Source organism: Phyllobates terribilis, unplaced genomic scaffold (genome assembly GCF_046119375.1).
Source record: "Phyllobates terribilis strain yellow unplaced genomic scaffold, ASM4611937v1 Scaffold_924__1_contigs__length_538081, whole genome shotgun sequence".
Lineage (NCBI taxonomy): Eukaryota > Metazoa > Chordata > Amphibia > Anura > Dendrobatidae > Phyllobates > Phyllobates terribilis.
In genome coordinates, this window is record NW_027363684.1 from 373,770 (window position 1) to 517,948 (window position 144,179).

The 144,179-nt window shown below is 47.7% G+C and overlaps 1 protein-coding gene and 1 pseudogene across 1 annotated transcript; one reads left to right on the forward strand and one right to left on the reverse strand.

Annotated features, from left to right (window-relative positions):
* Positions 1 to 13,820: 13,820 nt before the first annotated feature.
* LOC141240611 (uncharacterized) lies at positions 13,821 to 25,141 on the reverse strand (annotated as a pseudogene).
* Positions 25,142 to 35,264: 10,123 nt separating this feature from the next.
* On the forward strand, positions 35,265 to 103,611 carry LOC141240612 (uncharacterized). Its single transcript, XM_073668680.1, has 11 exons — positions 35,265 to 35,602; positions 43,266 to 43,448; positions 44,167 to 44,290; positions 52,570 to 54,185; positions 91,056 to 91,229; positions 93,011 to 93,134; positions 95,067 to 95,164; positions 95,243 to 95,321; positions 96,022 to 96,119; positions 96,241 to 96,358; positions 101,592 to 103,611. The coding sequence occupies exons 1-11, from the start codon at positions 35,519 to 35,521 to the stop codon at positions 103,553 to 103,555; spliced, it is 4,662 nt and encodes a 1,553-aa protein (XP_073524781.1). The 5' UTR covers positions 35,265 to 35,518; the 3' UTR covers positions 103,556 to 103,611.
* Positions 103,612 to 144,179: the final 40,568 nt, after the last annotated feature.

Sequence of the window (144,179 nt, forward strand, 5' to 3'; positions counted from 1 at the left end):
CTAAACTATACAACAATGGAATACAACACACAGAATCACCACAGCATATCAGTTACCGGTTTCTTGATTTTCTTGTGACGCAGGGAGAGGATTCTGCGGTTGCAGGCACGGTTCTTTGTTACAGGCTGAGGCCTACCACCGCATGGTCAAACTGCTCCTCCCCTTGGTGGCCTCAGCTGGTGCTCAGATGTTCAGCACACCACTCTTGGGTCAAAAACTGACTTATCTCTTGTCTGTCCTGCTATCTTACCTGCCCCGTCCCGCCCACTGCTGGTGAGGTCAGCTGGCTCAGTCTCCACCCTCAGGTCTAACTTCGATCAGAAGCCCAAATTCTATGGAACCCAATAACTTCTTCTGGGATGGTCTCAGGATACCCCCAGGGGTTCCCATGGATTCGGGCCGCCGTAACCGACCTTTTGATATCAATTATGATACCATACGGTCCTCAGGAATGGCTCAGCGCTATATCTTGGCTTCCAGAGCACGTACAAACGTCTACCGCGGAGGCTTGTGTGCGCAATGGCTCCGGGACGCCGTGATATTTTTTTATTGGCCCATCCCACGCAACATGCGTGTACTTTTCATGTTTCTATATCTTATGCCTCCATGCTTGTGACAGACAAAGAAACTAGTCCTATGGGACAAATGGTCAGGTACAGATAGACGAAGCACCCCCCCCTGCTGGCTGTGTTTCCTCTCGAAGTCTTTGAAGCTCCTAGCATTCAAGTGTTAAGTAGGCTTCTTATCTTACAGGAGCCTGGATGGGGGGAAACTATCTAGTTGACGTTTTAACAGAAGGTCCCAAGGGTGGGGGCTGCTGAAGTGTGGCCATCCCTGGATATGATTTATCATTACCAAGATGGCGGCTACAGGTTCATCACACCTCCCCCTATACGAGGGCGCGAGGGGGTAGCACATTCCTGTGTTCCCCCGTGCGTCCTTCTGCACCCTCCCCTTGCCGGGATAACCCGTCAGCGTTACCGTGGTCACGGCCTCTTCTGTGGCGAATGGAGAAGTGGTACTGCTGGAGAGCGAGGCTCCAGCGTAGCAACCTGCCATTCGACCCAGAGACCGTGTGTAACCAGCTGAGGGGGTTGTGGTCCGTCTCCACGGTGAAATGGCTCCCGTACAAGTAGGGCTGCAGACGCTGCAGGGCCCATACAATTGCCAGGCATTCTTTTTCCACCGTGGAGTAAGCCACCTCCCGGGGCAGTAGCTTCCTGCTCAGGTACAAGACAGGATGTTCCTGGCCTGTCGTGTTGACCTGACTTAGCACAGCACCGAGGCCAAAGTCACTGGCGTCGGTCTGTACCACAAACGGCCGGTCGAAGTCGGCAGCTTGCAGTACAGGGGAGCTACTTAGGGCGGCCTTGAGTGCCCCGAAAGCTGTCTCGCAGGCGACTGTCCAGTCGACTGCGACGGGCAGCTTCTTCTTGGTGAGGTCCGTCAGGGGCTTGGCCAGGGTGCTATAGTGTGGGACGAACCTCCTATAGTACCCGGCGGTCCCCAAGAAGGACATCACCTGCTTTTTGGTCCTAGGAGTGGGCCAGGATGCGATGGCATCCACTTTCCCCGGTTCTGGCTTCAGAACCCCCCCGCCTACCCGGTGACCCAGGTAGAGGACCTCACTCATGCCCAGCTGGCACTTTTCCGGCTTGATGGTCAAGCCTGCCCGGTGGATCCGACCGAGCACCTGCCGCAGGTGCTCTAGGTGATCCTCCCAAGTGGGACTGAAGACTGCAATATCGTCCAAGTACGCAGCCGCGTACCCTTCAAGTCCCTCAAGCAGCGTATTGACCATCCGCTGAAAAGTGGCAGGGGCATTCTTCATGCCGAATGGCATCACTGTGGACTCGTACAGTCCAAAAGGGGTGATAAAGGCAGAGCGTTCCCTTGCCGCGGGGGTCAGAGGAATCTGCCAGTACCCCCGGCTCAGATCCATGATGGTCAGGTACTTAGCCCCGGCCATCCGATCGAGCAGGTCATCGATGCGTGGTATGGGGAACGCATCGGTGGCCGTTACAGCGTTGAGCCCCCGGTAGTCCACGCAGAACCGTGTAGTTCGGTCCTTCTTTGGTACGAGGACTACAGGCGAGGCCCACGCGCTGCTGGATGCCTGGATCACCCCCAGCTTCAGCATCTCGTCTATCTCTTGGCGCATGTTTCCCTGCACCTCGAAAGAGACCCGATATGCTGAACGCCGGATCGGCGGGTGATCGCCAGTGTCCACGTCGTGGACAGCCATCTCAGTCCTTCCGGGCAGGCTGCTGAACAGCCCCCGGAAGGGGTGCAGGGTGGTCCCCAGCTGGGACCGTTGGTCCTCCGTGAGCTGGTGGCCAACCCCCACATCCTCGATGGACCCACCCGCCTTGGCTTGGGTGAGCAGATCCAGGAGGGTTTCTACCTCTCCTTCCTCGGGAAGGTTGCACACTGGGTGGGCAGTCGCTTCCCGCTCATGATGAGCCTTCATCATGTTCACGTGGAAGGCCTTCCTCCTTCCACGGGCGTGATCCAGGGTGACCAGATAGGTGACGGCATTGAGTTTCTGGTGCACGAAGTAGGGACCTTCCCAGGCTGCCTGAAGCTTGTTCTGTGGTACGGGGACCAGTACCCACACCTTTTGACCCACCTGGTAGGTCCTCTCACAAGCATTCTGGTCGTACCACCGCTTCTGGTCGGCCTGGGCCTGGGCCATATTGTCCTGCACCAGCTTTGCCAAGGCCATCATCCTGTCCCGGTGGCGCACGACATACTCGATGACCGACACCTCGGGGGTGGCCAAATCCCCTTCCCATGCTTCCTTCACCAGAGCCAGGGGGCCCCGTACCCGTCGCCCGTACAGGAGCTCAAAGGGGGAGAACCCCGTTGAGGCCTGCGGAACCTCCCGGTAAGCAAATAGGAGGTGTGGGAGGTAACGCTCCCAGTCTCTCCCGTGGGAGTCGACCAACATCTTAAGCATCTGCTTTAAGGTGCCATTGAACCGCTCACACAGGCCATTAGTCTGTGGGTGATACGGGCTGGCCACCAGATGTTGCACCTGCATTTGCTTACAGAGGGACTCCATCAGCCGCGACATGAACTGGGTCCCTCGGTCGGTGAGCATTTCTTGGGGGAAACCCACTCTGGAGAAGATCTCCAGTAAGGCGGTAGCCACCTTGTCGGCCCGAATGGACGACAAAGCTACCGCTTCCGGGTACCGGGTGGCATAGTCCACTACCGTGAGTATGAAGCATTTCCCGGAGTGGCTGGGAGTGGACAGAGGTCCAATAAGATCCACAGCGACCCTCGAGAAAGGCTCTTCGATGATTGGCAGAGTTACCAGTGGGGCTTTGGGGCGCGGCCCCGCCTTCCCCACCCTCTGACAGGTGTCACACGAACGGCAGTAGGCACCCACCGCGGCTCCCATCCCAGGCCAGTAGAAATGCTGAGCTATCCTGGCCTTGGTTTTAGCGATCCCTAGGTGTCCGGCCATCGGAATCTCGTGTGCGATCCGCAACAATTCCGCCCTGAACGGATAGGGTACCACTAACTGTCGGTCCCTGGGCCACGCCTCCGGTGAACCCTGCTGGACCGTTACCCGGTACAGCCGTCCCTGGTCCCAGACCACACGCTCGCAGTCTGACTCCATGGGAGGCTGTGCCGCCTGTTCCTTGAGAGCTTTCAGGCTGTCGTCTGCTTCCAACGCAGCCTGAAATTCCTGACTTGATGTGGCCAGAATCGACGAAACTGCCACATCCTCCGTCAGCCCCTCCGGGCATGTCACCTGGCCGCTGTCTGACCCGGCAGACACTTGGTCAGAAGTGGGGAAGCCGTCGGACCTCTGCAAGGCTCCTTGGGCTCCGGCGCTCCCACTCCTGGTGACAGCGGCTATGACCGCTGTGACCGTGGGTAGTGCCTGCTTCCCCTCTGTTTCTGACCAAGCCGCCCGATCAGGCAGGCTTCCTAGGCCTTTGGACATCTCGGATGTGGGGAACTCCTGCCCTGGGGTCTTACCTGGCGGCTCCTCTCTTGGGACACCCCCACCTCCCATGGCCTGTTCCTCCCCCTGCAGTGGGCCTATACTCAGCAGCCTGGATACCCCTGGGAGCCCTACACTGCCGGTAGCTGCCCCCCTCTCCATCCCTGAGCTTCCCTCTACAGAATCCTGCCCGCCCCCTCCCTCACCGGAGGACAAGAGGTCACGGCACGCCGGCTGAGCACCTCTGCGGGCATCCCCACACTCCCCACCTGCTTTCACTAACCCTGTTTGTGTTGTGTCTGTGCAGGTGTTACCCTCAGGTTTCACTCCCTCCTCCTCAGCAGGACACACACTACATACAACATGGTTGGCATTAGCAGCAGACAAATCAATACACTCTTGGGGGGCCGAACTTGGGGGTTCAGAGGGTACATACTGCGATACTAGACGCCCCAAGTCGGTCCCTAATAAAACATTTGCGGGAATATTTGGCGTTACTCCCACCTCCCGCATCCCCCTTCCGGCACCCCAGTCCAAATACACCATGGCAACGGGAAGTGCCGGCTCCACGCCTCCAACCCCGGAGACGGAAAGAGTCTTTCCTGGTACCAAGTCCTGGGGGGACACCACCTCAGGCCGTACCAGTGTTCGTTCAGCGCCCGTGTCCCGCAGTCCCATGACCGCAGAACGGCCTATGGTGACGGGTTGGATGTTGTCCAGGGACCTACCACCACCCCCTCCCACACACAAAACATTGGGCGCTCTCTGGGACTGGGATGGGGTCTTTTGGCGCTGGGGACACTCAGCCCTAAAGTGTCCTGGTTTGTTGCATAGATGACAACGTCTTACGTCTGGTCCTTGCCTGGAGAGGGCAACAGGGGGATACACCCCTTGTGTTCTAGGGGCCGGGGAAACAGGGGCATGACTGGGCTTACCCCCTCTCCAGGTGCTGCTGGCAGACTTCTTCAGCTCAGGCGCCCTGTTATTGGCATACTCGTCTGCCAGGGCGGCTGTAGCAGAAGCCCCTGTTGGTTTTCGGTCACGGAGGAACTGTCGGAGGTCCTCTGGGCAGTTCCACAAAAACTGCTCCGTGACGAACAGTTCCTGGACCTCCTGGCGGGTAGTAAGCGCTAGACCCGAGGTCCAGTGCTCTGCGGCTCTCAACAGCGCCCGCATATGATCGGTCCAGGTGTCCTTGGGGCCACGCAGCAGGCTCCGGAACTTCTGGCGGTACGACTCGGGAGTGAGGTTGTACTGCCGGATCAGGGCCCGCTTGATGCAGTCGTAGTTCTGTACCTCCCCGGCAGGTAAGTCCCCCAAGGCATCCAGGGACTTACCCCTCAAACGGGGGGTCAGGTATCTGGCCCACTGATCCCGGGCCAGATGGTGCTGAAGACAGGTCCGTTCAAATGCCACCAGAAAGGAGTCCAGGTCCCCATCCTTCTCCAGTAGAGGGAAGTCCTCAGCTCGGACTTTGGACGACTTGGTCTCCTGATGGGTTGGTTGCTCTAGCGGAAGCCCCCGCTGGGCCAGGTCCAGTTGGTGCTGGCGCTCCGCAGCTCGCTCTGCACGCTCCGCAGCCTCCCGGCGCTCTGCAGCTTCACGCTCCGCAGCCCGCTCCGCAGCTTCGCGCTCCTCCTCCGCTGCCTTCTCTGATGCTGCCAGGAGGGTTTTGTAGACGGCATCGCCATGAGACTGGAGACTTGCCATAGCCGCTTGTAAAAGGGCTTGTGATCTGGACAGGCTGGGCTGGGTAGGTGGTGGGCAGCCCACTGCGGGACCGTATACTGGGGACTGGCTCCCTGAGGTGCCCGGGCTGGACTCCTCCTCGCCATGAGTAACAATGTCCTCCCCTCCTGCCACACGGACCGTAGCATTAGCCTCCTGCAGGGTCTTGCTCCTGGTGCCGTCTGCCATCTTGGTAACCGACACCGCTGCAACCCTGAGTTTGCACACACCTTGTTATACTTTTAGCCTGACCGTCTAACGTTGGGCTGACCTTAAGACTCCAGCAGTGGAAGTTACCACTGGCAGTCTTTAGTGCCTGGGAGTAGGGGTCCCACAACACTATTATTCTGCAATCCCACAGCTCTGCCACCAATGTGATGAAAGCCGGCCGGTGGGTGCAGCTCTCTGGCGCCCCCTTACCTCTCAGGTCAGTCAAGGTACTGCACCTAGAGAAAGTAGTGCCAGGAAGCTGCAACCAGCGCAGGGAACACGGTAGTGTGTTATCCCTTCAACGTCACTAAACCGTAACGTCACTACACAGCACAACTCGCTAGCGCCCTCTTAGCCTCAGGTCAGTCAAGGAACTGCACCTAGGATAAGCGGTCGCCAGGGAGACTGTCCTGTAACCTACTGGGTATCGGGGCCCTCTGTAGTGAGGGCGGTATATATATCTTCCTTGGCCGCGCCAGGAATATATATATCTGAACCTCCGACCGTCACTACCAGCCTTCCCCAATCCCCAGTTGGTATGCTGCCACCAGTCCCTATTTTAGATATACGCCCAGTCCGTGAATGGGCCTATATCGGGTCAGGAACCAACCCTGGGTAGCGTTTTTGGCTTGAGCCGAGCTCACACGGACGTGCGTTCGTTATGCAGAATAAAAGGCAGGCCCACAATTACTTGAGGTAATTGATTATAATAATACACTAGATACACGATATACAACTAAATATACACAGGTATAAGGTCAGGCTAAACTATACAACAATGGAATACAACACACAGAATCACCACAGCATATCAGTTACCGGTTTCTTGATTTTCTTGTGACGCAGGGAGAGGATTCTGCGGTCGCAGGCACGGTTCTTTGTTACAGGCTGAGGCCTACCACCGCATGGTCAAACTGCTCCTCCCCTTGGTGGCCTCAGCTGGTGCTCAGATGTTCAGCACACCACTCTTGGGTCAAAAACTGACTTATCTCTTGTCTGTCCTGCTATCTTACCTGCCCCGTCCCGCCCACTGCTGGTGAGGTCAGCTGGCTCAGTCTCCACCCTCAGGTCTAACTTCGATCAGAAGCCCAAATTCTATGGAACCCAATAACTTCTTCTGGGATGGTCTCAGGATACCCCCAGGGGTTCCCATGGATTCGGGCCGCCGTAACCGACCTTTTGATATCAATTATGATACCATACGGTCCTCAGGAATGGCTCAGCGCTATATCTTGGCTTCCAGAGCACGTACAAACGTCTACCGCGGAGGCTTGTGTGCGCAATGGCTCCGGGACGCCGTGATATTTTTTTATTGGCCCATCCCACGCAACATGCGTGTACTTTTCATGTTTCTATATCTTATGCCTCCATGCTTGTGACAGACAAAGAAACTAGTCCTATGGGACAAATGGTCAGGTACAGATAGACGAAGCACCCCCCCCTGCTGGCTGTGTTTCCTCTCGAAGTCTTTGAAGCTCCTAGCATTCAAGTGTTAAGTAGGCTTCTTATCTTACAGGAGCCTGGATGGGGGGAAACTATCTAGTTGACGTTTTAACAGAAGGTCCCAAGGGTGGGGGCTGCTGAAGTGTGGCCATCCCTGGATATGATTTATCATTACCAAGATGGCGGCTACAGGTTCATCACAGCTATCTTCTCCTCCGTCACACCATACCGGAATCCCCTTACCACGTCTGACTGTCTCAGTACAGCAGCCAACGGCTCTATGGCCGGAGCAAATAACAGCGGGGAGAGGGGGCAGCCCTGTCTGGTTCCTCTAGTCAAATCAAATTTATCTGACAACTCCCCATTTACTCTCAATCTGGCCACCGGACGTGTATATAACAATTTTATCCATGCCAAAAAAAACGGACCAATTCCCATCAACTGGAGAACACGAAAAAGATAACTCCACTCCACACTATCAAAGGCTTTTCGTGTGTCTAATGAGACCACCACTCCATGCCCAGCATTATCAGCGGCCAATTGCATATTAAGGAATAGTCGCCTCAAGTTAATGGCCGTCGATCTATCCGGCATAAATCCTGACTGATCCGGGTGTACAACACCAGAAACCACCCGGCTCAATCGGTTAGACATTACTTTAGCTAAAATTTTAATATCAGCCGGTAGTAAGGATATGGGTCTATACGAATCTGGCTGTGTCCGGTCCTTATCTGCCTTGGGCAGAACCACCACCGTAGCCTCCCGCATTGACTCCGGTAATTCTCCCACCTCCAGAGCCAAAAACACATCTTTTAATTTTGTCAATAGTACATCTCTAAGATGTTTATAGAATTCTGTTGGTAAACCATCTGCACCTGGGGCTTTATTATTTGCCATTGAAGCCAAAGCTTCCTCCATTTCCTCTACCGTCAGGGGGCCCTCCAAGCTATCCCTAGCCTCCTCACTAAGCCCAGATATCTGAGTACCCCTCAAAAATTGGTCTATATCATCTCCCGTGTTCCTTAATTTAGAGTTATATAGGTCACTATAGAAGTCTCTAAACACCCTCAAGATATCTCGCGTTTCAGTGACTAGGGTGCCAGTTGGATCCAAGAGACCATACACAAATCCCGGTTCCCTCTGCGCTGCCGCTATAGTAGCTAACAGGTGACCAACTTTTTCACCCTCTTCATAAAAGGCAATTTTTTGGAATTCCCTCTTCTTTTCCCCATTGGCCAGAAATATTTTATCCACCTTTTTTTGAGCTTCCTTCATGTTCTGTTGCGCCTCTACGGTGGGATTAAGCACCAACTCCTCCTCTGCCCCCCTCAGCACAGCCAATGCCTCTCTTTCCTCCAATCTGTTCTGACTTTTACATCTGGATATATCTTGAATCAATAAACCCCTAGCATAAGCCTTCATTGTGTCCCACACAGTTCCTATGGCTGTACTTCCCATATTGTTCTGGAAGAATTCCTCCACCTCTCCTGCTATTTTCTGAATATCTACCGTTTCCAGCCATACCGGGTGAACCTTCCACTCTTTCCGTCCACCATTCCCACACATACCGAACCTCAGTTCCACCAGCAAGGGACTATAATCAGAGCGTATCCTAGGCAAATAATCAATATGAGTGATGTTTTGGTTAAGCAACCCATTTCCCAAGGCTAAGTCTATTCTAGACATAGAACCGTGCGTCAAGGAGTAACATGAATATGTCTTCACTCCCATATGTCTCACTCTCCACAAATCTATCTGGCCCACCTCTGACACATACTTAGCAAAGGGTGTCTCCCCCTCTCCGTTTCTTCCCGGTTGCCTACTAGTTTTGTCCCAAATTTTAGTCATTATATTGTTAACATCTCCAATCAGCAACACAGGAATCCCTGTCCAATGCCTCGTGAGCTCTATAATCTCTTGCAGTTTTGTCCCAGTAAATGGAGGTGGGAAATACACTGCCACCACACAATATAATTTGCCATAAAGTCAGCAGACTAGAAAAACGTACTGTCCATCTTTATCTATTTTAACCTCAACCTCCTCAAATGGAGTCCCCACATGCACCAAGATGGAAACCCCTCTCGCATATGCAGAATAAGTAGAGTGGTATACTTTTTGAACCCATTTCCTCGCCAGGAGCATAATTTTGTCCCTCATCAGGTGTATTTCCATGAGGCAGATAATGGAAGGCCCGTGGGCCATAATATTTTGGAGAACAATAGCCCGTCTCTTACGGTCTGCCAAACCACGTATGTTCCAGCTTAACACCTTAACCATACCCGCCATTGTTTATCAGATTCAACTTCTGTGTATATAACCACATCATAAGATGTCCCCCATGCCGTCCGTCCCTGCCCCCCCGCATCCAACCCCCCCTCCCCCATGCCCCAAACCAAAACTCCTCTGACCGCCCCTATCTCCCCCAAACCACCTCCCAATTTGTCGTTCCGTTCTCTCTATCCGAGAGTTGGTGAATGAAACCGGCCTATTCCACCAACTATCTTCCCAAAGGCCTCTCCCGCCTTATGAAAAACATATTATATAAAAGGTATATAAACTGTATGCACCACCAGTACGCCGCTCCAGTCCATGATCAGACTTGTATCCTGCAACAAATAGTTAAATGCAACTGAAAAAGGATAATTCTAAATCACATTCACAAAACCACAATCTCCCTCTCTTCAGCCGTCCTTGTGCTCTCACACTCGTCTAGAATTCTTTTCAATCCAGTCCAGAGCTTCTTCCGGAAATTGCAGAAAGTGTCCTCTACCCAGTGCAGCCAGTCTCAGCTTGGCCGGTGTACTCTCCCCAGTGCAGCCAGTCTCAGCTTGGCCGGTGTACTCTCCCCAGTGCAGCCAGTCTCAGCTTGGCCGGATACATCACAGAATACGCCGGTCCCATGTCTCTCAATTTTTTCTTTACATCTCTATAATTCATGCGCATTCTTTGCACCGTGGATGAATAGTTTGAGTAGAACGAGATATCTTGTCCATCAATTGTTAAATCCTTGATCTTCCTCGCCGTACGTAAGATAGTGTCTCTGTCCCTGTAATTTAAGAGCCTAGCCAGCATGGCCCGGGGGGCTGCTCCAGGAGGCTGGGGTCTCAGTGGGATTCTGTGAGCTCCTTCTACAACAAAGACCTTTCACAGTTTATCAGTTCCAAATTTTTCCAGCAGCTATTTCTCAATAAACTCTGTAGGATTTGATCCCTCTGATTTTTCCGGGACCCCCACTATCCTGACATTGTTACGTCGTGACCTGTTTTCCAAGTCATCATTTTTAGCAATGACATCTGTTAGTTGCTTGTCCGGCTTTTTCTGAGCAGCTTGTAGAGATATTATGGTGTCCTCCGCCGTGCTCACTCTTTCCTCTATCTCTCCTGTGCGGACATCGGCTTTCTGCATGGCAGCTTTAATGTTAGTAATTCCTGCTTGCACACCCGTAACCTGCTTTGACAATTTTGTAAGCGCGTGTTTGCAGTATGACACCACAGTGAACACATCTTTCAGGGTGGGTTCCTCCACAGCAGGGTCAGCAGCAGACTCCATATTTTTGTCCTGCACCTCATCTCCAGAGCCATCAGCCTCGCATTCTCCTGCACCCACAGTATTCTCCTGATCCTCCATACCATCTTCTGCCCCAGCCTCCCTTTCTGAAAGTCCAGCACTGTGTTCACCCACTTCCACTCTTGCAAACCTCTCAAGGCGCGCAGCAGCCGACGTCCTCCTGGAGCACGCCGCATTCTCTCTGGCCGCCTCCTCCTGAGTCTCAGCGCCATCTTGGCCCCTGCCCCCTCTACCAGGGCCAGTATCTCGCTGCCTGGTGCGGGTCATTACTTCTTTCCTGCTCGTCAGAAACGCTCCCCAGGGCGGCAGGAGAGCTTCTCACAGGATCCGGCGGTGTCTGAAGGGCTCAGCGGTATACCGGGTCGGCGCACACAGTGACGGTCGGCGAGAAAGCACCGAAACACGTCTGCCTACATCCCTGGCTAGGCCACGCCCCCAATGTGACGTTATCTTGATTGTCTTTTGTATTGGTAGTTTAATCATGTGATGTCAATCTTGAATTGTATTGGTGGGTCTTTTATATATAATCATGCATGTTCACTCCATGTATAGCTTTGATCATGTTTTCAGGATTTAGTATTGCACAGGTGATGGGATTATTGCCTGTGCAGGTGATGTAAATATCACCTGTGCAATACTAAGGAAATCCTGAAAACATGGCCTGTTGGTGGGCCTTGAGGCCTGGAGTTGGGGAACACTGCCCTAATAGATATGCTATTGGTCAGCGACCAAGTGTGAATAGGTTTGAAGACACAACTGGCAGACTTTAAATGGAGTATAATATCTGTCACGTTCCAAAAATGTCTGGATTATTACCGCAGTAATATCTGACCACCTGAGATGATGGACAAGTTTCTCTGCTTCCACAATACAGCAATGCTATTAACCCCTTTACAGCCTGTGGCGTATTAGTACGCACCAGGCTGTAAACCCGTTCAACCGGGCACATGTCAGCTGACATGTGTCCGCAACAGCCGCGGGTGGAAATTGCGATCCACCGCGGCTGTTAACATGTTAAATGCCGCTGTCAATCTCTGACAGCGGCATTTAACATTGCCGCTCCGGAAGCACACCACTTACCCCGCCCAGCCGTGACCCCGTCACTTGATCGCGGGTCACCGATGCGTGAGCATGACAACCCTGGGTCTGCAGCAGCCACCTAGTGGTTGGTGCTCATAGCACAGGAGCATTTCTGCTGCATAGAGGTGATCTGCTGATCCCCTGTATGTAGCAGAGGCGATCAGACAAGTGCTGCTTCTAGTCTCCTATGGAGACTATAGAAGCATGCAAAAAGTGGAAAAAAAAATGTTTTTAAAAATATTAAAAAATGTAAAAAATATAAAAGTTTAAATCACCCCCCTTTCGCCCCATTCAAAATAAAATAATAATAAAGAAACACATACACATATTTGGTATCGCCACGTTCAGAATTGCCCGATCTATCAATATAAAAAAAAGAATTAATCCGATCGGTAAGCGGCATAACGAGAAAAAAATTCTAAACACCAGAATTACGCTTTTTGGTCGCCGCAGCATTGCAATAAAATGCAATAATGGGCAATCAAAACATCGGATCTACCCCAAAATGGTATCAATAAAAACTTCAGCTCGGCGCGCAAAAAATAAGCCCTCACCCAGCCCCAGATCCCAAAAAATGGAGACGCTACGGGTCTTGGAAAATGGCGCCATTTTTTTTTTTATAGCAAACTTTGGAATTTTTTTTCACTACTTAAATAAAAGAGAACCTCTACATGTTTGGTGTCTACAAACTCGTAATGACCTGGAGAATAATACCGGTGGGTCAGTTTTAGGATTCAGTGAACGTGGTAAAAAAAATTTTTAAAACAATCTGTGGTATTGCACTTTTTATGCAATTTGACCGCACTTGGAATTTTTTTCCCGTTTTCCCGGACACGATATGGTAAAACCAGTAATGTCGTTCAAAAGTACAACTTGTCCCGCAAAAAAATAAGCCCTCACATGGCCATATTGACCAAAAAATAAAAACGCTATGGCTCTGGGAACAAAGGGAGCAAACAACGAAAATGCAAAAACGGAAAATCCCAGGGTTGCGAAGGGGTTAAAATCAACCAAATCTGACTGTATGCTGCTAACAAGCAAATGGAGCAGTAAAAATGGTGTATTATATTGCTTTCACCAAAATTATCAGGATTAAGAGCAATAAGAATATTAGCCCTGATATCTAGGACTATGGATATGAGTAACAGCAGCAGAAAGAACATGCAAAGGATCCTATTGTGTTGTATACGCTCTCCACAAACTCTGCCTGCCTAACTCCTGCTATCACCAGGATTAATATTCAGTAGCATTAGTCTTTAGAAGGACTGTTAGTGTGGATTTGTAATGCTGTGGAATACCTCACTAAAACAACCGCCAATTCTCTCCCTAGCTCAGCAGCACCTCTCCCTACACTGTCTGATTCCGGAGTGACTGTGACGAGCATGGCGGCGCCAGGTCTTATATAGACCCAATGACGCTATGCGGCCAGCCAATCACTGTAATGCCACAACCAACATGGCTGAGGCATTACCATGGCTGGCAGGCAATCTCTCCATGTTAATTGGCTGTCTAAATGTCTAAACAGCACCAAACATGCAGGGAGAGGACTCAGGCTCCCGCCCGAGCATTCAGAATATGCTCGCCGAGTACCAAGCATCTCGAGCACTGAGATGCTCGGGCGAGTACCAAATCACTAATCAACCTTACTTTCATGTTTTGATTATAAAAAAAAATTCTATGGAATTCAGTGTTGGCAAAATTTTAAAAATTGTTCTTGTGTTCAGTGAGATATTAAATAAAATTTATCAAAAGGGGTGTACTCATTTATGCTGAGCAATGTTTATTAAAATTGATGAAACACAGAGAACATAATTACAGTTTCTTTCCTGTTTGACTACTCATGTTTTACAAGATATGATTTATGTGTAAAAGATTTCCAGCATTCTGAACATGAATACGGCTTCTCTCCTGTGTGACTTCTCTCGTGGCTCAAAAGACTTGATTTTTTTTGTAAAGCATTTCTCAAAGTCAACATGAATACGGCTTCTCTCCTGTGTGAATTCTCTGATGTACAAGAAGTTTTGATTCATCTCTAAAGCTTTTTCCACATCGTAAACAAGAAAACGGTTTCTCCCTGGTGTGAATTTTTTGATGTCTAACAAGATCTGATTTACTTCTAGAACATTTCCCACATTCTGAACACAAATATGGCTTCTCTCCTGTGTGAATTCTCTGGTGTATAATAAGATTCCATTTGACTGTAAAGCATTTCCCACATTCTGAACATGAATACGGCTTTTCTCCTGTGTGAATTCTTTGATGTTTAACAAGCACTGAATTATCTATAAAACATTTCTCACATTCTGAACATGAATATGACTTCTCTCCTGTGTGAATTCTCTGATGTATAATAAGACTCGCTTTATCTCTGAAGGACTTCTCACATTCTGAACATGAATATGGCTTCTCTCCTGTGTGACTTCTTTGATGTTTAACCAGCACTGAATTATCTATAAAACATCTCCCACATTCTGAACATGAATACGGCTTCTCTCCTGTGTGAATTCTCTGATGTCTAATAAGATTCCCTTTATCTTTAAAGCATTTTCCACATTCTGAACATGAATATGTCTTCTCTCCTGTATGAATTCTCTGATGTGTAATAAGATTCCCTTTATCTGTAAAGCATTTTCCACATTCTGAACATGAATACGGCTTCTCTCCTGTGTGAATTCTCTGATGTTTTATAAGACTCCCTTTATCTGTGAAGGACTTCCCACATTCTGAACATAAATATGGCTTCTCACCTGTGTGAATTCTCTGATGTTTTATAAGACTCCCTTTATCTGTGAAGGACTTCCCACATTCTGAACATGAAAACGGCTTTTCTCCTGTGTGAATTCTCTCATGTATAACATATTTTGATTTACTTGTAAAGCATTTCCCACATTCTGAACAGGAGTATGGCTTCTCTCCTTTATGTTTTCTTTGTGTCTGAGCTGAGCTTTTAGTAAATTGCTTGTCACACTGAAGTCTTGTATCCACTGTGTCACCTGGAATAGTGGTAACAATGTGAGATTGCTCAGGAGATGATTCCTCATGATTAGGAGGATTATAAGAAAGTGAAGTGCTGTGAAGTCCAGGAGGTACAGGAAGGGTGATGAGGTTTTCTCCATTAGAGTGCTTCATGATATCTTCTTTTTTACAATTTAGTGATAAACCGTTATTCTCACAAAGATTTCCTATTAGGATGAAACATAGATTTGTGTTAAAGAAAAAAATCATATCCAAAGAGATTTCAGAATGTATTTTATGGATCTCACAATGAAGACCCTCGTCAGTGAAAGTACCGGTAATAAGGAAGACAACTACATGCCATAACATTAACACAATGACGGGTAAAGTGAAGGCGGCCCTACATCCAGGAGCAGTCGAGCTCCGGCCACCGTAATCATGTCCACAGCATGCATAAGAGCATAATAGGAAACCTCAGAAGACTGCAATAGTGCTGAAGGTACATTAACTCCTAAAGGACCAAGATACTTTGCTCGTTATGTGGGTTAATGACCCGGCCTCATTTTACAATTCTGACCAGCATCACTTTATGTGGTAATTCAACGTATCCCACTGATTCTGAGACTGTTTTTTTGTGACAGATTGCACTTTATGTTAGTGGTAAATTTTGGTCGTTATTATTTGCCATTAATTCTGAAAATATAAAAATAAATTAGCAAAAAAAAATTTGAGTATTTTGTAATTTTCAACCTGTGAATTTTTATGCTCTTAAGCCAGAGAGTTATATCACACAAAATAGTTAATAAATAACATTTTCCACATATCTACTTTACATCAGCATCATTGATGAAACTTGTTAGGAAGTTAGAAGAGTTAAAAGTTCATCAGCAATTTCTCATTTTTTCCAACAAAATTTACAAAACCATATTTTTTTAGGGAAAACATCACATTTAAAGTGACCGAGGGTCCTGTGATAGAAAATACCCAAAAGTGACACCATTTTAAAAACTGCACCCCTCACAGTCCTCAAAACCACATTCAAGAAGTTTATTAACCCTTTAGGGGCTTCACAGGAATTAAAGCAATGTGGAAGGGAAAAAAATTTCCCCAAAAAACGTTATTTTGGCCACAAATTAATCATTTTCACAAATACATTATCTAGGGGTGTAGTGAGCGTTTTGACGCCATATGTGTTGCACAAAATGTTATACCATTGAACGGAGAAGACACAAAAAATTAATTTTTACCACTATAATGTTGTTTTAGGCCCAGATTTTACATATTCACAAAGGTAAATGGGTAAAAATGACCACATAATTTGTTACACAATTTCTGCTCAACTATATGTGGCTGTACAGTACTGCTTAGCCACATGGCGAGACTCGGGAGGGAAGGAGCGTTATTATTATTACTTATTTATATAGCGCCATTGATTCCATGGTGCTGTATATGAGAAGGGGTTACATGCCAAATACAGATATCACTTACAGTAAACAAACTAACAATGATAGCCGGGTACAGAGGGAAAAGGACCCTGCCCTTGTGGGCTTACATTCTACAGGAGCGGGGAAGGAGACAGTAGGTTGGGGGGGTTGCAATAGCTCCGGTGTTGTTGAGGTGGCAGCAAGCAAGGTCATGGCAGGCTGGAAGCGTGTTTGAAGAGATGGGTTTTCAGGTTCCGTCTGAAGGATCCAAATATGGCGGATAATAAGACGTGTTGAGGCACAGACTTCCATAGGATGGGGGATATTCAGGAGAAATCTTGGAGGCGATTTGGCGAGGAACGAATAAGTGTGGAGAAGAGAAGGAGGTGTTGAAAGGACCGGAGATTACGTAAGTGAATGTATCGGGAGATTAGGGGTAAGGGAATGTATCGGGAGATTAGGGGTAAGGGAATGTATCGGGAGATTAGTTCAGAGATGTACGGAGGAGAGTGGTTATGGATGGCTTTGTAGGTCAGTGTTAGTAGCTTGAACTGGATACGTTGAGCAATTGGGAGCCAGTGAAGGGATTTGCAAAGGGGGTAGCAGAGGAGTAGCGAGGCGAGAGATGGACCAGTCGCGCAGCAGAGTTAAGGATGGACCAGAGGGGTGTGAGAGTGTTAGCAGGTAGGCCACAGAGGAGGATGTTACAGTAGTCGAGGCGGGAGATGATGAGGGAATGCACAAGCAGTTTAGTAGATTGAGGGTTGAGGAAAGGACGAATTCTGGAAATATTTTTGAGCTGGAGGCGACAGGAGGTGGCGAGAGCTTGGATGTGAGGTTTGAAGGACAGGGTTACTCCGAGGCAGCGGATTGTCAGTACAGGGGATGCGTGATGTACTTTATTGTGATAGAAAGATCAAGTGGGAAAGATATGCGAGTTGGGGGAAAGATGAGGAGTTCAGTTTTGTGCACATTGAGCTTGAGGAAGCAAGAGGAGAAGAAGGAGGATATGGCTGATAGACACGCTGGGATTCTGGACAGCAGAGAGGTAGATCTGGGTGTCATCAGCGTACAGATGGTACTGGAAGCCATGGGATTTTATGAGCTGTCCCAGGCCAAGGGTATAGATTGAGAAAAGAGGGGGAGGGGTGAGGATGTAGTTTGTGAGTGGGAGACGCTAAATGTGCTGTTAGAAAGGTATGAGGAGATCCAAGACAGAGCAAGGTCTTTGACGCCAAAGGAAGAGAGGATCTGTAGTAGGAGGCAGTGGTCAACTGTATCGAAAGTAGAGGACAGGTTAAGAAGAAGTAGTACAGAGAATTGTCTGTTAGCTTTGGCTGTAAGTCATTGGTGATTTTGGTAAAAGCAGTTTCGGTGGAATGGTGGGGGCGGAAGCAGGATTGTCGGTTGTCGAAGAGAGAATTAGATGAGAAGTGGGAGCAAAGTTTAGCGTGAACATGTTGCTCAAGAAGTTTGGAGGCAAATGGGAGGAGCGAAATGGGGCTATAGCTGGACAAGGCAGTTGGGTCGAGGGATGGCTTTTTGAGGATGGGTGTGATTGTGGCATGTTTGAAGGCAGCGGGGAAGGTAATTGAAGTTAGTGATAGGTTGAAGAGATGGGTTAGGGATGGGGTCGAGTGCACAAGTGGTGAGGTGTGATTTGGAGAGGAGACGAGTAAGGTCTCTTTCCGTGATGTTGGGAAGGGAGGTTATGGGGGAAGAGCAATGGTGTGGAAAACAAAGGGATTGTGGTGGTTGGGCAGTAAAGACTTGCCCTGTTTGGTCAATCTTGTTTTTGAAGTGTGTGGCTAACTCCTCAGCAGAGATGACAGAGGTCGGAGGGGGAAGTGTAGGGCAGAGGAGAGAGTTAAAAGTGTTGAATAACTATTTGGGGTTGTAGGACAGGGAAAATATGAGGGTTGTGAAGTAGGCCTGTTTAGCAGAGGTGAGTGCTGATTTGAATGTGAGTGTTGCTTGTTTGAATGCAGTGAAGTCATCTTGAAAATGTGTTTTCTTTCATCGCCGCTCTGCTACCCTGGATGCTTGATTGGAGCTGTTTAGTGAGGTTTTTATGCCAGGGTTGCCTATTGACTCGTCGTGCTTTGCCATGCATAAGAGGCAACCGAGTCAATAGCTGATGCGAGAGTGGCATTGTAGAAAGCAGTGGCGCTGTTTGTGTTGTGGAGTGAAGATATGGATGTCAGTGGTAGAATAGAGTCAGAGAGTTTGTGAGTGTCTAGATGTACAAGGTTTCTAAGGGGGTGTGCTAGTTGCTGGACATGGGTGACAGGTGACGAGGACAGGGATGAGAAAGTGAGTAGATGATGGTCAGATAGGGGAAGGGGGGAGGTTTGAGGTTAGATAGGGAGCAGAGTCGGATGAAGATGAGGTCTAGGGTGTGTCCGTCTGTGTGGGTGGCTGAGGAAGACCACTGAGTAAGTCCAAAGGATGAAGTAAGTGACAGGAGTTTGGGTGCTGTTGACTGGCATGTGTCAGTGGGGATGTTGAAATCGCCCATGATGATTGTGTGAATGTCAGCAGAGAGAAAGCAAAGAAGACAGGTGGCGAATTGGTCAATAAAGGCAGTGACCAAGCCTAGCGGTCGGTATATGACAGACACTTGGAGGTTGGAGGGAGAGTAGATGAGGACAGAGTGGACTTCAAAAGAAGGGAGAATAAGGGAGGGTAGAGGGGGAGTAGGGCCAAAGGTGCAGATGTTATAAAGGAGAAGACCCACTCCTCCACCATGTCTGTCACCAGGGCGAGGAGTGCGGGTGAAGTGCAAGCCATCGTAACACAGCGCAGCAGGGGAGGCAGTGTCGGAAGGTGTCGGGTAGAGGGGGAATAGGGCCAAAGGTGCAGTTGTTAGAAAGGAGAAGACCCACTCCTCCACCATGTCTGTCACCAGGGAGAGGAGTGCGGGTGAAGTGCAAGCCACCGTAACACAGCGCAGCAGAGGAGGCAGTGTCGGAAGGTGTCAGCCATGTCTCTGTGATGCCCAGGAAGGAGACTGCGAAAGGTAAAGAGGTCGTGGACAAAATGGAGCTTGTTGCAGACAGAGCGGGCATTCCAGGGTGCTACAGAGAGAGGGAGCAGGGGGGTGGGCATCATGGGCACGGGTTTTACATAAAAGAGGTTGTGGTAGTTTGCAGTTGGTTTGAAGCGATAGGTGGGGGAATTGGTCGAAGGTACAAGCTGTGGGGGTCCAGGATTGGGAGATATGTCGCCAGCAGTGAGGAGAAGTAGAGAGAGGGAGAGCAGGTGGGAGAAGGAGAGTGTCCGGCTTGTGTTATGTTTTGGTAGGATAGACCTGAGGTTGAGGAGCAGGTCTGTAGATGAGGTCAGGTGGGGAGGTAAGAGGGAAGGAGAGATGATGATTTGGTTAGAGGGTGCTGGGGTTTGGGGATAGCGAAGCACAGTTAGGATTAGTGGGGCAAAAACAGTAAGGGTGTATGTTAGTATAATGAATGTTAAGTGTGAATGAGAAAGAGAATCTAAGTACAATTAGTAAATAGTTATTCGTACATTCTGGTCACTTCTGTCCCATTTCTGGCATATTTCATTTTTAGACCCTTAAAAAGCGACCCTTTAGAAACCAGACTCGTCTGTGCCAGACTTGGCTCACTTGATTTATGGAGCTCTGAACAGCACATGAGATGGCTCAGGTGTGCAGGAGCCGCAGGAAGACTGCTCACAAAAGCATGGGTGGAGTGGGGGAGGGGGGGGGGTAATTAGGACACAGAGGCTAAATGTATTCAGGAAACAGACAGTCAAGGACCAGTGTGTTTTGGGATCAAAGGATTGAGGTGATGAACGTGCAGATGGGATCAAACATACCAAGGACAGATAGAATGAAATTAGCAGGGATCAGTGGATACACAGCAGATATTGGATGCAGGGAACATACCGGGAGACAGATAGATACAGTTTGGAAAAGACGGTCAGATATGCAGCGTGGGGCAGCATATAGCGAGCGCTACTTGACTCTTGGAGAACAAATTTTTTTAGAATAGTTTGCGGACTCCATATAAGGAGCCCCTAAGTGCAGAAGAGCAGAATCCCCCCTCAAGTGATCCCGTTTTGGAAATTACACCTATCTGAGAATTTATCTACAGGTATAGTGATTGATTTGACTCCATCAATGTTTTTCAGAAACGAGCAGCAGTGGATGTTGCAAAGTGAAAATGCAAATATTCCATTATAGTGTATGTGAAGACCCGGGGTCTTCCATGAGCGATATGCTACTCAGACAACACAGGGTGAGGGTAAAACAGCATGGCAATACTTTACTGAACCACAAAGAGGACAATAAACACACAGAACAGTCCCAGCAAATACCTAAGATGGTACAACATTACACAGTCTCACCATTCCACTCCGCCCGCCTGGGATAGAACAGCTGCGACTTTGGAAACTTCCAGGGCCAACTACCTCAACCAGTGGCTTCTCGCTTATGGCGGGTCCCCACAGAGAGAAGGTAGCGGTAAGCTTAGGAAGCTAGTAGTCCATCAAGGTACAAGGCCAGTTGACCTGAGGGTCCCAACCTGGCTTTTCCAAGAGTTTCTATGGGGCCAGATGACCAGTGGGTCCCAATCTGGCTTCTTTGAATGTCTCCATGGGTTCCAGGCGACCAGTGGGTCCCTCCCGGCAACTCCAAACAACATATCCATGGGGCCAAGTGACTTCATCATCCCAACCTGGTCTCCCCAAATGTATCCTTGTTCTCTGATTGTCAATGGAGCAGAGATCCGTATCTTTCCATTCAGGGATGATACCCTTATGCCGGAGTCATGTAGAATCCAAATCTGTGTCTCTTTGAATGGAATTGACATGCTACCCATCTACTGTCCTGAAGGATGTCTCTCATTCTCCTTTCTGATTCTCTGCTTCAAGACTAACTACTACAGAAGCACATGTCCCTTAAAAATAGCTACAGTTGTCTGTGCAAGTACACATTCACAGGTAAGGTGTTACGGAGGGCATTGTTTGAGCTAATCAATTTACATAGTTGGTATCACAGGGGGGTCTTGTAAATAAACATCTAGTTGCCTTTTAGTGCAACATGTCTTTAGCATAGTAAACATCCTTGTTTCCAAACAAATAGAAGTTAATATTCAGGGTTATACAAATACTGGTCTGTTCTTATTGACCAGGCACATAAATACACAAACATTTACAAGTCAACACCAAGATAATAGTGTATTCATTTATATATTTTACTCACTTATATCGCGCCATATACAGACATTATGGGCACTGTCCCCATTGGGGCTCATAATATAAATTCCCTATCAGGATGTCTTTGGAATGTGGGAGGAAACCGGAGAACCTATAGGAAACCCAAGCAAACACGGGGAGAACATACAAACTATTTGCAGATGTTGTCCTTGGTGGGATTTGACCCCAGGGCCCCAGCGCTGCAAGGCTGCAGTGCTAACCACTGAGCCACTGTGACTTAACAAATCTAATCATCTGGCTAATTAAAATTTTAAGCTGTATCGTCACAGCGCCCATACGATGTAGTGCCCAGTACACAGTAGCGCCCGGTATATTGCAGTGCCTAGTACATTATGCTCAGCTTGTGCTTCTGGAGACATGCACCCTGTAAATTAAGTGGGCTCTCCTTGCTACAATAATGCCAAACATGTGGACGCTAACTTGTGGTTTAAGCATACTGTGGGGCACAGGAGGAGAGGATATTTAGATGAGCAGATTTTGCTGGATTTCATTAGGTGGGAGCCACGTCACATAATGTGGACACCTTATGTTTTTGTTAATATGATGAACCAGAGTGGGGACTTGTTTTTCGTGGGTTGAGTAAAAGCTTTTATTGGTGGCATTCTGGGGTACAAAACATTTTAGATCACATTTATCCTGCGCTCTACGCTGAGCACTTACATCAGGGTTTCCATCTAAATCTACAAAATACGTGATTCAGATGACACCCCCAAGGGATCCATTCACTATAATGTGGCAGCAGAGTTACTCTGGACACCGTCAGGCCTCTGTTCAGCTGTGTCCATCTTTTCAGAGATGCACAAAACTGTGCTAACGGCTCTTTTACGCACGCTGAAAAGACAGAGAATGCCAAATCCAGGTCAGACGGGGTCCACAATGCCTCCATCTGCCTCATTACAGGGAATCTTCTGCCAAAGGTTCCGTCTGGATCACAAGCTCAGTCATTTATATGGCAGCACGGGACTTGTGTAATAAAAATATGGAAGTAATATTAGAAGTCATATAATTAGGAAAATTAAGAATTTGATTCCTAAATCATCAAAAACAGGTGTGAAGGCGGCCCCGTTAGTCATCTGTGCGCATCCGGACTCTACAGGAGCAGCCGCGCCATCACCGGACTCTTCTGCTGTGATGTGGACAGAGGATAAAGCTTCACTGCACCGGAGACTCCACACGATATCACACACCGGTCATCATCATCATCACACGCCGGACATCATCATCATCACACGCCGCTAATCATAGTCACATGCCAATCATCATCGTCATACGCCAGTCATCATCATCACACGCCGGTCATTATTACACACCTGTGGAAACATCTACAGGAATCTCCTCCTTCCCGTCACTCACACACGGCTGATCCCTCCTCGTCATCGCTTCTTCTTCTGTCTCGTCCTCCTCTTTATTCTTAGTCGGATCTTCCTCCTGATATATCAGATGTAACAATCAGCACAATACAAGAAACCACCAAAATCTGTGACATCTATGACCTCAGTACCAGAAATGTCCCCCATATACAGATCCGGTACAGGGCTCAGCACCGTCTACCTGATGACTCTCCGGGATGTTGTGATTCTCCTCTGGACAGTCCTGGGGATACAGAGGACGGGGACATCTCTCTGGTGGATTTCTTTTCATGAGTCCATCTGTAGGAAACACACAGTGATTATTATTATTATTATTATTATAGCGCCATTTATTCCATGGCGCTTTACATGTGAAATGGGGTATACATAGCAAAAACAAGTACAATAATCTTGAACACAATGTGACAGCGACTGGTACAGGAGGAGCGAGGACCCTGCCCGCGAGGGCTCACAATCTACAAGGGATGGGTGAGGATACAGTAGGTGAAGGTAGAGCTGGTCATGCAGCGCTATTTGTGGAGTGGTGGTTACTGCAGGTTGTAGGCTTGTTGGAAGAGGTGGGTCTTCAGGCTCCTTTTAAAGGTTTCCATGGTCGACGAGAGTCTGATGTGTTGGGGTAGAGAGTTCCAGAGTAGGGGGGGATGCACGGGAGAAATCTTGTATGCGATTGTGGGAGGAAGAGATAAGAGGGGAGTAGAGAAGGAGATCTTGTGAGGATCGGAGGTTGCATGCGGGTATGTAACGGGAGACTAGGTCAGAGATATATGGAGGAGACAGGTTGTGGATGGCTTTGTATGTCATGGTTAGGGTTTTGAACTGGAGTCTCTGAGCAATGGGGAGCCAGTGAAGAGATTGACAGAGAGGAGAGGCCGGGGAATAGCGGGGGGGCAGGTGAATTAGTCGGGCAGCAGAGTTTAGGATAGATTGGAGGGGTGCGAGAGTGTTAGAGGGAAGGCCACAAGGCAAGAGGTTGCAGTAGTCGAGGCGGGAGATGATGAGAGCGTGCACTAGTGTTTTTGCAGATTCATGGTTGAGGAATGTGCGGATCCAGGAGATATTCTTGAGTTGGAGTCGGCAGGAAGTGGAAAGGGCTTGGATATGTGTTTTGAAGGAGAGATCAGAGTCCAGGGTTACTCCAAGGCAGCGAGCTTGAGGGACTGGGGAGAGTGGACAGCCATTGACATTGATAGATAGGTCAGTTGGGGGGGGGTGAATGGGATGGCGGAAAGATGATGAATTCAGTGATGGAATAGATTGTGTCATGTGATGAGATGACGGGAGTAGTAGTAGGTAACCAGAGAACAGATATGACAGTCTCCCCTTCTCACCCTGCTGATTGGTCCATGAATCCATCATCTCTTCTTCTTCATCGATAACCTCAATCTTATTATCAATCAGATCTTCACCCTAAAAATAAAAATGTAAGATGGGCTCAGGTCCCATCACTTCATGGTCAGATGTTGTGGGGACTTCAGTGTCATCTACCTGATGATCCTCTGGGATGTTGTGATTCTCCTCTGGACAGTCCTGGGGATACAGAGGACGGGGACGTCTCTCTGGTGGATTTCTCCTCCTGGATCCATCTGTGGAGACACAGAGACTGAATACATGACCTGCCGTGTATCTGTCTATATTTGAGATCCGTCTCTCAGAACCGGTAATTCTAGGTTTATGTATCAGGGAATAAATTACATTGTTGTGGTCCTCACCCCCGGTACAGAGGTCCCAGCACATTGTGGCCTCAACTATGAAGTGATAATCAGCGAGGCCAAAGCCTAATGCTCTCTGCTCTGCACTCGGAGGATGAGGACCCTGAGGAGAGGGACAGAGAAGACCCTCGTCAGTCAGATGGAGAAGCCGTACTAAAAAACACAACTTCTCCAAGTCTCGTCTCCACCAGGGACGGAACCACAGAGGAGCTGGAGAAAGCTCCACATTTCCATCTATCGGTTTCTTCTCTCCTAATTTACTGTATGGAGATTGAGGGAAGGACGGTGACCATTTACCAGGGATTGTATTTTGAGAGCCAAAAAGATACGAGTTAATGCGTTTTTATTCCTTTTTAAATAGACATAAATCTCCACATCCGCCTCGATATAAACACTAAAATAGGCAGCAAGTGCTGAAAAGTTCTGCGTTTGTCTCTGAAGGAGGAAAAAAGGGCACATGTACGGCTGACGGATGAAGTCACAGAAACCAGAAGGACGGTGTTGTGGGGAGCACCCGGTACGCAGCGGTTAGCGTCTATCAATGTGTAGAAAGGACAACTAGAGAGCCGGCACCGGGGTCATGGGCGCTTACTGATGCACACGGGGAGCCAAGGAGAGATTGTCTGGTCCGATGCCACAGAATCTGTTTAACCCAAAAAATATATTCAAAAAACAAAAAAACAAGTTTGGAATCGCTGTACCTGTTCTGACCTGGAAAATCGCCACAAGGTCGTTCTTACCGCCCAATAAATGCAGAGAAACAAAAAACAAAATATAAATGTGGAATTGCGTTTTTTTTTTTTTTCACTAACTGTCTCACCTCAGCTGGATTTTTTTTTTCCTGATTTCAGCACATTATATGGTAAAATGCACAATGTGTCCTGCGAAAAAAACACAAAACCCCAAACATCTGTGGATAGAAAATAAAAATGTTCTGGCTGATGGAAGAAGAGGAAAAAAAAATGAAAAAAATGGAAATTTTCCCCAACAGGATGGGGTTGAAACATTGCTATTGACTCCTATGATTGCTGCCTCCTGTAGGTGGCGCTAGAGACCCCGTTCTCTGCATATCTTATTTCCCATGGGGCATTGCACGGCCTATAACTCTCCGTACTCAGAATCTCCGCTCTCCTCCAGGAGACACATTCCCCCTATAGAGAGGAGTGCGCGGTGATCCGACCTTCTCCTCCAGGAGACACATTCCCCCTATAGAGAGGAGTGCGCGGTGATCCGATCTTCTCCTCCAGTGCGGAAAGTTCTGTGCTTCTCCGCCTGCAGAGCGAGTGGTGAATAGACGCGGGGGCCGGAGAACTGCTGGAGCCTCCATGTCAGGCTCTGGGGGGTGATCGGCTCCACCACGCTCCATCTTCATGTCAGGACTCGTGTTTCGGGGTCTGAGGGACGGTCCGGTGCCGATATTTATCCAGGACTTTGTGTTCAGTACGGAGAAAGTGATTTGTCACAAAGAAGAAGAATGAACGGAGGAGACCAAGGAAGGTCACACAAGTGTCAGCCAAGAGGGAGGAGCCGGACGCCCGACCACGACTGATGACGACATTGAGCCTGAACCGATTCTGAGGGACGGACGAGCGACAGCGGATTAGGGGGGAAATCATCAGTAAATTAACCCCGACTCTGCTGAGTAACAATCCACGACAGACTCAGGTACCGAAAGATCTCACAGGAGAGAACGGACAGAAGCGCTGGGACATCTGCAGACAAAATGTGACCGATGCTCTAAGAAAGGTGAAAGATTCTGAAAGAAGCCGCCGAGGACGAAGACTCAAGACTGATGGAGACGACAGCGGAGAAACCGCGACTCACAGATCAGAAGAGAATAATCAGGGAATGAAAGCTGTGAGAAAATGTAGAGAAAACCAGAGCAAGTCTGGAGAAAACTCATCTACTATAGGACGAGGCCGAGAGACGTCATCACATCCCCCGGAGCCAACAACAGTCTCCTCTCACCTGGTGATGTCAGAGGCCGGAGCTCCTCCATCATCACCTCCTGGTACCGATCCTGGTGTCCTTCTAGATACTCCCACTCCTCCATGGAGAGATAGACAGCGACGTCCTGACACCTTATAGGAACCTGACAACAACGACACCGCCATCACCCAGAATCCTCCAGTGCCGTCCTGTATAATGTCCCAGCAGTCAGCTCTCCGGTCACCACCCAGAATCCTCCAGTGCTGTCCTGTATAATGTCCCAGCAGTCACCTCTCCGCTCATCACCCAGAATCCTCCAGTGCTGTCCTGTATAATGTCCCAGCAGTCACCTCTCCAGTCATCACCCAGAATCCTCCAGTGCTGTCCTGTATAATGTCCCAGCAGCCACCTCTCCGGTCATCACCCAGAATCCTCCAGTGCTGTCCTGTATAATATCCCAGCAGTCACCTCTCCACTCATCACCCAGAATCCTCCAGTGCTATCCTGTATAATGTCCCAGCAGTCACCTCTCCGGACATCACCCAGAATCCTCCAGTGCTGTCCTGTATAATGTCCCAGTAGTCACCTCTCCGGTCATCACCCAGAATCCTCCAGTGCTCTCCTGTATAATGTCTCAGCAGTCACCTCTCCGGTCATCACCCAGAATCCTCCAGTGCTGTCCTGTATAATATCCCAGCAGTCACCTCTCCGGTCATCACCAAGAATCCTCCAGTGCTGTCCTGTGTAATGTCCTAGCTGTCACCTCTTCGGTCATCACCCAGAATCCTCCAGTGCTGTCCTGTATAATGTCCTAGCAGTCACCTCTTCGGTCATCACCCAGAATCCTCCAGTGCTGTCCTGTATAATATCCCAGCAGTCACCTCTCCGGTCATCACCCAGAATCCTCCAGTGCTGTTCTGTATAATGTTCCAGCAGTCACCTCTCCGGTCATCACCCAGAATCCTCCAGTGCTATGTTGTATAATATCCCAGCAGTCACCACTCCGGTTATCACCCAGAATCCTCCAGTGCTGTCCTGTATAATATCCCAGCAGTCATCTCTCCGGTCATCACCCAGAATCCTCCAGTGCTGTCCTGTATAATGTTCCAGCAGTCACCTCTCCGCTCATCACCCAGAATCCTCCAGTGCTGTCCTGTATAATATCCCAGCAGTCACCTCTCCGGTCATCACCCAGAATCCTCCAGTGCTGTCCTGTATAATGTCCCAGCAGTCACCTCTCTGCTCATCACCCAGAATCCTCCAGTGCTGTCCTGTATAATGTCCCAGCAGTCACCTCTCTGCTCATCACCCAGAATCCTCCAGTGCTGTCCTGTATAATGTTCCAGCAGTCACCTCTCCGCTCATCACCCAGAATCCTCCAGTGCTGTCCTGTATAATATCCCAGCAGTCACCTCTCCGGTCATCACCCAGAATCCTCCAGTGCTGTCCTGTATAATGTCCCAGCAGTCACCTCTCTGCTCATCACCCAGAATCCTCCAGTGCTGTCCTGTATAATGTCCCAGCAGTCACCTCTATGCTCATCACCCAGAATCCTCCAGTGCCGTCCTGTATAATGTCCCAGCAGTCACCTCTCCGCTCAGCAGCTCAATCATCTTGCTGCTGAGCTCTAGGATCTTCCTCTTCCTCTCATGTATCGGGGGGTGCGGGGGAGGCTCTGTGATGGGGTCCGGGCTCCGCCCTCCTGACTCCTGGAGATGGATGATGGGAGTCACACCCTCCCCCGGTGTCTTCCTCACTATTGTGTAATCCTGTGTATGGAGAGAGACACTAAGGGAGAAGAATTCCTTCCCGACTCCAGATCTGACAATCCGTAGAAATCCCGGGATCAATAACCGTCTCCAGTAATCTGGGGCCATAACCTGGAATATTATTACACTCAGGACAGACATCCAGACCCCTCTACAGCTCTTATAGGGAATCCCCATGATAACTCCTCCTGGCAGAGAGCTGCACACAATCACTGCTCTTACAGTAAAGAATCCTTCTCTTCCTCTTCCGGATTTCCTCTTCCCGATGTCGGACTTGTTACATAACACAATAAAGCTGATAGAAATGTAGAGGAGTTACCTCTCCGCTCAGCAGGGAGATGATCTCCAGGGTGAAGTGTAATAATCTTCTGGTGGTCTCGTCCTCGTCCATCCTCGGGGTCATTCAGGAGAAGGAGGGATGAGCACTGGATCAGCTGGAGGGATCTCGTCCTGACGGCGTCTTCATGATAAAGGAGAAGATGGAGATCACAGGGGACGATATAACGACAATCACTGAATTCTGCCCCAAATATCCGACATTTATCAGGAAGAATCTGGAGGAAAAGCCACAAACTCCACCGCGGCCTCCTCCACCGACCTGACCGCTCATTATCAGCCTCGTAGGAGGTCGGTCACCGTAGTAACTACACCTCCAGCGGAGGATGGTCACCGTGGTAACCACACCTCCAGCGGGGGACGGTCACCGTGGTAACTAAACCTCCAGGGGAGGACGGTCACCGTGGTATCTAAACCTCCAGGGGAGGACGGTCACCGTGGTATCTAAACCTCCAGGGGAGGACGGCCATCGTGGTAACTAAACCTCCAGGGGAGGACGGTCACCGTGGTAACTAAACCTCCAGCAGAGGACGGTCACCGTGGAAACTACACCACCAGCAGAGGACTGTCACCATGGTAACTACACCGCCAACAGGGGACGGTCACCGTGGTAACTACACCTCCAGCGGGGGACGGTCACCGTGGTAACTCCACCTCCAGCGGGTGACGGTCACCGTGGTAACTACACCTCCAGCGGGGGACGGTCACCGTGGTAACTAAACCTCCAGGGGAGGACGGTCACCGTGGTATCTAAACCTCCAGCGGAGGACGGTCACCGTGGTAACTACACCGCCAGCGGAGGAAGGTCACCGTGGTAACTCCACCGCCAGCGGGGGACGGTCACCGTGGTAACTCCACCTCCAGCAGGGGACGGTCACCGTGGTAACTCCACCTCCAGCGGAGGTGGTCACCGTGGTAACTCCAACTCCAGCGGGGGACGGTCACCGTGGTAACTCCACCTCAAGCGGGGGACGGTCACCGTGGTAACTCCACCTCCAGCGGGGGCGGTCACCGTGGTAACTCCACCTCCAGCAGGGGGACGGTCACCGTGGTAACTCCACCTCCAGCGGGGGGTGGTCACCGTGGTAACTACACCGCCAGCGGGGGACGGTCACCGTGGTAACTCCACCTCCAGCGGGGGACGGTCACCGTGGTAACTCCACCTCCAGCGGGGGACGGTCACCGTGGTAACTCCACCTCCAGCGGAGGTGGTCACCGTGGTAACTCCAACTCCAGCGGGGGACGGTCACCGTGGTAACTCCACCTCAAGCGGGGGACGGTCACCGTGGTAACTCCACCTCCAGCGGGGGACGGTCACCGTGGTAACTCCACCTCCAGCAGGGGGACGGTCACCGTGGTAACTCCACCTCCAGCGGGGGGTGGTCACCGTGGTAACTACACCCCCAGCGGGGGACGGTCACCGTGGTAACTCCACCTCCAGCGGGGGCGGTCACCGTGGTAACTCCACCTCCAGCAGGGGCGGTCACCGTGGTAACTCCACCTCCAGCGGGGGCGGTGAGGTGAGGAGGAGCCGCTGCACATCCCCCATACAACACTGAGGAGCCGCAGTCACATGGAGCAGGAGCCTCCACAGGAACAGCTCTGATCTCACCCCACACTCTCCTCTCACAGATTCACCACAAACCCTCCCTGTAATCTCACCGGAATGGCGGGAAGCGGAAACCTGCTGCTGGCTGATACCAGAGAGCAAGAGCTGCGCACACCCAGGATGGAGCTGCTGCACTGAGAGCGGGAGGACCTGTGGTGACGTCACCGCCGTGTGATCAGGGGGCGGGGCTCAGGAGTGCAGTGGTGAAGGACCTGTGGTGACGTCACCGCCATGTGATCAGGGGGCGGGGCTCAGGAGAGATGTGAAGGCCATGGGATGTGATGACGATGGAGTCACAGCGGAGGCTGCTGTCTGTGTACAGGGCGGGGACTCCAGCACTGAGCCCTCAGCATGTGGGGCCACGAATAAGACGCCGCAGCTCAGAGCTCCGCCCACGCCCCCTCCTCAGAGCTCCGCCCACGCCCCCTCCTCAGAGCTCCGCCCACGCCCCCTCCTCAGAGCTCCGCCCACGCCCCCTCCTCAGAGCTCCGCCCACGCCCCTCCTCAGAGCTCCGCCCACGCCCCTCCTCAGCGCTCAGATCACGCCCCCTCCTCAGAGCTCCGCCCACGCCCCTTCTCAGAGCTCCGCCCATGCCCCTCCTCAGCGCTCAGAGCACGCCGCTCCTCAGAGCTCCGCCCATGCCCCTCCTCAGAGCTCCGCCCACGCCCCTCCTCAGCGCTCAGATCACGCCCCCTCCTCAGAGCTCCGCCCACGCCCCCTCCTCAGAGCTCCGCCCACGCCCCCTCCTCAGAGCTCCGCCCACGCCCCCTCCTCAGAGCTCCGCCCACGCCCCCTCCTCAGAGCTCCGCCCACGCCCCCTCCTCAGAGCTCCGCCCACGCCCCTCCTCAGAGCTCCGCCCACGCCCCTCCTCAGCGCTCAGATCACGCCCCCTCCTCAGAGCTCCGCCCACGCCCCTTCTCAGAGCTCCGCCCACGCCCCTCCTCAGCGCTCAGACCACGCCCCTCCTCAGAGCTCCGCCCACGCCCCTCCTCAGAGCTCCGCCCACGCCCCTCCTCAGAGCTCCGCCCACGCCCCTCAGCGCTCAGACCACGCCCCTCCTCAGAGCTCCGCCCACGCCCCTCCTCAGAGCTCCGCCCCCTCCTCAGAGCTCCGCCCATGCCCCTCCTCAGAGCTCCCGCCCACGCCCCTCCTCAGCGCTCAGACCACGCCCCTCCTCAGAGCTCCGCCCACGCCCCTCCTCAGAGCTCCGCCCACGCCCCTCCTCAGAGCTCCGCCCACGCCCCTCAGCGCTCAGACCACGCCCCTCCTCAGAGCTCCGCCCACGCCCCTCCTCAGAGCTCCGCCCCCTCCTCAGAGCTCCGCCCATGCCCCTCCTCAGAGCTCCCGCCCACGCCCCTCCTCAGCGCTCAGACCACGCCCCTCCTCAGAGCTCCGCCCACGCCCCTCCTCAGCGCTCAGATCACGCCCCCTCCTCAGAGCTCCGCCCACGCCCCTTTTCAGAGTTCCGCCCACGCCCCTCCTCAGAGCTCCGCCCACGCCCCCTCCTCAGAGCTCCGCCCACGCCCCCTCCTCAGAGCTCCGCCCACGCCCCCTCCTCAGAGCTCCGCCCACGCCCCTCCTCAGAGCTCTGCCCACGCCCCTCCTCAGCGCTCAGATCACGCCCCCTCCTCAGAGCTCCGCCCGCGCCCCTTCTCAGAGCTCCGCCCATTCCCCTCCTCAGCGCTCAGACCACGCCCCTCCTCAGAGCTCCGCCCACGCCCCTCCTCAGAGCTCCGCCCACGCCCCTCCTCAGCGCTCCGCCCATGCCCCTCCTCAGAGCTCCGCCCACGCCCCTCCTCAGAGCTCCGCCCATGCCCCTCCTCCGCTCAGACCACGCCCCTCCTCAGAGCTCCGCCCATGCCCCTCCTCAGAGCTCCGCCCACGCCCCCTCCTCAGAGCTCCGCCCACGCCTCTCCTCAGAGCTCCGCCCACGCCCCTCCTCAGCGCTCAGATCACGCCCCCTCCTCAGAGCTCCGCCCACGCCCCTTTTCAGAGTTCCGCCCACGCCCCTCCTCAGAGCTCCGCCCACGCCACCTCCTCAGAGCTCCGCCCACGCCCCTCCTCAGAGCTCCGCCCACGCCACCTCCTCAGAGCTCCGCCCACGCCCCCTCCTCAGGGCTCCGCCCATGCCCCCCTCCTCGGAGCTCCGCCCACGCCACCTCAGAGCTCCACCCACGCCCCTCCTCAGAGCTCCGCCCACGCCCCCTCCTCAGAGCTCCGCCCACGCCCCCTCCTCAGAGCTCCGCCCACGCCCCCTCCTCAGAGCTCCGCCCACGCCCCTCCTCAGAGCTCCGCCCCCTCCTCAGAGCTCCGCCCACGCCCCTTCCTCAGCGCTCCGCCCACGCCCCCTCCTCAGTGCTCCGCCCACGCCCCCTCCTCAGAGCTCCGCCCACGCCCCCTCCTCAGAGCTCCGCCCACGCCCCTCCTCAGAGCTCCGCCCACGCCCCCTCCTCAGAGCTCCGCCCACGCCCCTCCTCAGAGCTCCGCCCCGCCCCCTCCTCAGAGCTCCGCCCCCTCCTCAGAGCTCCGCCCACTCCTCAGAGCTCCGCCCCCTCCTTGGTGTCTCTGCAGAGGTGAGGAGATGGAGTTCCTGCTCTGAGGCTCCTGTGCACACAGCGCGGTCTATAAGGACGAGTCCTACAGCCGCTCCATACTGGTTATACTGAGGGGGCGTCACACAGGGGGGCAGCACTAATCAGGGGGCTTCTAAGGCGATTGCTCACTCTATCTATCTCTCTGGAGTAGTGATGGGTAAAATGTGATTTTTTGGTGAGCCGGCTCTTTTGGCTCCGAAAACGGCTCTTCATTTCCTATTACCTTTGGCTTTAAATTTGAAGCCAGATTCTGGTATGTTTTAACCCATGATTAGTAAAAATCTACACATGTGCCAATTTATGACATAAAACAGAATAGTTTCCAGAATAACCAGATTTTACATTATTTGCTGTAAAAACTTTAACAAACACAAAATGAACATGCAAAATACCAACAAGATACTAATTATCAGTGCCACATTGTAAAGCTACCTTCACACTTGGCGAGTTCGCTGTGGGCTGTCTGCTGCAAACAGTCTGCAGCAAAACTGCAGTGTGAACTGTGGCATCTGCATCCAGGCGGATTTAGAGAAGGAATTTGCTGCGGAATTCACCCGTCCATTGACTGCAATGAATTTCGCATATCGGATACTCGGCACATATTCACATGCTGCTGCTGAAGCCAATTTCACACCTCATGTCAGATTCTGAATTTTTCCACGAAGTGAGAATGTGTTTTGGATAAAGACCATTGCCACTGTTGGCTTCTGTAAATGCCATGGCATGTCCACGCTGATGATCTGCATGGAAACTCCGCTGCAAATCCACAAAGTGTGAAGGCAGCCTAAAATTGTCTTTAGGGCCCATTGGATAGATAAACTCAGTGCCAGAGCTTGGATGGACTGATGCCGTTTATTTCCTCTGTTATTATCTGTTTTTTTGGTGTCCCATCAAGGACCAATGTCTTTTGCCATCACTAATATAATGTCATTAAAGGGGTTGGATCACATGGGCATTAGTGCCATTAATTGAAGAGAACTTTTTACAATCAGTTTATTCTCCATAGACTTATTTTAAAAATTCTGCTTCAATCCTGCTGGTATTCCATAAAAACCTATGGAACTGTTTACATGGGTTTCCATGGAAGTTGTCCTGTGCCGGAGCCCTATTCAGGAAAAGACACACAGGATGCGACCATGTTGTCGGCCAGCGCTCGCTGACTGACCGCATGGACCATGCAGCACCCGAGCCTGCGATCCAGTGATGCTCAATCCAGCCATGGTATGTCTGCAGAGGAGATCCTTATCTGCCCTGCCCATATGCATCGCTGGATCATTTGTTCTCTTCCATTCAAGTGAATGAGAGAGAACAAGGGACGCACATTTACATCCGCTGTTTCTCCCTCGCTCAGCTGGCGGTAAATAGCTATAATCAGGCTAAATCCAGATGTCAGTGTTCCTTTAATAAAGTGCCTGACTGCCTGCCTGCTGCTTGTCACAGATTGGAGGGGGGCGGGGCTGTGAGTCAGTGCTATGTGCGGCAGCAGGAGGAGCAGGCATCCTCAGGATCAGAGTGACTACTGCCGGGAGGGAGGGGCCAGAGGGGAGGGGCCAGAGGGGAGGAGGGGCGGGGCTGTGAGTCAGTGCTATGTGCGGCAGCAGGAGGAGCAGCATCCTCAGGATCAGAGTGACTACTGCCGGGAGGGAGGGGCCGGGAGGGGCGGGGCCAGAGGGGAGGGAGGGGCGGGGCTGTGAGTCAGTGCTATGTGCGGCAGCAGGAGGAGCAGGCATTCTCAGGATCAGAGTGACTACTGCCGGGAGGGAGGGGCCAGAGGGGAGGGGCCAGAGGGGAGGGAGGGGCGGGGCTGTGAGTCAGTGCTATGTGCGGCAGCAGGAGGAGCAGCATCCTCAGGATCAGAGTGACTACTGCCGGGAGGGAGGGGCCGGGAGGGGCGGGGCCAGAGGGGAGGAGGGGCGGGGCTGTGAGTCAGTGCTATGTGCGGCAGCAGGAGGAGCAGCATCCTCAGGATCAGAGTGACTACTGCCGGGAGGGAGGGGCCAGAGGGGAGGGGCCAGAGGGGAGGAGGGGCGGGGCTGTGAGTCAGTGCTATGTGCGGCAGCAGGAGGAGCAGGCATCCTCAGGATCAGAGTGACTACTGCCGGGAGGGAGGGGCCAGAGGGGAGGGGCCAGAGGGGAGGAGGGGCGGGGCTGTGAGTCAGTGCTATGTGCGGCAGCAGGAGGAGCAGCATCCTCAGGATCAGAGTGACTACTGCCGGGAGGGAGGGGCCGGGAGGGGCCGGGAGGGGTGGGGCGGGGCCAGAGGGGGAGGGGCGGGGCCAGAGGTGAGGGAGGGGAGGGAGGTGCGGGGTCAGAGGGGAGGAAGGGGTGGGGCCAGAGGGGAGGAAGGGGTGGGGCCAGAGGGGACTGACTGTGGAACGTGAACTGGCAAAGAGCCGTTTAAATTTCAATTGGCTCCCTGCCAGGAGCCGACTCATATGATTCACTATAAAGAGCCGGCTCGTTCAGGAGCTACCCATCACTACTCTAGCTCTCAGTGCAGATCTCCGTCCTGGTTGTGTGCAGCTCTTGCTCTCTGTTATCAGCCGGCAGGACGAGATCCCTCCAGCTGATCCAGTGTTCATCCCTCCTTCTCCTGAATGACCCCGAGGATGGACGAGGACGAGACCACCAGAAGATTATTACACTTCACCCTGGAGATCATCTCCCTGCTGAGCGGAGAGGTAACTCCTCTACATTTCTATCAGCTTTATTGTGTTCTGGAACAAGTCCGACATCAGGTTTTGCTATCTGATCTGAGAGCAGCATGATGTGGGGGCAGAGACCCTGATTCCAGTGATCGGTCACTTACTGGGCTGCTCGCTGCAGTTCTGATGAAATCCCTGTTTTTTTCTGCTGTAGCTCTAGTAGTGCTCTGAGCTCTGTATAGCTCCACCCACAGCCCTGATTGGCCGCTCTCTGTACACTGTGCATAGGCAGAAAGCTGCCAGTCAGTGGCAATAACTTGGTGACAGATTCTATTTAACCTCTTCATGCCATTCACCGTACATGCAGCACCTGATGCAAGCAATCCAGAGTATTAGATCAGCGATCCGGGCAGGAAAAGTTGATGTCCCGTCCAGAGACAAGGTAAACAACAACAAAGAAAGGAAAAATTATGAATTAAATACACATATTTACATAAAAATAAATAAAGTACACTTTTGGTATCGCTGTGTCCGGAGCGACCCGATCTATAAAACTGTCCCACTAGTTAACCCCTTCAGTGAACACGGTAAAAAAAAACAACAAAAAAAACAATGCTTTATCACCATAGCGCCAAACAAAAAATGTAATAACACGCGATCAAAAAGGCGAATGTAAATAAAAATGGTACCGCTGAAAACACCATCTTGTCCCGCAAAAACACAAGCCGCCATACAGCTCCATCAGCTTAAAAATAAAAAAGTTATAGCTCTCAGAATAAAGCGATGCAAAAAAAAATTGTTTTCTATGAAATAGCTTTTATTGTGTAAAAGCGCCAAAACATAGAAAAATGATATTAATGTGGTACCGCTGTAAACGTACTGACCCGAAGAATAAAGCTGCCTTATCACTTTTACCACACGCGGAACAGAATAAAAAAAACATAAAAAAAATTCTGGAAGTTCTGTTTTTTGTTTATTCTGCCTCCCAAAAATTGGAATAGAAAGTGATCAAAAAATGTCACATGCCTGAAAATGGCTCCAATAAAAACGTTAACTCGTCCCGCAAAAAACAAGCTGTCACATGACTGTCTGCCAAAATATGGAAAAATTATAGCTCTCAAAATATGGCGATGCAAAAACTAGATTTTAAAAAAAAAAATGCGTCTTTTAGTGTGTGACAGCTGTCAATCATAAAAACCCCATATGATTCTGGTATCGCTGTAATCGCACCGACCCGAAGAATAAAGTCGTCTAATCACTTATACCGCACGAGGAACGGCGTAAAAAATAATCTCTAGGGTTAGGGTTGGGCTAGGGTTAGGGCTGGGTTTGGGGTTAGGGTTGTGATGGGGTTGAGATTTTTTTCAAAAGTAAAAAAAAAAAAGATGAGGATATGGCGACTAGTGTTGAGCGCTCGCTACTTGAGTTTGCATCGGGTGCTCGGGTATGCATTGAGTATTGCGGGTGCTCGAGTTTCCACCCCATATGCATTGTGGCCAAAAGAAACTCGCGGGGATTGCCTGCCATGCACGAGCGATCCCCGCATGTTTTTTTTTGGGTGTCTAATAACCATGAAACATGCGAGCGGCGACTCGAGCACCCGCGATACATGGTGCATACCCGAGCACCTGATGCAAAATCATGTAGCGAGCACTAATGACAACTTATTCAATATGATGACCTAATATTATCAAATTCTGTGTTGTACCGCTGGGTTCAAAATGTTCACTATACCCCTTAATAAAATCCATGAGGGGTCTAGTTTCCAAAATGGTGTCACTTGTGGGGGGTTTCCACTGTTTAGGCACATCAGGTGCTCTCCAAACGCAACATGGCATCGCTAATTATTCAAGCAAATTTTACATTCAAAAAGTCAAATGGCGCTCCTACCCTTCCAAGTCCTGCCGTGCGCCCAAACAGTGGTTTTTCCTCACATATGGGGTATCTGTGTGCTCAGGGGAAATTGCACAACAAATTTTGGGGTCCATTTTTTCCTGTTACCCCTGCGAAAAATAAATAAATTGGGTCTAAAGTAACATTTTTGTGAAAAAAGTTAAATGTTAATTTTTTTCTTCCACATTCCAAAAATTCCTGTGAAGCACCTGAAGGGTTAATAAACTTCTTGAATGTGGTTTTGAGCACCTTGAGGGGTGCAGTTTTTAGAATGGTGTCACTTTTGGGTATTTTCTGTCATAAAGGCCCCTCAAAGTGACTTCAAATGTGATGTGGTCCCTAAAAAAATGGTTTTGTAAATTTTGTTGTAAAAATGAGAAATCACTGGTCAAATTTTAACCCTTATAGCTCCCTAACAGAAAAAAAAATTTTGGTTCCAAAATTGTGCTGATGTAAAGTAGACATGTGGGAAATGTTATTTATTAACTCTTTTGTGTGACATATCGCTCTGATTTAAGGGCATAAAAATTAAAATTTTGAAAATTGCTAAATTTTCACCAAATTTCCATTTTTTTCACAAATAAACGCAAGTGATATCGAAGAAATTTTACCACAATCATAAAGTACAATATGTCACGAAAAAACAGTCTCAGAATCAGGGGGATCCGTGGAGGCTCCAGAGTAATTACCTCATAAAGTGACAGTGGTCAGAATTGTAAAAATTGGCCTGGTCATTAACGTGCAAACCACCCTCGGGGGTAAAGGGGGTTAATATTAATGATATAACTTAATATTCAGAAAAATTAAAGGGGTATTCCCATCTCCAAGATCCTATCCCTATGGGATACCAGATATATAGTGTGTTTCATATAAATGCTGTGTTTTTTTGTGTAAACTGTGCATTTTATATAAATTGTGAGACCTGCTGACAGGCAGCACAAAAAGGGTTAATCTTCCTCTAACAGGCTTGATCATGTGACCCAGCTCTGTTTAATATGCAGAAGCTTCTGGAAAAACGCCTCTGGGCAGTCAGCCAATGACTGCAGCTCTAACAGTCACATGGGAGTGGGAGGAGTTAAATCCTGTGAGGTAGTTAAGGATTGAAGAGGCAGTTGGTGGTCAGACATTTTGAGAAGAGGAAGCCATTTTGTAGGTGAAGGAGTTACCTACCTTCTCCCTGACTGCTGCGCTTAAAAAGGGGACAGACACAATAAGGGGAGCTGATAGTCTTCATATTAGGAAGAATTACCTCAGGGCAGAAACAGAGCACAGCGCTGAGGAAGAAATATTCAGATTTGATGAAACCAGAGGTTTCCAGGATCTGCCTGTCTGCAGGTGCACAACAATATTCAACCATGAGTGTCATCCTGTACCTCAGCTCCCTACCGCTTGTGAATAAGGCTATGTGCCCACGATGCAGAAATGAAGCAGAAATTTTCCTGACCATTTCTGCATCTCCCTGGCAGAAAAAACGCATGCAGATTGTGCATGCGTTTTTCAGCAGAATACATGCGGATTCACATGCGTTCCCCCATGCATTTCCGCATGTGGATTGACAAGCGCTTTCCAGGCGATTTTAGCATCACTTGGAAAGTGCTTGACAACTAGGTCACATTATATAAATCCATGCAACCGGCATGGATTTATATAGTGTGAACCGAGAGAGTGGTAAAAATAAAAAATAAATGTATACTTTACCCTCCGATGGCCCCCGGTGTCCCGCTCATTCCGTTCTCCCTCGCCGGCAACTTTGAATTGAAAGACCTGCCGACGTCAGCGTCACGTGACCCGTCACATGACTCTGACGTCAGCGCAGGTCCTTCAACTCACTGCAAAGTGCCGGGAACCAAGCAGGAGCGGTGCGCGGGCCGACAGAAGGTAAATATACATTTATTTTTTATTTTATCCTTTTTTTACAGATTTTTTAATGGTACCTGGGTGCGGATGAGACTCTCCTCTCCTCCACACCCGGGTACCATCCGCACATTAGAACGCGCCAATTACGCAAGTACAGATGCAGTCTTGCGGAATTGGCGCGTTCTAATGCAAGTCAATGGCGGCGAAAACGCAGCTTTTCCGCAAAATTAATGGACATGCTGCGGATTTTTGAGCGCAGCGTTTACGCTGCGGAAAAATCCGCATCATGGGCACAGCACATGCGGATTTCAATTGGGGAACATTGCTTCCCTTCTACCATGCATTTTTAATGCGTTTCCACGGCGTTTACACAGCTGCAAAAACGCCGCGGGAACGCATTAAAAACGCATCGTGTGAACTCAGCCTGAGTGTCATCCTGTACCTCAGCTCCCTACCGTTTGTGAATAAGGCTATGTGCCCACGATGCAGAAATGAAGCAGAAATTTTCCTGACCATTTCTGCATCTCCTTGCCGGAAAAATGCATGCAGATTCTATGTGCGTTTTTGAAGTGTTTTTGACGCTTTTTTGATGCGTTTTTTGATGCGTTTTGTAAACGTTTTTTAAGCCAAATAAAGTTAGTGGGGAAAAAAAAAAGGCCAATAATGTAATTTCCTAGTCAAACCCCTATTCACCATTTTGGAAGTATTCAGGATGCCACAAGAACTGCAGCCCCTGTAATTAATATAAAAAAATATATACACATACATACTCTATGCAGATATGTACGCGTGTGTATACATGGGCACTTCCCCCCCCCCACACACACACACTCCTCACCCAGTATCCAATTACGGCTCTTTCACACGTCAGAATCTCCGGTACGAATGGTGATGACTTTTTCCACACATACCGGAAACACACACAGACCCATTTCAATGTATGCTTGGTCACGCATACGCTGTACAATAATCTTACATTTCAATGTATTTAAAAAAAAAATGGGTGGGTTCACGCGTATTTTTAATAACCAGCAGAGGGAAAGCAGACGGCTGAGGGCTGATATAGTCTGGGAAGTAGCCAAGGACCATGGCCCCTTCCCTTGCTATTAATATCAGGCCGCAGCAGTTAGCTTAGCCTTTACTGTCCATTCTACAGGGGGACCCAAAAAAAAAAATGACATAGTGTCCTCCTATAAATTGGAGCCAGCAAAGGCTCTGCGGACAGCTGCGACCTGATATTAATAGCCTAGAAAGGGGCCAAGGTTATAGGCCCCCTTCCAGGCTATAATACCAGCCCTCAGCCGCCCCAGATTTGGCGCATCATATTTTTGCGCCAAATCTGACGCTTAGCCTCGTTCTTCCACGCTGCCCTGGTGCGGTGGCAGGGGGTAATAGTAGTGGGGTTCATGTCAGCGCCAGCTGCCATAAAGCCCAGGTTAGTAATGAGGGGCGTCTATAAGACACCCCCATTGCTAACCTACAAAGAGCTAAAAAGAAAAAACACACACTACACCCAGAAAATAATTATTTATTTGAAATAAAACACACAATTTTATTTAATTATAGATTTACAAAAAAAAAATAATTACCTGTCCACGTTCCTGCGATGATCTCCCATGCACAGCTGTCACATCTGGAGATGTGACAGCTGTCATGGCTGCTGTAAGCTCACACTGCCGGGAACACTTCCGCTCCCGGCAGTGTGAGGCACCAGAGTGCATTCAGTCAGCGCAGCTCCGGTGACCCCCCTTACGGCCCTGCTGTACCGTGGGAATTTCTCACGGTCAGCAGGGCCGTAAAGGAGGTCACCGGAGCAGCGCTGCCTGAACTCCGGTGAACTCACTTATGCAATGACGGGGCTGCTTTACGGCCCCGTCATTGTAGCGGTGGCAGCGGTTTAGAGCGGTCACATTTTATGTGGCTGCTCTAAACTGGAGATCTTCATGGGACACTCGTGGATTACTACGGAGGGGTAAGGATAAAATTGTGTTTTTTTATTTTATATTTTATTACAGGAGATTGAGGGCTTCGGGGAATTAGGTATATAGGTGAGTATAGGTGTATTTTTTTTATTTTTTACTTTATTTTAGGTGGCGATCGGCGGGAACAGGTAATGTATAAACTAAATTTCTTTAGGCAACCACTGGCCACCAATGAAATGTATTTTTAAAATTAATTGGGGACCAAAGAAAAAAAAAATGGGGACTTTAAATTAATAAAAAAAAATAGGTTGCCAAAAAAAAAAAAAAAAGGGGGCATACAAAAAATAAAAAATGTATAGGGCAAAAATATAAACCTATGGGGGCCAAAAATAACATATGGGGCAGTTTTACGGACACATTAGGGCAATTTTAACAGCAGGATCAGGCTGATGGGAACTACTGCTCCCATCGAGCTGATCCTGCTGCCACTAGTGGACGGGGGACAGACATAGGCCGATGGGAGTAGTAGTGTCACATAGACCTATGTCTGCCAGCACGCAGACACCCGCTGACAACCACAGACACCGCACAGAGCCCATGCTGACACCGCGCAGGTTTCCAGCGCAGACACCCGCAGACACCAATCATGACCGGGACATTCAGGTCCATCTTGTACCACCCCAGGTGCTCAGCCATGATCCAGGAAGACAGGAATGGTATGGGATTCTCGTCTTCCTGGATTTATGGGATGGCTGGAACGCCCCCGCATGAGGTCACTTCCCATTTGCTGCCATCTTGTGTTCCAAAATCGCAGCAAATGCGCTTTAATTCTGCAAGTAGTTTTACATATTTGCAGATTTGAAGCGTTCCAATGCAAGTCAATGGCGGCGAAAACGCAGCGCTGCTGCAAAATAATTGGTGGTGCTGCGTTTTTTTTCCCCATGAAAAACGGAAGCGGAAATTTGAGCAGCATGTGCACTGCACACGCGGATTATCATTGGGGGACATGGCGGACCTTCTACCAAGCGTTTTTGAAGCGTTTCTTCAGTGTTTTTGCTGCTGCAGAAACGCTTCAAAAACGCATCGTGGGCACACAGCCTAAGAATTTGACCCATTATCCCCAGTAAAGAGACTTCTGTTTAAGATCTTTAGGCTTCTTTATGACTGGGGCTCGGGTGCACAGACTACTACCACCATCATCACCCTCTACCTGGAGGCATTTACTGGAAAAATATTATATTGTGGAGTTTAATTTGAGAAGAGAGGACTCTTCTCCTGACAGAAAACTGTCCACAGCGAGATACATTGTATACTGCGAGGAGTGCAGCCCCCTGCCATAGACCACATGAGATTACCACACTTGTGCACACTTAAAGGGGTACTCCCATCTCCAAGATCCTATCCCAATATGTAGTAGGTGTAATAATAGTAATATTAGCAAATGCCTCTAATTAGAAATGTAGTATAGTATTTTTGATTCGCCACTTACCTCATGTGCAGAGCATCGCAGGACCTTAGGTATCCATGGTTACGTCCACTGATAAAATCACAGTTAGTTGGCTAGCTGCTAGTGGTCATAACCATGGATACCTAAGGTCCTGCGATGCTCTGCACATGGGGTAAGAGAGCTAGCGAACCAAAAATACTATACTACATTTCTAATTGAAGGTATTTGCTAATATTATTATTATTATTACACCTACTACATATTGGGATGGGATCTTGGAGATGGGAGGACCCCTTTAACTGAAAAAAAACTAAAGAAATGAACTGGAATATAAATGAGTGTACATGCAGCATGTAAGAGCGTGTTCACACATGGCCCAAATAGGGTCACTGTGTAATTTTGATCAAAATTAAAGTCAAACTAATAAGAATTGAAAAAATTGGCCTAATCAGAAAGGTGAAAACAGTCTCGTGGGTGAAAGTGTTAATAGGAACCTGTAATTAGGTTTTGGGTTAGAAAGCCACAACTATTTCATTATCTCTCTGGGGTTTTGTGTTTTACCACTTTTCTCCATACACAGGATTACACAATAGTGAGGAAGACACCGGGGGAGGGTGTGACTCCCATCATCCATCACCAGGAGTCAGGAGGGCGGAGCCCGGACCCCATCACAGACCCTCCCCCGCACCCCCCGATACATGAGAGGAAGAAGAAGAAAATCCTAGAGCTCAGCAACAAGATGATTGAGCTGCTGAGCGGAGAGGTGACTGCTGGGACATTATACAGGACAGCACTGGAGGATTCTGGGTGATGACCGGAGAGGTGACTGCTGGGACATTATACAGGACAGCACTGGAGGATTCTGGGTGATGACCTGAGAGGTGACTGCTGGGACATTATACAGGACAGCACTGGAGGATTCTGGGTGGTGAGCGGAGGGGTGACTGCTGGGACATTATACAGGACAGCACTGGAGGATTCTGGGAGATGACCGGAGAGGTGACTGCTGGGACATTATACAGGACAGCACTGAAGGATTCTGGGTGATGAGCGGAGAGGTGACTGCTGGGACATTATACAGGACGGCACTGGAGGATTCTGGGAGATGACCGAAGAGGTGACTGCTGGGACATTATACAGGACAGCACTGAAGGATTCTGGGTGATGAGCGGAGAGGTGACTGCTGGGACATTATACAGGACAGCACTGGAGGATTCTGGGTGATGACCGGAGAGGTGACTGCTGGGACATTATACAGGACAGCACTGGAGGATTCTGGGTGATGAGCGGAGAGGTGACTGCTGGGACATTATACAGGACGGCACTGGAGGATTCTGGGTGATGACTTGAAAGGTGACTGCTGGGACATTATACAGGACAGCACTGGAGGATTCTGGGTGATGAGCGGAGAGGTGACTGCTGGGACATTATACAGGACAGCACTGGAGGATTCTGGGTGATGACGGTGTTGTTGTTGTCAGGTTCCTATAAGGTGTCAGGACGTCGCTGTCTATCTCTCCATGGAGGAGTGGGAGTATCTAGAAGGACACCAGGATCGGTACCAGGAGGTGATGATGGAGGAGCTCCGGCCTCTGACATCACCAGGTGAGAGGAGACTCTTGTTGGCTCCGGTGGATGTGATGACGTCTCTCGGCCTCGTCCTATAATAGATGATTTTTCTCCAGACTTGCTCTGGTTTTCTCTACATTTTCTCACAGCTTTCATTCCCTGATTCTTCTCTTCTGATCTGTGAGTCGCGGTTTCTCCGCTGTCGTCTTCATCAGTCTTGAGTCTTCGTCCTCGGAGGCTTCTTTCAGAATCTTTCACCTTCCTTAGAGCATCGGTCACATTTTGTCTGCAGATTTCCCAATGGAATTTTTCATAAAGTCCCACATTCAATATAACAGCGGATCGTCCTTTGCTTTCCTTATGAGGAGGTCAGAGTTCTCGTTAAGTTCTTTCACAGCTCGTTGCTCTGATATCATTAGATTATGATATTTCTGTCCTTGAAATTTTGTGTTCCTTTTTAATGTAAGTAGTTCATCTTCAATCATTTCCTAGAAAACATCCAAGACTGGTGGACGAGACTTGACCGGATAGTAATAGAGATTTATTTTATAACAAACGATTGAAAGTAACTGTCTGTTGTGTTGAATCGCTGGAGTTTTATGTTCAAGAAGTGAACCCCGTTCATCAAAAGTTCCAGTTCTATTGGGAACATCATCATGAGAAACTTCTTGTAACGAGTTCTCCATGTTCTCATTCTGTTCATTGACCATGAAATGACAACGCAAAGTGAAAGTTCTCACAAATTTATTCACATCTAATAAAGTTCTATGAACGTCAAACTCAATTGTCGGGGAGAAGGTTAAGCCTTTGGATAGAACTGTAACTTCAGCCTCTAGTGACAACTGTCACTAAAGAGATGAAGCATTTTCTTCAAAGGGCTAAAAATATATCTTTATTATTAACAAATAAAAAAAAAACATATAGAAGAATACCATATGTATTCATATACAAATACAATATATACAAAAAGTGAGGTACAAGTTCAGGAAGAACAATGGTGGTATACCTGGATATAACACTTGGTGTACTGCACTGCTACATCTAAGGCCCAGACCAAAGGTGAAATTATCCTATTAAGTAAATACGAAATATGTGTCCAATTATATGTTAGAGAGTATACTAATGCGTAAAGGTCCATAGCATACATCACATAAGTAATATATAATATCAGTTATTTATATCATTATAATGAAAAAGTTTCTGACTAGAGAAACACTATCACAAGTAAGCATTATACCTCATAGACATAAAGGATATAGTAATAAACATATAAAGTGATAGGTTCAGTCAGTATGCTGGGCAAAGGTGATACAAATAAGCATCAACAGACCAAGTGCAATAGGACACAATAGATAGACATAATGGTAATGTTACCAGCAGTGCAGGAAACCAGGGACCCAACCAGCAAAGGCTAAACAGACAGCTGCCGGCTGATATTAATAGCCTGGGAATTGGATATTGTCCCCCTCCCAGTGCAAGAACACCAGCACTCAGATGCCCAAGAATTCATAAGATGCACAATTTCTGGCGCCTAGCCTCGGCTCTTTCCACTTGCCCTGGTGCGGTGGCGAGTGGGGTAATACTATTGGGGTTGATGTTAGCTTTGTAATGTTTGCTGACATCGAGCCCAGGGGTTAGTAATGGAGAGGCGTCTATAAGACACCCCCAATACTAACCCCGTAAGTTTAGTTAAAAAAACACACACACAGAGCAAAGTCCTTTAATTGAAATGAACACTCCCAGACCCTCTTTTACCCTTTATAAAGATCAAATTAAAACACAAAATAATCCTCACCTGTCCGCAGATAATCCTTATGTGGTGCTGTCCAACAAAAATCCCCAGCCATGCTACATCTGGATTGTTTGATGTGACCGCTCAGCAAGCCAGTAGCGTGAGAATGCTCCTGCAGTGTCTAGCTCTGCTCTGACTAAGGTCACCGGAGTTCATAGCCGATGAGCTTTGGTCACCTTACTGACGTCACTGCTCGCTGCACTGACCAGTGTGTCCTGGCTGGCGTGCTGAGCCATCGCTCAACACACCATACAGATGTAGCAGAGCTGGAGTTCGTGACTTGTTAATAACCAGTAAAGGCTACGCAGATGTTAATATTAATCCCCTGGGAAGATCTATGTATATTAATGTTTATTACCCGCTTCCCAGACTATAAGCATCAGCTGTCCGCTTTCCCCCTTTGCTTTTTTTACTTTAAATTCTTTAATTATTAGCTAAATCCATGTACAGCAGCTCCACACGCCCTGCACTGATGATATATCTCACTGACTCATTTCTATCTTTCTATATCTATAAAAAATGTTTTATTAGTTAGAAAATTAGCCTGAAATGTCAGAGAATGACCGTCTGTAAAAGCTGATGTTATAAACGCGTTTGATACGGATGTCATACAGATGCGAGACAGGTGAGAGAAGTCGCATCGTACTCGCAAGACAATCATCCTACTGTTCAGGAAGATCCGACCAATTTTATTTCACCCGATGAGTGCGATCCCTTAAATGCGACATGTTAGTAACGGCTGATTGACGTCAAACTGGCCATAGATATAAGTATTGGGGAGCAGGACTGCAGACTTAAAATGCAAAAGGGGGAGAACGGAGGAAACTTAAAATTGGTTTTGTAAATTTTGTTTGAAAAATAAGAAATTGCTGATTAAACTTTTAACAAAAAAAATAAATATGATGTGAAGTAGACATGTGGTAAATGTTAGTTATACCATACAAAATAGTTAATACATATCTGGTTAAAAGGCATAAAAATTAAAAGTCCAACATTTTTTTTGTAAAATTTTCGATTTAGAGCCTGGGGGGCATACTTAGGGGGTGATATGTGCAGGAGAGGCCAGATGTTATACAGGGGTTATATTCACAATAACCAGGGTGTACTTTATTATAAGAGCACATTGTGATTTTGGGAACGTCCCTTTAGAAGAATCTTCACTCTCGGTCTCTTCAGACAAGATGTCGTCTAGGAATCGTCCCCCCATCTGAGCCTCTAACGTGAATAAATAATTCTCTTTGCCACAGTAAAATCCATAAATTACTAAAAGAAGGTGAGAAGACGTCCTCATCCAGGTTCCGAAAGTTTTAAGTTTTTTTTTTTTGTTTTTTTTTACCAATAAATTGGATGAAATTCTTTTTCCTACAAGAATTGTTACCAAAGAAAGAAACTGCTGCTCAGATTCCCGGCCGTTCCTCCGACATTTATGAATGACATGATAACCGGGTGTCACCGTTCTCCATACATGTGTCCCCACACTTCTGACACTCAGCGCTGATTGGACAATGTAGGGGAACAATGGTAACGCCCAGTTGTCAGTATTTCCTTACATTTATAGGGTGAATAGCAGGAGAACTGCACAGCTTAGTGACCAATAACATTATGACTCCGGAAATGAGAGGACGAGAAAGTAAAAAAAAAACTAAATTAAAAATCAATAAAGAAAAAATGTGTCTGTAAGGCCGATAATGGGGGAAATGATTTACAGATAAAATGACCAAACAACTTACAATCCTAGAATGTTCTGGTTGGAGGGGACCACCTCCAGGGTCCCCGTATCCAGCCCCCTGCTCAATGCAGGACTCACCATCTCAGACAGATGTCTGTCCGGCCTCTGTTGGATTGTTTTTTCCATTCTTGATGGTTTATTTCTCATTACTGACCTCGCTGTATGAGGAGCTTTTTTGTGGGGGATGAGTTGTATTTCTCATCTTGTTACTTTATCATCTTTATTCTGCTGTTATTTTTTAGAATTTTTCTCTCTTGAGCTGCACAAGTTGGGTGATAAAACGACCGTCCACCCTGAGACTGAGAAGTGACTATACGGTTATCATATATAGACTCCCTTCCTTGTGTCCTCCATCTGCCTCCTGTAACGGTGAACCGATGGAGGAAACCTGGCAGTTCCTAATAATAAGGCGCTTACAGACAGTCTCCATACAGCCGGTCCCAGAGGTTTCCCGGCTTCCATCTTTTCACCACTGTACAGTGATCTGGACTTACAGCACAGACACCGGGGCTGCTCCACATAGTAGTGCTGGCTGGTAGAGCGAGCTGGCAGAAGAAGGTCGACATGTCAGATCTGATCCAAAGATGGCAGGTGCTAGACAATCAAGAAGCGGGGACGAGGTCAGAATCAGGAAGCCGAGTAAGAATGGTCCTGTAGATGGAGGCCTAAGTCATCCCGGGGTATTATGGAAGCCAGACAAGGTTACCAAAGACAAACAGGAGCAATGAAAGCAGGTGCAGAATACATCTGTAACTGATGACGCCCCGCAGACTGCTGGGAGATTAATAGGATGTGGCGCTGCCCCATAGGTCACAGCACAGGAAAGGCAGGGGAGGGTGGGGTAGACGTATTACTGCACTCCCCATACCACTACACTGGCCGTCCTGGAAGCCGGGGGAAGAGACCACCGATCTGAGCTGAGGGGGCAGCGGAGGGCAGAGGACCCCATAGGGGACTGTACAGGGAAATGTGTAGTGTTCAGTCCCGGGGTGGAGGGTCGCTGTAACTGCGGTAATACAACTAATCCAAGCCAATAACAATATATTTATTTCATTTTCTTTTAGGACTTTTCTACAATAAATACTTTGTTTCTTTTCAGACATTTTTGTGTTACCAAATCCTGGCGGCCATAAACCATAAGCGATGTATTGTTACATGGTGACAGTATTCCTCATTGTTCCCATATAATATACACAACGTCCTGATCAGTCTTTATTACACAGGAATAAGAGGAATAAACTTCATGAATTGTAAGAATAGACGAGATGGAAATAGGAGACTTTCTCCCCGGAGTCTCCACAGAAATCTGCGTATTTCTTCTTCCTTCTCAGGATTCTCGGTTCCGGGGTAAAATCTCTATTCAGTTAGGAAACATTGTTCCATCACTGAGATCGGAGGTGACGGCCGCTCCTGATAAGATTCTGTGTAGGGGGAGGGGAGAGGAGGGCGGGGCTAGAGGCCGAGCTCCTCCCATCTACATGGACTCTGACCAGTAGTGACCGTCCTCTCCTATCTCAGTAATGAGACGCGTACACCCGGCGTCAGAGGCTCAATGCAGTGAGGAGGAGAAGCCGCGCGCATGCGGTAGGTTTGTCATGTTCTCAAGCCCCCAAAGTGGGACGACTAGTCTGGGGTCACGAACGCCTCATCGACAAATCAAAGTCCTCATTTACATATCATAAACTTTAGAAATACAATACTTTTTCTATAGATCTGTTTGTGTGTTTAATGTAATAGAGATGTTAGGTGGAGAGTTTATATCTGCAGACACATCTGCTGCGGGTTCTGGGGGCACAGGGAACGGACAGTTTCCCTTTAAACATCATTTTTATGGACATATATTTAGTGTTTTTGGCAGGGGCGGATGTATCACGTGTGCAGTAGGTTCAGCTGCATAAAGACCAAGTAATGTAGGGAGGCTCCAGGGGATAAGGAGGATCCGTGGTGTAGGGAGGCTCCAGGGGATAAGGAGGATCCATGGGGTAGGGAGGCTCCAGGGGATAAGCAGGCTCTGTGGTGTAGGGAGGCTCCAGGGGGTAAGCAGGCTCTGTGGTGTAGGGAGGCTCCAGGGGATAAGGAGGATCCGTGGTGTAGGGAGGCTCCAGGGAATAAGGAGGATCCGTGGTGTAGGGAGGCTCCAGGGGATAAGGAGGCTCCATGGTGTAGGGAGGCTCCAGGGGATAAGCAGGCTCCGTGGTGTAGGGAGGCTCCAGGGGATAAGCAGGCTCTGTGGTGTAGGGAGGCTTCAAGGGATAAGCAGGCTCTGTGGTGTAGGGAGGCTCCAGGGGGTAAGGAGGATCCATGGTGTAGGGAGGCTCCAGGGGATAAGCAGGCTCTGTGGTGTAGGGAGGCTCCAGGGGATAAGGAGGATCCGTGGTGTAGGGAGGCTCCAGGGGATAAGGAGGATCCGTGGTGTAGGGAGGCTCCAGGGGATAAGGAGGATCCGTGGTGTAGGGAGGCTCCAGGGGATAAGGAGGATCCGTGGTGTAGGGAGGCTCCAGGGGATAAGGAGGATCCATGGTGTAGGGAGGCTCCAGGGGATAAGCAGGCTCTGTGGTGTAAGGAGGCTCCAGGTGGTAAGGAGGATCCATGGTGTAGGGAGGCTCCAGGGATGATGATCCGTGGTGTAGGGAGGCTCCAGGGGATAAGCAGGCTCTGTGGTGTAGGGAGGCTCCAGGGGATAAGGAGGATCCATGGTGTAGGGAGGCTCCAGGGGATAAGGAGCATCCGTGGTGTAGGGAGGCTCCAGGGGATAAGCAGGCTCTGTGGTGTAAGGAGGATCCATGGTGTAGGGAGGCTCCAGGGATTATGAGGATCCGTGGTGTAGGGAGGCTCCAGGGGATGATGAGGATCCGTGGTGTATGGAGGCTCCAGGGGATGATGAGGATCCATGGTGTAGGGAGGCTCCAGGGGATAAGGAGGATCCGTGGTGTAGGGAGGCTCCAGGGGATGATGAGGATCCGTGGTGTAGGGAGGCTCCAGGGGATAAGGAGGATCCGTGGTGTAGGGAGGCTCCAGGGGATAAGGAGGCTCCGTGGTGTAGGGAGGCTCCAGGGGATAAGAAGGCTCCGTGGTGTAGGGAGGCTCCAGGGGATAAGGAGGATCCGTGGTGTAGGGAGGCTCCAGGGGATAAGGTGGCTCCGTGGTGTAGGGTGACTCCAGGGGATAAGGAGGATCCGTGGTGTAGGGAGGCTCCAGGGGGTAAGGAGGATCCATGGTGTAGGGAGGCTCCAGGGATGATGATCCGTGGTGTAGGGAGGCTCCAGGGGATAAGCAGGCTCTGTGGTGTAGGGAGGCTCCAGGGGATAAGGAGGATCCATGGTGTAGGGAGGCTCCAGGGGATAAGGAGCATCCGTGGTGTAGGGAGGCTCCAGGGGATAAGCAGGCTCTGTGGTGTAAGGAGGATCCATGGTGTAGGGAGGCTCCAGGGATTATGAGGATCCGTGGTGTAGGGAGGCTCCAGGGGATGATGAGGATCCGTGGTGTATGGAGGCTCCAGGGGATGATGAGGATCCATGGTGTAGGGAGGCTCCAGGGGATAAGGAGGATCCGTGGTGTAGGGAGGCTCCAGGGGATGATGAGGATCCGTGGTGTAGGGAGGCTCCAGGGGATAAGGAGGATCCGTGGTGTAGGGAGGCTCCAGGGGATAAGGAGGCTCCGTGGTGTAGGGAGGCTCCAGGGGATAAGAAGGCTCCGTGGTGTAGGGAGGCTCCAGGGGATAAGGAGGATCCGTGGTGTAGGGAGGCTCCAGGGGATAAGGTGGCTCCGTGGTGTAGGGTGACTCCAGGGGATAAGGAGGATCCGTGGTGTAGGGAGGCTCCAGGGGGTAAGGAGGATCCATGGTGTAGGGTGGTTAATGGAATAAGGAGGATCCGTGGTGTAGGGTGGTTAATGGAATAAGGAGGCTCCAGAGTGGACATGGAGGCCCATTTGCACTATAGGTTGCTCACATACTGGAATCGTTCCACTTTCTACCACTGTAGATTTTTCTTCTCAGACATTGGGAGAAGGACTCCCCTGGGTCCTGTAATTAGGATTTAACCCTGTAATATGATTTCGGTGCTATTTCATTCTTCTTAGGGTTCGTATCATGTCCTTAGTGGGGTTCAGCGAGTATGTTCTGTCCGGTGCTGCTGCTGCTGCTGCTCGGTGATAAGGTTAGATCGCTCCCGTGTGCATGATTTGCAACTGTTTGACAGTTTTATTACATGGGAGGAATGTGTTAGAAATAGACATTCCTCACATGTAATAAAGCTGTCAAACAGTCGCAAATCATGCACATGGGAGGGATTCAACCTTATCACTGAGCGGCTATAAATACTCGGAGCTCGGCCCGAGCATACTCGGTGAAAGGGTTAATAGAACATACTCGCTCAACACTAGTCCTTAGGCATACTGTGGACGTGATTACGGTGGCCACCTTTATGAGGCCCACCTTTGTGATTAGTCAATCTCATTTGCATGCAGTAATAAAAGATTAAAACTCTATTTTTAATTGCGCGGACACTTTTCTACACTAAGAGCATGATGGGAAGCTTGAGAGAGTGAAATGTCACTGGTGGTGCATTAAGGGGTAAATGCTGGTGACAGGTTCCCGTTAAGAACTGTCTATTTGCTGTCTAATCTCTGCCACCCCTGACTTGTGCCAATGTCACCAATTTATAAGTGTTATTCACTTTACCCGTCATTGTGTTAATGTTATGGTATGTAGTTGTCCTCCTTATTACCGGTACTTTCACTGACGAGGGTCTTCATTATTAGATGTGATTTTTTTTCAATCTTTCATCCCTACAGGAAATCCTTGTGGGAATAACGGTTTATCACTAAATTGTAAAAAAGAAGATATCAGGAAGCACTCTAATGGAGAAAACCTCATCACCCTTCCTGCACCTCCTGGACTTCACAGCACTTCACCTTCTTATAATCCTCCTAATCATGAGGAATCATCTCCTGAGCAATCTCACATTGTTACCACAATTTCAGGTGACACAGTGGATACAAGATTTCAGTGTGACAAGCAACTTACTAAAAGCTCAGCTCAGACACAAAGAAAACACAAAGGAGAAAAGCCATACTCCTGTTCAGAATGTGGGAAATGCTTTACAAATAAAACTAAATTTGTTATACATCAGAGAAGTCACACAGGAGAGAAGCCATATTCATGTTCAGAATGTGGGAAATGCTTTACAGATAAAGGGAATCTTATTACACATCAGAGAATTCACACAGGAGAGAAGCCGTATTCATGTTCAGAATGCGGGAAATGCTTTACATCTAAATCAAGATTTATTATACATCAGGGAATTCACACAGGAGAAAAACCATTTTCATGTTCGGAATGTGGGAAGGCCTTCACAGGTAAATTAAGTCTTGTGATGCACGAGAGAAGTCACACTGGGGAGAATCTGTATTCATGTTCAGAATGTGGGAAATGCTTTCCAACTAAATCAAGATTTATTAGACATCAGAGAATTCACACAGGGGAAAAACCATTTTCATGTTCAGTATGTGGGAAATGCTTTACTGATAAAAAGACTCTTAATAGACATCAGAAAACTCACACAGGAGAGAAGCCATATTCATGTTCAGAATGTGGGAAATGCTTTGGATGTAAAGGGAGTCTTATTAGACATCAGACATTTCACACAGGAGAGAAGTCGTATTCATGTTCAGAATGTGGGAAATGCTTTCCAGCTAAATCAAGATTTATTATACATCAGAGAATTCACACAGGAGAAAAGCCATTTTCATGTTCAGTATGTGGGAAATGCTTTATTGATAAAAATACTCTTCTTAGACATCAGAAAACTCACACAGGAGAGAAGCCATATTCCTGTTCAGAATGTGGGAAATGCTTTACAGAGAAATCAAAATGTGTTATACATGAGAGAATTCACACAGGAATAAAGCCATTTTCATGTTTGGAATGTGGGAAGGCCTTCACAGGTAAAGGGAGTCTTTCTACCCATCAGAGAATTCACACAGGAGAGAAGCCATATTCATGTTCAGAATGTGGGAAATGCTTTACAGATAAAGGGAATCTTATTAAACATCAGAAAATTCACACAGGAGAAAAGCCATTTTCTTGCTTGGAATGTGGGAAGGCCTTCACAAGTAAATTAAGTCTTGTGATGCACGAGAGAAGTCACACTGGGGAGAAGCCGTATTCATGTTCAGAATGTGAGAAATGCTTTACAGATAAAGGGAATCTTATTAAACATCAGAAAATTCACACAGGAGAAAAGCCATTTTCATGTTTGGAATGTGGGAAGGCCTTCATAAGTAAATTAAGTCTTGTGATGCACGAGAGAAGTCACACTGGGGAGAAGCCGTATTCATGTTCACTATGTGGGAAATCTTTTGTAAATAAATCGTATCTTGTTAGACATGAGGGAAGTCATACAGGAAAGAAACTGTAATCATGTACACTGTGTGTTTTAAAATTTTTAATAAAATTGCTCAGAATAATGAGTACACCCCCTTTGATAAGTAAGATTGTCATTAATATCTCACTGAATACCAGTGACAAGCGCCACACGAGAGAGGGAATTCACCCAATAAGGACAGGAAGCGTACTGAATAAGAGGGCTGCACCTCTACCCTGCATCATTTTGGTTTCCTGTCCATGAGGGAACCTGAAGCTGAAGAATCAGGAGAGGAAAGTTAAAGGAGAAACTTACCCAGGCCTTGCCTGGAAGAAAGGCTCCTTGTCTATAGTGCCGGTGTCGGGTCCTGGAAGCGCCACCGCTGGTCACTTGAGGGCTCATGTAGATGCGAGCGCCGAAGTCCTTTTGGATGCTTCCTGGCTCCAACAATGTCCCAGGCTTGCGCATGTGCAGGATGCCCTGGGATTGGTGCGCCTTGATGAAGAGCATGCCGGAGACTTCTGACCTGAAGTGTTGGATTTCACTTCCAGGGGGTCTGGAGAAGGCATGTACAAGGGGTGGGGGAGTTGCTGTGGCTGGTCCCTCTTTTAAAATCATGCCTGACTGCCAAAAGAGTGGGTTTTCTCTGGCTCTCCTTCCCCACGTGATATGGAGGAACAGCAGTGCCAGGATCAGAGTTCACGCAGCAATGGCAGTCTCATGAGTTGCAGAAGTGACAGTACCACCAACCACGAATAATGGTGTGATTTGATCCAGCCTCTGAATCTGGTACCCTTATTAAACTCCAGAATGCTGACTGATCTTTGTGAAATTTCACCAGATTGTATACAGAAAACCGCATGGATTTGAGACCCGTGATCAGGGCAGAAGTTAAGAATTCCCTTGAGACCCTTATTCATAAAAAAAGGAATAGAAAGGGAAGGAAAGGGTCCAAAAAACTATCACCTGATTTAGATGAATCTATAAAGTCGGAAGGTGAATGTGGATTGGATTCTTGTTCCTTTTCATTCTTTAATGGCGATACAGGGGGTAGGCCATGCTTTCCTATAAAAGTCGCAGATAGGCTGTGAGAGCTACCATGGGCATCTCAGATGCTAAGACCCCCAAATCCATACAAGAGTTCATGTTTTGTGGATTAGAGCAAAAAAAAGAGGCGCATATTTATAATTAATGAAAAGATTCAGGCTCTCATTAAGAGAAAAAAACGAAGAGAAAGGGTTCACTACCATCATCTTCTAAGAGAAGATGCCAAAACAAGACTCGTGGAATAAGATCCCAAAGATAGACGTAGCAGTGGCCAATTCATCCAGAAAATCTACCTTGCCTTTTGAGGATGTGGGTATTCTGAAAGACCATCTGGATAGAAAGGCAGATGGTTACTTAAGACACACCTGGGAGTCCTCGGTGGGTGCCCTGAAGCCAGCGGTCTCTACGACCTGTACAGCCAGATCTATGATTATCTGGTTGCAACAGCTAGAAGGTCAACCGAAGGATAATGTCCCAAAGGAAAAGATCGTGGCTGATGCAGGGAGCAGCAGCTTTTATTGCAGATGCCTCAACAGACTCAGTGAGGCTGGCAGCCAGGTTAGCGGGCCTCTTTATTGCCACTCGTAGGGCGCTATGGGTAAAAAGTTGGCCTGGGGATGTCCAGTCAAAGACCAAACTGTGTTCTATCCCATGTGATGGGGGCTTTCTTTTTGGTCAAGTTCTGGATGACATCTTGGACAAAGCTGGAGATAAAAAGAAAGGATTCCCCAGTTTGTCTATCCCAGAATACAGGAGTACCTTTTGGAATAGAAGATACAGCCGGAAAAGACCTCCTAGGGATCAGGGAAAATAGGAAGTCAGAAGAGTAAAAAAAAGGTTTTATGTTTGCTGGGCCGCCTTCAAGTGGAAGGAAGTCTTCCCAGTGATGTCATTCCCCCGGAAGGAGGAATGCTTTCCCTCTTCCTCCATGCATACGAATAAAATTCATCCCATGTCAGGATTCTAGGGATAATGGAAGCAGACCTAAAATTGGAATTCCAGACTTTCCTTCCACCCCTGCGAACCTTCATGGTGACACCTCTCAGAAGGTCTTCCAAGCAATAGTTAGTCCTGGAGGCAGAGTTTTTGGTCCTCTTGGAGGTACCCATAGAAGAATAAGGAAAGGGATTATATTCCCCCCTTTTCTTGATAAAGAAGCTGGATGGCACTTTCAGAACTATAGTAAATTTGAGAGGTCTGAACAGATTGCTGGTGTATCAACCCTTCAAGATGAAGTCAAAACAATCGGCTGTAAAACTTCTGTTTCTAGGTTGCTACATCGTGAGGACCTGCGCCGCGGTCAGCTGACTCTGACGCGGGTGCCACGTGATGCCGACGCCACGGGCCGCCCCGCCTATCATGACGCGGTATGCGTCATCAAAGGTCCTCAAACCTATCGATCAGACTATGGACATCCGTTTTTTTACACACGTGGTGATTGGCGTGGGCACATTTAAAAGGGATCACATTGACACTGACACATACCCCCTGACTAAGGTTTGCCGAAACACGCGTTGGGGTGGATGTACACCACCTAGCCGTTGGTACGCTCCTGGCTTCCTGTACCCAAGGTAGCTATATATTTTATCTTCATACGGAATCATGACTTATAAACTACCTTGCTTGTCGGCAGAGGGAAGCATGAAGTGCTCTACAATGTCCTGGAAGACGGCTGCGCTGACTTTGGTCTTGATAAAACACAGTGGACCTACACCAGCAGATGACATGGCCCCCAAACCATCACTGATTGTGGAAACTTCACACTAGACCTCCAGCAGCTTGGATTGTGGCCTCTCCACTCTTCCTCCAGACTCTGGGGCCTTGATTTCCAAATAAAATGCAAAATTTACTTTCATCTGAAAACAACACGTTGGACCACTGAGACACAGTCCAGGTCTTCTTCTCCTTGGCCCAGGTAAGACGCTTCTGGTGTTGTCTATTGGTCATGAGTGGCCTGACACAAGGAATGCGACACTTGTAGCCCATGTCCTGGACACCTCTGTGTGTGGTGGCCCTTGAAGCAATGACTCCAGCAGCAGTCCACTCCTTGTGAATCTCCCCCAAATCTTTGAATGACCTTTTCTTAACAGTCATTTCAAGGCTGCAGTTATCCCAGTTGCTTGTGCACCTTTTCCTACCACACTTTTTCCTTCCACTCAACTTTCCATTAATATGCTTGGATACAGCACTCTATAAACATTGATCAGTCAGCTTCTTTACCAATGACATTTTGTGGCTTACCCTCCTTGAGTGTGTCAGTGACTGCCTTCTGGACATCTGTCAAGTCAGCAGTCTTCCCCATGATTGTGGAGCCTACTGAAACAGACTAAGGGACATTTTATACGCTTAGGAAACCTTTGCAGGTGTTTTCTGTTAATTATTCTAATTTATTGAGATAATGACTTTTGTGTTTTCATTGGCTGTAAGCCATAATCATCAACATTAATAGAAATAAACACTTGAAATATATCACTCTGTTTGTAATGACTCTATATAATATATGAGTTGTACTTTTTGTATTGAAGAACTGAAATAAATTTACTTTTTGATGATATTCTAATTTTATGAGAAGAACCTGTAGATGCAACCACAACCCCTTTTTGAAGTATAGGAACCGGTTCACAATTATCTCCACTTCCAGGAAAACAGCGAGATAAGACATCCGCCTTAATGCCCTTGTTCCCCAGCCTTTACGTGACAGTGACAAAAAAGTTAAACCTGGTAAAGAATAATGCCCATCTTGCTTGTCTGGGCGTTAGACGTTTTGAAGACCCTAGATATACCAGATTCTTATGATCCGTGATTACCATAACCGGATGAAATGTCCCCTACAAAAAATGACGCCACTCCTCAAAAGCCCACTTGATTGCCAACAGTTCTCTGTTACCAATGTCATAATTTCTCTCAGTGGGCGACAGTTTTTTAGAAAAGTATGCACACGAATGTCATTTACCAGGACATGCACCCTGCGACAAAACAGCCCCCATCACCACTTCAGACGCGTCAACTTCTACAATGAATGGCTGAGTGACGTCAGGCCGTATGAGAATCGGCGCAGATGCAAAACACTCCTTTAGGGTATTAAATGCCTCCCTGGCTGGACTGGACCATTTAGAATAGTCTGTCCCTTTCCTGGTCATATCCGTCAGAGGTTTGGCTACTACAGAAAAGTTTTTGATGAACTTGCGGTAGTAGTTGGCGAAACCCAAAAACCTTTGTAACGCCTTTAAATCCTCCCAATCCAGTACCTCCTGAATTTTTGCCGGATCCATGCGAAAACCGGTGGATGATAAAATATAACCCAAAAAAGGGATTTCCTCAACCAAAATCATGTATTTCTCTGGCTTGACAAATAATTTATTGTCTCTGAGTATCTGAAGGACCTGCCTGACATTTACCTGATGTGACTCAAGGTCAAGTGAATAAATTAATATGTCATCAAGATAGATCACCACAAATCTACCTGCTAGGTGTCATTAACAAAATGCTGAAAAACGGCTGGAGCATTAGTTAACCCGAAGGGCATCACAAGGTTTTCATAATGACCCTCAGGCGTGTTGAAGTCCGTCTTCCACTCGTCCCCCTCTTTAATACGAATGAGGTTATATGCCCCCCTGAGATCCAGTTTAGAAAACCATTTTGCACCCACAATCTGATTAAATAGGCCCGGGATGAGAGGGAGCGGATATGAATCCCAGACCATGATCAGACTGAGTTTGTGGAAATATAAGCAGGGGCATAACCCCCCATCTTTCTTCTTAACAAAGAAAAACTCTGCAGCAACAGGGGATGAGGATGGTCTGATATGACCTTGGCCAAAATTTCCACAATATAGTCCTTCATGACCTGCCTCTCCGGACCCGAGATACTATACAGTCTGCTCTTTGGCAGCTTGGCTCCAGGAACCAGATTAACAGCGCAGACATAAGAACGATGGGGAGGGAGTTCTTGACACCCCTGTACCGAGAACAGATCCTCAAAGTCTAACAGGTATTTAGGCACGGACTGGGTATCCACCCTAGCCAGCCGAGTGCCCAAACAGTGACCATGACAATACTCGCTCCATTTAACCACCTCCTGCGTCTGCCAGTCTACTACAGGGTTGTGCAGCGGGAGCCCCAGTAGTCCCAGAACCACAGGAGAGGGCAGGCCCTCTAGCACAAAACAGTCAATACATTCTGAGTGTATGGCCCCAACCTGTAAATGTAACCCTCGGATTACTTGAGAAAAATACCCCCGGCTCAAGGGTATGTGTCTGGACAGTGTTTGCGGTTTGAGGCCCTGGGCCTGGACGAACTCAGCGTCAATCAAATTAAACCCCGCCCACTGTCCAGAAAGGCAGAAATGGTCACTTTATTTTTGCCCAGATGGATCTCGGCCGGTAGGAAGAATTGAGAACCACTCACGGAGGCGACGCGTACACCTGGGTTGCCAACCTCCCCGCAACCAGAGTTCATTGGTTTTCCGGCGGCTGTTTTACGGCGAGGTAAGGAAGGACAAGCACCTATGTAATGACACCTCCCTCCACAGTAAAAACACACACAGCCCCTTTATGCCCAAACTCCAGTTTGATCCCTAGAATGAGTTGCCCCACCCAACTGCATGGGCTTCTCAGATGACTCAGACCAGGGTTCCCTTAGCCCTGGATCTCCCGCACATTGGGGTGTCCCTTTGTGTCTCTGGCGAAGACGGCGATCAACCTGGATTGCCAGAGACACGGCCACTTCAAGGGAGACTGGAGTCTCATATAATGCAAGGGTATCCAATAACCATGCAGACAGCCCTTGACAAAATTGGCTATGGAGTGCGGGGTCATTCCACTTAGTGTACGTGGACCAACTCCGAAACTCAGAGCAATACTCCTCTGCCGGCCGGTCTCCCTGCTGCAGCTGACTTAGCATGGATTCAGCCAGGGAGACACGGTCGGCGTCGACGTATATTAGACCCAGGGTAATAAAAAATTCCTCCACTGTCAGGAGAGACAGGGAGTCCGGCGGGAAAGAAAAAGCCCATGCTTGGGGGTCATCCTAAAGGAGCGCGATTACTATCCCCACCTGTTTCTCCTCGGTACTTGCGGAGGTAGGAAGTAACCGGAAGTAAAGCTTACAGGCCTCCCTGAAAACTACAAACCTGTCACGCCCCCCAGAGAACAATCTTGGCCTCTGCTAGGGGTTGCCTGGAAGTAACGGTCCCCAAACCTGACGTGTTAGGGTTCTGAAAAACTACAGTGCGTATGTCTGCTCACCCTATTCCCGGGATACCTCTAAAGATGAGGATGCCGAGGCCGCCACCCTCACCCTAACTCCTGAGTTAGCCCTCCACTTGTTCTTCTCCCCCACCCAGGGAAGAGGGGCGCTACTGTGTACCGAAGTACACCCACCCAACAAACAGGGCAACACATACAGTGATAAACAGAAAACTCCAGGCACACAAAATATTATTTCACAAATAGCAGAGGGAAGCACCGGGGTGTGAAGGTAGTGGGAATAAACTAAAATGGAGAAGGAGCATTAGTTACAGGATCCATCGGTCGTGGTTGGTGATGTCTAGCAGCTGTGATCAGAGCCTTAGTTACAGGATCCATCATTCTTGGTTGTTATCATCTTGTAGATGTGATCAGAGCCTTAGTTGCAGGATCCATTGGTCGTGGTTGGTGACGTCTTGTAGATGTGATCAGAGCCTTAGTTACAGGATGCATGGGTCATGGTTGGTGATGTCTTGTAGATTTGATCTGAGTTTTAGTTACAGGATCCATTGGTCGTGGTCGGTGACGTCTTGTAGATGTGATCGGAGCCTTAGTTACAGGATCCATAGTTTGTGGTCGGTGACATCTTGTAGATGTGATCGGAGCCTTAGTTACAGGATCCATTGGTTGTGGTCGGTGACATCTTGTAGATGTGATCGGAGCATTAGTTACAGGATCCATCGGTCGTGGTTGGTGACGTCTTGTAGATGTGATCTGAGCCTTAGTTACAGGATCCATCGCTCGTGGTCGGTGACGTCTTGTAGATGTGATCGGAGCCTTAGTTACCGGATCCATCGGTCGTGGTCGGTGACGTCTTGTAGATGTGATCGAAGCCTTAGTTACAGGATCCATCGGTCGTGGTCGGTGACATCTTGTAGATGTGATTGGAGCCTTAGTTACAGGATTCATTGGTCGTGGTCGGTGACGTCTTGTAGATGTGATTGGAGCCTTAGTTATAGGATCCATCGGTCGTGGTCTGTGACGTCTTGTAGATGTGATCGGGTCCTTAGTTACAGGATCCATCGGTCGTGGTCGGTGACGTCTTGTAGATGTGATCTGAGCCTTAGTTACAGGATCCATCGGTCGTGGTCACTGTAGTCTTGTAGATGTGATTGGAGCCTTAGTTACTGGATCAAAAATCGGTCGTGGTTGTTGATGTCTTGTAGATGTCATCCGAGCCTTAGTTACAGGATCCATCGGTTGTGGTTGGTGTGCCATCTGGGCCGGGGGATTTGTCAATGTTTAATTTGCTGAGACGCAGGCGTACTTATTTTTGCGTTAAACTAGTTATGTCAGGTGGTGAACTTTGATTTTTGCCTTGTTGAAAGATCCCTAGATGATTCATTGGTGAACACGGATGAAAAGTGACTGTTTTGTATCTCCGCCTTTTCTTTGTCCTCTATAATTATTTTGTTATTATTGTCTTTTAAGGGGCTGATACCATCCGTTTTTTTTTTATTTTTGGCATTGGGATTTTTTGTGATTTATTTTAATGTCGCTGGTAATTTGTTTCTCTGTAGATAACTTTGCTACCTTGATTTTCTTTTTTACATTTCTTATTGAGATCGTTAGGCTATGTTCATACATTGCATTTTTGCTGCATTTTTTCCCGCAGGCAAAACCTGCCCTCTTGGCAGTAAAGAAGCTGCCTCAAAAAAGCAGGTTTTGCTGAGTTTTTGCTGCGTTTTTGGTGCTTTTTTTACAGCGTTTTTGTCACTGTACATTTGTCTCTTTTGCATGCTGATAAAGTTTAATGCAAAAAAAAAACCTTATTCAAATTCCTCAGGTTTTGGCATCAAAAACACTGCAAAACCTGATACCTGCGTTTTTGCAGTGTTTTTTTCACTACTCATTGCTTTCAATGGGTGAAAAAGGCTGAAAATACGCTGAAAGAAGTGACGTGGTGTATTTTTCAAAAACCAAGGTATTGCACGAAAGATTGAGGACAAAAAAAAAAACAAGTTATGTGCATGAGATTTCTGAAATCTCATACACTTTGCTGGTACAGTAAAATGCAGCTGAACATTTGCATAAAAACGTATTAAAAAAACACTGAAAAATTGCAACGTGTGAACATAGCCTTATACTCCTGAAATGCTATTTCTGTATTCTCAGCCTTCAAGATTTGGAATGCCCTTTGTTTTTGTCTTATTAAACTTTGTACTGTCTTATTTATCTGACGCGCCCCCTGGGCCGTGGGGTACCCGGTGCCGGACCGGTAGATGCTGGGGGGATTTCACAGTGGCGGTGACCCGGTCCGTGACCCAGGGCGGTCAATAAAAAGGGGTTATTGATAGGGGATTTATAGTGATTGTATAAAGTTTGTGACCCCACCTGTGGTATGCGGCTAAGGGAGCCGCCGCTGCGGAGCAGGTCCTCTGGAGCTGATGTTGCTGCAGCAGGGAAGGTGTGGCTCTCCACAGGAAGAGCTTAGCTGCAGGGCAGTGTAGATGTTATGGGTTATGCTGGGCGTTGTAGTGCAGGGGTTGATGGTGCAGCAATAATCAGTCCACAACTTAATGGCGGTTTCCTCTTAGCTTTACTGGTGGTGATTACACAAGCCGGGACTAGAGTACTGGCTAGAAGTGGAAGTCCGGGCAGCCTGGAAGCAAGTAAAGAATCCTCCTTGCCAGGTGAAGTTGGAGGCCTTCCCTTTCCACTAAACTCTTTGGCCCTGCTGCTTGTAGCTGTGCGGTGGCCCTCGTCCCTAAGTGCAACGTCTCTGTGCTCACCCGTATGGCAGGCAGCTCAGGCCTTGCTGATGCGTCGCTCCCACGTGGTGGTGCTGGGCCCTGCGGTGCTGCTGAGCCTCCGGGCGTCTGATGGGGCTAGGAGACCTGCAGTCTCCTTCCCTCCGGTTTCTGCTGCTGGGCCTTCAGTGCCCCCACAGCCTCGGAATCCGGTGTCCAGTTCCTCTGTGCTGGTTCTTCTGGGGTGAGCTGCTGCGCAGCTCCTGTCCCCAGCTCCTCTCTCCTCAACGTCCTGACTTCAACTCCTCACACTAAGACTAACTAACCCCGCCTCCAGATCCTAGTTGCCAAGTCGAGAAACTCCCCTTGCTGGTCTGGAGCCAGGAAAGTGTTGCATGCTTAGTAAAACCTGATTAGCGGACCCCTGCTTGCTTCCAGGCATGGCATCACCTCTTGTGAGGGAGGCAATGCCACTGTGGCAACCGGACCCCTGGGGTGCCACATTCCCCCCTAGTTAACTTCAGTACTCCCGGACTGAGGATACCTTTTAAAATTAACAAATAACAATTCACATTACAAACAGGTTCCAAAATCAAAAATTACAAAAACCCAACAAAAATTGAAAGCAGTCACTGCGACGCTTAGTCCTTACGCCACAATCCTGGTAACTGTAATTTGGCTGGTGGGAACCCACTTTGTGCATTGTCCCTGGGCGTGGCTTCAGGGCACTCTTTCGTTGGGCCTGGTCTTCAGCCACGCCTGCGGTTTATTTTCTAGGCCTATTAGCAACTATTTTCAATATTGTCCTGACCACACCTAGTCCTGTGGCCCAATTGTCCATAAATTCAACAAATATACTTTTGCAAGACTATTTAATGGGTACAACTATAAACAACATACACTTTAGTTCTCTTATACTTTATACTTTAGTTTCTCCAGCGAGCAGGGAGCTGACCTTTTGTACTCCTGGTCGATCTACATAGTACATTAGTTGTCACTGCCCTACGCTGGTCCCTAGTGTCTAACCCTGGTGTGGTGAGCTCAGTGTGATCTACACTACAGGTAGTCTGAGGTAACACCGGTAGGCTGGGTAATCTCCTACGAATTCTTTGGCTCACCCTGGGTACGACAGGTTCACTGATAGCAGAGGGTAGATTCTCCTGATCTGCTGCTGATGAAGCATCTGTTTCTGGGGCCGACTGGTCTTCCAGATGTTCATGAGCCTCTGCAGCTTCCGGTGAGGCCGCTTGGAGAAAGGTCAGGACCGGTACCACAATCGCTTTGTTCTCCTGCGTCCAAGACCGGGGAAATTCTCCGAGGACTGTCTGAACCGTTTCTTCCACCTCTTCTGTGGGCTGAGGGCTGTCTTGATCTTCTTTGTGTTTCAACTGTTCAGGACATATCTTCAAGTGATCTCTTGAGACTGCCGCTGAAGTTTCCCCTCCATCTTTGCTGATGAGGCACACTTTGGTGTTGTCGTAATTCGAGGGTAGGACGGTGTATGGCTCAACCTCCCACTGGTCATCTAACTTGTGGACTCGTCTTTTCCTCTTAAGTACCTGTTCTCCAGGTGATAAGGGAACGGCAGGTGCATGCTGATTATAAGTTTTCTCTTGCTTCTGTCTTGCCTGGGACAAACTTCTCTCAACACATTCTTGCACCTTGCGGTATTGTTGCTGCCGCTCGGTATCCCAATCCGCATCTGGTGAGGTCGTCTCTGGTGTTAAGACTCCCATATCTAAGTCGATGGGTAGTCTACCAGGTCTTGCTCTCATCAGGTAAGCAGGTGTACAGTTGGTGGCGTTCACCGGGATGTGATTATATAGGTCCACCAAATCTGGTAACCTCTCTGGCCACAGGCTACGTTCTTTAAGGGGCAACGTCTTCAACAGGTCTATCACCACCTGGTTCATCTTTTCACACAACCTGTTGGTCTGGGGATGATACGGCATCGTCCTTATTTTCTTGCAGCCATACAAGTTACAGAATTCCTGGATCACCTCGGCTTCCTGGATCACCGGGGGTATTTTTCTCAAGTAGTCAGACATAGCCTGACCTGATTGGGGCTTGCTTCATGTGGTCCAAGGCTACCAGTTTTAGTGGCTGTTTGGTGATGATGGGCTGCAGGGGAGCCCTCTGGCTGTCACAGTCTTTTCGTCTCAGGTTGCATGGACCACATTCTCGACACCATCTCTCGATTGCTTTCCTCATGCCAGGCCAGTAGAATCGCTCACATAGCAGGACTTCCAACTTCTTCCACCCGAAGTGTCCTGCTCCATTGTAGTACGCTTCTAAGACCATTGACGCACCCGCCTCGGGACTACCACCTGCCAGACCAGTTCATGTGTCCGGGAGTCGATGCTTCTTCGACACAGCTTTCCTTTGTAGATGAACAGTTTGCCCTTCTCCTTCCACAACTGTTGGGTCTCCTGTGGAGCATCTGGATCAGGGTACGAGTCAGCTTGCGTCAGCAACTCCTTGACTAGGCGGACAGCCGGGTCGCTATCCTCCGTTTCTGCCCATCCATGGTGGGGCAGTGGGTTGAAAGTGGCCTCTCTGTTGGTGGAGCTCTTGTCCCTTTTCCAGTGGGAGCACTGGGTCACCCCATGACGATGGAAAGCGGGTATCTCTATCTCCTCCAGCTCTTCCAGGTCTTCTCCCCCATCTGGCAAGTTGGGCATCCTGGACAGCGCATCAGCATTTGCATTTTTATGCCCCACCTGATACTTGATGGTAAACTCGTAGTTAGACAGTCGGGCCATCCATCTTTTCTCTAGGGCACCAAGCCTCGCAGTCTCCAGGTGCGTCAGCGGGTTATTGTCCGTGACGACTGTAAATTTGGAGGAGGCGAGATAGTGCTTGAAGCGCTCTGTTACAGCCCAGACTATGGCGAGAAACTCCAACTTGAAGTAACTGTAGTTGTCAGGGTTCCTTTCCGAGGGCCTGAGTTTCCTGCTGGCGTAGGCAATCACTCTCTCTCTGCCTTGCTGTACCTGGGACTGCACCGCTCCCAATCTCACGTTGCTGGCATCTGTATGGAGTATAAAGAGTTGGCCATAGTCGGGGTAGGCCTGGACTTGGTCTCCGGTCAGAGCCATCTTCAGTCGGGTGAAAGATTCGTCTTCTGGTTTACCCCATTTGAACGGAGGTTTCGGGTTCTTGGCCTTCTTGGACTGGCCTACCAGGAGGTCCTGCATGGGTGCTGCTATCTTGGTGAAACCCTTGATAAATCTCCTTTAGTAGCCTACCAGCCTGAGGAACTGCCGCACTTCCTTGATAGTGGAGGGTCTTGGTCAGTCCTTGATTACGGTGACTTTTTCAGGGTCTGGCGCTACACCTTCGGCGCTTACCACATGATCTAGGTACTGCACCTTGGGCTTCAACAGGTGGCATTTGGACGGCTTTACCTTCAGGCCAAAACCAGATAGGGCTTCAAACACCTTGGCCAGGTGCTCCAGGTGGTCTTCATATGTCTTCGAGTAGACAATTACATCGTCCAGGTACAGCACGACAGTTTCGAAGTTCTTGTGTCCTAGGCAGCACTCCATTAACTGCTGGAAGGTTCCTGGGGCATTGCAGAGCCCGAATGGCATGCAGTTGAACTCGCTGAGGCCCATTGGTGTTGTAAACGCGGTCTTTTCTTTGTCTGCCTCTGCCACAGGAACCTGCCAGTACCCACTGGTGAGATCCAAAGTGGAGAAATAATTAGAAGATCTTAGTACAGCTAATGACTGCTCAATCCTGGGTAATGGGTAGGCATCCTTATGTGTAATGCGGTTAATCTGCCTGCAGTCAACACACATCCTCATTGTACCATCCTTCTTTCTAACGAGAACTAATGGAGCTGCCCAGGGGCTACAACTATCTCTTATCACCCCAGCCTCCTTCATCTCCCGTAACATTCCTTTGGCACATTGATAGTGAGCTGGGGGTACAGGCCGGTACCTCTCTTTAATGGGTGGATGATCTCCTGTGGGGATATTATGTTGGACCCCTTATACCTGCCCAAAGTCTAATGGGTGTTTACTGAAGACCCACTCATACTCTTGGACCACCCGGTATACTCCATGCTTTTGGTGCAAAGGGGTGGAGTCAGTGCCCACTTGTAACTTCTGACACCAATCCTCCATCTGTCCCTTGGAACCATTATCCTCCGCCGGTTTGGATGGAGGCAAGGGTTACACTGTCTTTATTGAGTTGTTACTGACAGTGAACAGCTTAGCAAGGGTAGCATACCGGGGTAAATGGACCTCTTTCTCCCCACAATTCAGGATGCGTATCGGTACTCTCCCCTTGAGGACATCGACCACCCCCCTGGCTGTCAAGATGATGGGCCTACTGTCAGAGTACACGGGTTCTACCAGGGCCTGATAATCTTGACCACTGAGACCAATTGCTGCTCGACACCATATCAACATTTCACTCCTAGGGGGCATTGCAATGGGGAATGGATCACTCATCCTGACACTGCCAATTTCCCCTCCAGACAGCTCTACCTGTTGTCTTTTCATCAAGGCTCTGATCTCCTTTTGCGGAACCCGCTGCTGACTGGAACTGGCAGTCTCTGCGACCTGTTGCAACAAAACAATAATTTCTCCAAGACAATTTTCTATCACATTAGTGCCTAAGGTTATCATGGGATGACTTTCTCGGCGATCAATATCAACAATAATCATTCCTTGTGATGGCAGTTCTACTTTGCCAACTTTTATGGTCACCTCTTTATACCCCACCTGAGGCAAGGGCTGACCATTGCTGGCACAGATACTAAGATGTTCATCTGGACTGTGGGTAATGTCTGAATCAGTCCAGTATTGCTTATAAAGGATATATGGCATCGTGGTCACCTGGGACCCAGTGTCTAGCAACGCGTTCATTGGGATGCCATCGAGCACGACAGGTAGGACCGAGCGTCCTCCCAAGTACTTGTCTCGCCAACTTTGTGGGCCTGGTCGTCTTACTCCTGGGGGTTGGCCCTCTGCCCCAGGTGTTGCTTGTTTAAATTGCAGTAGTGTCCCGCGGCGGCAGATGGGTTGTCCGTCCTGGTCGTAGCGATCGCTGTTCCTCCCTCTGGTTCGTGGAATTCTTCTCTGTCGTCGCCATGGGACGTCATCTGGACTGGAAGCCAGCTGGATCCTTTCCTTTGGAGACACTTGCATGGCTTGCACGGTTTTAGTTAGTGTAGCCACACTTTTAGTCAGCTCCTGGACCTGAAGGCGTAGATCTGCAGACGGGTCATTGTCTAGAGTCTGCGCATCCGCCTCCACAGGTGCCGGGGGAAAGGACGCCACCTCCTGGTGGTATGTGATAGCTGGACGCCGGAGGGGTGCAGTGCCACTTGGGATTGATTCTCGCAGCACCCGGATGGCTCTGTCTTTAAATTGTGCAAAGTCCAGATCAGGGTTTTGCAGAGCCATAATGCGCAGCTGTGTCCTGTGAGCGCTGGACAGGAGCCCCTCAATAAACTGCTCAGTTAGCAATCTGTCCTCATCTCGCACACTGTCAATGTCTACCTGTTTGATGGCCCGCAGCGCCTCCTGCAGGTTTAGAGCATAGTCCCGTACACTGTCCTGCATCCTTTGTTTGCACCCGTAAAACTTCATTTTAATTTCTGCTACAGTGTGGGTGTCAAAGGTATCCTTCAATCCGGCCAGTATTCTTTTACAGTGCCTTTGTCCCTGCCCGGCCAGGACTTCACCTCCCTTTGGGCTGCACCAATTAGCTGTCCTATGAGGATGCTGACTTTTTGCTCCTCAGACAGGGGGTACACTTTAAACAAACTGCGCAGTCTCTCCTCAAAGTCGTTCAGAATGTGCGACTCCCCTGAGTACTGGGGCAACCACGCCGCCCCCTGTATGTACGGCAATGATAACGGCATTACAGTGGCGGCGGCCATACCTGCGGCTGAATCCCTGGGCCGTGGGGTACCCGGTGCCGGGCCGGTAGATGCTGGGGGGATGTCACAGTGGCGGTGACCCGGTCCGTGACCCAGGGCGGTCAATAAAAAGGGGTTATTGATAGGGGATTTATAGTGATTGTATAAAGTTTGTGACGCCACCTGTGGTATGCGGCTAAGGGAGCCGCCGCTGCGGAGCAGGTCCTCTGGAGCTGATGTTACTGCAGCAGGGATGGTGTGGCTCTCCACAGGAAGAGCTTAGCTCCCGGGCAGTGTAGATGTTATGGGTTATGCTGGGCATTGTAGTGCAGGGGTTGATGGTGCAGCAATAATCAGTCCACAACTTAATGGCGGTTTCCTCTTAGCTTTACTGGTGGTGATTACACAAGCCGGGACTAGGGTACTGGCTAGAAGTGGAAGTCCGGGCAGCCTGGAAGCAAGTAAAGAATCCTCCTTGCCAGGTGAAGTTGGAGGCCTTCCCTTTCCACTAAACTCTTTGGCCCTGCTGCTTGTAGCTGTGCGGTGGCCCTCGTCTCTGAGTGCAACGACTTTGTGCTCACCCGTATGGCAGGCAGCTTCGGCCTTGCTGATGCGTCGCTCCCACGTGGCTGTGCTGGGCCCTGCGGTGCTGCTGAGCCTCCGGGCGTCTGATGGGGCTAGGAGACCTGCAGTCTCCTTCCCTCCGGTTTCTGCTGCTGGGCCTTCGGTGCCCCCACAGCCTCGAACTCCAGTGTCCAGTTCCTCTGTGCTGGTTCTTCTGGGGTGAGCTGCCGCACAGCTCCAGTCCCCAGCTCCTCTCTCCTCGACGTCCTGACTTCAACTCCTCACACTAAGACTAACTAACCCCGCCTCCAGATCCCAGTTGCCAAGGGGAGGAACTCCCCTTGCTGGTCTGGAGCCAGGAAAGTGTTGCATGCTTAGTAAAACCTGATTAGGGGACCCCTGCTTGCTTCCAGGCATGGCATCACCTCTTGTGAGGGAGGCAATGCCACTGTGGCAACTGAACCCCTCGGGTGCCACACATATCCATAATGTATCTTTTTATTCCTGGACATTTTATTACAAGAGGGTATATGTTTTCTACAGTATTTTACTAGTGTATCTTTAAACATGCCCCACTTATGTTCGCTTGACAGATACCAGAACTCACAAAGTGGTCGGCGTCCAACTGTCTTCAGACAGACCAAGCTAAGCAGTCAATTCCAGACGTTCACTGACAAACCCCACAAAGTGGTCTGTGTCCTGGACAGACCCCACACAATGTGATGGTGTTCAGGCTACACAAAGGCTTAGGGTCAGCGGGCACCGCAAAAAAACACCTGGACCAACAGACAACCACTCAGTCGAAAACACGCACTAACTGGACCTTTACTGGGGAAGAAATGAGTAGACGTTGAGCAGAGTAGGACATGAGGGACAATGACAGGATCACTCACAGTAAGAAACAAAGGTCTTATTCTGCTGCCTTGTTTGCTTTTTTCCTCCTTTCCTCTAGTTCTTGTCTGTCTGCTCAGTGTCTGCTGCCTTGTTTGCTTTTTTTCCTCCTTTCCTCTAGTTCTTGTCTCTCTGCTCAGTGTCTGCTGCCTTGTTTGCTTTTTTTCCTCCTTTCCTCTAGTTCTTGTCTCTCTGCTCAGTGTCTGCTGCCTTGTTTGCTTTTTTTCCTCCTTTCCTCTAGTTCTTGTCTCTCTGCTCAGTGTCTGCTGCCTTGTTTGCTTTTTTTCCTCCTTTCCTCTAGTTCTTGTCTGTCTGCTCAGTGTCTGCTGCCTTGTTTGCTTTTTTTCCTCCTTTCCTCTAGTTCTTGTCTCTCTGCTCAGTGTCTGCTGCCTTGTTTGCTTTTTTCCTCCTTTCCTCTAGTTCTTGTCTCTCTGCTCAGTGTCTGCTGCCTTGTTTGCTTTTTTTCCTCCTTTCCTCTAGTTCTTGTCTGTCTGCTCAGTGACACCATTTTCACTCCTGGGTTCCAGCATCATCAGTGTTTGAGTTATGCTTCTTAATTTTGATTCTACAGTTAAAACTAAATACTTGGTTCTTCAGTTTCTCTTTCAGCCGTTTCTATTTGTTTCTGTAAACTCTGTCCAGTGAAGACGACATAAGCGCTCGGACAAATGTCATAAGTATAAGAAAGTTTAACCAAAATAGACGGCTTCCTTTATAACCACAAAGGTAATTTGGGAAAGCGTCACGTAGATGTGGCCGATCACGAACACCACTCCGCAATTGGCCACCAATCAGAAATTATAAGAACAAGTTATGTAGAAACATATCATTATAGGTGTATAATCATGGATACAGCTACTCAGTTTGTAATATAATACAACTAATAATAGAGAATCGGAGTGTAAAGCCTTGTCATCTGGTTCAAGGTTAGTGTGGAATATAATGGAAGGCAATGGGCAGAATTCATACATAAGAAACATCAAGCGACAATTACTATATCACTGAGTAGCTTTCTTCTTCTGGGTTTACATAATGTGGCCACAGCAAGACAATGTATCGCAACTGTATTGTGTGAACTAACTCTAGTGATAAAGTTGATGTATTGCTTTTAAGTCACGACCAGTATGCCCTCAGCAGGGACATTAGAGCCTGATCATGGCTCCAGCGACGTGCACCTCGCCCCAACTCCCCTACACTCTATATTTCCAGATGCTAGTCCCATGTGTTGGAGATGTGTGGAGGAGGAGGGTGACCTACTACATATTTTCTGGACCTGTAAACTCCTTTCTCCTTTTTGGGGAAAAGTACAACTAGTGATTCATGAATTTACTGATCTTATTTCAGACTTTGACCCAGCTCTCGTCCTTCTCCATCACAGTGACATTACTTTAAAAACATATAAAAACTCGATACTGAGATATTTGATCACATCTGCTAGAGCATGTATTACCTTGCTATAGAAAAATAACACTATCCCAACAATCTCACTATGATTCTCCAAAATAAATGAGCATGACGGCTCAGAGGTTAGCACTGCAGCATTGCAGCGCTGGGTTCCTGGGTTCAAATCCCACCAAGGACAACATCTGCAAGGAGTTTGTATGTTCTCCCCTTGTTTGCATGGGTTTCCTCCGAGTTCTCCGGTTTCCTCCCACACTCTAAAGAGATACTGATAGGGAATTTAGATTGTGAGCCCCAATGTGGCCAGCGATGATAATGTATGTAAAGAGCTGCGGAATATGTTAGCGCTATATAAAAATAAAGATTATTATTATTATTTTGAGAGGAGCTCACCTCCACGATCAATAAGTCCCATAATGAATTTTATAAAACATGGTACTACTGGCTGGAGTTTAAATCTTCCGCTGATTACCTTGACCTTATAGTGGAGAGCTAAGTCTATATTTCAGGAGCCTCTCTGATGTTACCCTTACCCTTTTTAGTTTTAACTTCTTTTCTTGTTTTTTATTTATTATCCCTCTTTGTTAGTTCACATGAATATGTAATGACTTAATGTTTAAGTTTGAGTCACCACACCGGTATAACTTAAAACACGTTGAACCAATGTACAACCAGGGTCTGTAGAGTCTTACAGTGTGGACCTCCAAAGAAGGGAACATAAGTGACGGTGCTGGGGGGATAAGCTGAAAAGTATATTTGACTGATAGGAGCAGACCAACACCTGCACCTTGCCTGCTCTCAGGTCTGTAGGTATGTGAAAAATGTAGGCCACCATACGAGGAAGTAGCAGCGGCGGTGGTTTCCGACTGCTGGATCCATGTTTCAGTAAGAGCCAGAAGGTTAAGGGAATTTAAAAGGAAAAAGTTATGGATGTAGGAGAGTTTGTTACACGAAGATGTGAATTCCAGAGGGTACAGTTAAAAGAGACAGAAGGCATTCAAACAATATTAATGAGATTTGCAGGGTTTCTGAATGTAGCAGGGGAGGGGTTTGACTTACTACTGCAAGAAGGGCCCGGAGACTAGGAGAAGGAGGATAGAGAAAGTGAGCAGATGGGTAAGTGATTTGTGAGAATGTTTCTTGTGTTGTATGGTGGGAGTGAATGGATCTGTGCAGTTTAGGATTGTGAAAACAGTGTGAGTGCTATACATAGGAGAAGAGAGAGGGGCTGATATGGATAGAGTTCAAAGACTGCGTGCAAGGACTGTGGATGTGAGTGAGTGCAGCTGCCTGAATAGAAATGATACAATTAAATATGGTGAATATTTGTTGCAGTGCAAATGATCTGGAAGTAGGTGTCTTTGAATGCCTTACCTGCTCCTACCCTGTCTGCTATGCTTAACGGCCAGGCATTTTGAAAAAATGGCACTTGGACAAAATGTACATAATTGCTAACCGCCCCTGCATAAATCCTTCCCCAAAGCTCTGTCTGAATATTTTGGAGAGTTTGCTCTCTATTACTAAATTAGCTCATTACTAGTGATGAGCAAGCACTAAAATGCTGGGAGTGCTCGTTGCACTGGTTGGGCAAATCGTAATTGCTCTGTGGCCTCCCTTCCAACACTCTTGCACCCCTCCAATCTATCCTAAACTCTGCTGCCCGACTCATCCACCTGTCCCCCTGCTATTCCCCGGCCTCTCCTCTCTGTCAATCCCTTCACTGGCTCCCCATTGCCCAGAGACTCCAGTTCAAAACCCTAACCATGGCATACAAAGCCATCCACAACCTGTCTCCTCCATATATCTGTGACCTAGTCTCCCAATACATACCTGAACGCAACCTCCGAACCTCACAAGATCTCCTTCTCTACTCCCCTCTTATCTCCTCTTCCCACAATCGCATACAAGATTTCTACCGTGCATCCCCCCTACTCTGGAACTCTCTACCCCAACATATTAGACACTCGCCTACCGTGGAAACCTTCAAAAGGAACCTGAAGACCCACCTCTTCCGACAAACCTACAACCTGCAGTAACCACCTCTCCACCATACCGCTGCATGACTAGCTCTGCCCTCACCTACAATATCCTCACCCATTCCTTGTAGATTGTGAGCCCTCGTGGGCAGGGTCCTCGCTCATCCTGTACTAATCCCGTCACGTTTTGTTCAAGATTATTGTAATTGTTCTTGTATGTATACTCCTTTTTCACATGTAAAGCGCCATGGAATAAATGGCGCTGTAATAATAAATAATAATAATAATTCGAGAAATGTGTGAGTTTAGTAGTGTGGCCTGTGGGGCGTTGCGTTCAAAGGACTGGGGTAGGGACAACTGAACGCTGCGCTGGGACAAGGACGTGGACGCTGATGGTTGCAAGTGTGCAACGAGAGGTGCAGGGCGGGAGACATCTTCGTCTGCGCCATGGATGGACAGAGGATTGACGTGCAATCACAACAACGGAACAGGCAGTGATGTCACCCGCAGACACTGTTTCTGGACCCTGGCATTCGGCATAACTAGTTGGATGCTTTGCTGTCATGTGCCTGAGCATGCTGGTGGTGGTCAGGCTGGTAGTTTTGCTGCCCCTACTGATGCTGACATGGCAGTGGGTGCAAATGGCCTTTTTGGGGTTATCTGGGCAGTCTTTAAGAAAGAACCAGACTCTGGAAGACCTAACAGTTAGACTGGCAACTTCCCTCATGTTGGTGTTCCGGGGAAGTTGCCCGCCTTGAGTCTGTGGCCACCCCACTGCTTCTTCCTGTCTGTTGTGGTGCTATGCCTCTCTCCTCCTGTGTGCTGTTGTCTTTGCTATGCATGTCACCTTGCCAGGTTGGGTCAGTGATTTCATCGTCCACCACCTCATCTTCCACGTATGCACCCTGGGCCTCGTCCTGAATTAGTGGCAACTGTGTCTCATCATCATCATCCACTTCTAGCGACAGTTTCCCACCATCACCTTTGTGTGACGTAGCTGCTCAAATATTTGGGCATTGCTACATGCAATCTCCTCTTGCCCTGCTCAAAGCGGGCCGGGCTATAAATGGAACAGTGAACAGCTCTTCGGAGTGTGGGATCAGTTGTCTCCAGGCACTCAGCATGATGGGAGGAAGGAGGATCGGTGTGAGGAATATGTGGTCCAGACTCACGGCTACTGAGACTTGACCGCGTGGAAGACAGGGTGGTGGTGGTGAACTGACTGGAAGCATTATCGGCTATCCAACCAACAACCTTTTTACATTGCTCTGGCTTGAAGAGTTGTGTTCCACGACCCCCTATTAATTTGGATAGGAAGGTAGTTTGACATGATGCGAGTGTTTGTTGTGCTCCTTCAGCAGGCACAGTTTCATCTTGCCCACGGCCTCGGCCTCTGCGTGAACCATCACCATCACATCCACTTTCCCGACCCTTGCCACGTGCCTTGACCATTTTAAATGGAGTGTAATATTTGGCCTGCTCAAAAAAAATGTTACAATTATTACCGCAGTAATATGGGATCACGTCTGATGACCACGGTTTTAGGAAGTAGCTTTACAGATGTGGTATTGGTTAGCGGCCAAGTGTGAATAGGTTCAAGAACACACAGCTGGCTGACTTTAAATTAAGTATATTTGGCACGCTCCATAAAATGTCTGTATTATTGCCGCAGCAATATGGATCACGTCTGATGACCACGGTTTTAGCCAGTGGCCTTGCAGTATAGTATTGGTCAGTGAACAAGTGTGAATAAGTTCAACAAAACACAGCTGGTAGACTTTAAATGGAGGGTAATATTGGGCACTCTCCAAAAAATGTCACAATTATTACCGCAGTAATATGGGATCATGTCTGATGACCACGGTTTTAGGAAGTGGCCTTATAGATGTGGCATAGGTCAGCGACCAAGTGTGAATAGGTTCTACAAAACACAGCTGGTAGACTTTAAATGGAGGGTAATATTTGGTATGCTCCCAAAAATGTGACAATTATTACCGCAGTAATATGGGATCATGTCTGATGATAGAAAAGTTTCTCTTCTTCCACAATACAGCAATGCGAATAACATGAAAAAAATCTGGCTGCATTCTGTTAACAATAATATGGAGCAGTAAAATGGAGTACTATATTGCTTTTTAAGCAAATAATCTGGATTAAGAGCAAAAAAATAGCCCTGATATGTAGGACTATGGATATCTGTAATAGCAGCAGCTATGCTATCACCAGTAATATATGTAGCTGGATTAGTCCTCAGAAGGACTGTTAGTTCAGATGGATATATATATATATTGCTGTAGAAAATCTATATCTACCTATTAAACCGCCAATTCTGTCCCTCGCTCAGCCGCAGCTCTCCCTACTCTGCCTGTTTGCGGCGTACACTGTGACAAGCAGAGCGGCGCCAGGTCTTATATAGACCTGATGATGCTGTGCGGCCAGCCAATCACTGTAATGCCACAACCAACATGGCTGCGGCATTACAGTGAGTGGCAGGCAATCCCTGCATGTTAACTGGCGCTCTAAAGAGCACCAAACATGCGGGACAGGGACGCGAGCTCCCACCCGAGCTTCCCGGAAATACTCGAGGAGCGCCGAGCACCTCGAGCAGTGAGATTCTCAGGCGAGTACCGAGCAGTGGCGAGCATGCTCGCTCATCACTAATTACAACTGAGACATTTTGTTCCCCCACACAGAAAGGAACCTGTAATAGAGGTCTGTGTTAGCTATCCATGTGTGGAGAGAGTCAGGGGGACTTCTGATCTGATGCTGCTGGGTGCAGCAAGATTCTTAAGATTCCTATTTCTACAAAAAAAACAAAGTTATAATAAAAAAAAACTATGTTTTGTAAGTACAGGATCATTCACCAGAATTGTCCAATGCTTAGATAGTGCCCCCTAATATTACCATGAGACTGATTTTATGTTGTTATGAAACTATATTTAATTTTATTATCCAACAACTTTTTTTGTAAAATTAAATATCATCATTGTGTTAATGTAATGGCCGTAATGACATGTAGTTGTCTTCCTTATTTCCGGTACTTTTGCTAACTAGAGTCTTCATTGTGAGTAGAGATGAGCGAACATTTCAATGTTCAGTTCGGAAATGCTTGCCGAATATTTAGACATTCGCTGAATTTATTTGTCGAACATTTCCGAACGCCATAGGATTCAGTGGGGGGACAAAAAAAACGCATATACAACACCTTCAAACTGGCCCCAAATCTGCCAAAACGCATCAAATTAGGGATATACACGAGGAAAGTGCCATCAATTGACCCAGAGTACAAGTACTATAATTATTATTACTATTGCAGCGACATTTATTCCGTGGCACTTTACATGTGAAAAGGAGTCACTGACTGGTACAAGAGGTGAGAGGACCGTGCCTGGAAGGGCGCACAAACAATCAAAAAGGGATGGGTGAGGATACAGTAGGACGTGGGTAGAGCTAGTCGTGCAGCGGTATGCCGGAGCGAGGGTTGCTTCAAAAGAAGTGGATCTTCAGCTTCCTTTTCAAGGTTTCCTCAATAGGTGACAGTCTGATGTGTTGGGGTACAGCGTTATCACAGTAGGGGAGATGCACGGGACAAATCTGCTGAGAGACTAAATCACAGTAAGCTTCCAGGAGCTCACAACTGAGCAGATTAACCCCTGCATGACTAATATGAAGGCGAAAGGCTTCTAATAAGTGCAGGAGTGGGAGGAACCAGACGGTGCGGTCTTCTGGCTCCTCTCTGTCACAGTAAACCCGTGACACCTTGCAAGCTTCAACACAATGCTCACAAGGTAGACAGCAGCGGTGGTCAGTCGCCTAGGCAACAAGTTAACTCTTTTATGATGATAGAGGACATCTGCAATTAGTTTGTATGTTCTCCCCGTGTTTGCGGGGGTTTCCCCCAAGTTCTCCGATTTACTCCTCAGTAAAAAAGAAGCCGTACAGGAGTGTTCACAGTTCAAAAAATTAGGGCCTGACACCACAATTTCCGTGGCCAACAGATTGGAGATGGTGGAATTCAACCTCTTAGATTTATCATGTGTAGGAGGAAACAATCTTTTACATAACCACAACTGCGGGACCGAGGGCTGGCTGCAGTGCTGAGAGAGGGTGGAGTATGGTGAACCGGACAGACAGCTGGGCCGTGAGTGAGGTGCAGGGGGACATGTTACGGTGGATTGAGAAAGATGTGTGCTTGATGAAACAAACAAAGGAGGTATGTCCACTTCTGTTACAGCTGATGGGCCCTCACTCAGCCTGACTGGAGCGGGTAGAGAACCGGAAGTTCTGTGGTGGGAGACCTGCGTGACAATACTTGGCATGGAGATGATGCGCCCAGGGGATGGGGACGACTCGGCGCCCGGGCCTTGTTGTTGGTCTTCTAGGGATGCCGCGGTGGCCGGCTCCCGGGGACGTACCCTGGGGTCACTCTTTAAAGGGAAGAAGGAGTGGTGGGGAAAGGTGTATGGGAAAGGGGAAAGTTCGTGACATCACCCGTGGTGTCTGGTGAGGATCACCAGCGCTGCTACAGTCCTCTGAAGCCGGTGGTCAGGCAGTTGGTGCGGCTCCCCACAGGTGGAGCGGGGCCTCAGGGGAGTGTAGAAGAGGGGATGCAGGACAGAGGGGACCCAGCCAGGTCAGAAGAAGAATAGGCACACACACGACAGTTCACTTCAGTACCTTTACTGGTGGTGTTTCAGGCATGATCCAGGGCACTGTAGGGTGAAGGGTGCATTTCAGGACTCTCCCCAGTAAGCGGGTGTGGAGCCTCCTGTTTCTTGCCTTTTCCTGTTAAGTTTATAACCCGCCTGAAGCTAGGCCTAACTTGGTCTCTGTCTTGCACCTGCTGACCTGGTGGTAGGGCCTTCTGTTGGAGATCACACTCCCCGGTCTCTTGGGCCTCAGTGACTCCTGACCCTGGTATGACAGTCAGCTTTTGGTGTTCCTGGGACATGTAGTTCGCCAGGGGTTCCGGTTGTTTCTGCTGGTCCTAGAGATCCTTGCAGACGCGGACCCGGTGTCCGGTATATGACCTTGGGGTGAGCTGGCTAAGCTCCTCTGCCCCCTATGTAGCTCGCTTACTCCACTTGCCTTCGACCGTGCTCGGGGCCCTCACTAGGCTTCACACTGGCAGTAGGCCTCGCTACTCTTCACCGCTCTTACGGCGTCGGCACGCCTTGGGCTCACTAACCTGAGCTCCTTGAGTCTGGGCTAGACTGCCAACCTCTCTGGCTGCAGCAGACTTTAGACTTAGACTGTAGATTCCAGACTTAGACTGTAACTGGACTCCTTACAGACTTCAGACTTACTCCAGACTGAACTGCCTAGCTCCACCTTCCCTATTTATATCCCTATCGGGCTCCCTCTGGTGGTCTGAGGTGGAAGGTGGAGGTGTGTGAATGCTATGAGGGCCTCTTGTGGAGGAATCCGTCCATACACCCCTCTAGGATCTGTGGCACCAATGCACAGCAGGGACGCCACAGTAACAGAGGAGGAGGAAGAAGCAGCAGATGCGGTTGTTGGGGCAGCTGATGGTTGTTGAGGCTGGCATTTTATCACAGTGAGATTACCAGAGTAACGCATGTTAATTGCAAATGTGAAGGTTCATGCATGTAAAATTACTGCACTTTTTCCTTCTATGGATTTTTTTATCGCAATGTTTGCAGATAACCGCTCATCCTTTGCAATCTCAAAAAGGCCCCTGTGAGCTTCAGACCTGCAACCGGTGCTGGACACTGCCACGGTTGTGGGTAAGGATGCAGTGCTCCTCATGCTTGCATCACTCCGTGTCTGCGCCATAGGACGCAACGTAACCTCCTCGTCTTCCCCCTCCTCCTCAGATGAGCTACTCAGCTGCGTTCCTGTGGGTTCTCGCCAAGCTGGATGTACAACCTTATCGTCATCCAATGTGTTACCTGCATAATTCTAACTTATACTTGGATATAAAATAAAATAAAAACTTGCAACCATATAAAATAATATATTTTATTGAAAAAAGTAATCTAAAAAACATCAAGAAAACAATAGTTATACAAAAGTGAATAAGGGAGGTTCAAGAAAAATATGGATACATGTGGTCCAGAGTAAGGTCTAATATGATTAATATAAGTGAGTTTGGGATCATAACCAAAAAGGGCCCATACAGTATATGATACCCTGGTATCCAGCCCCCCAAACAAGAAAAGGGAGGGGGGGGGTGCTGGGGACCTCAGCAAGAGGAAACACCTGTATAATTTCAGCTCACTTTATATTGGTCAATATAAACTCTAATACAGCCCACCTAAATAAGTGAGTGAGACAATAAAGGACCATAAATTATCAAGGACCATAAATTACTAGATCTTAAGGTATGTATGCAGGTTCGCAAATAGTCCTACATGATAAAATAAGAGAATGGAAGAATCATCATGAGCTGTCAGGCTTACCCATCTAGAATCCTGCTGTACCTGGACCACTGCCGCAATAAACACCCCGACACGCGTTTTGCACTCTCGGCTTTCTCAGTCACAGGCGTTTTCGTTACCGCAGGACTCGGTTTGTCTCCAATCTGTGGAGGGGTTTTTCGGAGTTCTGGCCCTCATCTATGATGACCCTGACCGAGTCGCCTTGGCTAAGTCTAGGCTAAGTTGCCTTCAGCAGGGGATTTGGTCAGTAGAAACATACAGTTCAGAATTCCATAGATGGGCAACGGATTCCAAATGGAATGACTCAGCCCTTAAAAGCCAGTTTTGTGAGGGGCTTACTGAAAGGTTGAAAGATGCCTTGGCTGTATATGAAACTCTTCAGTCCTTGTAGGCCGCCATGTCTTTGGCCATACGTCTTGATAGGCACCTTCGGGATAGACGGATGCGACCACCTTCTCCGGGGCCTTCTTGTCGGGGTTGTGTACCTCTGCCAGGGGAGTGGTCTGGGGTTGAACCAGTACTGGGAAAGGTGGAAGAACCCATGCACTTAGGGGGTGTCTCTACATCATACATCTCCCCGGAGATTTGCAAGAAAAAAGGCGTATGTTTTTTTTTTGGGGAAAAAGGGACACTTTGTTGGGACCTGTCTTTCAATTCCTGAACAAAAGTAGACTCGATTAACTCTCGGGAGTCTGGAGTTGGATAAATAAGGGGTGCTTTTGTTGCCAAACTGCAGTTCCCGCTTTATCCTGACAACAGAGGTGGTGCTAGAGAGCAAAACCGAAAAAAATGCTGTGTTTGTTGACAGTGGAGCCGGAGTCAGCATGGTTGATGCCGAGTTTGTGAAAACTCATGGTCTTGCTTGCTGTGCTTTAGCTGAACCTATTCCCATCTTTGCCATTGACTCGGCGCCACTTGCACAGAAAGCATTTACTCAGATTGTACATAATGTAAAATTGAAGGTGGGGTCAGTTCATTGTGAAATAATCCCTATGTTCTTGACAATCTTCCTACTCCGATTGTCTTGGGTATACCTTGGCTTGTTAAACATAATCCATTGGTGGATTGGCAAACCGGGGAGATTATTGAATGGGCAGATTACTGCCATGAGAATTGTCTAGATATTTCCATTACTACTGTCTCCACGTAAATATTACCTTGAAGGATTTCATTGCGGAAAGTCTGGAGAAGGGACATATCAGACCCTCATCTTCGCCCGTGGTGGCAGGGTTCTTCTTTGTGAAGAAAAAAGATGGCAGTCTACGTCCCTGTTTAGATTTCAGGGAATTTAATCAAATTACCATCCGTGATCCATATCCTCTTCCTCTGATTCCTGATTTGTTCAGCCAGGTTGTAGGAGCTAAGGAATTCTTCAAGTTGGATTAAGTAAGGGGAGCCTACAATCTGGTTAGAATCAGAGAAGGGGATGAATGGAAGACAGCGTTCAATACCCTGGAAGGACATTTCGAGAGTCTAATTATGCCTTTTGGTTTGACCAATGCACCTGCGATATTTTGGTTTACTCACCCGATTTTGAGTCAGGTGCTCCAGGTATTAAGGGATAACGAACTTTATGCCAAACTAGAAAAAAGTTTTTCGCTGTTCAGGAGGTGCAGTTGTTGGGGTACTTGTTGTCATCTTCAGGTTTTCGGATGGATCCAGAGAAGATCCGTTCAGGTCTTGACTGGGAACGTCCTAAGAACCTGACGGCTCTACAATGTTTTCTGGACTTCACTAATTTTTACAGGAAATTCATCCAAAATTACTCTGTTATAGTGAAACCCCTTACTGACATGACTAAGAAGGGGGTCTGATGATTCCCTCCACGCTTTTTCTTCCATAATCAATAATATTCAGTCAACCCGATGTTTCTCAACCCTTTATTGTGGAGGTTGATGCGTCCGGGTTGGGGCTGTGTTGTCACAGGGTCCGTCCCATGGTAAATGGCGTCCATGCGCCTTCTTTTCTAAAAAATTGTCTTCGGCTGAGAGAAATTATGTCGTGGGTAATAGGGAACTTTTGGTGATCAAATTGGCGTTCGAGGAATGGCTACATTGGTTGGCGGGGGCTGTCCATCCTATTACTGTTATTACTGACCATAAGAACCTGCTATATCTCTAGTCAGCTAAACGTCTCAACCCTAGGCAAGCCAGATGGTCCCTGTTTTTTACTAGGTTTAATTTTGTTGTCACTTTTCGTCCAGGGGTCAAAAATGTCAAGGCTGATGCTTCCCTGTTGGTGGTGACCACGAGAACCCTGCCCCGATATTACAGAAAGGGGCAGTCATTTCGGCTCATTATCCTGAACTGGAGGGTGAGGTGTTGGAGGCTCAGGGGGATGCCCCTGCCTCCTGCCTTTCAGGAAAGTTATTTGTACCATCTGATCTGATCTGCGCCGCAAAGTAATCAAGGAACATCATAACTCTGTGTTTGCTGGGCATCCAGGTGGTAAGGCAACCGCAGACCTCCTCTCCAGGGCCGGCTCCAGGTTTTCGTGGGCCCCGGATGAAAGAGTCTCTGTGGGCCCCTTTAACACATACCACGCTTCATGATGCACAGATACTGCAGAGAAATATATATATAGTACAAGGCCAAAGATTTCACTTCTTGCATTACATGACCGATATCCATTGTAAATTCCACAACAGCTCAGAAATAGCTCCATACAGAATACTGGCCCCCATAAAATGCTCCATATAGGATACTGCCCCCCATATTACGCTCTGTACAGGATACTGGCCCCCTTATAATGCTCCATACAGAATACTGGCCCCCAAATAATTCTCCATGCAGGATACTGGCCCCCATATTACGCTCTGTACAGGATACTGGCCCCCTTATAATGCTCCATACAGAATACTGGCCCCAAAATAATACCCCATGCAGGATACTGGCCCCCATATTATGCTCTGTACAGGATACTGGCCCCCTTATAATGCTCCTTACAGAATACTGGCCCCCTTATAATGCTCCATACAGAATAATGGCCCCAAAATAATGCCCCATGCAGGCTGCTCCCCCCAGATAATGCCCCATGCAGTCTGTTCCCCCACATAATGCCCCATGCAGGCTGTTCCCCCCCACATAATTCCCCATGCAGGCTGTTCCCCCCACATAATGCCCCATGCAGGCTGTTCCCCCCCATATAATGCCCCATGCAGGATGTCACCTCTCCCCTCCCTTATAATGCCCCATGCAGGATGTCACCCCCTTATAATGCCCCATGCAGGATGTCACCCCCTTTACAATGCCCCATGCAGGATGTCAACCCCCCTATAATGCCCCATGCAGGCTGTTCCCCCACATAATGCCCCATGCAGGCTGTTCCCCCCACATAATGCCTCATGCAGTCTGTTCCCCCACATAATGCCCCATGCAGGCTGTTCCCTCCACATAATGCCCCATGCAGGCTGTTCCACCCACATAATGCCCCATGCAGGATGTCACCTCTCCCCTCCCTTATAATGCCCCATGCAGGATGTCACTCCCTTAAAATGCCCCATGCAAGATGTCACCCCCCTTATAATGCCCCATGTAGGATGTCACCCCCCCTTATAATGCCCCATGCAGGCTGTTCCCCCCACATAATGCCCCATGCAGTATGTCACCCCCTCTTATAATGCCCCATGCAGGATGTCACCCCCCATATAATGCCCCATGCAGGATGTCGCCCCTCATATAATGCCCCATGCAGGATGTCATCTCTCCCCCCCATATAATGCCCCATGAAGGATATAGCCCCTCATTTAATGACCCATGCAGGATGTCACCTCTCCCCCCCCATATAATGCCCCATGCAGGATGTCACCTCCCCCCCATATAATGCCCCATGCAGGATGTCACGTCTCCCCCCCATATAATGCCCCATGCAGGATGTCACCTCCCCCCCATATAATGCCCCATGCAGGATGTCACCTTTCCCCCCATATAATGCCCCATCCAGGATGTCACCCCCTCTTATAATACCCCATGCAGGATGTCACCCCCTCCTTATAATGCCTCATGCAGGATGTCATCTCCCCCCCTCATATAATGCCCCATGCAGGATGTCATCTCTCCCCCCCTTATAATGCCCCATGCAGGATGTCACCCCCCCCTTATAATGCCCCATGCAGGTTGTCACCTCCCCCCCATATAATGCCCCATGCAGGATGTCACCCCCTCTTATAATACCCCATGCAGGATGTCACCCCCCCTTTATAATGCCCCACGCCTCCATATATTAAAAAACAAATATTCACCTCACTTCTCCCCTGCAGCCGCTGCTCCAGACTCCTCAGCGTCGCCGGCATCTTCCCGCTCTGCGCTGTGATGGCTCACTAGAGGGGGCGGTGTAAAGACGTCACCGCGCCCTCTGACCTGAGACGTCACAGTGCAGCAGCCACGGAAGAGACCGAAGCTGCTGCGGAGGCATGGGGAGAGGTAAGTATTGTGCCGGGGCCCTGAGCAAGCGGGGGGGGGGAGCGGGCGCTGGCACTGCACCGCTCACGGGTCTCATAGCGCGCAGGGGTCCCCAACAGTGAGTGGGCCCCTCCGCCTGCTCAGGGCCCCGGCACTTGCCCGGATGTGCCGGGTGCTGACGCCGACCCTGCTCCTCTCCCATCATTTTTGGTGGCCGGGGTTGTATCGGGATGTGATTGAACATGTAGCTGCTTGTAGTATTTGAGCGCGTGCTAAGGTTTCGCATACCCGTCCGTCTGGTACTCTTCTTCCGCTGCCTGTCCCTAGTAGGCCATGGACACATTTGTCCATGGATTTTATTACTGACCTACCGGTTTCTGCAGGCAAAATGGTGGTTTTGGTCGTAGTAGATAGGTTCAGTAAAATGGTTCACTTCATCGCATTACCTGCACTTCCCAATGCCAAGGCACTTGCTCAGGTGTTCATAAATGAGATTGTGAAGCTTCACAGGGTTCCCTCCAATGTGGTGTCTGATCGGGGGATCCAGTTTGTTTCCAAGTTCTGGAAGGCATTCTGTTCATGACTGGGGGTGCAGTGGTACTTTTCCTCTGCCTTCCACCCTCAGTCGAATGGTCAGACCGAGTGTGTTATTCAGAACTTGGAGACATACCTCAGGTGTTTCGTCTCCAAAAATCAGGAGGATTGGGCATTCTACTTACCGCTGGCAGAATTTGCCATCAATAATCATCGTCAAGAATCCACTGGCAGGTCACCGTTATCTGGTGCATTCGGTTATCATCCACAGTTTGGTACCTTCAGTGGGGGAGGAGCTTCAGGAGTTCCTGAGGAGGAACGGTTTGCTTCGACGCTCTCCTCGGTATGGCAGGGTGTTCTGTGTAATTTAAAGACCATGGGAGACAGGTATAAAAATATGGCTGACAGAAAACGCTTGCCAGGTCCGGACCTGAATGTGAATGACTTTGTGTGGTAGTCTACCAGGAATATAAGATTGAAAGTTCCTTCTTGGAAGCTGGGACCTAGGTTTATTGGTCTCTATAAAATAACCGCCGTCATTAACCCAGCAGTTTTTCGTCTTGAACTTCCTCAGGCCCTTAAGGTATGTGGAACCTCTTGAGCCCTTACCTCTACCACCGCCCCCAGTAATGGTTGATGGTAATCTGGAGTTCCAAATTTCGAGGATTGTAGATTCTTGTCTCCAACGTCGTTCTCTACAATACTTGGTGCACTGGAAAGGCTATGGTCCAGAGGAGAGGATGTGGGTTTCAGCGTCAGAGGTGAACGCTCCCAGATTGGTTCGCTCATTCCACACCTCTTTTCCTGAGAAACCCAGTCCTGTGTGTCGGTAGGCCACTTGTAGAGGGGAAGGGTACGGTCACGGTTGTGTCAGAGGTGACAGACAGTCGCCCTGCAGTGGGTTGCAGGAAATCTCTACATTTAGCATTGCAGACCGCTTCTTAGATAAGAGGCTGTCTTTAGGACCGAGCGGCTACCTCTCTTGCAAATTAGCTCTCTGGCCTGGGTGTATATATACCTGGTGTGTCTGAGAGGGAGTCGCTGGCTATATCCATTTCTACTTGTGAAACTTACCAGGAGCAGTACTTTGTCTTCTCTGGAGCTTGAGGCCAGGTGCTTATTTGTAGTTCATCTAAAGCTAAGCCATTTCCCCTGTTTTGTCCTCCCATGTTGTCTATAGAGTTTAGTGGAGGTTGACTAGTGCTCATCTCCTTCCATCCCTAGCAGTAGTCATACGCCAGGGAGAGTAGGGCGAGGCAAGCGTGCGGCGATTGCTGAGGAGGCAATATAGGGACGGTAGTTGAGACAGGGTGACGCTAGACCAGACTAGGATGTCTCTACTTCCCCCCTTTCCCTAGTGTCTGGGCTCCCTTTCCCTTTTCCCTCTGTGTTTCACTAAGTCTTTCCCACACCTGGTGTGACAGTAGGATCTTCAACCTCATCATCATCCAATGTCTTATCCCATTCCTCACCCTCAGAGTGACCCTTCTCCTCTTGTTGCCATGACAGCACAGTACAGTAAGCATGTACCTCAGGTATCCGAGTCTCAACGGGATCACCTCCCTCCCTGGTGGTAACGTCTGGTGACGAGGGTCAGGAATCTGCTCGGACCCTATTCGTCCTGCCATGAATCCAACCCAAAAAAAATTGGGGGGATCGGTGCAGATGCTTTCTTCCTCTTCTTGACTCTGTGAATGTTTGGAGTACACTTCTGATGCCCATGGTATAGAATGGGTGAACAGTTCTACAGGCTGCCAAAGAAAGGGAGTGGAGTAGCCCGTCCAGTAACAGAAGTTGTCATTGGTCTTTGGATAGGACATGACGGTGTTGGTTCACTAGTGCTTTCACTAACATTATCACTTACCCCACGTACACCAAGCCTATTCCCCCTTCCACCACGACCTCTCTTTTTCCCACTAATGTTGTTCAGATACTGTGGTAGGAGCACGCTATTAGCAAAACAAAATTAGATTTTTTTCCTTTGCAACAGCTCTGCACACACCTGAATTTCAGCGGCACTAAATGACAAGGTAAGATATGGCTTGCTGTAGAACGTTACTAACAGAAGAAAGTATTTTTTTAGTGTGGATGAGGCCTATATAACATACGAGATATTCCCCAAACTATTTCGAGCTGAGATGTCCCCTGCTGTGTAACGTTAGGAACCGAACAAAGTATTTTTTAGTGTTGATGAGGCCTGTATAACATATGAGATGTTCTCCAAACAATTTCAAACTGAGATGTCCCTTGCTGCATCACGTTAGGAACAGAAGAAAATATTTTTTTTTACTGTGGATGAGGCCTGTATAACATAGAATATATGCGCCAAGATATTTCAAACTCGGATTTAGCCTGCTGTATCACATTAGGAACAGCAAAATAGTTTTTTTTTACTCTGCATACAGCTGAATTTCTCTGCCAGTAAAGGACTAGGTGGCTTATAGCAGAGTGTAACACATTTGCGAAAAAAAAAACTATTTTGTGTTCTCCGGCTAGCAACAGAAAAAATCTTTTTTTTTTACTCTGAAAGCAGCTGAAGTTCAATGTCACTAAAGTAGTAGGTGGCTTATAGAAGATAATATCTCTCATTAAACAAGAGCTGGGTGCAGGAGTAACGTTTATCACGAGTGATATGCATAAAATGGCGCTGAGAGAAAATGGCTGCTTTTTATATAGAGAGGACATGTGATTTCAGCAGCCAATGGCAAAAGCCCTTGTGTCTCGACAGTGTGGATGCTTCCTGCACTCTGATTAGCTAGCTGAGCTTTCCTGACTTAAAGTTACAGGGAAAAAAAAAAAAAGATTATAAGTGCACTGCTGATCTGACCAGTTCTGAGCTCTCCCCAGTGCCTTCACTCATCTAACACGTCCCTCCGCTCTTCATACACAGGCACTATGCTAGCCAAGCTCTTAAAAACACTGTAGTTACCCCGCAATCACGTTCCCCCACTTATTCGCCGAATAGTGACGATTTTTCCCGAATTTAAGTAAAAATGCTTGACTTTCCAATCACGAATCTGAATGTGCCACATTCAGGTCACATTTAACTTTTGAGATAGGATTTCAAACATATTCACTGATCATTAGTCGCCAACCACGACCGATGGATACTGTAACTAAGGCTCCGATCACATCTACAAGATGTCAACGACCATGACCGATGGATCCTGTAACTAAGGCTCCGATCACATCTACAAGATGTCAACGACCACGACCGAAGGATCCTATAACTAAGGCTCCAATCACATCTACAAGACGTCACCGACCACGACCGATGGATCCTATAACTAAGGCTCCAATCACATCTACAAGACGTCACCAACCACGACCGATGGATCCTGTAACTAAGTTTCCGATCACATCTACAAGACGTCACCGACCACGACCGATGGATCCTGTAACTAAGGCTCCGATCACATCTATAAGACATCACCGACCACGACTGATGGATCCTGTAACTAAGGCTCCGATCACATCTACAAGTCATCACCGACCACGACCCATGGATCTGTGGCACCCCAGGGGTCTGGTTTCCACAGTAATGTAATGTTATGTCTGAGAGCAGGTGGGAGGTCCTTTGGTCAGGGATCCTGTGCATACCACACCTCCTGCCCAGTCTTGGGAGGGGAAGAACTTCCCCTATATAAACCCGGGGCTGAGGCAGGGTTAGTCAGTCAAGGAGAGTAGAGACGAGAAACAGTCATAGGAAGAAACAGCAGAAGCTCAGTGGGAGCAATACTACTACAAGTCAGGGGCTGGCAGCTACAGAGCTCGCCCTGACTGAGAAGATTTCTTACCGGACCCGGAGTCCGAGGCTGTGGGGACTAACTCCTACCCAGCAGCAGAAACCGACCGGCAGAGGATTTCAGGTCCTCTGGCCCAGAAGCCCGAAGGCACGGTCACACGTGTGGGGCCAGCACCGCCGACGTGGAGCGGACGCCACTAAGAGGCCCCAAGTCACCAGCCATACGGGTGAGCACCACACGGTACACTCAGGGACGTGGGCTACTTATACCCGCTTCTAGCAAGGTAGCCAGAAGAGTACAGTCAGTTTGGGAGGCCTACAACTCCGCCTGGCCAAGGGAGATCCCATCTGCTCAAGGACTGACCAGGCCCCGTTCGCTAGCAAGTACTCCGGGAGGGTCTATAGTTGTTACCAGTAAAGACCCTGAATTACACCGCACCGTCTCTGAGTGGTTCCTGTTACCCTATCTTCCACGTCGGCTGCCCTGAAGCCAAACCCCTCCCGTTGGGGGTTATACTATCCCGCTGCACAATTCTACACCGGCCTCAGCGGTCTGCCCTGCAGCGGCAGCTCCATAGCTGCAAATCAACGGGTGGCGTAGTCGACACTCAAATAACATCCATCAAGGCTGCCACACACTGAGTTTGACACCCTGGGCACGGACCGGGTCGCCGCCACTCGGAGACTACAACCCCCATCTGATCCGGCTCCGGGTATCCCCTGAAACACGGCCCAGTGGGCGCGTCAGATCCTGTAACTAAGGCTTCGATCACATCTACAAGACGTCACCGACCACGACCGATGGATCCTGTAACTAAGGCTCCGATCACATCTACAAGACGTCACCGATCACGACCGATGGGCCTGTAACTAAGGCTCCGATCACATCTACAAGACGTCACCGACCACGACCGATGGATCCTGTAACTAAGGCTCCGATCACATCTACAAGACGTCACCGAGCACGACCGATGGATCCTGTAACTAAGGCTCCGATCACATCTACAAGACGTCACCAACCACGAGCGATGGATCCTGTAACTAAGGCTCCGATCACATCTACAAGACGTCACCAACCACGACCGATGGATCCTGTAACAAAGGCTCCGATCACATCTACAAGATGTCACCGACCACGACCGATGGATCCTGTAACTAAGGCTCCGATCACATCTACAAGACGTCACCAACCACGAGCGATGGATCCTGTAACTAAGGCTCCGATCACATCTACAAGACGTCACCAACCACGACCGATGGATCCTGTAACTAAGGCTCCGATCACATCTACAAGACGTCACTGACCACTGATGGATCCGGTCTCTCGGCCTCTGGTCTCCCCATGGAATCCCCTCAGTGCTGACGTCACACAGATCCTGCTCTGTCTCCAGGAATATAATCTGCGGGGAATGTTCTCTGCTCTGTATATAATGTCTCCTGGGCGCAGGTCTCTGTATAATGGCTGATAACAGAGAGAACAGAGATCCAGGAGAAGTATGAAGCGTCTGCTGCACTGAGGGGGAGGAGCTGTGGTGACGTCATCATTATCACAGGTCCTTCACCACTTCTCTCCTGAACTCCGCCTCCTGGTCACATGGCGGTGACGTCATCACAGGTCCTCCAGCTCTCAGTGCAGCAGCTCCGTCCTGGTTGTGTGCAGCTCTTGCTCTCTGTTATCAGCCGGCAGGACGAGATCCCTCCAGCTGATCCAGTGTTCATCCCTCCTTCTCCTGAATGGCCCCGAGGATGGACGAGGACGAGACCACCAGAAGATTATTACACTTCACCCTGGAGATCATCTCCCTGCTGAGCGGAGAGGTAACTCCTCTACATTTCTATCAGCTTTATAGTGTTATGTAACAAGTCCGACATCAGGAAGAGGAAATCCAGAAGAGGAAGAGAAGGATTCTTTACTGTAAGAGCAGTGATTGTGTGCAGCTCTCTGCCAGGAGGAGTTGTCATGGGGATTCCCTATAAGAGCTGTAGAGGGGCCTGGATGTCTGTCCTGAGTGTAATAATATTCCAGGTTATGGCCCCAGATTACTGGAGACGGTTATTGATCCCGGGATTTCTGCTGATTGTCAGATCTGGAGTCAGGAAGGAATTCTTCTCCCTAAGTGTCTCTCTCCATACACAGGATTACACAATAGTGAGGAAGACACCGGGGGAGGGTGTGACTCCCATCATCCATCTCCAGGAGTCAGGAGGGCGGAGCCCGGACCCCATCACAAAGCCTCCCCCGCACCTCCCGATACATGAGAGGAAGAAGAAGAAGATCCTAGAGCTCAGCAACAAGATGATTGAGCTGCTGAGCGGAGAGGTGACTGCTGGGACATTATACAGGACGGCACTGGAGGATTCTGGGTGATGACCGGAGAGGTGACTGCTGGGACATTATACAGGACGGCACTGGAGGATTCTGAGTGATGAGCGGAGAGGTGACTGCTGGGACATTATACAGGACAGCACTGGAGGATTCTGGGTGATTAGCGGAGAGGTGGCTGCTGGGACATTATACAGGGCAGCACTGGAGGATTCCGGGTGATGAGCGGAGAGGTTACTGCTGGGACATTATACAGGACAGCACTGGAGGATTCTGGGTGATGACCGGAGAGGTGACTGCTGGGACATTATACAGGACAGCACTGGAGGATTCTGGCTGATGACCGGAGAGGTGACTGGTGGGACATTATACAGGACAGCACTGGAGGATTCTGGGTGATGAGCGGAGGGGTGACTGCTGGGACATTATACAGGACAGCACTGGAGGATTCTGGGTGATGAGCCGAGAGGTGACTGCTGGGACATTATACAGGACGGCACTGGAGGATTCTGGGTGATGACCGGAGAGGTGACTGCTGGGACATTATACAGGACGGCACTGGAGGATTCTGTGTGATGACCGGAGAGGTGACTGCTGGGACATTATACAGGACGGCACTGAAGGATTCTGGGTGAAGACCGCAGAGGTGACTGCTGGGACATTATACAGGATGGCACTGGAGGATTCTGGGTGATGAGCAGAGAGGTGATTACTGGGACATTATACAGGACAGCACTGGAGGATTCTGGGTGATGAGCGGAGAGGTGACTGCTGGGACATTATACAGGACAGCACTGGAGGATTCTGGGTGATGAGGGGGAGAGGTGACTGCTGGGACATTATACAGGACGACACTGGAGGATTCTGGGTGATGAGCGGAGAGGTGACTGCTGGGACATTATACAGGACAGCACTGGAGGATTCTGGGTGATGAGCGGAGAGGAGACTGCTGGGACATTATACAGGACAGCACTGGAGGATTCTGTGTGATGACCGGAGAGGTGACTGCTGGGACATTATACAGGACATCACTGGAGGATTCAGGGTGATGAGCGGAGAGGTGACTGCTGGGACATTATACAGGACGGCACTGGAGGATTCTGGGTGATGAGCGGAGAGGTGACTGCTGGGACATTATACAGGACGGCACTGGAGGATTCTGGGTGATGACCGCAGAGGTGACTGCTGGGACATTATACAGGATGGCACTGGAGGATTCTGGGTGATGAGCGGAGAGGTGACTGCTGGGACATTATACAGGACGGCACTGGAGGATTCTGGGTGATGAGCGGAGAGGTGACTGCTGGGACATTATACAGGACGGCACTGGAGGATTCTGGGTGATGACCGCAGAGGTGACTGCTGGGACATTATACAGGATGGCACTAGAGGATTCTGGGTGATGAGCGGAGAGGTGATTGCTGGGACATTATACAGGACAGCACTGGAGGATTCTGGGTGATGAGCGGAGAGGTGACTGCTGGGACATTATACAGGACAGCACTGGAGGATTCTGGGTGATGACTGGAGAGGTGACTGCTGGGACATTATACAGGACGGCACTGGAGGATTCTGGGTGATGACCGGAGAGGTGACTGCTGGGACATTATACAGGACAGCACTGGAGGATTCTGGGTGATGAGCGGAGAGGTGACTGCTGGGACATTATACAGGACAGCACTGGAGGATTCTGGGTGATGAGCGGAGAGGTGACTGCTGGGACAATATACAGGACAGCACTGGAGGATTCTGGGTGATGGCGGTGTCGTTGTTGTCAGGTTCCTATAAGGTGTCAGGACGTTGCTGTCTATCTCTCCATGGAGGAGTGGGAGTATCTAGAAGGACACCAGGATCGGTACCAGGAGGTGATGATGGAGGAGCTCCGGCCTCTGACATCACCAGGTGAGAGGAGACTCTTGTTGGCTCCGGTGGATGTGATGACGTCTCTCGGCCCTTTCTGGTTATTAAAAATAGAAGGGGCCCCCACATCATTTTTTTGGGAGGGGGTCACCCCTTGTTAATAACCAGTAAAGGCTACGCAGATGTTAATATTAATCCCCTGGGAAGATCTATGTATATTAATGTTTATTACCCGCTTCCCAGACTATAAGCTGTCCGCTTTCCCCCTTTGCTTTTTTTACTTTAAATTCTTTAATTATTAGCTAAATCCATGTACAGCAGCTCCACACGCCCTGCACTGATGATATATCTCACTGACTCATTTCTATCTTTCTAGATCTATAAAAAATGTTTTATTAGTTAGAAAATTAGCCTGAAATGTCAGAGAATGACCGTCTGTAAAAGCTGATGTTATAAACGCGTTTGATACGGATGTCATACAGATGCGAGACAGGTGAGAGAAGTCGCATCGTACTCGCAAGACAATCATCCTACTGTTCAGGAAGATCCGACCAATTTTATTTCAGCCGATGAGTGCGATCCCTTAAATGCGACATGTTAGTAACGGCTGATTGACGTCAAACTGGCCGTAGATATAAGTATTGGGGAGCAGGACTGCAGACTTAAAATGCAAAAGGGGGAGAACGGAGGAAACTTAAAATTGGTTTTGTAAATTTTGTTTGAAAAATAAGAAATTGCTGATTAAATTTTTACCAAAAATAATAAATCTGATGTGAAGTAGACATGTGGTAAATGTTAGTTATACCATACAAAATAGTTAATACATATCTGGTTAAAAGGCATAAAAATTAAAAGTCCAACATTTTTTTTGTAAAATTTTCGATATTTTCATAAATAAACGCAAAAAAAAAGCCAAATCCTAAATTTACCACTAACATGAAGCACAATGTGTCACGAAAAAACTGTTTCAGAATCAGCGGGATCCGTTGAAGCTCCAGAGTTATTACCTCCATAAAGTGACAGAGGTCAGAACTGTAAAAAATTGGCCCGGTCAGGAAGGTGAAAACAGACTGGGGAGTGACGGGGTTAAAGGGATGTTTGTTCAGAAGAATATGTATTATGGAGCTTTTCTGTGGAGTCTGACCAGACAATCTCTCCTTGGCTCCCCGTGTGCATCAGTAAGCGCCCATGACCCCGGTGCCTGCTCTCTAGTTGTCCTTTCTACACATTGATAGGTACTAACCGCTGCGTACCGGTTGCTCCCCACAACACCGTCCTTCCCGGCGCTGTGACTTCATCCGTCAGCCGTACATGTGCCCTTTTTTCCTCCTTCAGAGACAAACGCAGAACTTTCCGCGCACTTGCTGCCTATTTTAGTGTTTATACCGAGGCGGATGTGGAGATTTATCTCCATTTAAAGAAGAATAAGAAAGCGGTAACCCGTCTTTTAATAGAACGGAAGGTTCTCTCCTCTTAGTGATCCCAGAGGATCCTGTCCAGGAGGGAGGCCGTGTCCTCATGGTGACATCATGAGATCTCAAAATACAATCACTGGTAAATGGTCACCGTCCTTCCCCCAATCTCCATACAGTGAATTAGGAGAGAAGAAAACAATGGATGGAAATGTGGAGCTTTCTCCAGCTCCTCTGTGGTTCCATCCCTGGAAACGAAACTTGGAGAAGTTGTGTTTCTTAGTACGGCTGCTCCATCTGACTGACGAGGGTCTTCTCTGTCCCTCTCTTCAGGGTCCTCATCCTCCGTGTGCAGAGCAGAGAGCATTAGGCTTTGGCGTCGCTGATTATCACTTCATACTTGAGGCCACAATGTGCTGGTTCCTTGGTACCGGTGGTGAGGACCACAACAATGTAATTTATTCCCTGATACATAAATATAGAATTACCGGTTCTGAGAGACGAGTCTCATATATAGACAGATACACGGCAGGTCATGTATTCAGTCTGTGTGTCTCCACAGATGGATCCAGGAGGAGAAATCCACCAGAGAGATGTTCCCGTCCTCTGTATCCCCAGGACTGTCCAGAGGAGAATCACAACATCCCGGAGAATCATCAGGTAGATGACACTGAAGTCCCCACAACATCGGACCATGAAGTGATGGGACCTGAGCTCATCTTACATTTTTATTTTTAGGGTGAAGATCTGGTTGATATTAAGGTTGAGGTTATACATGGAGCACAAGAGGCGATCGCAATATGGGCCGATCAGCAGGGTGAGGAGGGAGACTGTCATGTCTGTTCTGTGGTCACCTACTACTACTCCCATAATTTCATCATAACATGTGTGGTAGATCGCTCACACGGAGGTAGACACAGGTACACTGTTTCTTTAAAAACTTCTCGTTGGTTTATTAAAATGCAGCATAAACCAACACTGAGTCCATAAAAGAAATCACGGCCCTTTGGCCAAAAAGTTCTCGTTGGTTTATTAAAATGCAGCATAAACCAACACTGAGTCCATAAAAGAAATCACGGCCCTTTGGCCAAAACAGGAAACAAAGCAAAATGGTAACACAAAAGCACAGTCTTTGTGATAGCAGGGATCCACCTGCTGAGAGTTCAGCAACTCCACTTGGTTCAAGAAAAACAAACACAAGATCCTCTCTGGAGCTAGCTTCTCCAGACACTGAACACTGAATGCCTCAGTAGGACTTGTATTTAAATCAAAGACCACACTCTGAGATGGAGATATGGTGAATGACCTCCCACCCTTCACAATGATCATTCACAAAAAACACTCCCTTTTAACATGGAAGTTTAACCTCTTTAAGTAAATAACATGTTGGAGCAAATTTCATGGTTTCAATTCACAGAAGCTAATAGCCTCCATGAAATATATCTTCCCTCTATCACTTTACCAGTGACTTTGCCACACATGACACAATCTATTCCGTCACTGTGTGTTTCCTACAGATGGATTCAGGAGGAGAAATCCACCAGAGAGATATCCACGTCCTCTGTATTCCCAGGACTGTCCAGAGGAGAATCACAATGTCACGGAGAGTCATCAGGTAGACTGTGCTGAGCCCTGTACCGGATCTGTATATAGGGGACATTTCTGATTGAGGTCATAGATGTCACAGATTTTCGTGGTTTCTTGTATTGTGCTGATTGTTACATCTGATATATCAGGAGGAAGATCCAACTAAGAATAAAGTGAAGGACGAGACAGAAGAAGAAGCGATGACGGGGGGGGATCAGCCGTGTGTGAGTGACGGGAAGGAGGAGATTCCAGTAGATGTTTCCACAGGTATGTAATAATGACCGGCGTGTGATGATGATGATGACCGGCGTGTGATGATGATGATGACCGGTGTGTGATATTGTATGAAGTCTCCGGTGCAGTGAAGCTTTATTCGCTGTCCTCATCACAGCAGAAGCGTCCGGTGATGGCGCGGCTGCTCCTGTAGAGTCCGGCTGTGCACTGATGAATACCGGGGCCGCCTTCACACCTCTTCTTTATGATTTAGGAAGCACATATTAGTTTTCCTTTACCTTCTATAATATTCCTTCCATCGTTTACGTCCATATTTTCCTTACACAAGTCCCTGCTGTCATATAAATGACTGAGCTTGTGCTCCAGGTTATGAATCTCCCTGTCCTATGGATCTCGGGGATGTAGCAGCCTCTGCCTGGTGCTGACGAGTGACGACACATGTCACATGTAGAGTCGTCCTACCTGTCGCCTCTGTTTGCCTCCCACTGCCTCCTACACTGAGGCCGGCGTTCTGGTCCCTCCTCATCCAGGCCGGCTGCCCGGTGGCATGAAGACCCCTATGGTAAGTCAGTAAGTGCCGTGCTATGGAGGTGTGGGTCAGACATACTGCTGTCGTCCCTCTGCCACTATGGAGGCCATCTTGGATGTAGGAGGACCAGAACACAGGTCTTAGTCAGAGACAAGCGGAGGACACCAGGTAGGTGACAGTACATGACAGATGTTTAGTCCTCTGTGCCGGGTGGAGAATTGCTTCATCATAAAAGGGATTAGGAGCTCGTATCTACAAACAGCTGCGATGGCCGCATCTAGAGTTGTCGTTATCTTACATCATGTCGGTTTTTGAGATCTAGTTCAACCAACGTATAAACATGGAGACTAAATACTGCCCAGAGGGGGCACCCTTCACCATGCACGGATTATATCCCCTGTCAGCGTCTCATTTATGGTGAATCTTGTAATATGGAGAGATTCACTATATGGAGAATAGTATTGGGCCACCTGCATTAATCACTGCATTCTGGCTTCTCCTTCAGGCCCTGTTGTCCCCCCGGTGTATAACATCCAGCCCTGTCCCACCCCCCAGTGTATAACATGTGGCTCCTCGGTATGTATTGGTTACAGTTTCATCTGCTGGGTATATAGATCCTGGGGGGCATACTCAGGGGGTGATATGTGCTGGACAGGCCAGATGTTATATAGGGGTTATATTCACAATAACCAGGGTGTACTTTATTATAAGAGCACATTGTGATTTTGGGAACGTCCCTTTAGAAGAATCTTCACTCTCGGTCTCTCCAGACAAACAAGATGTCGTCTAGGAATCGTCCCCCCATCTGAGCCTCTAACGTGAATAAATAATTCTCTTTCCAACAGTGAAATACATAAATTACCAAAAGAAGGTGAGAAGACGTCCTCATCCAGGTTCCGAAAGTTTTAAGTTTTTTTGTTTTTGTTTTTTACCAATAAATTGGATGAAATTCTTTTTCCGACAAGAATTGTTACCAAAGAAAGAAACTGCTGCTCAGATTCCCGGCCGTTCCTCCGACATTTATGAATGACATGATAACCGGGTGTCACCGTTCTCCATACATGTGTCCCCACACTTCTGACACTCAGCACTGATTGGACAATGTAGGAGAACAATGGTAACGCCCAGTTGTCAGTATTTCCTTACATTTATAGGGTGAATAGCAGAAGAACTGCACAGCTTAGTGACCAATAACATTATGACTCCGGAAATGAGAGGACGAGAAAGTAAAAAAATCAATAAAATAATGTATCTGTAAGGCCGATAATGGGGGAAATGATTTACAGATAAAATGACCAAACTGTTAGAACCTTGCTCTTAGGTTTTTTCCTTTGCTGGTCACATGACCTTGTTGGCCTATTTAATCCTGCTCCGCCCTTCTGGCTTTGCTGGACTTCATTGTATATCTACTTTCTAGCTAGCCTGTGCTCTGTGTCTTGCTCTGTTAGTTTGCTTGGTCTACGGACCTCTATGTTCTATATATTTTGTTTGTTCGTCTGTCTGCTACTATTTCTGTTAGGAGGTGTCCCATATTCCTCCCAGTCCTTAGTACTTGTAGGGATTCCTTCCCCACATCTATAGGTCTCCGTACAGACTAGCTTAGGACTTTAGTAGGTCTGATCGCAGGATCAGGTCCCCTGTTACATCGTAGGGATTAAGCTGAGTTCTATTGCAGGGACAGATCTCCTCTCTTTCCTTAGCTCTGGTAGCAGAACATAACACAAACAACTTACAATCCTAGAATGTTCTGGTTGGAGGGGACCACCTCCAGGGTCCCCGTATCCAGCCCCCTGCTCAATGCAGGACTCACCATCTCAGACAGATGTCTGTCCGGCCTCTGCTGGATTGTTTCTTCCATTCTTGATGGTTTATTTCTCATTACTGACCTCGCTGTATGAGGAGCTTTTTTGTGGGGGATGAGTTGTATTTGTCATCTTGTTACTTTATCATCTTTATTCTGCTGTTATTTTTTAGAATTTTTCTCTCATGAGCTGCACAAGTTGAGTGATAAAACGACCGTCCACCCTGAGACTGAGAAGTGACTATACGGTTATCATATATAGACTCCCTTCCTTGTGTCCTCCATCTGCCTCCTGTAACGGTGAACCGATGGAGGAAACCTGGCAGGTCCTAATAATAAGGCGCTTACACACAGTCTCCATACAGCCGGTCCCAGAGGTTTCCCGGCTTCCATCTTTTTACCACTGTACAGTGATCTGGACTTACAGCACAGACACCGGGGCTGCTCCACATAGTAGTGCTGGCTGGTAGAGCGAGCTGGCAGAAGAAGGTCGACATGTCAGATCTGACCCAAAGATGGCAGGTGCTAGACAATCAAGAAGCGGGACGAGGTCAGAATCAGGAAGCCGAGTAAGAATGGTCCTGTAGATGGAGGCCTAAGTCATCCCGGGGTATTATGGAAGCCAGACAAGGTTACCAAAGACCAACAGGAGCAATGAACCCAGGTGCAGAATACATCTGTAACTGGTGACGCCCCGCAGACTGCTGGGAGATTAATAGGATGTGGTGCTGCCCCATAGGTCACAGCACAGGAAAGGCAGGGGAGGGTGGGGTAGACGTATTACTGCACTCCCCATACCACTGCACTGGCCGTCCTGGAAGCCGGGGGAAGAGACCACCGATCTGAGGGGGCAGCGGAGGGCAGAGGACCCCATAGGAGACTGTACAGGGAAATGTGTAGTGTTCAGTCCCGGGGTGGAGGGTCGCTGTAACTGCGGTAATACAACTGATCCAAGCCAATAACAATATATTTATTTCATTTTCTTTTAGGACTTTTCTACAATAAATACTTTGTTTCTTTTCAGACATTTTTGTGTTACCAAATCCTGGCGGCCATAAACCATAAGCGATGTATTGTTACATGGTGACAGTATTCCTCATTGTTCCCATATAATATACACAACGTCCTGATCAGTCTTTATTACACAAGAATAAGAGGAATAAACTTCATGAATTGTAAGAATAGACGAGATGGAAATAGGAAACTTTCTCCCCGGAGTCTCCACAGAAATCTGCGTATTTCTTCTTCCGTCTCAGGATTCTCGGTTCCGGGGTAAAATCTCTATTCAGTTAGGAAACATTGTTCCATCACTGAGATCGGAGGTGACGGCCGCTCCTGATAAGATTCTGTGTAGGGGGAGGGGAGAGGAGGGCGGGGCTAGAGGCCGAGCTCCTCCCATCTACATGGACTCTGACCAGTAGTGACCGTCCTCTCCTATCTCAGTAATGGGACGCGTACACCCGGCGTCAGAGGCTCAATGCAGTGAGGAGGAGAAGCCGCGCGCATGCGGTAGGTTTGTCATGTTCTCAAGACCCCAAAGTCGTGATGACATGCTAAGTGGGGCGACTACTCTGGGGTCACGAACGCCTCATCGACAAGTCAAAGGCCTCATTTACATATCATAAACTTTAGAAATACAATACTTTTTCTAAAGATCTGTTTGTGTGTTTAATGTAATAGAGATGTTAGGCGGAGAGTTTATATCTGCAGACACAGCTGCTGCGGGTTCTGGGGGCACAGGGAACGGACAGTTTCCCTTTAAACATAATTTTTAAGGACATATATTTAGTGTTTTGGGCAGGGGCGGATGTATCACATGCGCAGTAGGTTCAGCTACATAAAGACCAAGTAATGTAGGGAGGCTCCAGGGGATATGGAGGATCCGTGGTGTAGGGAGGCTCCAGGGGATAAGGAGGATCCGTGGTGTAGGGAGGCTCCAGGGGATAAGCAGGCTCTGTGGTGTAGGGAGGCTCCAGGGGATAAGCAGGCTCTGTGGTGTAGGGAGGCTCCAGGGGATAAGCAGGCTCTGTGGTGTAGGGAGGCTCCAGGGGATAAGCAGGCTCTGTGGTGTAGGGAGGCTAGAGGGGATGATGAGGATCCGTGGTGTAGGGAGGCTCCAGGGGATAAGGAGGATCCGTGGTGTAGGGAGGCTCCAGGGGATAAGGAGGATCCATGGTGTAGGGTGGTTAATAGGGGACATGGAGGCCCATTTGCACTACAGGTTGCTCACATACTGGAATCGTTCCACTTTCTACCTCTGTAGATTTTTCTTCTCAGACATTGGGAGAAGGACTCCCCTGGGTCCTGTAATTAGGAATGTGTAAGAAATAGACATTTCTCCCATGTAATAAAACTGTCAAACAGTCGCAAATCATGCACACGGGAGGGATTCAACCATATCACCGAGCAGCTGTAAATACTCGGAGCTCGGCCTGAGCATACTCGGCGAAAGGGTTAACAGAACATACTCGCTCAACACTAGTCCTTAGGCATACTGTGGACATGATTACGGCGGCCACCTTTATGAGGCCTACCCTTGTGATTAGTCAGTCTCATTTGCACGCAGTAATGTAAGATTAAAACTCCATTTTTAATTGCGTGGACACTTTTCTACACTGAGGGCATGATGGGAAGCTTGAGAGAGTGAAATGGCACTGGTGGTACATTAAGGGGGTAAATCCTGATGACAGGTTCCCTTTAAGAATTGTCTATTTGCTGTCTAATCTCTGCCACCCCTGACTTGTGCCAATGTCACCAGTTTATAAGTGTCATTCACTTTACCCGTCATTTTGTTAATGTTATGGCATGTAGTTGTCCTCCTTATTACCGGTACTTTGACTGACGAGGGTCTTCATTGTGAGATCCAGAAAATAAATGTGTAAATCTCTTTGGATATGATTTTTTTAACAACACAAATCTATCTTTCATTCTTACAGGAAATCCTTGTGAGAATAACGGTTTATCACTAAATTGTAAAAAAGAAGCTATCAGGAAGCACTCTAATGGAGAAAACCTCATCACCCTTCCTGCACCTCCTGGACTTCACAGCACTTCACCTTCTTATAATCCTCCTGATCATGAGGAACCCTCTCCTGAACAATCTCACATTGTTACCACTATTCCAGGTGACACAGTGGATTCAAGATTTCAGTGTGACAAGCAACTTACAAAAAGCTCAGATTTTTTAACACACAGAAAACACAAAGGTATAAAGTCATACTCCTGTTCAGAATGTGGGAAATGCTTTACAGATAAAGGGACTCTTATTAGACATCAGAAAACTCACACAGGAGAGAAGCCGTATTCCTGTTCAGAATGTGGGAAATGCTTTACATATAAATCAAAATGTGTTATACATGAGAGAATTCACACAGGAGAAAAGACATTTTCATGTTCGGAATGTGGGAAGGCCTTCACAGGTAAATTAAGTCTTGTGTTGCACAAGAGAAGTCACACTGGGAAGAAGCTGTATTCATGTTCAGAATGTGGGAAAAGCTTTACAGATAAATCAAGATTCATTATACATCAGAGAATTCACACAGGAGAAAAACCATTTTCATGTTCAGTATGTGGGAAATGCTTTAATGATAAAAGGACTCTTAATAGACATCAGAAAACTCACACAGGAGAGAAGCCATATTCATGTTCAGAATGTGGGAAATGCTTTGGATATAAAGGGAGTCTTATTAGACATCAGACATTTCACACAGGAGAGAAGCCGTATTCATGTTCAGAATGTGGGAAATGCTTTCCAGCTAAATCAAGATTTATTATACATCAGAGAATTCACACAGGAGAGAAGCCATTTTCATGTTCAGAATGTGGGAAATGCTTTACGGATAAATCAAAATGTGTTAGACATGAGAGAATTCACACAGGAGAAAAGCCATTTTCATGTTCGGAATGTGGGAAATGCTTTACAGATAAATCAAAATGTGTTATACATGAGAGAATTCACACAGGAGAAAAGCCATTTTCATGTTCGGAATGTGGAAAGGCCTTCACAGGTAAATTAAGTCTTGTGATGCACAAGAGAAGTCACACTGGGGAGAAGCCTTATTCATGTTCAGAATGTGGGAAATGCTTTCCAACTAAATCAGATTTCATTAGACATCAGAGAATTCACACAGGAGAAAAACCATTTTCATGTTCAGTATGTGGGAAATGCTTTACTGATAAAAAGACTCTTAATAGACATCAGAAAACTCACACAGGAGAGAAGCCATATTCATGTTCAGAATGTGGGAAATGCTTTGGATGTAAAGGGAGTCTTATTAGACATCAGACATTTCACACAGGAGAGAAGCCGTATTCATGTTCAGAATGTGGGAAATGCTTTCCAGCTAAATCAAGATTTATTATACATCAGAGAATTCACACAGGAGAAAAGCCATTTTCATGTTCAGTATGTGGGAAATGCTTTATTGATAAAAAGACTCTTATTAGACATCAGAAAACTCACACAGGAGAGAAGCCATATTCCTGTTCAGAATGTGGGAAATGCTTTACAGAGAAATCAAAATGTGTTAGACATGAGAGAATTCACACAGGAATAAAGCCATTTTCATGTTTGGAATGTGGGAAGGCCTTCCCAGGTAAATGGAGTCTTTCTACCCATCAGAGAATTCACACAGGAGAGAAGCCATATTCATGTTCAGAATGTGGGAAATGCTTTACAGATAAAGGGAATCTTATTAAACATCAGAAAATTCACACAGGAGAAAAGCCATTTTCATGTTTGGAATGTGGGAAGGTCTTCACAAGTAAATTAAGTCTTGTGATGCACGAGAGAAGTCACACTGGGGAGAAGCCGTATTCATGTTCACTGTGTGGGAAATCTTTTGTAAATAAATCGTATCATGTTAGACATGAGGGAAGACATACAGGAAAGAAACTGTAATCATGTACACTGTGTGTTTTAAAATTTTTAATAAAATTGCTCAGAATAATGAGTACACCCCCTTTGATAAGTAAGATTGTCATTAATATCTCACTGAATACCAGAACAATTTCTAAAATTTTCCTTTCCCCCATGACCAGTGCCACACGAGAGAGGGAATTCACCCAATAAGGACAGGACAGGAAGCATACTGAGTAAGAGGGCTGCACCTCTACCCCGCATCATTTTGGTTTCCTGTCCATGAGGGAACCTGAAGCTGAAGAATCAGGAGAGGAAAGTTAAAGGAGAAACTTACCCAGGCCTTGCCTGGAAGAAAGGCTCCTTGTCTATAGTGCCGGTGTCGGGTCCTGGAAGCGCCACCTCTGGTCACTTGAGGGCTCATGTAGATGCGAGCGCCGAAGTCCTTTTGGATGCCTGCTGGCCCCAACAATGTCCCAGGCTTGCGCATGTGCAGGACGCCCTGGGATTGGTGCGCCCTGATGAAGAGCATGCCGGAGACTTCTGACCTGAAGTGTTGGATTTCACTTCCAGGGGGTCTGGAGAAGGCATGTACAAGGGGGTGGGGGAGTTGCTGTGGCTGGTCCATCTTTTAAAATCACGCCTGACTGCCAAAAGAGTGGGTTTTCTCTGGCTCTCCTTCCCCACGTGATATGGAGGAACGGCAGTGCCAGGATCAGAGTTCACGCAGCAATGGCAGTCTCATGAGTTGCAGAAGTGACAGTACCACCAACCACGAATAATGATGTGATTTTATCCAGCCTCTGAATCTGGTACCCTTATTAAACTCCAGAATGCTGACTGATCTTTGTGAAATTTCACCATGGTAATTAAGTCCCTTTTTCTTGTCTCTAATTACTAGGAACGGCTTAAGAAATGTGGCACAAAAGAATAAGGAGTGAACCCTTTGTAGGGATAAGTTACCTGACTTGTGGCAGAAAAGACTGTGCAGATTGTATACAGAAAACCGCATGTGAAGAATCCACTAACTTCATGGATTTGAGATCCGTGATCAGGGCACAAGTTAAGAATTCCCTTGAGACCCTTATTCATAAAAAAAGGAATAGAAAGGGAAGGAAGGGGTCCAAAAAATTATCACCTGATTTAGATGAATCTATAAAGTCAGAAGGTGAATGTGGATTGGATTCTTGTTCCTTTTCATTCTTTAATGGCGATACAGGGGGTAGGCCATGCTTTCCTATAAAAGTCGCAGATAGGTTGATTAAGGCTGTGAGAGCTACCATGGGCATCTCGGATGCTAAGACTCCCAAATCCATACAAGAGTTCATGTTTTGTGGATTAGAGCAAAAAAAAAGAGGCGCATATTTCTAATTAATGAAAAGATTCAGGCTCTCATTAAGAGAAAAAAACGAAGAGAAATGGTTCTGACGCGCCCCCTGGGCCTGTGTTGTGTAGCGTTGCGCACGCGGGGAATACCCGGAGCCGGATCTGCTGGGGATAGTAGTCCTCGTGGCGGTGACCCGGTCCGTGCCCAAGGTGTCAAACTAAGTGGCGGAATTAGTAGAAGTTGTTATAGTGTTCGACTACGCCACCCGTTGAATGCGGTTACGAAACCGCCGCTGCAGGGCAGACCGCTGAGGCCGGTGGTACAGTTGTGCAGCGTGGGTAGTATAACCCCCAACTGGAGGTGTATGGCCTCAGGGCAGCGGACGTGGATGATGGGGATAGTGGAATTGCACGCAGGCACCAGGAACCACTCAGAGACGGTGCGGTGTAGTTCAGGGTCTTTACTGGTGGCAAAGGTAGACCCTCCCGGGAGTACTGGCTAGCGATCGGGGCCTGGTCAGTCCGTGAGCAGATAGGATCTCCCCTGGCCAGGCGGAGTTGTAGGCCTCCCCAACTAATTGTACTCTTCCTGGCTACCTTGCTAGAAGCGGGTAAAAGTAGCCCACGTCCCTGAGTGTGCCGTGTGGTGCTCACCCGTATGGCCGATGACTCGGGGCCTTCTGGTAGCCTCCGCTCCAGGACGGCGGTGCTGGTCCCTTGCGTGTGACCGTGCCTTCGGGTTTCTTGGCCAGAGGACCTGAAATCCCCTGCCGGTCGGTTTCTGCTGCTGGGTATGGAACAGTCCCCACAGCCTCGGACTCCGTGTCCGGTGAGATCTCTTTCAGTCAGGACGAGCTCTACAGCTTCCAGTCTTTGACCCCTTTTATCACTGCTCCCACAGAGCTCCTGATCTTACTCTCCCTGTATCAGCTCCCTCCAGACCAGACTGTGTCTCTGTCTGGGACTCCTCTTCTTCTCCTTCTCCTTCTTTTTCTAACCCCACCTCAGCCCCAGTTTATATAGGGGAAGTTCTTCCCCTCCCAGGACTGGGCAGGAGGTGTGGCATGCTTAGGGTTCCTGACCAGGAGACCTCCCACCTGCTCACAGACGTAATATAGCTATTACTGTGGTAACCAGACCCCTGGGGTTCCACATTCCCCCCTAGTAAAATTTAGTACTCCGGGACTAAACATATTTTTGAAAACATAACAGGGTATAAACAGGAACAATACAATAAGGAAAAATACGTTAAGGTGGTCACGGCGTGTCCGCAACCGGGTGCAATTTTTGAAGCAAAAAGGGTGTCCATTTCACCAAAGAACAGGGAGCCGTAACCAGGTAGGGGTCTGTCCTGCCCCGAGTCTTTAACAGTCTTTAGTCCGTTCCTGGGTTACGCTCCAAACATATATACAACAGAGTTCTGGTTAATCCACAAAAGACACCTATAAAATAACTGGAAAAACATAATTATTTACAAGCAACAGTAAACAGGTAAATACCAATAAAACAGTCTGAACACTTTAAATCCTCCAACGTACGGGCAACTGGCCTCTAGTGGCCCTAGTAGACCTACGGAGCTGACTGACCGATCCTGAGCTACAGGGTGTAGGAGCTGTCAAAGGTAAGCTGGGCAGCTGTCTACGGACTCTTTTGCTCACTAGGGGCACGGCAGGCTCACTATAAGCAGAGGGTCGATTCTCCTGGTCTGCTTGTGTGGGGTCCTCTGCCTCCTGGACCGGCTGCTCTTCCAGCTCTACCTGTTTTTCCGTAGGCACTTGGGATGCTGGCTGGAGGAAGGTGAGGACGGGTACCACAACAGCGCCATTTACTTGTGTCCAAGACCGAGGGAAGTCTCCGAGTACAGTACTGACCATCTCTTCCCTTTTCTCTGCGGGTCGAGGGCTTTCTTGATCTTCTTCAGGGTTTCGTAGCTGCTCGGGACACTTCTTCAGGTGATCTCGGGAGACAATGGCTGTGGTTTCTCCTCCATCCTTACTGATTGTGCAGACTTTCGGGTTTTCATGGCTGGATGGCAGTACGGTGTACGGGTCCTTTTCCCACTGGTCGTCCAACTTGTGGAGCCGTCTTTTCCTCTTCAAGACCTGCTCTCCAGGCACCAGAGGAACAGCGGGAGCATACTGGTTGTAAGTCTTCTCCTGTCTTTCTCTTGCTTGACGGAGACTTCGCTCAACGCTCTCCTGTACTTTCCGGTACTGCTGCTGCCTCTCTGTGTCCCAGTCTGCTTCTGGTGAAGTGTCCTCGGGTGTCAGGACTCCCATATCCAGATCAACAGGCAGCTTACCAGGTCTTGCTCTCATTAGGTAAGCCGGGGTACAGTTGGTAGAACCTACAGGGATGTGGTTGTATAGGTCCACCAGATCAGGCAGTTTCTCAGGCCACAGACTGCGTTCTTCCAGGGGCAATGTTTTCAGAAGGTCTATCACCACCTGGTTCATCTTCTCGCAGAGTCCATTGGTTTGCGGATGATAGGGTGTTGTTCTTATCTTCCGGCAGCCATACAGAGTGCAGAACTCCCGGAAGACTTCCGCTTCAAAGGCAGGTCCTTGGTCCGTCAGCACCTGCTCTGGGTATCCGTGTGGACGGCAGAAGTGCTGCTGGAAGGCTCTAGCTGCTGTTTGAGCCGTTAAGTCCTTGACGGGGACTACAACCAAGAACCGGGAGTAATGATCCACGATGGTTAACGCATAGACGTAGCCACTTCTGCTGGGGGTCAGTTTTACATGGTCCAAGGCTACCAGTTCCAACGGTTGCCTGGTGACGATGGACTGCAGGGGGGTCTTCTGGCTGGCACGGTCCTTCCTTCTTAGGTTGCATGGGCCACAGTCTCTGCACCACCTCTCGATGGTTCCTCTCATGCCTACCCAGTGGAACCGCCCGCGCAGCAGGAACTCCAGCTTCTTCCATCCGAAGTGCCCAGCTCCGTCGTGGTATGCCTCCAGTACCATAGCCGCGTCTCTTCTTGGCACCACTACTTGCCAGATCAGTTCATGCGTCCGGGAGTTAACCATTCTGCGGCACAACTTCCCCTTGTAAAGGAACAGTCGACTCTTCTCAGCCCACAGTTGCTTGGTCTCCTCCGGAGCGTCTGGGTCAAGGCAGGCATCTGGCTGAGTCAGCATCTCCTTCACTAGTCGGACGGCGGGGTCACTGTCTTGCGTTTCCGCCCAGTTGTAATGAGGTAAGGGGTTGAACGTAGTGGATTGCTTACCCCTTACACGGTGGGAATACTGGGTAGTCCCATGACGGTGAAACGCGGGGAGTTCAACTTCTTCCAGTTCCTCTGGATCTTCCCCTACGTCCGGTAGGTTTGGCATCCTGGACAAGGCATCCGCGTTGGTATTGGAGCGTCCTGCCCGGTATTTGATCGTGAACTCATAGTTGGTCAGGCGGGCCATCCATCTCTGCTCCAGGGCACCGAGTCTTGCAGTGTCCAGGTGCATCAACGGGTTGTTATCCGTGTACACGGTGAACCGGGAAGAGGCGAGGTAGTGCTTAAAGCGTTCGGTGACTGCCCACACCACTGCCAGGAACTCTAGCTTGAATGAGCTGTAATTCTCAGGGTTTCTTTCGGTGGGTCGCAGTTTTCGGCTGGCGTAAGCAATTACCCGTTCTCTCCCTGCTGGATCTGGGACAGTACGGCTCCTAGCCCGATGTTACTTGCGTCGGTGTAGAGGATAAAGGGCTGGCTGTAATCAGGGTACGCCAGGATTTCATCCCCCGTGAGGGCCATCTTCAGCTGGCGGAAGGACTCTTCTTCCAGCTTCTCCCATCTGAAGGGCGGCTTCTGGTTCTTGGCCTTCCTGGACTGGCCTATCAGGAGGTCCTGCATAGGAGCTGCCTTTTTGGTGAAACCGGGAATGAACCTTCGGTAGTAGCCTACCAACCCGAGGAACTGCCGCACTTCCTTCACGCTGGAGGGTCTTGGCCATTCCTTAATCGCGGTGATCTTATCAGGGTCGGGAGCCACTCCGTCAGCACTCACCACGTGTCCCAGGTACTGCACTTTTGGTTTTAGCAGGTGACACTTCGACGGTTTCACCTTCAGACCGTAGTTTGCCAGGGCATCAAACACTTCCGCCAGGTGTTTCAAGTGGTCCTCGTAGGTTTTGGAATAAACTATAACATCGTCCAGGTACAGCAGGACCGTCTCAAAGTTCCGGTGTCCCAGACAGCATTCCATCAATCGTTGGAAGGTTCCTGGTGCGTTGCAGAGTCCGAACGGCATGCAGGTAAACTCGCTAAGTCCCATCGGAGTGGTGAATGCGGTCTTCTCCCGGTCCGCCTCTGCTACAGGAACCTGCCAGTACCCGCTAGTGAGATCCAAAGTGGAGAAGAAGTTAGCAGATTTTAAAGCAGCCAAAGACTCCTCTATCCTTGGTAAGGGGTACGCATCTTTGTGTGTGATACGGTTGATTTTCCGGTAATCTACACACATTCTCATGGTGTTGTCTTTTTTTTTAACCAAGACTAGTGGAGCTGCCCAGGGGCTACAGCTATCCCTGATTACCCCAGCCTCCTTCATGTCTCTAAGCATCCCCTTGGCGTGTTGGTAGTGTGCAGGGGGTACGGGACGATACCTCTCCTTTATGGGAGGATGGTCTCCCGTGGGGATGTGATGTTCCACTCCCTTCACTCGCCCGAAGTCTAGCGGGTGTTTACTGAACACTCTCTCATATTCCTGGATCACCCGGTAGACTCCCTGCTTTTGGTGAGCAGGTGTGGAGTCAGTACCCAAATGCAGTTGCTGACACCAGTCCTCCATTTGTTGCTTAGAGCCGTTACATTCCTCTGGATGAGATGGAGGCAAGGGTTCCACGGACTGTACAGAATTTTGGTTGATGGTATACAATTTGGCTAGCGTAGCATACCGGGGCAGGTACACTTCCCTCTTCCCGATATTTATTATGCGAACGGACACCCTCCCATGGCGTACATCAACCACCCCCCGTGCCGTCAAAATGGTGGGCCTACTATCTGAGTAGACTGGTTCTACCATTGCCTGGTAATCTCTACCTCTCAGACCAATAGCTGCCCGGCACCAAATCATCATTTCACTTTTCGGGGGCATGGCAATAGGGAAAGGGTCACACATTCGACGCTACCAATCTCACCACCGGAGAGTTCCACCTGTTGCCGTCGCATCAGTGCCCGGATCTCTTTTTGGAGCACTCGCTGCTGGCCGGAGCTGGCGTTCTTGGCAACCTGCTGTAAAATGAGAATCACCTCTGCAAGACAATTTTCAATCACATTAGTTCCTAGAGTTATCTTTGGGTGACTCTCGCGCTTGTCAATGTCCACAATGATCAGTCCCTGTGCTGCCAGTTCGACTTTACCGATTTTAATGGTCATCTCTTTAAATCCGATCTGTGGCACGGGCTGACCATTGCTGGCGATGATACTCAAGTCGTCGTCTGGGTAGCGGGTTATATCCGAGTCATTCCAGTACTGCTTGAAGAGCACGTACGGGATGGTGGTGACCTGTGACCCGGTGTCAAGTAGGGCACTCATAGGAATGCCATCCAGTACTACAGGCAAGACTGGACGTCCTCCCACGTATTTGTCACGCCAGTTCGATGGGCCTGGTGATCTTATTCCTAGGGGTTGGCCCTCTACCCCAGGTTGTGCCAGTTTAAAGGACAGTACCTTGCCATATGTCCGAGTTGATTGCAGCGGCGGCAGATGGGTTGTCCGTCCTCATTGTATCGGTCGCTGGATCTTCCTCTGGCCGGTGGGGTCCTCCTTGGTCGGCGCCACGGGATATCCTCCGGTCCGGATGCCAGCTGGATCTTCCCTGGAGTAGAAACCTGTAAAGACTGCACAGTTCGGGTTAGCGCGGCAACGCTTTTAGTTAGCTCTTGGACCTGATGGTGCAGGTCTGTAGCCGGGTCATTGTTTAAAGCCTGCGCATCAGCTCCCACAGGCCCTGCCGACAAGGGCGCCGTCTCCTGGTGGTAAATGGTAGCAGGGCGTTTGTGGGTCACAGCGCCACCTGGTGCCGGTTCTCGGAGCACCCGGATGCCTCTGTCCTTGAACTGTGCAAAGTCCAGATGAGGGTCCTGTAAGGCCATTGCTCGCAACTGGGTTCGGTGGGCATTGCAATATAGACCCTCTATAAATTGTTCATTCAACAGCTTGTCTTCGTTTCCCACGCCGTCAGGGTCGGCCTGCTTGATGGCTCTCAGGGCCTCTTGGAGGTTTAGTGCATAGTCCCTTATATTCTCATGTGCTCGCTGCCTGCACCCGTAGAATCTAAGCTTGATCTCGGCTGAGGTACGGGTATCAAAGGTGTCCTTCAGCCGGGCTAGTATCTCTGCGACAGTCCTCCTCCTCCCAAGTGGCCAGGACTTTACCTCCCTTTGGGCTGCCCCTGTTAATTGAGCCACCAGGATGCTCACTTTTTGCTCTTCTGTGAGGGGGTACACCTGGAAGAGGCTATCCAGCCTTTCTCTGAAGTCATTTAGGGTATGTGACTCCCCTGAGTACTGGGGTAGCCAGGCTGCCCCCGGGATATAGGGCATGGTGAAAGGCATGACCGCCGCAGCGCTGGCGCTGGCGGTGGCTGTGGCAGTGAAGCTCTCCTCCGTATCCGACATTCTCCTCCCCCCTAGTGGACCGTGGCCTACCTTGCGATGATCCTCTTCCGTAGGCCGCGGCTCCGCAGTGGATCGTCAGGGTTGAGGACCTTCCGTCGCGCTCTTGTGACGTCGGCGTCTGCTGGGCTCCTTCCAGGACCTTACGCAACGTCCGGACGTGAGGCGGGGCTTCAGTTCTCGCGCGCTTTCGGAGTCCACGCCCCTCTTCTTCCAGCGCGGCGTCCTCAAGATGGCGTCCAACGGCGGGAAAACTCCACGGATGGCGGGAAGAAGGCAAAAGATGGCGTCGGATGGCGGGAAAACTCCACGGATGGCGGGAAGAAGGCAAAAGATGGCGTCGGATGGCGGGAATCTTCACCACAGGTAAGTTTAACAGTCTTTTTTCAGGCACGCAGTACCCGGTGGTTGCGGGCACGGGATCCTGCCGACTACGCCAAAAGTTGACGCGCCCCCTGGGCCTGTGTTGTGTAGCGTTGCGCACGCGGGGAATACCCGGAGCCGGATCTGCTGGGGATAGTAGTCCTCGTGGCGGTGACCCGGTCCGTGCCCAGGGTGTCAAACTAAGTGGCGGAATTAGTAGAAGTTGTTATAGTGTTCGACTACGCCACCCGTTGAATGCGGTTACGAAACCGCCGCTGCAGGGCAGACCGCTGAGGCCGGTAGTACAGTTGTGCAGCGTGGGTAGTATAACCCCCAACGGGAGGGGTATGGCCTCAGGGCAGCGGACGTGGATGATGGGGATAGTGGAATTGCACGCAGGCACCAGGAACCACTCAGAGACGGTGCGGTGTAGTTCAGGGTCTTTACTGGTGGCAAAGGTAGACCCTCCCGGGAGTACTGGCTAGCGATCGGGGCCTGGTTAGTCCGTGAGCAGATAGGATCTCCCCTGGCCAGGCAGAGTTGTAGGCCTCCCCAACTAATTGTACTCTTCCTGGCTACCTTGCTAGAAGCGGGTAAAAGTAGCCCACGTCCCTGAGTGTGCCGTGTGGTGCTCACCCGTATGGCCGATGACTCAGGGCCTTCTGGTAGCCTCCGCTCCAGGACGGCGGTGCTGGTCCCTTGCGTGTGACCGTGCCTTCGGGTTTCTTGGCCAGAGGACCTGAAATCCCCTGCCAGTCGGTTTCTGCTGCTGGGTATGGAACAGTCCCCACAGCCTCGGACTCCGTGTCCGGTGAGATCTCTTTCAGTCAGGACGAGCTCTACAGCTTCCAGTCTCTAACCCCTTTTATCACTGCTCCCACAGAGCTCCTGATCTTCTCTCCCTGTATCAGCTCCCTCCAGACCAGACTGTGTCTCTGTCTGGGACTCCTCTTCTTCTCCTTCTCCTTCTCCTTCTTTTTCTAACCCCACCTCAGCCCCAGTTTATATAGGGGAAGTTCTTCCCCTCCCAGGACTGGGCAGGAGGTGTGGCATGCTTAGGGTTCCTGACCAGGAGACCTCCCACCTGCTCACAGACGTAATATAGCTATTACTGTGGTAACCAGACCCCTGGGGTTCCACAGTTCACTACCATCATCTTCTAAGAGAAGATGCCAAAACAAGACTCATGGAATAAGATCCCAAAGATAGACGTAGCAGTGGCCAATTCATCCAGAAAATCTACCTTACCTTTTGAGGATGTGGGTATTCTGAAAGACCATCTGGATAGAGAGGCAGATGGTTACTTAAGACACACCTGGGAGTCCTCGGTGGGTGCCCTGAAGCTAGCGGTCTCTACGACCTGTACAGCCAGATCTATGATTATCTGGTTGCAACAACTAGAAGGTCAACCGAAGGATAATGTCCCAAAGGAAAAGATCCTGGCTGATGCAGGGAGCAGCAGCTTTTATTGCAGATGCCTCAACAGACTCAGTGAGGCTGGCAGCCAGGTTAGCGGGCCTCTTTATTGCCACTCGTAGGGCGCTATCGGTAAAAAGTTGGCCTGGGGATGTCCAGTCAAAGACCAAACTGTGTTCAATCCCATGTGATGGGGGCTTTCTTTTTGGTCAAGTTCTGGATGACATCTTGGACAAAGCTGGAGATAAAAAGAAAGGATTCCCCAGTTTGTCTATCCCAGAATACAGGAGTACCTTTTGGAATAGAAGATACAGCCGGAAAAGACCTCCTAGGGATCAGGGAAAATAGGAAGTCAGAAGACTAAAAAAAAGGTTTCATGTTTGGGGGGCCGCCTTCAGGGGGAAGGAAGTCTTCCCAGTGATGTCATTCCCCCGGAAGGAGGAATGCTTTCCCTCTTCCTCCATGCGTACAAATAAAATTCATCCCATGTCTGGATTCTAGGGATAGTGGAAGCAGACCTAAAATTGGAATTCCAGACTATCCTTCCACCCCTGCGAACCTTCATGGTGACACCTCTCCGAAGGACTTCCAAGCAATAGTTAGTCCTGGAGGCAGAGTTTTTGGTCCTCTTGGAGGAAAGGGATTATATTCCCCCGTTTTCTTGATAAAGAAGCTGGATGGCACTTTCAGAACTATAGTAAATTTGAGAGGTCTGAACAGATTTCTGGTGTATCAACCCTTCAAGATTAAGTCAAAACAATCGGCTGTAAAACTTCTGTTTCTAGGTTGCTACATCGTGAGGACCTGCGCCGCGGTCAGCTGACTGTTACGCGGGTGCCACGTGATGCCGACGCCGCGGGCCGCCCCGTCTATCATGACGCGGTATGTGTCATCAAAGGTCCTCAAACCTATCGATCAAACTATGGACATCCGTTTTTTTACACACGTGGTGATTGGCGTGGGCACATTTAAAAGGGATCACATTGACACTGACACATACCCCCTGACGAAGGTTCGCCGAAACGCGCGTTGGGGTGGATGTACACCACCCAGCCGTTGGTACGCTCCTGGCTTCCTGTACCCAAGGTAGCTATATATTTTATCTTCATACGGAATCATGACTTATAAACTACCCTGCTTGTCGGCAGAGGGAAGCATGAAGTGCTCTACAATGTCCTGGTAGACGGCTGCGCTGACTTTGGTCTTGATAAAACATAGTGGACCTACAGCAGCAGATGACATGGCCCCCAAACCATCAGTGATTGTGGAAACTTCACACTAGACCTCCAGCAGCTTGGATTGTGGCCTCTCCACTCTTCCTCCAGACTCTGGGACCTTGATTTCCAAATAAAATGCAAAATTTACTTTCATCTGAAAACAACACGTTGGACCACTGAGCCACAGTCCAGGTCTTCTTCTCCTTGGCCCAGGTAAGACGCTTCTGGTGTTGTCTATTGATCATGAGTGGCCTGACACAAGGAATGCGACACTTGTAGCCCATGTCCTGGATACCTCTGTGTGTGGTGGCTCTTGAAGCAATGACTCCAGCAGCAGTCCTCTCCTTGTGAATCTCCCCCAAATTTTTGAATGGCCTTTTCTTAACAGTCATTTCAAGGCTGCAGTTTTCCCGGTTGCTTGTGCACCTTTTCCTACCACACTTTTTCCTTCCACTCAACTTTCCATTAATATGCTTGGATACAGCACTCTATAAACATTGAACAGTCAGCTTCTTTACCAATGACTTTTTGTGGCTTACCCTCCTTGAGTGTGTCAGTGATTGCCTTCTGGACATCTGTCAAGTCAGCAGTCTTCCCCATGATTGTGGAGCCTACTGAAACAGACTAAGGGACATTTTATACACTTAGGAAATCTTTGCAGGTGTTTTTTGTTAATTATTCTAATTTATTGAGATAATGACTTTTGTGTTTTCATTGGCTGTAAGCCATAATTATCAACATTAATAGAAATAAACGCTTGAAATAGATCACTCTGTGTGTAATGACTCTATATAATATAGGAGTTTCACTTTTTGTATTGAAGAACTTCAATAAATTTACTTTTTGATGATATTCTAATTTTATGAGACGCACCTGTAGATGCAACCACAACCCCTTTTTGAAGTATAGGAACCGGTTCACAATTATCTCCACTTCCAGGAAAACAGCGAGATAAGGCATCCGCCTTAATGCCCTTGTTCCCCAGCCTATACGTGACAGTGACAAAAAAGTTAAACCTGGTAAAGAATAACGCCCATCTTGCTTGTCTGGGCGTTAGAAGTTTTGAAGACCCTAGATATACCAGATTCTTATGATCCGTGATTACCATAACCGGATGAAATGCCCCCTCCAAAAAATGACGCCACTCCTCAAAAGCCCACTTGATTGCCAACAGTTCTCTGTTACCAATGACATAATTACGCTCAGTGGGCGACAGTTTTTTAGAAAAGTATGCACACGGATGTCATTTACCAGGACCATAGGCGGATTATAATGAGGGCAATCCGGGCTACCGCCCAGGCCCCCTAACCTGCGGGGTGTCTAATGCCGGATTACCCTCATTATATGTGCGGGCCACCGCGGCACATACCGGTAGTAGTGGCGGGAGGGGGGGCCCCGGACTGCTCCCCCAGCAGCGGCCGCCGCTTCTTCTTCATCGGCCGGGCCAGCACTGCAGCAGTTAACTTCCCTGTGCTGGCCCGGCCGCGTCACTGCTAGGAGACACAGCCCTGTGCGCGGCCATGTCTCCTAGCTCTGACGTCACGCAGTGCGCGCCCGGCCTGCAGTGCTGCAACGGAGAAGTCAGAGCAGGCAGGAGGAATGGAGCCGGGGGATGGTGAGTGTGAGTGTGTGTGTGTGTGTATATATGTGTGTGTGTGTGTGTACGCATGTGTGTGTGTGTGGGCAGATGTGTGTGTGTGTGGGCAGATGTCTGTGTGTGTGGGCAGGTGTGTGTGGGCAGGTGTGTGTGTGTGTGTGGGCAGATGTGTGTGTATATGTATGTGTGTGTGTGGGCAGGTGTGTGTGGGCAGGTGTGTGTGTGTGGGCATGTGTGTGTGTGGGCAGGTGTGTGTGTGGGCAGGTGTGTGTGTGGGCAGGTGTATGTGTGTGTGGGCATGTGTGTGTGTGGGCAGGTGTGTGTGTGTGTGGGCAGGTGTGTGTGTGTGGGCAGGTGTGTGTGTGGGCAGGTGTGTGTGGGCAGGTGTGGGCATGTGTGTGTGTGTGGGCAGGTGTGTGTGTGTGGGCAGGTGTGTGTGGGCAGGTGTGTGTGTGTGGGCAGGTGTGTGTGTGGGCAGGTGTGTGTGTGTGGGCTGGTGTGTGTGGGCAGATGTGTGTGTGTGGACAGATGTATGTGTGTGTGTGTGTGTGGGCAGGTGTGTGTGTGTGGGCAGGTGTGTGTGTGGGCAGATGTGTGTGTGTGTGTGGGCAGATGTGTGTGTGTGTGCAGATGTGTGTGTGTGTGTGGGCAGATGTGTGTGTGTGGGCAGATGTGTGTGTGTGTGGGCAGATGTGTGTGTGTGGGGGCAGATGTGTGTGTGTGTGGGCAGATGTGTGTGTGTGGACAGATGTGTGTGTGTGGGCAGATGTGTGTGTGTGTGTGGGCAGATGTGTGTGTGTGTGGGCAGATGTGTGTGTGTGATGTCTGTCTGTTTGTATGTGTGTGTGATGTCTGTCTGTTTGTGTGTGTGTGTGTGTGTGGGCAGATGTCATTGTGTGATGTCTGTTTGTATGTATTTTTGTGTTTCAAATGTGTTTATGCGTGTCTGTATATGTTTGTGTGTGTGCGTGACTGCATGCGGCCCCCCGCTGTGTATAGATGACTGCATGCGGCCCCCCGCTGTGTATAGATGGCTACGTGCGGCCCCCCCGCTGTGTATTGATGGCGCCGTGCGGCCCCCCGCTGTGTATTGATGGCGCCGTGCGGCCCCTCGCTGTGTATAGATGGCTACGTGTGGCCCCCCACTGTGTTTAGATGGCTACGTGCGCCCCCCCGCTGTGTATAGATGGCTACGTGCGGCCCCCCGCTGAGTATAGATGGCGCCGTGCGGCCTCCTGCTGTCTCTGGGGGGGCGCTGTGCGGCTTCCCGCTGTGTATAGATGGCTACGTGCGGCCTCCCGCTGAGTATAGATGGCGCTGTGCGGCCTCCTGCTGTCTCTGGGGGGGGCGCCGTGCGGCATCTATACTCAGCAGGAGGCCGCACGTAGCCATCTATACACGTATACTCAGCAGGAGGCTGCCCGTAGCCATCTATACGGTGCCATCTATACACAGCGGGAGGCCGCACGTAGCCATCTATACACAGCGGGAGGCCGCACGTAGCCATCTATACACAGCGGGAGGCTGCACGTAGCCATCTATACACAGCGGGAGGCCGCACGGCGCCATCTATGCACAGCGGGAGGCCGCACGGCGCCATCTATACACAGCGGGAGGCCGCACGGCGCAATCTATACACAGCGGGAGGCCGCACCGCGCCATCTATACACAGCGGGAGTCTCAGTACTTTGCAAGAGCAGTCGATAAATTCTGCTTGACTAATTCTGAGCACCATAAAGTCTGGTTCGCTTCTAACCTGCTGTCTTCATTTTCAGCTTGCTGAATTCTAACTCATTTACTGTCATTCGAGACGATGCCTTTGCTGGTCTCTTTCACCTTGAATACCTGTAAGTGCTCCACTTAATGTCATATTTTTGATTCTGTTCTTCTTCATCTTTTGGCATGTGCAATTGTATGAGCAAGTATTCATATGAATTTATGACCTACTTAAACCTTCGAGGACCTTAAATTTTATTCAATCAAATTTTTTTCCAGTTTAACACTATGGGACATATATGTGCCTTGGTCCTCAAAGGGTTTTTAAAGGGGCAGCAAACATAAATACGAAAAAAATAATTCGATTAGTGCTTTATGTGTTCATTTAATTTTTATTTGAAGTCCATTTTGTTTATATACCTTGAAATTAAGCCCTACCCCATGGAATGAAGCCCTACCTACATGACATCTGAGAGCTACATGGATCCCGCTTGTGAGGTGCCTGTCCGTCACTACTATTCAGTTTTAGGGTCCACTCACTAAGCCATATATTCTCTCATGCAAGAGAATAGGGCCAATTATGCTAACGACACTCGGCTCAAACTCTGTCAGAGCTTCAACTGAGTGTGATCCGATTCTCTCGCAGCACAGATATGGAGAAGATGGAGAACTTAATTTATCCATCTTCTCCATAGTCTCTGTGAGTGTTCATCGGACTGCACTTGGATGACATCCGAGTGCAGTCCAATGTTTTACGTGCACCCAATATATCAAATGAGATTATTTTCTCATGCCAATAATCGCAGATCTGCACTGTCCCATAGTATAACATAGGGCCGAGTCCTATCCGATAAAACATCACATAGCATTCGGCCGTGTTATACGACAGTGTGAGCGAGCCCTTAGAGTCAAGGAATATTTACATGCAGATGATGATATTACTCTCCCAGTGTATACTTTTTTAGGCGAGTTCATAGTAAATGCTTTGCCTTTTTGACATGTGATCAACTAAAGAACAAGAAAGATTTAGGACCTCCCCTATAGCGAAACGGAAAATAGTTTGGAGGACTTGCATGTCCTTTTTTATTTATTATGAGAAAATCATAAAAGATCCCGTTTTTTAACCATGCTGTGACTTTCTGCTGAGGGAGAGGGAGAGAGCTGCCCTATTCAGAGTCTGTAATAAGACCTGCTGACAAAAGGGTTGAAGATACAGTCTAATGTGAATTAACAATGAAAAAAAGTTCATTTCACAAATGGCTTGTATTTTTTTTAATACAAACTTTTTTGTGTTTACAGCTCCTTTAAAGGGAATCTGTCATCAGGTTTTTGCCACCTAATCTGAGAGCAGCATAATGTAGGGTTAGAGGCACTGATTCCAGTAATGTGTCACTTACTGGGCTGCTTAGTGTTGTTTTGATAAAATCATTGATTTGTCAGAAGGTAATTACCACTAGATGACTAGTAAGTTCTGTAGGACCCCACCCCCATCACTGATCAGTAGATTTCTGTGTACACTGAGCATGGGCAGAAAGCTGCCAATCAGTGGTGTGGGCGGGGCTATACAGAGCGCAGCATTCAGAGAGCTGCTAGATCTGCAGCAGATAAAATGGTGATTTTCTCAAAATGACAACAAGCAGCTGAAAAAGTGACACATCGCTGGAATCAGGGTATCTGCCCCAATATTGTGCTGCTCTCAGATGAGGCAGCACAATTAATATTGTGCCAAATTAATTTCCCGTGAACTATCACATGATCTATCACAGGGGATCATGTGACATGTCACGTGATAAATCAGGTGTGGGGGGGGGCGCCTTCTAAACTGCCCGGTGGCCCTTGCTACTCTTAATCCACCCCTGACTGCTCCCTATGGTTTATTGTCACAGACAGTCACCATGACGACCGGCACTAATCATTCATCACATACTCTTATGTTCCCCAATAACTGTGCAGTGTAAACTGCTGCCAATCACCCAATGAACAAGTGTAAAGAGGTGGTCCGCTACATTGTAAAATGCCCCCATCCATTTACACCTTTTAACTAACTATTTTTGGAAATACCTTATGTAGCCAGATGTGCCTGTGGGTGGCGCTATCCCTTCTTGCTCAGTCCACATCACGTGACCTCGGCTGATGTCACCTCAACTTCCGGGTTTCTTGGATTCACCTAGGCATGACCCAGTCGCACGCACTAAACCCCCCGCCACGATTGACTGGGTTGTGAACGGCGTTTCACCGCACGTCACATCCCAAAAGGCCTTCACACAGGAAGTACAGGAGCGCCCTTACTGCCATTCCCCATAAGGACTCAGCTGAATATGCATCCCCACTGGGATCTCTCTCATATGGTTTGGACCATCACAGCCTTACTCAGAGCGACTATGTGAGCAAGGCCCAGGAGCGGACCGAAACGTAAAAGTCCCCTCTAAACAAAAGAACTGTTTTTTGTCGCCACTTGCAGGTTTTTCTAAATATCATTAAACCTTTTGCATTGGATCTCCTGAGTGTGCGGTGGAAGTTTCTATCCTCTAGTGATTGTGGGGTCTGCAGCCCCCTTCCACCGGCCCCTCACTCTATAGCTGGGGGCAGGACAATTATTGTAATCGTGAACATCCCAAAATCCAGAGAGCGCTTGCGGCCGATGAAAGCAGAGGAGAGAGGGAAAGCGCGCGCTTGATTTTGGAGCGATACTGGATGGAAGGGGGCATTATAGAATGTAGCGGACCACCTCTTTAAGCTTAAAAATAATCATTCTCAGAATTATATCGTCCTGTAAACAAGAGATGCGCTGTCAAGAAAAATGACCGTCTATGTGCACACAATGATGTGTTACTGATAGGGATGTGTGGATCCATGGATGTTCAGGTTCAGCAGATTCTACAAAGCTACAGTTAAAAGTTTGGTTTTGGACCGAACTTGACCCCGAACCCAATAGAAGTCAATAGGGACCCTAACTCCAGTGCTTAAAAAGGGGCTGTAAAATGTTCATAGTAAGGGCTAAGGGGCTGCAAAAGGAAGCCAAATGGGGGTAAGTGCAGGACAATTGCCCTGAAAACAAATGTTGATAGGAAAATGACTTAAAATAACATAATAAAAAAAAGAAACAATTATAATCTTGAACCAGGAGGCAGAGGTCCAAGTGAAGCAGGAGGTTGAGGAGGAGGAGGAGGTGGAGGTGGCGGTGTAGGTGGAAAAAGTGGAGGAGGAGTAGGTAGCCAAAACTGTATTTTTGTTTTTGTTTTTTTTAGGGGGTACTCTGAAAACAGGCAGTGTAATAATCTGCGAGCCCCTCTCTCTCTGAATACAGGCAGTGTAATAATCTGCGAGCCACTCTCTCTCTGAATACAGGCAGTGTAATAATCTGCGATCCACTCTCTCTCTGAATACAGGCAGTGTAATAATCTGCGAGCCACTCTCTCTCTGAATACAGGCAGTGTAATAATCTGCGAGCCACTCTCTCTCTGAAAACAGGCAGTGTAATAATCTGCGAGCCACTCTCTCTCTGAATACAGGCCGTGTAATACTCTGCAGTTTTTTGGGTTGAAAACAAAGCGGAGAGCATCAGATAGATGTGTCAGTTTTGCTGGTGGTGGTGAATGTAGCTGCTGCAGGGAGAGAAAGGCCGTGGTCGATCTGTGTCGGCTACGTGCCCAAATGAAACACCTTCCTTTGCTGCAAGTAGGCGACAGGATGCTCTGTGTAATTTCATAGGCCCGAGTATCGTTGGGTGAATGGTGAGGCCAGAACAAGTAGAAGTGGTTTTAGGTTGGTTGGCTGAGAGTGCCTTCAGTCCCATTGCTTGTCTTCCACCTAATCCCCTGCTGAAAGCGCAGATTTGGCACCTGCGGCTCATGGGCATCTGTCTTCCACCTCACCCCCTGGCAAGCAGTCTGAGCCCCAAGTCATGCAGCGGTATCTCCTGCTTTTTGATGACTGCTGGCTGTGGTTCCGTGGGCCATCCATCTGGCCCTGGCCAACAATTGGAAGAGATTGAGTGCACTGATGCCCAACCACTTGCTTTGTTGGAGGATGAGTACGTGGGATGGGTAGTGTAAACGGTCAGCAGACCACTGCAGCACATCTCTGATGATGCTGACGATGAAACACTGTGCCAACTGCTGCTGCAGCTTCCTGTAGTGTGCACACCGGCATGGAGGGCAGGGGTGAAGACTGGGGGGAACATCATGTGGGGGATTATTGTTATTATTTATTTTTAGAGCACCATTGATTCTATGGTGCTGTACATGAGGAGGAGTTACATATAAACACAAATAGAAATTGCAATGAACAAACTAATAGTGACGGACAAGTACAAAGGGGAGAGGACCCTACCATTGCGGCCTTACATTCTACAGGATAATGGGGAAGGATAGTAGTTTTGGGGGGTGCAACAGCTCTGCTGTTGGTAAGGAGGCAGTGGGGTCATTGCAGGCTGTAAGCTGTTCTGAAGACATGGGTTTTAAAGTTCCGCTTGAAAGTTCCAAATGAGGGGATAATCGGATGTGTTGGGCCACAGAATTCTACAGGATGGGGAATACTCGGGAGAAGTCTTGCAGGCGATTGGATGAGGAACGTACGATTGTGGAGGAGAGAAGGAGGTCTTGGGAGGACCAGAGATTACGTGGTGGGAGATATCAGCAGATTAGTTCAGAGACAGGGGTGGACCTACCGCTGGTGCAGCTGCACCGGAGCCTGGCCGTGCAAGGGTGCAGGGGAGCCCTTACCGGGCGGTTAATATTGAGGGCAATCTGGCCTGCTTCTCGGAGCCCCAGGCTCTGGGGGGCCCATGGCCAGATTGCCCTCTCATGTGCGGCGAGCAGCGAGCGATCCCTCCAGCTCTGCTGCTGACAGAAGATAATGGCAGTGGAGCTGAGGGATCCGTCCTCTGCTTCCTGCCCGGCGCTTCCTCCCTGACACAGGCTCGTACAGCTTGATGACATCATCAAGCAGCTCGGGCCTGTGTAAGGGAGGAAGTTACCAGCAACAAGGAGGATGCTGCGGGAGCGTACTGAGAGGTAAGTTGTGTTTTGTTTTGTTTTTTGTACTGATACACTGGGGAGAGGAACAGGAGAATGAGGGGAGGTGGGGTGGAGAGCAATGATGGGCAGAGCAGTGATGGGCAGAGCAATGATGGGCAGATCAGTGATGGGAAGAGCAGTGATCGGCAAAGCAATGATGGGCAGAGCAGTAATGGGCAGAGCAATGATGGGCAGAGCAATGATGGGCAGAGCAGTGATGGGCAGAGCAATGATGGGCTGATCAGTGATGGGAAGAGCAGTGATGAGCAGAGCAGTGATGGACAGAGCAATGATGGGAGAGCAATGATGGGCAGAGCAGTGATCGGCAAAGCAATGATGGGGAGAGAAATGATGGGCTGAGCTATGATGGGGACAGTGGGGATGAGCAGAGCAATGATGGGGACGGGAAAAGCAATGCTGAGGATGGTGGGGATGGGGAGAGCAATGATGGGGATGGTGGGGATGGGGAGAGCAATGATGAGGATGGTGGGGATGGGAGAGCAATGATGAGGATGGTGGAGAAGGGGAGAGCAATGATGGGGATGGTGGGGATGGGTAGAGCAATAATGGGGATGGTGAGAATGGTGGGGATTGGGAGAGCAATGATGGTGCTGGGGAGAGCAATGATGGGGGTTGCTGGGAGAGAGCAATGATGGGGGTGCAGTGCTGGGAGAGAGCAATGATGGGGTACTGGGAGAGAGCAATGACGGGGGTGCTGGGAGAGCAATGATGGGGGTGCTTGGAGAGAACAATTATGGGGTGCTGGGAAAGAGCAATGATGGGGGTGCTGGGAGAGAGCAATGACAGGGGTGCTGAGAGAGAGCAATGATGGGGGTGTTGGGAAAAAGCAGTGATGGGGTGCTGGGAGAGAGCAATGATGGGGGTGCTGGGAGAGAGCAATGATGGAGGTGCTCGGAAAGAGCAATGATGGGGGTACTTGGGGAGAGTAGTGATGGGGGTGCTGGGAGAGAGCAATGATGGGGGTGCTGGGAGAGAGCAATGATGGAGGTGCCCGGTAAGAGCAATGACGGGGGTACTGGGAGAGAGCAGTGATGGGTGTGCTGGGGGAGAGCAATGATGGGGGTGCTGGGAGAGAGCAGCGATGGGGGTTTCACTTTGCTTGTACTGTAAAACCTGGTATATTTTCCGTGTGCACATAGCCTTACAGTTAATTGGGGAGAGTCACAGAGACTGAATAATTTATACTATTGGCCGGTGGAGATTATAGTTAATGGGGGGCACAGTGCTGCTTATCACTTTATATTTTGATTACTAAGTGGCTAATAGTAAATTAATGGGGGGGGGGGTCTACATATCTGTATTCAGGGGCGCAGTGTGGGGGAAACACGTGTATATATACAATATATGTGACCTTGTTATTTTCTAGACTGGAGATCATTGTGACAAGACGAGTCGTGGCTGGGAGATGTTGACATGAAGGTCTGACCAGATGGAGAAGAAACAGCAGAAACCGGCTCTGATCAGATGAGACGTCAGCGGTAAGTGCCTGGATGTAAATATTATTCTGTATCTGCACTGTGTGACTTGGAGTGATAATGTTATCTGTAAAATCCCTTAGGCTGCATTCTCACATTTGTGTGAAATGTCCATGTGCTGAAAGATTTTTTTATTGGATGGTCCACAGACTCGTAGAGTTTTATAGATCCATTCACAAATCCATGAAAATCATGGATCTGAGAATAAGATCTGTGAGGGTCAGAGAATGTCCAGGTGTGATCTGATTTTGAGGCTCAGAATAGGACATGCTCAATGCAGGAATGTAGCCTTATTATGTATAGCACAGTCAGGCTTGGACTGGCCCACAGGAGAACAGGAGAATCCTCCGGTAGGCCCTTGTGCAAGAGTGCAGGGTCGGCGTCAGCACCTGGCGCACCCCGGCAAGTGCCCGGGCCCTGAGCAGGCGGGGGGGCCACTCGCTGTTGGGCACCCCGCTGCGCTATGGGACCCGTGAGCGGAGGAGAGCGGTGTCAGTGCCCGCTCCCCTTCGATTGCTCAGGGCCCCGGCAGCCGGCGGCACAATACTTACCTCTTCCCAGGCCTCTGCAGCAGCTCCCGTCTCTTCTGTGTTCTCTGACTGTGATGTCTCAGGTCAGAGGGCGTGGTGACCGCTTTCCACCGCGCTCTCTCCTGAGCCGTCACAGTGCAGAGCAGGAAGACGCCGGCGACGCGGGTGAGGGGTCTGCAGCAGCGGCAGCAGGTGAGAAGTGTGGTGAGTATTTCATTTTTTTTTCAATGTACGGAGGCATGGGGCATTATAAGGGATGGGGGTGTGACATCCTGCATGGGGCATTAAAGGGGGGGGGAGTGACATCCTGCATGGGGCATTATAAGGGGCGGGGGTGTGACATCATGCATGGGGCATTATAAGGGGGGGTGACATAATGCATGGGGCATTATAAGGGGGCGACATCCTTCATGGGGCATTATAAGGGGGGTGACATCCTGCATGGGGCATTATAAGGGGGCGACATCCTTCATGAAGCATTATAAGGGGGGTGACATCCTGCATGGGGCATTATAAGGGTTGGTGACATCCTGCATGGGGCATTATAAGGGGGAACAGCCTGCATGGGGCATTATAAGGGGGGAACAGCCTGTGTGGGGCATTATGTGGGGGGAACAGCCTGCATGAGGCATTATGTGGTGGGAACAGCCTGCATGGAGCGTTATATGGGGGTCAGTATTCTGTATGGAGCGTTATATGGGGCCAGTATCCTGTATGGGGCCTTATATGGGGGCCAGTATTCTGTGTGGGGCGATTCGCCGGTTTCTGAGCTATTGTTGAATTTACAATAGATATCACTCATGTAATGTAAGAAGTGAAATCTTTGGCATTGTACTATATATATATATATATATATATATATATATATTTCTCTGCGGTATCTGTGTATCATGAATCGTAGCATGTGTTAAAGGGGCCACTGAGACTCTTTCGCCCGGGGCCCAGAAAAACCTGGAGCCGGCCCTGCAAGAGTGTCCACCACCCTCTTATATGAGCAGCACTTGGCACAATATAATTGACTCACTATCTACAGACAAAGGCAGAATCTTATTCATTTACCAATCTACCCCGTTCATTGTTATATATATTTGTAATTGAGAATAACGTCATATTTGCATGAACCTGAAACGTGGGACCCTGGAGTTGGATAGTGGGGGGCCACTTGGCACCACAGTCAGACTCTGCTTGTGTCTCTTGTATTCGGGCGCTCTGTGTCCGGTCTTCAGTCTTCGATCAGGTAGTTTGTTGTGTAGGACATATACTATTTTAGTGCCCTGCCCCCATCACAGAGATCGACCCCCATAACACTTGTAATGTAACTTGGGACAGGAGCTGACATTATGATACCACAATGGGTGGAGATAGATGTGGTCTGCCGTCTGTAAATGGCGCCCCCATAATTCCTGGTTCTACTTCAGGAATATTGAGGGTAGTAATGGCCACTTCCATCATTGTAACTGGGTAAACACAAAAAGTCAAGACAAAAAAACTCACATGACACTTTTATTTTCTTTCTTTTTATTTTTTTATTGGAATAGCAATAAGCAACATTGTAATAAAATTATTACTGGCCCCTTGAGAAATTAAACTCTGATCACAATGACTCTCAGATCAGGCTCCATAAAGACCACAGAACTGGCTGTGGTCAATGAGGACTGGCTGAGAGCCATTGAAGCCAGAGATCCAGAGGAAGGCGAAGAAACCCCCCGGAGAGCTCTGCCTCAGGGGGGAAAAAAATTCCTTCCTGACCCCAGTGGTGGCGATCGGATATTTCCCTGGATCACGTCTGTCCTGCTGCATATTGCTGTATATCTACATGTATTATAAGCTCAGGCAAAGGAAAAGACAAATACACCCTACTCAAGAGGAGCTTACAATCTAATATACAGGCTGCTCCTGAGGGCATGCAGAATAATGTACACCCTGTCCGAGGAGCTTACAATCTAATATACAGTATACAGACTGCTCCTGAGGGCATGCAGAATAATGTACACCCTGTCCTAGGAGCTTAAAGCCTAATATACAGTATACAGATTGCTCATGAGGGCATGCAGAATAATGCACACCCTGTCCTAGGAGCTTAAAGCCTAATATACAGTATACAGACTGCTCCTGAGGGCATGCAGAATAATGCACACCCTGTCCTACGAGCTTACAGCCTAATATACAATATATAGACTGCTCCTGAGGGCATGCAGAATAATGCACACCCTGTCCTAGGAACTTACCATCTAATATACAGTATACAGACTGCTCCTGAGGGCATGCACAATAATGTACACCCTGTCCTAGGAGCTTACAATCTAACATAGTGTGGGGTGCACACACACGTCCTCTTCAGCAAAGTGTCCTGTTCGACAAGTGTCTGACAGTCATTTCAATGGCAACCGACTAACGTCCATCCATCTCTTCTATCTTCACACAGGTATAACATCTGTTTGCTGTATCTATGTCACGTGCTGAACTCTCATCTTGAAACAATTTCTATGGTATAACATCTCTGCTTGCTGGATATATGTCATATGCTGAACTCTCATCTTGAAACCATTTCTATGGTATAACATCTCTGCTTGCTGGATCTATGTCATCTGCTGAACTCTCATCTTGAAACCATTGCTATGGTATAACATCTCTGCTTGCAGGATCTATGTCATCTGCTGAACTCTCATCTTGAAACCATTTCTATGGTATAATGTGTCTGTTTGCTGGATCTATGTCATCTGCTGAACTCTCATCTTGGAACCATTTCTATGGTATAACATCTCTGCTTGCTGGATCTATGTCATCTGCTGAACTCTCATCTTGAATCCATTTCTATGGTATAACATCTCTGCTTGCAGGATCTATGTCATCTGCTGAACTCTCCTCTTGAAACCATTTCTGTGGTATACCATCTCTGCCTGCTGGATCTATGTCATCTGCTGAACTCTCATCTTGAAACCATTTCTATGGTATAACATCTCTGCTTGCTGGATCTATGTCATCTGCTGAACTCTCACCTTGAAACCATTTCTATGGTATAATATCTCTGCTTGCTGGATCTATGTCATCTGCTGAACTCTCATCTTCAAACCATTTCTATTGTATAACATCTCTGCTTGCTGGATCTATGTCATCTGCTGAACTCTCATCTTGAAACCCTTTCTATGGTATAACATCTCTGCTTGCTGGATCTATGTCATCTGCTGAACTCTCATCTTGAAACCATTTCTATGGTATAACATCTCTGCTTGCTGGATATAAATCATCTGCTGAACTCTCATCTTGAAACCATTTCTATGGTATAACATCTCTGCTTGCAGGATCTATGTCATCTGCTGAACTCTCATCTTGAAACCATTTCTATGGTATAACATCTCTGCTTGCTGGATCTATGTCATCTGCTGAACTCTCATCTTGAAACAATTTCTATGGTATAACATCTCTGCTTGCTGGATCTATGTCATCTGCTCAACTCTCATCTTGAAACCATTTCTATGGTATAACATCTCTGCTTGCTCGATCTATGTCATCTGCTGAAATCTCATCTTGAAACCATTTCTATGGTATAACATCTCTGCTTGCTGGATCTATGTCATCTGCTGAACTCTCATCTTGAAACCATTTCTATGGTATAACATCTCTGCTTGCTGGATCTATGTCATCAGCTGAAGTCTCATCTTGAAACCCTTTCTATGGTATAACATCTCTGCTTGCAGGATCTATATCATCTGCTGAACTCTCATCTTGAAACCATTTCTATGGTATAACATCTCTGCTTGCTGGATCTATGTCATCTGCTGAACTCTCATCTTGAAACAATTTCTATGGTATAACATCTCTGCTTGCTGGATCTATGTCATCTGCTCAACTCTCATCTTGAAACCATTTCTATGGTATAACATCTCTGCTTGCTCGATCTATGTCATCTGCTGAACTCTCATCTTGAAACCATTTCTATGGTATAACATCTCTGCTTGCTCGATCTATGTCATCAGCTGAACTCTCATCATGAAACCATTTCTATGGTATAACATCTCTGCTTGCTGGATCTATGTCATCTGCTGAACTCTCATCTTGAAACCATTTCTATGGTATAACATCTCTGCTTGCTGGATCTATGTCATCTGCTGACCTCTCATCTTGATACCATTTCTATTGTATTATATCTCTGCTTGCTGGATCTATGTCATGAGCTGAACTCTCATCTTGAAACCATTTCTATGGTATAACATCTCTGCTTGCTGGATCTATGTCACCTTCTGAACTCTCATCTTGAAACCATTTCTATGGTATAACATCTCTGCTTGCTGGATCTATTTCATCTGCTGAACTCTCATCTTGAAACCATTTCTATGGTATAGCATCTCTGCTTGCTGGATCTATGTCATCTGCTGAAATATCATCTTGAAACCATTTCTATGGCATAACATCTCTGCTTGCTGGATCTATGTCATCAGCTGAACGCTCATCTTGAAACCATTTCTATGGTATAACATCTCTGCTTGCTGGATCTATGTCATCTGCTGTACTCTCATCTTGAAACCATTTCTATGGTATAGCATCTCTGCTTGCTGGACCTATGTCATCTGCTGAACTCTCATCTTGAAACCATTTCTATGGTATAACATCTCTGCTTGCTGGATCTATGTCATCTGCTGAACTCTCATCTTGAAACCATTTCTATGGTATAACATCTCTGCTTGCTGGATATATGTCATCTGCTGAACTCTCATCTTGAAACCATTTCTATGGTATAACATCTCTGCTTGCTGGATCTATGTCATCTGCTGAACTCTCATCTTGAAACCATTTCTATGGTATACCATCTCTGCTCGCTGGATCTATGTCATCTGCTGAACTATCATCTTGAAACCATTTCTATGGTATAATATCTCTGCTTGCTGGATCTATGGCATCTGCTGAACTCTCATCTTGAAACCATTTCTATGGTATAACATCTCTGCTTGCTGGATCTATGTCATCAGCTGAACTCTCATCTTGAAACCATTTCTATGGTATAACATCTCTGCTTGCTGGATCTATGTCACCTGCTGAACTCTCATCTTGAAACCATTTCTATGGTATAACATCTCTGCTTGCTGGATCTGTTTCATCTGCTGAACTCTCATCTTGAAACCATTTCTATGGTATAGCATCTCTGCTTGCTGGATCTATGTCATCTGCTGAACTCTCATCTTGAAACCATTTCTATGGTATAACATCTCTGCTTGCTGGATCTATGTCATCTGCTGAACTCTCATCTTGAAACCATTTCTATGGTTTAACATCTCTGCTTGCTGGATCTATGTCATCTGCTGAACTCTCATCTTGAATGCGTTTCTATGGTATAACATCTCTGTTTGAAGGATCCATGTCATCTGTTGTACTCTCATCTTGAAACCATTTCTATGGTATAACATCTCTGCTTGCTGGATCTGTGTCATCTGCTGAACTCTCATCTTGAAACCATTTCTATGGTAAAGCATCTCTGCTTGCTGGATCTATGTCATCTGCTGAACTCTCATCTTGAATCCATTTCTATGGTATAATATCTCTGCTTGCTGGATCTATGGCATCTGCTGAACTCTCATCTTGAAACCATTTCTATGGTATAACATCTCTGCTTGCTGGATCTATGTCATCAGCTGAACTCTCATCTTGAAACCATTTCTATGGTATAACATCTCTGCTTGCTGGATCTATGTCACCTGCTGAACTCTCATCTTGAAACCATTTCTATGGTATAACATCTCTGCTTGCTGGATCTGTTTCATCTGCTGAACTCTCATCTTGAAACCATTTCTATGGTATAGCATCTCTGCTTGCTGGATCTATGTCATCTGCTGAACTCTCATCTTGAAACCATTTCTATGGTATAACATCTCTGCTTGCTGGATCTATGTCATCTGCTGAACTCTCATCTTGAAACCAATTCTATGGTTTAACATCTCTGCTTGCTGGATCTATGTCATCTGCTGAACTCTCATCTTGAATCCGTTTCTATGGTATAACATCTCTGTTTGAAGGATCCATGTCATCTGCTGTACTCTCATCTTGAAACCATTTCTATGGTATAACATCTCTGCTTGCTGGATCTGTGTCATCTGCTGAACTCTCATCTTGAAACCATTTCTATGGTAAAGCATCTCTGCTAGCTGGATCTATGTCATCAGCTGAACTCTCATCTTGAAACCATTTCTATGGTACAACATCTCTGCTTGCTGGATCTATGTCACCTGCTGAACTCTCATCTTGAAACCATTTCTATGGTATAACATCTCTGCTTGCTGGATCTATGTCATCAGCTGAACTCTCATCTTGAAACCATTTCTATGGTATAACATCTCTGCTTGCTGGATCTATGTCATCTGCTGAACTCTCATCTTGAAACCATTTCTATGGTATAACATCTCTGCTTGCTGGATCTATGTCATCTGCTGAATTCTAATCTTGAAACAATTTCTATGGTATAACATCTCTGCTTGCTGGATCTATGTCATCTGCTGAACTCTCATCTTGAAACCATTTCTATGGTATAACATCTCTGCTTGCTCGATCTATGTCATCTGCTGAACTCTCATCTTGAAACCATTTCTATGGTATAACATCTCTGCTTGCTGGATCTATGTCATCTGCTGAACTCTCATCTTGAAACCATTTCTATGGTATAATATCTCTGCTTGCTGGATCTATGGCATCTGCTGAACTCTCATCTTGAAACCATATCTATGGTATAACATCTCTGCTTGCTGGATCTATGTCATCAGCTGAACTCTCATCTTGAAACCATTTCTATGGTACAACATCTCTGTTTCCTGGATCTATGTCACCTGCTGAACTCTCATCTTGAAACCATTTCTATGGTATAACATCTCTGCTTGCTGGATCTATTTCATCTGCTGAACTGTCATCTTGAAACCATTTCTATGGTATAACATCTCTGCTTGCTGGATCTATGTCATCTGCTGAACTCTCATCTTGAAACCATTTTTATGGTTTAACATCTCTGCCTGCTGGATCTATGTCATCTGCTGAACTCTCATCTTGAAACCATTTCTATGGTATAATATCTCTGCTTGCAGGATCCATGTCATCTGCTGAACTCTCATCTTGAAACCATTTCTATGGTATAACATCTCTGCTTGCTGGATCTGTGTCATCTGCTGAACTCTCATCTTGAAACCATTTCTATGGTATAACATCTCTGCTTGCTGGATCTATGTAATCTGCTGAACTCTCATCTTGAAACAATTTCTATGGTATAACATCTCTGCTTGCTGGATCTATGTCATCTGCTCAACTCTCATCTTGAAACCATTTCTATGGTATAATATCTCTGCTTGCTGGATCTATGGCATCTGCTGAACTCTCATCTTGAAACCATATCTATGGTATAACATCTCTGCTTGCTGGATCTATGTCATCAGTTGAACTCTCATCTTGAAACCATTTCTATGGTACAACATCTCTGCTTGCTGGATCTATGTCACCTGCTGAACTCTCATCTTGAAACCATTTCTATGGTATAACATCTCTGCTTGCTGGATCTATTTCATCTGCTGAACTCTCATCTTGAAACCATTTCTATGGTATAACATCTCTGCTTGCTGGATCTATGTCATCTGCTGAACTCTCATCTTGAAACCATTTCTATGGTTTAACATCTCTGCCTGCTGGATCTATGTCATCTGCTGAACTCTAATCTTGAAACCATTTCTATGGTATATCATCTCTGCTTCCAGGATCCATGTCATCTGCTCAACTCTCATCTTGAAACCATTTCTATGGTATAACATCTCTGCTTGCTGGATCTGTGTCATCTGCTGAACTCTCATCTTGAAACCATTTCTATGGTATAACATCTCTGCTTGCTGGATCTATGTCATCTGCTGAACTCTCATCTTGAAACCATTTCTATGGTATAGCATCTCTGCTTGCTGGATCTATGTCATCTGCTGAACTCTCCTCTTGAAACCATTTCTATGGTATAACATTTCTGCTTGCTGGATCTATGTCATCTGCTGAACTCTCATCTTGAAACCAATTCTATGGTATAACATCTCTGCTTGCTGGATCTATATCATCAGCTGATCTCTCATCTTGAAACCATTTCTATGGTATAACATCTCTGCTTGCTGGATCTATGTCATCAGCTGATCTCTCATCTTGAAACCATTTCTATGGTATAACATCTCTGTTTGCTGGATCTATGTCATCTGCTGAACTCTCATCTTGAAACCATTTCTATGGTTTAACATCTCTGCTTGCTGGATCTATGTCATCTGCTGAGTTCTCATCTTGAAACCATTTCTATGGTATAACATCTCTGCTTGCTCGATCTATGTCATCTGCTGAACTCTCATCTTGAAACCATTTCTATGGTATAACATCTCTGCTTGCTGGATCTATGTCATCTGCTCAACTCTCATCTTGAAACCATTTCTATGGTATAACATCTCTGCTTGCTCGATCTATGTCATCTGCTGAACTCTCATCTTGAAACCATTTCTATGGTATAACATCTCTGCTTGCTGGATCTATGTCATCTGCTGAACCCTCATCTTGAAACCATTTCTATGGTATAATATCTCTGCTTGCTGGATCTATGGCATCTGCTGAACTCTCATCTTGAATCCATATCTATGGTATAACATTTATGCTTGCTGGATCTATGTCATCAGCTGAACTCTCATCTTGAAACCATTTCTATGGTACAACATCTCTGCTTGCTGGATCTATGTCACCTGCTGAACTCTCATCTTGAAACCATTTCTATGGTATAACATCTCTGCTTGCTGGATCTATGTCATCAGCTGAACTCTCATCTTGAAACCATTTCTATGGTATAACATCTCTGCTTGCTGGATCTATGTCATCTGCTGAACTCTCATCTTGAAACCATTTCTATGGTATAACATCTCTGCTTGCTGGATCTATGTCATCTGCTGAACTCTCATCTTGAAACAATTTCTATGGTATAACATCTCTGCTTGCTGGATCTATGTCATCTGCTCAACTCTCATCTTGAAACCATTTCTATGGTATAACATCTCTGCTTGCTCGATCTATGTCATCTGCTGAACTCTCATCTTGAAACCATTTCTATGGTATAATATCTCTGCTTGCTGGATCTATGGCATCTGCTGAACTCTCATCTTGAAACCATATCTATGGTATAACATCTCTGCTTGCTGGATCTATGTCATCAGCTGAACTCTCATCTTGAAACCATTTCTTTGGTACAACATCTCTGCTTCCTGGATCTATGTCACCTGCTGAACTCTCATCTTAAAACCATTTCTATGGTATAACATCTCTGCTTGCTGGATCTATTTCATCTGCTGAACTCTCATCTTGAAACCATTTCTATGGTATAACATCTCTGCTTGCTGGATCTATGTCATCTGCTGAACTCTCATCTTGAAACCATTTCCATGGTTTAACATCTCTGCCTGCTGGATCTATGTCATCTGCTGAACTCTCATCTTGAAACCATTTCTATGGTATAACATCTCTGCTTGCAGGATCCATGTCATCTGCTGAACTCTCATCTTGAAACCATTTCTATGGTATAACAGCTCTGCTTGCTGGATCTATGTCATCTGCTTAACTCTCATCTTGAAACCATTTCTTTGGTATAACATCTCTGCTTGCTCGATCTATGTCATCTGCTGAACTCTCATCTTGAAACCATTTCTATGGTATAACATCTCTGCTTGCTCGATCTATGTCATCAGCTGAACTCTCATCATGAAACGATTTCTATGGTATAACATCTCTGCTTGCTGGATCTATGTCATCTGCTGAACTCTCATCTTGAAACCATTTCTATGGTATAACATCTCTGCTTGCTGGATCTATGTCATCTGCTGAACTCTCATCTTGATACCATTTCTATTGTATAATATCTCTGCTTGCTGGATCTATGGCATCTGCTGAACTCTCATCTTGAAACCATTTCTATGGTATAACATCTCTGCTTGCTGGATCTATGTCATGAGCTGAACTCTCATCTTGAAACCATTTCTATGGTATAACATCTCTGCTTGCTGGATCTATGTCACCTTCTGAACTCTCATCTTGAAACCATTTCTATGGTATAACATCTCTGCTTGCTGGATCTATTTCATCTGCTGAACTCTCATCTTGAAACCATTTCTATGGTATAGCATCTCTGCTTGCTGGATCTATGTCATCTGCTGAAATATCATCTTGAAACCATTTCTATGGCATAACATCTCTGCTTGCTGGATCTATGTCATCAGCTGAACGCTCATCTTGAAACCATTTCTATGGTATAACATCTCTGCTTGCTGGATCTATGTCATCTGCTGTACTCTCATCTTGAAACCATTTCTATGGTATAGCATCTCTGCTTGCTGGACCTATGTCATCTGCTGAACTCTCATCTTGAAACCATTTATATGGTATAACATCTCTGCTTGCTGGATCTATGTCATCTGCTGAACTCTCATCTTGAAATCAATTCTATGGTATAACATCTCTGCTTGCTGGATCTATGTCATCTGCTGAACTCTCCTCTTGAAACCATTTCTATGGTATAACATCTCTGCTTGCTGGATCTATGTCATCTGCTGAACTCTCATCTTGAATGCGTTTCTATGGTATAACATCTCTGTTTGAAGGATCCATGTCATCTGCTGTACTCTCATCTTGAAACCATTTCTATGGTATAACATCTCTGCTTGCTGGATCTGTGTCATCTGCTGAACTCTCATCTTGAAACCATTTCTATGGTAAAGCATCAATTTCTATGGTATAACATCTCTGCTTGCTGGATCTATGTCATCAGCTGAACTCTCATCTTGAAACCATTTCTATGGTATAACATCTCTGCTTGCTGGATCTATGTCATCTGCTGAACTCTCATCTTGAAACCATTTCTATGGTATAACATCTCTGCTTGCTGGATCTATGTCATCTGCTGAACTCTAATCTTGAAACAATTTCTATGGTATAACATCTCTGCTTGCTGGATCTATGTCATCTGCTCAACTCTCATCTTGAAACCATTTCTATGGTATAACATCTCTGCTTGCTCGATCTATGTCATCTGCTGAACTCTCATCTTGAAACCATTTCTATGGTATAACATCTCTGCTTGCTGGATCTATGTCATCTGCTGAACTCTCATCTTGAAACCATTTCTATGGTATAATATCTCTGCTTGCTGGATCTATGGCATCTGCTGAACTCTCATCTTGAAACCATATCTATGGTATAACATCTCTGCTTGCTGGATCTATGTCATCAGCTGAACTCTCATCTTGAAACCATTTCTATGGTACAACATCTCTGTTTCCTGGATCTATGTCACCTGCTGAACTCTCATCTTGAAACCATTTCTATGGTATAACATCTCTGCTTGCTGGATCTATTTCATCTGCTGAACTGTCATCTTGAAACCATTTCTATGGTATAACATCTCTGCTTGCTGGATCTATGTCATCTGCTGAACTCTCATCTTGAAACCATTTTTATGGTTTAACATCTCTGCCTGCTGGATCTATGTCATCTGCTGAACTCTCATCTTGAAACCATATCTATGGTATAACATCTCTGCTTGCTGGATCTATGTCATCAGTTGAACTCTCATCTTGAAACCATTTCTATGGTACAACATCTCTGCTTGCTGGATCTATGTCACCTGCTGAACTCTCATCTTGAAACCATTTCTATGGTATAACATCTCTGCTTGCTGGATCTATTTCATTTGCTGAACTCTCATCTTGAAACCATTTCTATGGTATAACATCTCTGCTTGCTGGATCTATGTCATCTGCTGAACTCTCATCTTGAAACCATTTCTATGGTTTAACATCTCTGCCTGCTAGATCTATGTCATCTGCTGAACTCTAATCTTGAAACCATTTCTATGGTATATCATCTCTGCTTCCAGGATCCATGTCATCTGCTCAACTCTCATCTTGAAACCATTTCTATGGTATAACATCTCTGCTTGCTGGATCTGTGTCATCTGCTGAACTCTCATCTTGAAACCATTTCTATGGTATAACATCTCTGCTTGCTGGATCTATGTCATCTGCTGAACTCTCATCTTGAAACCATTTCTATGGTATAGCATCTCTGCTTGCTGGATCTATGTCATCTGCTGAACTCTCCTCTTGAAACCATTTCTATGGTATAACATTTCTGCTTGCTGAATCTATGTCATCTGCTGAACTCTCATCTTGAAACCAATTCTATGGTATAACATCTCTGCTTGCTGGATCTATATCATCAGCTGATCTCTCATCTTGAAACCATTTCTATGGTATAACATCTCTGCTTGCTGGATCTATGTCATCAGCTGATCTCTCATCTTGAAACCATTTCTATGGTATAACATCTCTGCTTGCTGGATCTATGTCATCTGCTGAACTCTCATCTTGAAACCATTTCTATGGTTTAACATCTCTGCTTGCTGGATCTATGTCATCTGCTGAGCTCTCATCTTGAAACCATTTCTATGGTATAACATCTCTGCTTGCTCGATCTATGTCATCTGCTGAACTCTCATCTTGAAACCATTTCTATGGTATAACATCTCTGCTTGCTGGATCTATGTCATCTGCTCAACTCTCATCTTGAAACCATTTCTATGGTATAACATCTCTGCTTGCTCGATCTATGTCATCTGCTGAACTCTCATCTTGAAACCATTTCTATGGTATAACATCTCTGATTGCTGGATCTATGTCATCTGCTGAACCCTCATCTTGAAACCATTTCTATGGTATAATATCTCTGCTTGCTGGATCTATGGCATCTGCTGAACTCTCATCTTGAATCCATATCTATGGTATAACATTTATGCTTGCTGGATCTATGTCATCAGCTGAACTCTCATCTTGAAACCATTTCTATGGTACAACATCTCTGCTTGCTGGATCTATGTCACCTGCTGAACTCTCATCTTGAAACCATTTCTATGGTATAACATCTCTGCTTGCTGGATCTATGTCATCAGCTGAACTCTCATCTTGAAACCATTTCTATGGTATAACATCTCTGCTTGCTGGATCTATGTCATCTGCTGAACTCTCATCTTGAAACCATTTCTATGGTATAACATCTCTGCTTGCTGGATCTATGTCATCTGCTGAACTCTCATCTTGAAACAATTTCTATGGTATAACATCTCTGCTTGCTGGATCTATGTCATCTGCTCAACTCTCATCTTGAAACCATTTCTATGGTATAACATCTCTGCTTGCTCGATCTATGTCATCTGCTGAACTCTCATCTTGAAACCATTTCTATGGTATAATATCTCTGCTTGCTGGATCTATGGCATCTGCTGAACTCTCATCTTGAAACCATATCTATGGTATAACATCTCTGCTTGCTGGATCTATGTCATCAGCTGAACTCTCATCTTGAAACCATTTCTTTGGTACAACATCTCTGCTTGCTGGATCTATGTCACCTGCTGAACTCTCATCTTAAAACCATTTCTATGGTATAACATCTCTGCTTGCTGGATCTATTTCATCTGCTGAACTCTCATCTTGAAACCATTTCTATGGTATAACATCTCTGCTTGCTGGATCTATGTCATCTGCTGAACTCTCATCTTGAAACCATTTCCATGGTTTAACATCTCTGCCTGCTGGATCTATGTCATCTGCTGAACTCTCATCTTGAAACCATTTCTATGGTATAACATCTCTGCTTGCAGGATCCATGTCATCTGCTGAACTCTCATCTTGAAACCATTTCTATGGTATAACAGCTCTGCTTGCTGGATCTATGTCATCTGCTTAACTCTCATCTTGAAACCATTTCTTTGGTATAACATCTCTGCTTGCTCGATCTATGTCATCTGCTGAACTCTCATCTTGAAACCATTTCTATGGTATAACATCTCTGCTTGCTCGATCTATGTCATCAGCTGAACTCTCATCATGAAACCATTTCTATGGTATAACATCTCTGCTTGCTGGATCTATGTCATCTGCTGAACTCTCATCTTGAAACCATTTCTATGGTATAACATCTCTGCTTGCTGGATCTATGTCATCTGCTGAACTCTCATCTTGATACCATTTCTATTGTATAATATCTCTGCTTGCTGGATCTATGGCATCTGCTGAACTCTCATCTTGAAACCATTTCTATGGTATAACATCTCTGCTTGCTGGATCTATGTCATGAGCTGAACTCTCATCTTGAAACCATTTCTATGGTATAACATCTCTGCTTGCTGGATCTATGTCACCTTCTGAACTCTCATCTTGAAACCATTTCTATGGTATAACATCTCTGCTTGCTGGATCTATTTCATCTGCTGAACTCTCATCTTGAAACCATTTCTATGGTATAGCATCTCTGCTTGCTGGATCTATGTCATCTGCTGAAATATCATCTTGAAACCATTTCTATGGCATAACATCTCTGCTTGCTGGATCTATGTCATCAGCTGAACGCTCATCTTGAAACCATTTCTATGGTATAACATCTCTGCTTGCTGGATCTATGTCATCTGCTGTACTCTCATCTTGAAACCATTTCTATGGTATAGCATCTCTGCTTGCTGGACCTATGTCATCTGCTGAACTCTCATCTTGAAACCATTTATATGGTATAACATCTCTGCTTGCTGGATCTATGTCATCTGCTGAACTCTCATCTTGAAATCAATTCTATGGTATAACATCTCTGCTTGCTGGATCTATGTCATCTGCTGAACTCTCCTCTTGAAACCATTTCTATGGTATAACATCTCTGCTTGCTGGATCTGTGTCATCTGCTGAACTCTCATCTTGAAACCATTTCTATGGTATAACATCTCTGCTTGCTGGATCTATGTCACCTGCTGAACTCTCTTCTTGAAACCATTTCTATGGTATAACATCTCTGCTTGCTGGATCTATGTCATCTGCTGAACTCTCATCTTGAAACCATTTCTATGGTATAACATCTCTGCTTGCTGGATATATGTCATCTGCTGAACTCTCATCTTGAAACCATTTCTATGGTATAACATCTCTGCTTGCTGGATCTATGTCATCAGCTGAAGCCTAATCTTGAAACGATTTCCATGGTATAACATGTCTGCTTGCTGGATCTATGTCATCTGCTGAACTCTCATCTTGAAACCATTTCTATGGTATACCATCTCTGCTCGCTGGATCTATGTCATCTGCTGAACTATCATCTTGAAACCATTTCTATGGTATAATATCTCTGCTTGCTGGATCTATGGCATCTGCTGAACTCTCATCTTGAAACCATTTCTATGGTATTACATCTCTGCTTGCTGGATCTATGTCATCAGCTGAACTCTCATCTTGAAACCATTTCTATGGTATAACATCTCTGCTTGCTGGATCTATGTCACCTGCTGAACTCTCATCTTGAAACCATTTCTATGGTATAACATCTCTGCTTGCTGGATCTGTTTCATCTGCTGAACTCTCATCTTGAAACCATTTCTATGGTATAGCATCTCTGCTTGCTGGATCTATGTCATCTGCTGAACTCTCATCTTGAAACCATTTCTATGGTATAACATCTCTGCTTGCTGGATCTATGTCATCTGCTGAACTCTCATCTTGCAACCATTTCTATGGTTTAACATCTCTGCTTGCTGGATCTATGTCATCTGCTGAACTCTCATCTTGAATGCGTTTCTATGGTATAACATCTCTGTTTGAAGGATCCATGTCATCTGCTGTACTCTCATCTTGAAACCATTTCTATGGTATAACATCTCTGCTTGCTGGATCTGTGTCATCTGCTGAACTCTCATCTTGAAACCATTTCTATGGTAAAGCATCTCTGCTTGCTGGATCTATGTCATCTGCTGAACTCTCATCTTGAATCCATTTCTATGGTATAATATCTCTGCTTGCTGGATCTATGGCATCTGCTGAACTCTCATCTTGAAACCATTTCTATGGTATAACATCTCTGCTTGCTGGATCTATGTCATCAGCTGAACTCTCATCTTGAAACCATTTCTATGGTATAACATCTCTGCTTGCTGGATCTATGTCACCTGCTGAACTCTCATCTTGAAACCATTTCTATGGTATAACATCTCTGCTTGCTGGATCTGTTTCATCTGCTGAACTCTCATCTTGAAACCATTTATATGGTATACCATCTCTGCTTGCTGGATCTATGTCATCTGCTGAACTCTCATCTTGAAACCATTTCTATGGTATAACATCTCTGCTTGCTGGATCTATGTCATCTGCTGAACTCTCATCTTGAAACCAATTCTATGGTTTAACATCTCTGCTTGCTGGATCTATGTCATCTGCTGAACTCTCATCTTGAATGCGTTTCTATGGTATAACATCTCTGTTTGAAGGATCCATGTCATCTGCTGTACTCTCATCTTGAAACCATTTCTATGGTATAACATCTCTGCTTGCTGGATCTGTGTCATCTTCTGAACTCTCATCTTGAAACCATTTCTATGGTATAACATCTCTGCTTGCTGGATCTGTGTCATCTGCTGAACTCTCATCTTGAAACCATTTCTATGGTATAACATTTCTGCTTGCTGGATCTATGTCACCTGCTGAACTCTCTTCTTGAAACCATTTCTATGGTATAACATCTCTGCTTGCTGGATCTATGTCATCTGCTGAACTCTCATCTTGAAACCATTTCTATGGTATAACATCTCTGCTTGCTGGATATATGTCATCTGCTGAACTCTCATCTTGAAACCATTTCTATGGTATAACATCTCTGCTTGCTGGATCTATGTCATCAGCTGAAGTCTAATCTTGAAACGATTTCTATGGTATAACATGTCTGCTTGCTGGATCTATGTCATCTGCTGAACTCTCATCTTGAAACCATTTCTATGGTATACCATCTCTGCTCGCTGGATCTATGTCATCTGCTGAACTATCATCTTGAAACCATTTCTATGGTATAATATCTCTGCTTGCTGGATCTATGGCATCTGCTGAACTCTCATCTTGAAACCATTTCTATGGTATTACATCTCTGCTTGCTGGATCTATGTCATCAGCTGAACTCTCATCTTGAAACCATTTCTATGGTATAACATCTCTGCTTGCTGGATCTATGTCACCTGCTGAACTCTCATCTTGAAACCATTTCTATGGTATAACATCTCTGCTTGCTGGATCTGTTTCATCTGCTGAACTCTCATCTTGAAACCATTTCTATGGTATAGCATCTCTGCTTGCTGGATCTATGTCATCTGCTGAACTCTCATCTTGAAACCATTTCTATGGTTTAACATCTCTGCTTGCTGGATCTATGTCATCTGCTGAACTCTCATCTTGCAACCATTTCTATGGTTTAACATCTCTGCTTGCTGGATCTATGTCATCTGCTGAACTCTCATCTTGAATGCGTTTCTATGGTATAACATCTCTGTTTGAAGGATCCATGTCATCTGCTGTACTCTCATCTTGAAACCATTTCTATGGTATAACATCTCTGCTTGCTGGATCTGTGTCATCTGCTGAACTCTCATCTTGAAACCATTTCTATGGTAAAGCATCTCTGCTTGCTGGATCTATGTCATCTGCTGAACTCTCATCTTGAATCCATTTCTATGGTATAATATCTCTGCTTGCTGGATCTATGGCATCTGCTGAACTCTCATCTTGAAACCATTTCTATGGTATAACATCTCTGCTTGCTGGATCTATGTCATCAGCTGAACTCTCATCTTGAAACCATTTCTATGGTATAACATCTCTGCTTGCTGGATCTATGTCACCTGCTGAACTCTCATCTTGAAACCATTTCTATGGTATAACATCTCTGCTTGCTGGATCTGTTTCATCTGCTGAACTCTCATCTTGAAACCATTTATATGGTATACCATCTCTGCTTGCTGGATCTATGTCATCTGCTGAACTCTCATCTTGAAACCATTTCTATGGTATAACATCTCTGCTTGCTGGATCTATGTCATCTGCTGAACTCTCATCTTGAAACCAATTCTATGGTTTAACATCTCTGCTTGCTGGATCTATGTCATCTGCTGAACTCTCATCTTGAATGCGTTTCTATGGTATAACATCTCTGTTTGAAGGATCCATGTCATCTGCTGTACTCTCATCTTGAAACCATTTCTATGGTATAACATCTCTGCTTGCTGGATCTGTGTCATCTTCTGAACTCTCATCTTGAAACCATTTCTATGGTAAAGCATCTCTGCTTGCTGGATCTATGTCATCTGCTGAACTCTCATCTTGAAACCATTTCTATGGTATAACATCTCTGCTTGCTCGATCTATGTCATCTGCTGAACTCTCATCTTGAAACCATTTCTATGGTATAATATCTCTGCTTGCTGGATCTATGGCATCTGCTGAACTCTCATCTTGAAACCATATCTATGGTATAACATCTCTGCTTGCTGGATCTATGTCATCAGCTGAACTCTCATCTTGAAACCATTTCTTTGGTACAACATCTCTGCTTGCTGGATCTATGTCACCTGCTGAACTCTCATCTTAAAACCATTTCTATGGTATAACATCTCTGCTTGCTGGATCTATTTCATCTGCTGAACTCTCATCTTGAAACCATTTCTATGGTATAACATCTCTGCTTGCTGGATCTATGTCATCTGCTGAACTCTCATCTTGAAACCATTTCCATGGTTTAACATCTCTGCCTGCTGGATCTATGTCATCTGCTGAACTCTCATCTTGAAACCATTTCTATGGTATAACATCTCTGCTTGCAGGATCCATGTCATCTGCTGAACTCTCATCTTGAAACCATTTCTATGGTATAACAGCTCTGCTTGCTGGATCTATGTCATCTGCTTAACTCTCATCTTGAAACCATTTCTTTGGTATAACATCTCTGCTTGCTCGATCTATGTCATCTGCTGAACTCTCATCTTGAAACCATTTCTATGGTATAACATCTCTGCTTGCTCGATCTATGTCATCAGCTGAACTCTCATCATGAAACCATTTCTATGGTATAACATCTCTGCTTGCTGGATCTATGTCATCTGCTGAACTCTCATCTTGAAACCATTTCTATGGTATAACATCTCTGCTTGCTGGATCTATGTCATCTGCTGAACTCTCATCTTGATACCATTTCTATTGTATAATATCTCTGCTTGCTGGATCTATGGCATCTTCTGAACTCTCATCTTGAAACCATTTCTATGGTATAACATCTCTGCTTGCTGGATCTATGTCATGAGCTGAACTCTCATCTTGAAACCATTTCTATGGCATAACATCTCTGCTTGCTGGATCTATGTCATCAGCTGAACGCTCATCTTGAAACCATTTCTATGGTATAACATCTCTGCTTGCTGGATCTATGTCATCTGCTGTGCTCTCATCTTGAAACCATTTCTATGGTATAGCATCTCTGCTTGCTGGACCTATGTCATCTGC

Coding starts and splice junctions, on each gene's coding strand:
- LOC141240612 (XM_073668680.1), top strand. CDS start 35,519: ATGACCCCGAGGATGGACGAGGACGAGACCACCAGAAGATTATTACAC. Junction 43,449..44,166: donor TTGAGCTGCTGAGCGGAGAG/GTGACTGCTGGG, acceptor TGTTGTTGTCAG/GTTCCTATAAGGTGTCAGGA. Junction 54,186..91,055: donor AGGGAAGTCATACAGGAAAG/AAACTGTAATCA, acceptor CAGGATTACACA/ATAGTGAGGAAGACACCGGG.